This window comes from Argentina silus (genome assembly GCF_951799395.1).
Source record: "Argentina silus genome assembly, chromosome: 6".
NCBI lineage: Eukaryota > Metazoa > Chordata > Actinopteri > Argentiniformes > Argentinidae > Argentina > Argentina silus.
The window spans coordinates 14,863,796-15,007,974 of NC_139660.1; the positions used below are offsets into that span (position 1 = coordinate 14,863,796).

Here is a 144,179-nt window from a genome sequence, read left to right on the forward strand (position 1 = left end):
AAGGAAAACGTTCTCTGGGTCTTGTTCATTTGAAACGGACCACCGTTCAGCGTTCTGGGTGTGTAGGGGTTTGACTGAGGGACGCTAAACTAGGCCGGACGGATGGATTGAGGATGCTGGCAAAACATGAGTAGGCAGGCACCCTGTGCCTATGCTCATGCCCTTACATACTTAGCTTGCAACACACACACACACACACCCATATGCACCCCCGCGATTTGTTTTTCAATTGCCAGGTTAAGGGTGGCATTTAACTACACAGCACAGTCCTGCTGGGATCTCTCCAGATTTGCAGTTCATCACAGGGTCATCTCTCTCTCTCGCTCTCTCTCGCGCTCTCTCTCTCTCTCTCGCTCTCTCTCTCTCTCTCGCTCTGTCTCTCACTGACAACAGTTCCGTCCTAGCACGCACCTAGCCTCCAAAACCAGGTGACATACTGGCCCCTAGTGGAAGATACACATAACAGCAAGCAGACCCCCAACACCAACCCCAAATCCACTTCTAACTCTTTTCCTCTCTATAGTGGGCAGCGTAGTACTAAAACATTATCGTCACTGTCTTGACAGTTAAGCTTATTTTTCTGTGATGGTAAGGACACAGATTGTGTGTGATGTGTTGACCTACAGCATTTCGAACAGACTTGGGGTAATCAGGGGGAACGTTGGCAATGAACCCGGTTCATCGGGTAACATGTGAGAGTATATGGAGCTGTGGACTTGTGTATGTGTAATAGTGTTTTTATGAGCGCGATTATACTCTCTGTCTGGATGTGGCAGAAATGCTAATGCTAGCACGATATGCAAATGCTTGCCTTTGAAAGCTGCCAGGGTTAGCCAAGGGCTCTGTGCTGTTTTACCACATGCACTAAAATGTTCACAGATACCGCTTGCCTGCATGCTCACCTGTTGCCGCACTGACTATGTCTAAACTCTGAAGAGTAACCAGGTAGAAGAGGTAAGACAAAAAAAGACCGGGGAAGATCATCCCAATGATGATGTCAGATGACCTTTTCAGAGGTGAGACGGCCAGCAGAGCATGAGAACAAAGCTCATACGTTGCAGGCATGAAAGGTCAGTTCATCAGACAGGGTATCTAAATCCACTGACCAGTGCTATGGTCCAGTGACCAGTGTGTCCAGCAGAGCATGGCTAACACACAAACAAGTTACTGACACACTACTGTTAGAACAGCTCTCTGTCCTTGGTAGCCTGACAACAACCAAGGTTACTGTGATAAACTAAGGGAATCTATCAATGAAAACGTGACGTTTTATTTCTAGTATTATTCACTAGTCAACTACATTGCCATCATCATATGACAGGATATGTGATATAGTATGCTGAAATACACACCTCCCATTACTTGTTTATATGTCATCTGCATACACAAAGAAAGACCAAAACATATAGACTTTTCTTCTATCACTGTAAGAGGATCACACAGAAATTGCAGCCTGTTGTTTTGTGGTTCCTTTGTAATCCTTATGTAGCACGCAAACAAAATAGAGGACATTCTAGTTGTAAGACCTTTTGACACTACTAAAAAAAAACAAGGCCATCGGAGGCATGTTCAGTCACAGCTTAGTATGCGTATCAGAGGGAGTAATCATTCACGCTAAAAAGCTGCTTAGGTTTCTCAAGCCCCCAGACAAAGTTGACTGAGTAACCTTTCATGTCAGCTGAAGCCTCTCCTGATTTACTCAATTAATGTGATTTTTTTTTTCTAGGCCTCTTGCTAGTTGTTGATTACATGTTTTGTTATCCTTTTATAACCCTAACCCTAACCCTAATAAAATTATAATAATTTCTGATTATTTTATATATACATTTTATGACAAACAGTTGAAAGATTATAATAACATGCTGATGTACAGTAATTAATACAAAGGCATAATATTTAGCAAAACATATTTTATAAAATAAAAAAGCCATCTACAGTTGTTTCTATTTAGCATTTGTATTGTGAAACTCTGTAGAACAACCCTTTGGGGATTCATATGTTTTATGAAGACCATTTTCAAATGAACATTCTAAACAGACATTTTTGTCACATCTACTATGTAAGGATTGAATGAAGAATAGAATGAAATATGTATATAACATGTTCAACCTCAATTTGCCTATTCAAATTGTTGCTAGCATGTTTTGTTACATTCTTACTGACTTTTGGTCAGTGTTATGAAATGCTACAACATGATGACTAATCCTGAATTCATTCATGTTCATGTATCATGTTCATGTTAATTAAATTATTCATTTTGTTTATTACTATTTATTATTACTATTGATTTGGTCACAGGACTGGCAATGCCACCTATATCTTATTTGAATATAATAGTAATTTAAGATAGAGCTATGGCCAAGAAATATTTTACTTGTGTTATTTCCCAAAAATATCTTTCACCTTTGTATTTATCTTGTTGCATGCTTTTTCGTGATATTTCATGAAACACCATTATTTCAGATGACACAACCTTGAGCGTGGCTGCATCTTTTCATGCGTGAACAGTTGAATTAATATTCATATTAATTCCTGGTTACATATTTATGAATTTAATCTACGCATCAATGTTTCAGACATACTTTAAGTGCACTACAACTTAGAATTTCCAAATCCAAAACTCACACAGCACGATAATATAGACACAGCAAGATAATATATTTTCAATCAACACATTTTAAATCCAGTGATTTAGGTAAATAATAACAGATTGTATTCCGAGTGGTAAAAAGAACATTTCATTAAAAATAAATCCTACAATGTAACCCTCATGTATGCATCATTACTACAGTCCATTACATAGCCCCATCATGAATGCTTTCAAATTGATTTGGGCAAAAAAAGTAGTAATACTATAAAAAAAATGTAGATGACAATTCCATTTTCAAAGCTTTTGTTTATAAATGTTTCTTAAATACAAAGACACATTTAAAAGACAAGCATGACTGTGCCAACAATTATTTCACTAAACTGATGTCAGGGGAGTTCCACATTTCTAATTTAATATACTTCATAATACAAAATCAATAAAATACTTCATCTTCATATTTTGGTGTTTGTATTTTGAAATGCAGACCTCTCTATAATATCATGACGAATGTATTCACTGTAAATATTTCTAATTGCAAAGCAGTTTTGAGAAGCTTAAATATTAATATTATTGGGACACTGAGAACAAAGAATCCAATTAAACTACAGCAGTGTAGTTCAATCAGTAATGAAGGCCAAAAATATGTGATGACTGTGTTACTAACTATCTGTAGCTTTGATGAACACTTACATTTATAAACAATGTTCAGTGTTCAACCAAATGACCCATATAGAAGATGAATATTACGGTACATTCTTATGGTTCCATTGAGGTGATCAGTGACACACCACTTGTGGTTGCTGATGAAGGAACACGTTGTGTGGCTCTCTACTTCTCCCTAACTCACACACTCGGTCTTCCCACACGGCTTCCCAGGATTATTCATGCTCTGTGGAACTGGAAAATGGACAAGCCTATTTGTCAGTATTTATTATTGTTTTCCTACACATGACATACATAAATGACCTGCAGCAGTGGGGATGTTAGGGGGAAGGAGACCACAGCAGGGCTGGAGTGCCTCTCAACATGCTCCATACATACAGCATGATGCACAGGAAAGACACAGGGCTATTTAAAAATATGGACCATAGCCCCCAAAGCCATCTTCGCACACACAATTACAGCACTGTTTTTGGAGCTGTCTATTTACCCAATCCCTTGTTCACTCCACAGTGGATGTACAAATAGGATTGGTTTGAAATACGTCTCTGTAGGACGCCTCTTTAGGGAGACTTGGCTTTGTGCCAACTCAGTGCCAATGGTGGAGTTGGCATCTTCCATGTCAGGTCTTTTAATAACATTCAATACATACAATTACAGAGCATAAATGTCAGCCATTTAATACATTTTCGGGTTGACAGAGGACAAAAATTATTGTGAGGAGGAACTGAAGATTGTTGCCTGAAAAACATACGTATGTGACCGCATGTCTGTTGTCATTTTTAAAATGTTTTGCTTTTAGTATCTTCACATTAAAAAGTGTTTGTTGGAATGTTATTAGAAATAATATATTGAAATATACATGTACATCCGTTTCAAGAACAGAACATGCCCTTTTGAAATAGTTCGTGTAACCTTGGACAAGCAAATCACTGAGAGTTCTAAGGAGTTTGACAGGCTTTGTTTGTGGTTTATGAAATGCCATGTGTGCCAGCAAAATGAGGGGACCATGACAGTTAATTGGGCAGAATGAGAGGGCAAGAAAGGGGCAGGGGTGACTCTCTCCCTGGGGGGACACAGAGATAAGAGCACATGGGGATATAATTGGGGCACCAGGCTTTCTGTAGGTGGAGAGCTACAACCTCTTTGCTTAGCAACTGAAGTCACAGCCTCAACCTCAGGCCTCACATATCTGATCCCTCATTCAGTGATTTCACTACCAGCAGCCATCTTTAGAACAGGCCTCTTCTAAGCCTCCGACAAGGAAAACTCAGGGTGAAAAGTTCAGCCATGTGAGCATGACATTTCAGGTCCTCGCTCTGTGTTTGCACTAACATCTTCTGAAGGAAACACGGGTGCAGTAAAATCACCCTCCTGCTTAATGGAGAGATTGCTACTCTGAAATGTACAGTACCGATAAAAAGCTTATGAGAGTAGCTTGTATTTTAATACTGTAATTGTGGAGAGTACAATTATGTATGCAATACATACTTATATAGCCAACTCTTCCTGTCAGTGTTTAATAAATAATGTAGACCCTTTTAAATGCTGTCTTTTACTCAGATGGTGATAGAGACAGGCTGTCATACACAAAGCCACTGGTCGCATGGAAGGCTTGACTATCTTGCTGTAGGATTCAATTAAAGTAACTTTCCACCCACACTGTCAGGGGCGAGCTAGGGATAGGACTGAGACCTAACATGGCTGCCATGGGGATGGTTAAATCTCATGACGACAACATTACAAGAGCTAGCCTGCAGTTGCTTCATATTTAGGTCATTGAATGTCAAGAATGGAGAATGTGAAGACATTGGAAAGTATGGTCAAATCATTCAATACTGTAATTTAATTACTGAGAATCTAAGGCCATCTTGTTCGGTAGAACATGCAGACCTTTGATTCAATTGCAGTACTTTATCAAACCTTCTGAAATTACTACATCAAACAACTGCCAAAGAACATAAAAATGTACAAGACAAACTGTATTGTACTGTGCTGATCATATCAGACCCGCATCAGCTTAGGTTGGCATTATTTATGTGATTTTGCATTGAAGCCTCACATTCCTTTTGAGAAAAAAAGTCAGTTGACCGGATATTCTTTTCCCTTTCTTACATGCAACATTCCAAAAGACAGAAAACAGAATCAAGGCATATTTTGATGCATTCAGTATATGTCAAAGTTTATTCCATTTGTTAATATGCCAATATTAATAATCACAGTAGGGTGTGTACTGTATTATATTAAATCCCTACTGTTCTATAGGACTACATTGTAATAGATTTTAGTGACAAAAGCGAGCACAACACAATAAATGTAATTGTAAATTGATTTACATTGATTTGCATTAATTTCTAAGTAACTATTCTAGCTCAACAGAATTTAGTCTCATAATCTATATGGGGAGCCTTTGTGATTGGGTAAGACTCATTTATCTACAGGAATTACAGGGAGATAGTTCATGGTTTATTGGCAAGGTTTATGGCAGATATGTTTGCATCCCAAAAATAAAGACAATAGTATTCACTCATAATGCAATTTCCCTAAATGACACACATTTTAGGATTTAAACTGTATTTTTATAAACATTAACAATCGAACTAACTAATTCTGATATAGTGTTTTCTTTAAAAAGTGTGGGAAAAAATATTATTAACCTGGTTGTAAATGTCAAAAATAGAGACAAAAAGAGATTAAATTGCATAGGCCCTTTTAAACTAATGAGAATTTTAAGGCAACAAATCCTGTTATTTGATTTATGAGCAGTATTATCACAGTTTTGTCTGCTTTCATTTGTTTACAGATATTTTTTAGAACATGTTTGCCAACTGTATATGAAATATGATCATTATCCAACAAAAGCAGACATCCTCGGCTTACTTAATACAAAAGTGAAAGATATTTTTGGGAACCCATTTGGGTACTAAGGCCCCAATTCAACCAATTGCTGGTAGTGGGCCCCGGAAACTAAAGCAAATATGATTCTTCTTATGTAGCACAGCACACATTTAAAACATTACATTTGTACATTTGAAATGCATTGTTTTAGTTTCACACTGTAAACAACATGTGTTGAGGACATAAATCCATACATTTATTAGAGCCTCACAAGAAGAAGCATATTTTTTTGCATGATCATGGAAACCCGCTATCTGCAAGTGATTGAATTGGAGCCTAAGAGTTACAAGGCTAAAATGGTCAAAATCACTCAAATCTCTCTACTGCAAGGTCTGACACAGCTGAAGACACAAATTACTCTGAAAATCATCTTTCCTGCTGAGGTTGTGAACCCAGAAACGGTTACAGAAACATTAACTCTTAATGAATTACCAACCTCAGCTCACTTGACCCCAGTGGGTTTCTTAACCTAGTTCCACTCCAGCTTTTGACAAAATTCACTATCAAATATTTACAGACCTACTTGAAAGCCCCGCATGCCGTCTCCCAGTCCTACATTCAGTGGGAAGTGCATTATCTTGATGTGGCTGAGGATATCAGGCATAATATCAGAACATGCACTTACTATTGTGTTGGCTGCTTATTCACAGGATTCTCCAGATTATTCAGTTTAAAGGAAGTCCTTCTCTTGACCCATGCTTTACTTGTAATGTGAACATGTCTCTCTTTAACTCCAGAACTGTATAAAACTAAAGAGGGCAACTTTCTTTGATTCAATTCTGACTTTGTTATGGATATACAATTATTTCGGCCTATTTTCTACCGCACACGGTGCCAGATATGAGTGGATGATTGGATCAATAATTTTGATCTTGAAAATTTTATTTTACTTATTTTGTGCTTTTGGTGTGGTGGAACCTTCAGGGGTTTCTAATATGAATAGAGAGATAATTGCAATCACACAAGCATTGATTATATAGTCAGTTTTCCAATGTAAAATCATATTGAAATATACTCCTTTATTTTTTAATGCAGAAACTAGCAATACCTGGAACAGATTATTACTACTTTCTAATCGTATTGTAAACCCACCCAAAAATGTGCAAGGATGGGGAATATTGTTTATTGTTTGTTTTCAAATTCCAAGAACAAGAACTAATAGTGAAAAAGTAAGAATCTGGTTAGGATATCTTAATAATCATTACTTTCTAAAATGCAATCAGATATAACCAACAATAATTGTGTATCAGAAAACTAAGACAACAGTTACATGCTCCAACTTTTTAGAAGAGAGGAGATTTGCAATGGATACAACTGCTGCTGTAGGTGTAATGTTTATGACTGCACTTGTACTGTAAATGTTGGTTGAATACTTTCATTCAAATATGGTACAAATACAATTTGAATCTACTATAATGGTATTTATGCCTCATTTTCATAATCAAGTGTTCTTGGTTTTCATTTTGTCATTTGTTGTTATTGTGTATTGTGCAAATCCCCCAAAATCGTTACATTCAAGAGATGTAATTGTAATCCATAATCTATCATAAACATATCAAGATTTAGGCTCAATAAAGAATGAGACAAATTATCACATCAAGACATAATCATTTTTTAAATGTTACAGCACTGTACTATTTAATGAGATATGCATATTACATGTACATATTGTCAGATAGTCAAATACAATATGTTATAGAAAATATAAAAGGCAAAACAAATGTCCCAGGAAAGGAATTTCAGCTAAGTGTGAACATGACAGAGAAAAGGTAAAAAGTAGCCCTTTTTTATATTTCCAGATATGGACATGTTGCAGAGAGGACACAAGCTGTGACTAGATTATGCAGAGTTGAACATCAGGGTGAATAAAATGTGATCATTCTTGAAAGGTTGAAAAACTAATTAACGCATATTTAAAAAAAAATGCATGTCTCTAAATTGTTTCTAGCTTGTGACTTATTGACTCTGAAGTGTGTATTTCATAACACATCAAGGTAGTCCAATGATGTGCATGAATAATTGCAACTTGTTTCTATTTTCTGTTTTCTTCAGTATTTTCACATATTATCAAGGGTGAATGTCCTCTGTTTTATTTAGCATTTCTTTTTGTATCCCTATTCTTAGTAATGTTCTGATAGCTGAGTATACATAACACCTAACATAACACTCATTGATTTGTCATGCAAATTAATCATTGCATCCTCAATGGAAATGTATGAGTTCATACAAGGCCAATTATTGTTCTGCTTAAGTCTAAACCCAGAGGGTAGTATTGTGATAATCCACTCAGTATACTAAACAAAGCTTAGATGTGGCTGTTCATTATCGACAGTCAGGAGAGATTGTGAAGAAGGAACTCACATGTGATGCCATCACGAGGATCTCTCCCAGTAAAAAACTCCAGAAATTCCAGACCATTTTTTAAGTTCTGACACATCTTTTCAAGTTTTCAAAGTCACACGCAATATGTCCCCATTTGTTTGTGCCTTCAAACATTGCCTTCATTGTTTTAGAAAACATAATAACATCATAAAGCATGAAATCTGAAGTCTGACGTGAAAAGAAGAATACACAGTGTGGGGAGCATGGGACATGATAATTAGAATATACTGAACATGGGAGGTTAGGGCATGGGGCAAAAACTTTCTGTAAAAATGTACATTGGGGGGGTACAGGAAGGTCACAACTGATTGTCACGTTGTACAATGGAACGGCGTCTGTTTCGCACGGCACCGGCGTGGCCGGAGTGTTTACACCACTTGAGAGCAATACTCTGCCTATTGTTTCTATGTGATCATCCCCTAAAACTTTAATTGGCATGACAAAGCACTGAGTGGGGTCGAATAGTGTTAGTACCCTTTTGGTCACCCCTCAGTGTCGTTGGGTGTCTCCGAGATCCCTACCCTTAAAATCAATTTTTACCTTAGCAACAGAGATTCAAGATTCAAGATTCTTGAGAGAAAGAGAGAGAGAGAGAGAGAGAGAGAGAGAGAGAGAGAGCAAGAGGGTGGTCGAGGCTGAAAGGGGACAGTGGAGGAGAGGAAGAGAAGGAGGGAGGGTGTCATTTGGCCCCCTCCGTCCTGCAGCAAGGTCAGGGGTTCAGAGCAACGGGCTCGCCGCTTGCTAGGCCCTCAATCTCTCCCAGGAGCGGCTTGGCCCGATTTCAACCGCCCCCCCCTCTGTACCCTTCGCCTAATTGGATTTAATGAGCTTACACAGCACTGCCTGATCAAATCAAACTGCTACTGTCCACAGCACTTAATCCCGGGTCACTGCCTCACAATGCTAACACATCCCAGGACCTTCTCTAGACCTCCTGCACCCCACCTAACACATTCTATCCCCCCTCCTCCGCCATGTCTCTTTCTCTTGCTGTCCTCCCTTGTCTATCCAAGCTTATCCCTGCTACCCTGTATCAATCCCACTGTTTTTCTGTCCATCGGTCTGCCCTATCTCCAGCCCACCCCCCCCTCCTCTCTCTGTCTGTCTCTCTGTGTGTCTCTCCCTCTCTCTGGCAGTGGCTGCTGGGATGCTAATGTCTCTTATGGCTGTAACAGATAGAACATTCATGAGACCAAACCAATTTGTTATGTTGGATGCCTTACACTTATCGTATCAAGCCTAAAGGTCACCTTATAAAACATGTGTTCAGTAGTTTTTCACCTACACTTCAAATGTCGTACTTTTTTCTAAATGGCATGATAGAAATTATTGTAGGAATGGAAACCAGACCGGCCGTGCGCATGCGCATGCGCCGATGAGTGAGTTAGGGTTAGTGCTTGGCGTGGGGCGTGGGGCGTCTCAAACAGAACCAGTTTCTATTTGAGACACTATCAGTTTCTATTTGAGACACTACCATTATCCCAGAACCAGTTTCTATTTGAGACACAGACGAAAATAGGTGCTCGCAGACGCACGTGGGCGGTGTGGATGAAATGATAAATTAAAGAATGGGAGTGTTAAAGAATTTTGCATCGCTCACATGTTGACGCGTGCAGCTAGTGTGGTTCTCGTGTAACACTGTATCCTAATTACTCACATTGCATGCTAGCGTTGAGGGGAATAATGGATCTCTCCCATTAACATCAGTTTGCCAGTCGTGTTTGTCAATAGGCCCTGCTTTTCGACATGTCTCTATTTCAAATGCTTGTGCTGGCTAGTTCCATTCATTGTGGTTTGTTTTGTGTTGTCCTGCTGTGCCATGACGGATCATATCACGTACAGTGTCATCATATCCACAGATGACTGTGTGACAAGCTAACATATAGCATGCTTTTCTTCACAGGTAATGTTTAGAAACCCATGTGCAGATGCCATATGATTAAGTCTTATGCTTTCCAGATGATGTTACTCAAAGCCGGACCAATGGCCTCTAGAGTAACACAGAGGGGCAAGTACTGTCAGTCTATTAAATATACATAGTGCATTTGGTAATTCAAGTTTATCTACAGGAGTAGGTGTATTGACACTGCCGTACATAGACTTTTTCAGGGTATCTCTGAGTTTTTTTATTAAGTGGCTTTAGATCGCACATGCGGCATATTCTGTTTCCTGTTTATTATGTTGTTAACACATATGTTGGCATCTGATGTTAGGCAATATGAAAATGCAAGTTTTCATATTCATAAAGTTGACTCATCTTTGTGTTTTTTGTATTAGCCTGCACAGACATTCAATTCTGTTGCAGCTTGTTATCTATCTCTTCAGACAGACCAGTGGTGACTCTGTGTCATTGCAGCTACACTCACAAAACACTTTATTAGGAACACCTGTACACCTTCTCATGGTGGAGGTGGTGTAATGGTGTGGGGAATGTTTTCTTGGCACACTTTGGCCCCGTTAATACCAATCAATCATCGCTTGAATGCCACAGCCTATTTGAGTATTGTTGCTGACCATGTGCATCCCTTCATGGCCACAATTTACCCATCTTCTAATGGCTACTTTCAGCATGATAATGTACCATGTCACAAAGCAAAAGTCGTCTCAAACTGGTTTCATGAACATGACAATAAGTTCAGTGTTCTTCAGTGGCCTTCCCAGTCACCGGATCTGAATCCAATAGAACACCTTTGAGATGTGGTAGTACGGGAGATTCACAGCTTGAAAGTGCACCTGAAAAATCTGCAGGAATTGCATGATGCAATCATGTCATTATGGACCAGAATCTCAAAGGAATGTTTCCAACATCTTGTAGAATCAATGCCACAAAGAATTGAGGCTGTTTTGAGAGCAAAGGGAGGTCCTACCCAGTATTAGTATAGTGTTCCTAATAAAGTGTTTTGTGAGTCTATATCTGACCATGTTTCACAGAAGCGAAGGGTCTGAAGGGTGATGGCCTAATGTTAAACTTAACATAGTATTTGCATGGCCTGCCTGGAGTGAAGCTAGGACTACATTTCTGCAATACAATTTGTAATTGATCCTGATCCTATCTGCAGTGAACATGACAAATCAATTTAGCCAACATATATGTTTATGTAACTTAATGACACATAACCTTTGTTACATCTGTTTAAACGACATTTTTGCACCTTTTTGCACCTTTTTGCACCTTTTTGCATGTATCATCTTCTTTAGATTTTTAATTCTTCTTTTGATACTTTGAATGTTATCACGCCATGCCTCCAGAATTGTTCCTAGGCGCTATATTGTTTCAACATTGTTGACTGTTTATCATTAAACCTTTTAATCTTACTTCACCACCAGGTGTACTTCAACCCAAACTATTTTAGACAAAAGGAAGGTATGTACTGTGTTGTTCCGTGTGCTGCTAGTCCAACAACCTGGATGAGTCCACAATCTTCCTGGACCAGTAAGAATTGTTTTAAATTTTACCAATCGCGGCTTCCATAAACCAACAGAGTGTCAAAAAACATATCCTTTTCCCAAGGAAGGTTTTATTAAAGGCAACATTAATAAGACCTTCCTGACATGACGTGAACCTGATTCGGGTCCACGTGTTATAACATTTCAAATGTTCTTTGAGCCTACATTTCCCACTGCAACATTGCTGATAATAAAACATTCAAATGGTTGCAGTCACATATGGCTGATTTGGTATTTCATTGCAAGGGCAGACTAGCTGTCCAAACTTGTTTGTTCTTTGTTTGTTTACAAGGTGATCTCTTTCTCTCAGGAAGGGGTAGCTAATTTTTATTTTAACATGCAGTGACATGTTTCTCCTTTCCTATGGGAAAGCTTGCAGAAAGTTGTTTCCTAGGGGACCTTTGCATGTCAAGGACAGTGTCTACTCCATTCGATAAGGGACATCTCCTGAACAAGCACAGTGGGTGACCATTATGACCAGAATTCTAACCACACACTGGACTGGAAGTGTGATGCCATCACTGACCACTCAACAAGACTTTTCTCATGTACAAACTCGATGCCTTTCACCTCTGCTGTGTTCATGAGGCAGGCTGAATGGAGGCACTGTCAATGCTGGCCCACTATCTTCAAATGACCCTTCCCTCGATGAGACAATAGTCCTCAATGCTGCCCCCCTATCTTCAACTGACCTTTACCCCAATGGGACAGTTGGCTGTGATCTCTCCGTGCTGGAAGATGTCAAAATTGTGGTGTAATCAGTATAGGACTGATAGGATGAATTCTGATTGGTTCCCTTGCAAACAGCTCCTAATTTAAATACAATGGTTGGAAGTCTGGGTATAAAACTAAATGTTTAGAGTCAGATTGGTGTGAGGTTCTGAGCTGTGACTATCTCTCAGGAATCTCTCTCAGGAATCTGTAAGAATCTCTCTCTCTCTCTCTCTCTCTCTCTCTCTCTCTCTCTACATCTACCTCTACCTCTCTCTTTATGTATCATTTAACTTTGAGGGTGGAGTGTAACATTCTTCTATGAAGTATTTGCCTTTATTATTCAGTATTTTCTGAATTTGCTACAGAGCTGAAAAAATAAGAAAGAAAAAAGGATACAGTGTAATGGTTCAGTGAAGGAGGAGGCACCCAAGCATTAAGAGACAGAGAGGGAGAGACCACAGAAAGCAGTGGTTTGATTAAGAGAGATTTGCCACCGCAGGTCGGCAAAGCTGCTTCTCAACTTATAATGCCAAAAGCAGCTTAATTTATGGGTCAAAGGAGAAAGTACTTGAGAGAGGGGTGAGGGAGGGAGGGGCTGGGGTGGTGTAAGGGTTCAACATGTTATTACTATCACTTTGTCGTGGATGTCGCAGGTATCAATGGCGTTGTTTCTATTGAGATGGTTTAATCCATAATTTTCTGTATTTTTATGGCTTTGGTTTATACATTCTTGTAAGGCTATTAGTTCTGTCTGAACTAGGCCTACTTATGCAGACTTTGAACTCAATGGGAACACTGAATTACAGATGTATACCATTGACGTCAATGCATGTTTTGTGTGTGAATCTCAAGATGGGCGTTTTCTGTTCCCTTCTGAAAAAGAAAAGAAGATATTTTTGACTTTGGGGTGTTCTGTAGAATGTAGAATGCATGAAAGGATAGTCATGAATGAGAGTTATGAATTTTGAGTCCAATTCATATAAAAAATAGAATAAAACATGACTTGGGGAACAGCCTGGTGCTGAAGTGCAGTCTAACCTGTTTGTGCCAGTTAGTGGAAAATAAAAATATGAATACATAATCTTTAAAAAGGAGAGTGGAATTCCATGTTAGCATTTTTAGGGAGGATAGGGAGACAGCAGAAGGTTGTTAGCAGAGCAGCCAAATCCAGAGATCGTGCCGTGGTCTTTTTAGGGGAATGGTAAATGTGCACGAAATGGTCGCAACATTACAGATCAGCCATACTCTCACACATAAATACATAATTCTTCTATATAATATAATATAATATAATATAAAGAAGTATATGTAATGTGTCTTTTTATTTGATTCTTTGTATATTAGATACTGTATAAGGGATGTAAGGAATGCCTTTTTGTGCATCTTTCATTTGCCCTGAAAGGCAGTTGGCATTAAGGTATACTTGATGATTTTTGACTTCATTCCCAGATGACAACATATGAATAGATTAATGAAAGTAAGTGAAAAAAAAAATATATTAATATACATTATTTTAATTTCTTTTCTACTCCAGTTCCCATTCTATTATTCCCTCTGCGCAGGAAGTCATACCATTGTCAACCAGTGTTCAGATATGATTGATTATTTAATATTATCTTTTACATCCTCTAGATGCACCATATTGTTTCCCAACGTAACAGTGGCCTTGAAAATCATACAAATGTGTGTTTTACCATTTACATCTTTATTAATGCTGACAGCAAACAGTCCCCTTTCTGCAATAAAACAGTCAAATGAGGATATTACTTCTGTGCATGTCCCTGTCCCTTTTCGTTTTACGTGCGACCACAAACTGCCTCTCTCGCTCTGCCTATTTTTCTCTTTCCTCTCTGTTTCTCCCCCTAGCGATCTCTCTATCACACACTCACACACACTCCCTCTCCCTCCACCTCCCTTTGCCCAATTTCTCTCGGTTCACTGGCAGGGCACTGGGTCACGCCATGCGCTTGATTTTCACACTGTTTCTCCACCGAGCGCCACATCAAGTTAATCAGGGTTAACAATCGTGGTGCCTCACTGAGCAGGGCTCCCATCGGCTTAGCGCGGCCTCGCGCTGGTGATACAGATGGGGCAGTAATCCCTGTGCCTTGGTTGGGCTAGAGGGTGGGGGTCGGTGGGTGGGGGACAAGGTTAAGGCCAGGCAGAGGGGATTGGGGGGGTATACTGTGTACTCTGGAGAGGATTTTATTTCCTTTTTTTTAAAAGAAGGGTGGAGGGTGACATAACCATCCCTGATCCCTATGTGTTATTGTCGGAGAGGAGATCCCACCATTGCCGGCGCTTTGGCAACACCACCTGTTGGGATGCCTAGTAAGCCGGTTACGGTAGAATGGTTGGGGGTAGAGGGTGAAGGGGGTGAGGGGGGGCTGGGGTCAGCAAGGATGGCACAGTGCAAAAACAGGAGCAAGTAGTTGAAATACTTATAAAAGTTTTTTGGGGGGAAATGTCCAAACGTTGATTTAGTCTCTTGCTGCGAGAGGACTGAACCGTGGCCCATTTGAAAAGACAGGGCCATCTGTGCGATAGTGCCTAGCGATAGGAACACAGCCCTGGGTGTCTGGGCCAGTGGACTTTATCATTCATTCAGTTGGAAACAGAATGACCCTGTTCTACTGGCAGGACAACAACACGTAAAAGTTCTTCAAATGTCAAGTACCCAATGAGGTGATTAGCGAACATAAGGGTTGACTAGGCATTGAACTGGACTGAAAATAAAGAAACAGAATTGTTTTCGTCAGATAACCTTTTATCCCATCAAAAGACATCTAAACTATCTAAACGTAATGTGGCATTTGCCTTTCGCTACTGTGCTTTTTCTACAGCAGAGTCATCAGTGAAGTTTACTATGCTTATCCTCCTCATTACTTCCACCACTCAAGCACTTCCTTCTCACGCAAGCTCCATCTCATCACACTCTATTATTATTATTAAAAAAAGGATTTGAGTGCTTCCCGTGCACAGACACTCACCGACTTTTCCCAAGTGCCACCATTTTGATTTGACTGCAGCTGCAGAGCGAGGTCTCTTAAAAGATTAAGATAATTCCCTGACACCATCACAAACTCTCAAAATGTAATTCGTCCTGACGACACACAGGTTCATAGAAAAGCTCTTTCATCAACTTTAATTTTTTCTGAATTACTATATTCCTATGTAACGGTCTTATCATGAAGGGGTTGAGGTGAATAACTCCCAGATCATTGTGTTGTCTCCCAAACTGGAGAGGGGTCATATTTACTGTTAATAGGGAGTAGGAGGAGGGGAAACATGTGAAACGAGTGAAATATGGTGATATACCTATGAACAGAACATGGCTCTCTGCAGTGCTCGGGTGCTGAACGCAACACTATGCTATACTAGGCAGCATTGTCACGCAATGCCCACATCGCACACCGCACATCCTCCAGATTCCTCGCTTGCTGCCCACCACATGACCCCACCCCAACTCACACGGTCAATTGGTCTTTCCTGGGGATGAGCTTGCAAAAAAAATCTAATCTAGTGCCCCCCTCTCTCGTCTTTGTGCATATTTGGGCCACCTCCAGATGCATCGCCGCCCCCACTCACCCTATTGCCCTCCCTGTTGGTGAAAAGCTCAGAGTTCACCAAAAGTTCACACATCCAGTATCATAGCTGTACTGTGCCATAATTGCCTGCTGTTTACGTCTCGTAACGTGTTTTCAGTGTTTTGTTGTGGGGGCGGGGGGTCAGAAACCCAGACCCACCCACTATTACCTCAGCCGTGTCATGTGACGTGTTCTAAACTTCTGACCCCAATCGGTGGGTCACTGTTCAGTCAGACTGCTCCTGCAGGCGTGGGGTTGGTACAGTAAAAGTACAACAAAATATTCCTTTCATTGGCACTCTGCCATATTTCCATCCCCCTTGTCACCCCCCCCGGCGAGGAACTGGGTTCACCGAGAGGCCGCCGAAAGTCGGCCCGCCCTTCGCCGAAACGTCACTTCGTAGACGAAGGGGTCTTCAGAAACCGCACCCCTTTGGCCCCGCCCGCTTATTAGCTCTTCCCAGTTCTCAATGGGTTACAATATCGACCACTAACGTGGGAATACAGGGTTCACAGTGACCCCTGCTGGTTCGATTCTCTAATCAGCGGACAACAAGTGGGACCACTATATTCACCTTCAATTATTGAAACTTTGCGGCCAACCTTAGCCATTGCAGATATTGTGTGAAAAATTAAATACCCTTTAGCCAGTATGCTTATGTGCAGCATTCCTACGTACACAGCAACCATAGTTATTCACAACAGAAATAATAAATGCAAAAGAGCAATGACTAGCAATGACTATTCATCAACAACAGAGTAAGTTATTTTGTTGTCGAAGATTAGCCTTTGTGTTTTCATATTGATCAAGAAATTGTGTAATGCTTTTGTATAACAAACATGCTCGTTACCTCTCAGGAAGGACAAAGAGCAGAGCAGAGCAATGACATGATTGGTTCACACAGGGCCTAAACAACGTTATACACAATATACAATATAGAATAAAACATCCTAAATGCTAAAATACACCCTAACTAAATTGCATGATATAAATATAAATGTTTTTGCAGTTTTAATAATGTAATCTGTATTTGTAGTGCAAAATGTTTTTGATATTTACCTGCAGTAGATAATATAGAGTCAATATGAAAAGTAAATATAGCAGCATGTTGGTGAGTGTGTGTGTGGGAGAGTCAGTGGTCATAGTGCATAGTGGATAATGATCCTTTTAAATAAACACTGATTGAACATTGAACATTGTATCTGTCATCTAAACTGTATCTCTGTTATCTCTGTTTGTCATGTACCTTGTGTATTGTGTTATTACATATTTATTGTATTGTCCTGTCTAATCCGATTTCCACACATCAAGTTCCCCATAGGAAAATAGTTATTGTATTGTTATAGTATTGTATTGCATTGTATTACTTTCTATCCCATCCTCTGGTATTCTATTCTAATCTATTCTATCATTGGAAATGACTTCACATTAGGGTTCTAAATGCTGAAGTTATTCTAAAAGGTATATTTGATAACTACTGTATATATTATTATTAGTTTCACCATCTCTACAAACATACCATAGACAAGCAACGCTTGATTATGGTATGAAAGAGCTCCTTTAATTAAGAAATGTTGCCCTTACTCGTGGTAATATATATTTTTTTAAGTTTAGATTTTGTCTCTTGCTGTGAGGATTAAATTCATTCATGGAATTCATACATTTAAAAGGTATCTTTGCTATGGCAGTATTACATTTGTATTGTTCATGTTTAATTACCCTTTATCATTAATTATTATTAAAAAAAAATATTTTGATAAATAGACTCACCAAAATATTCTACCATTGTAATTTCTGTGAGAATGTATAGTTATATAAATGTTCAACTTATACCAATACAAATAACAAACTGTTTGATCAAATACTGTTTATAGTGTGCAAATACATTACATCGTGCAATAGAGTTATTATTCATACCTGTAGTACCTACATTGCAAATGCAGAACTACAGTATGAGTAAACAAATAAAAACATAAATATGAACATATCAATACAACATTAATTATATTCATATGTTGATATCAATAAAAAAAATGTTTTCAGTTCATTTATATTACAAATACATTATGTATGTTTTCTCATCCTCCATACACTTATACGTATTCATTGTGCCACAAAAGCCAGACTAGCTGACAAAACGCAATATTTTTTTCTTACATTTTTGGCATTTAATAAAACTTAATATAAATTAGGAAAATATACAAAGGGAAAGCACATTCTATTTTAAATTCATTTTGAAATGTCTTTACAAGAGGTATACTTTTATTTAGCAATCTTTTTTTTTTAAATTGCACAATTGCCTTTTCAGATTTTGCATGTGGAAATGTTTTATTTTCAAGAGGTCTGTATAATAGAATCTGGCAGTTTATTATATAATATTTTCATTAATACAGTACAGAGTTCTATACAGTTCTATTTCAACAGTGCACACGTGGACACATTACCTGGATTTCCTTTAACCTTTTTAAACATTCCATCATACCATGCAGTTATTTTTTGTGGAGTTAGAGAAGATGAGAAGTTATTCCAAATTATGTATTTTTTACAATTTCAAGTATACAGTGGGGGAAATAATTATTTGATCCCCTGCTGATTTTGTTAGTTTGCCCGATTACAAAGAAATGAGCGGTCTATAATTTTTATGGTACTTTTATTTTAACAAATAGAGACAGAATATCAACAAAGAAGTCCAGAAAAAACACATTATATAAAGTTATAAATTCATTTGCATTTGATCGAAGGAAATAAGTATTTGATCCCCTACAAACCAGCAAGAATTCTGGCTCATACAGACCGGTTATATGCCCATGAGGCACACAGATTAGTCCTGTCACTTTAGGAAAAGTACTCCTAATCTCTGCTTGTTATGGGTATAAAAGACACCTGTCAATAGAATCAATCTCTTCCATTCCAACCTCTCCACCACCATGGGCAAGACCAAAGAACATTCAAAGGACATCAGGGTAAGAGTTGTAGACCTGCACAAGGCTGGAATGGGCTACAAGACCATCAGCAAGAAGCTTGGTGAGAAGGAGACAACTGTTGGTGCAATTATTAGAAAATGGAAGAAATACAAAATAACCATCAATCGCCCTCGACCTGGAGCTCCATGCAAGATCTTGCCTCGTGGGGTAAGGATGATCATGAGAAGGGTGAGGGATCAGCCCAGAACTACACGGGAGGAGCTTGGTAATGATCTCAAGGCAGCTGGGACCACAGTCACCAAGAAAACCATTGGTAACACACTACACCGTAACGGATTGAAATCCTGCAGTGCCCGCAAGGTCCCCCTGCTCAAGAAGGCACATGTACAGGCCCATCTGAAGTTTGCCAATGAACACCTAAATGATTCAGAGAAGGCTTGGGAGAAGGTGATGTGGTCAGATGAGACCAAAATTGAACTCTTTGGCATAAATTCGACTCTTCGTGTTTGGAGGGAGAGAAATGCTGAATGCTACAATCCCAAGAACACCATCCCCACCGTCAAACACGGAGGTGGAAACATTATGCTTTGGGGTTGTTTCTCTGCTAAGGGTACAGGACGACTTCACTGCATTGAGGGGCCAATGGACGGGCCCTGTACCGTAAGATCTTGGACGAGAACCTCCTTCCCTCAGCCAGAGCACTGAGGATGGGTCGTGGATGGGTCTTCCAGCATGACAATGACCCAAAACATACAGCCAAGGCAACAAATGTGTGGCTCAAGAAGAAGCACACTAAGGTCATGGAGTGGCCTAGCTAGTCTCCAGACCTTAATCCTATAGAAAATTTGTGGAGGGAGCTGAAGCTTCGAGTTGCCAAGCAAAAGCCTTGAAACCTTCAGGATTTGGAGAGGATCTGTAAAGAGGAGTGGACCAAAATCCCTCCTGAGATGTGTGCAAACCTGGTGACCAACTATAAGAAATGTCTGACTTCTGTGCTTGCCAGCAAGGGTTTCTCCACCAAGTACTAAGTCATGTTTTGCTTGGGGATCAAATACTTATTTCCTTCGAACAAATGCAAATGAATTTATAACTTTATATAATGTGTTTTTTCTGGACTTCTTTGTTGATATTCTGTCTCTATTTGTTAAAATAAAAGTACCATAAAAATTATAGACCGCTCATTTCTTTGTAATCGGGCAAACTAACAAAATCAGCAGGGGATCAAATAATTATTTCCCCCACTGTATATAAATCTATAAAAGTGCCATGTCGTGCTTATGGTCCTTTCCATGACTGAACTATCAAACGAAAACTGAAACTTGTTTTTGAAATATTTAGAGTATAATTTCTGAATGCAGAGACTTTCAAACATTGGTGCATTACCCATACCTCCGTGCTCAGGTAAGCCTGTCTCATTACCCATACCTCCGTGCTCAGGTAAGCCTGTCTCATTACCCATACCTCCGTGCTCAGGTAAGCCTGTCTCAACAATGTGTTTTAGAAGAATTTTGTTTTTTATGTCATCACAGTATTTATAGAGCTTGCATTGTCCTGTACCTTGATCACTTTCATTTAAACATTTTGGGTGTTTCTATCTTTGTGGGATATGTAAACATTTAATTTGGTCCTCTGTGGCTCAGTTGGTAGAGCATGGCGCTAACAACGCTTAGGTTGTGGGTTTGATTCCCGCTGGGACCATATATACTGAAATGTATGCACTCACTGCAATGTAAGTCGCTTTGGATAAAAATGTCAGATAAATGGTATATATATATAATTTCATATTAATTTCTGCATAATCTATATTTGATAATAATTAACGGAAAAAAAAGAAAAAAAATCCAATATACATTTTAAATTCTCCAATAACTTATTTCCAGAAATAACTGCATGAAATGAGCAGTGGAAATTTGAGGACAGAGAAATACTGACCAAATTATTGATTTATGATATGATTAAGTCTTCGACCATATGCACCTTTGAATTTACACACAGAAATAACACACAAAAAAAGACAGAAAACACAAAAAATATATATGGGGGTTATAAAGTTTATTAAGTGTTTCTTTGACAAAACAAGAACATGATGTTGAATAAAAATGGTTTGCTCATGTATGGGAACAGAATTAACTATGTGGTTATTGAACATGTTAGGTACTGACAAAATTACAAATAAATAATAAATAAATGATCTCAATTGCAAAAAAAAAATGTAGCTAATAGCAACTTGCAAGGGCATGATATTGAATTAATCTTTACAAGTAAGTTACAAAACCACCTTAACAGTATAACCTAAAAGTAAATCATATATCAATATGGTCATTAGTGATCCAGCATTTTCCCTAACTGTCCCTCTTTGAAAAGACCGTAATTTTCCGAAAGATATCTTTCCTTTATTTTGGCTGCTTGTTCAGCTCCAGTAGTTCCAGGCAGTAACTCCACATAAACTAGCCTCCTTTTACAGGCGATGTATCTCCGGCCAAGAGCCTCTATCCAACAATGACGCATTTCAGCCAAAATAGCAAGGACAGGATGAGGTATTACCACAAATACTTTAATTATTAATTAGAATTCAAAACAGATGATCTGTTCACATTCTATAAAAACCTGACTAATAATACAACAGCATGTGAAAACATATGGTTCTGTCAGTGTTTTTAATCATATGAAAAGTGTTAGTGATTTAAGAAGGTTATGAGCAGACCTCATACAGAACACACCTTTATACAGTTGTGTTTAGTGTGCATAACGCACGCCATATTTTCAGCGTGCAAATCTTCCGTTTGTCATACAAAACTATATTTCCATGGGAAATATACCAGAAAAGTACATTCATCTTGTACAGTCTCGTACAGTGTGTGTGTGTGTGTGTGTGTGTGTGTGTGTGTGTGTGTGTGTGTGTGGCAATTGAACTCATCATAGCAGGAGGAAGCACAAATGGAGCTGTGAGGTGTGTTTTTGTTGTTTTGTTTATCTTCGCCTCAGTCTTTGGTCCCCCTGGCCCCACAGTGAGCCAAGAGGGAGATGGTGCAGCCACGGGAGCCACGGGAGCCACTCACTTCACACTAGCAGAGAAAGAGAACAGCATCCCTTTAATAAACTTGACAATATTTATATATCCATAAAGGCAACGTCACCTGGTTCATTAACTCATCATATGATTAAACTAAATTGAATAGCAAATAAGTATCAGGATGACTGGCAAAAAGTGATCTGAAATATGACAACAAATATGACAACCATACCTTTCACATCCCTTGCATGTCAGCTACGGTCCATATGTTCAATCCTCAGAGCTGTCTGCATGTTCCACCACACTCGGTTCCACCAGGCGATCATAGGAGAAGAACAACATGATCTGAGAGACAGAGACCTCAACGTTAGAGCAATGTTCAGACAACCATAGATCAACTGATTATTCTGGTCAGTGTCAATATCTGGGACATACCAGGTAAACTTATGTTTTTGTCTATCTGATGTAAGATGTAGACAAACAAATATGCACATACACACTACTCACAGTGAGCAGTGCCAATAGAGCCATCATCACCCCGAGCATGACATAGAGGTTGTCAGTCAGCCCCCCCGCCCATAAAGGGCCCAAGATGGTAGCTAGACCCCCCACGGAGCGACGAACTCCCTGACTGAATCCTAAAGCAGAGAGGAATAACACACAGGAAGAAAGTTATGGACATCAAAACCCCACAGGGACACAGAAATACTATATAACTATTCATATTTGGTATTAATATCAATTATAAAAATCATATTGGCAAGATTTACTCTAAACTAGTAACTGACGAAAGGCAAACTATGACAACCAGTAGACACGGCAGCCCCTTCGGACAGTACACCGGGCTTAGACCTCTACAGCTGGATCCCTCCCTGCCACCCCATGACAAGGTGTAGTGCTCTACGATGTCCACTAGATGGCGCTTATGTCTTACCTTGGGTCTTCTCTGCAGTGACTTTGGAGAAGAGGGACACCTGCGCCACAGCCACAAAGGGGAGCCCCAAGACCTGCAGGAACACCCCGATAATGAACTCTGCTAACTGCCAAGGGAACCCACCTGAGAGAGAGAGAAAGAGAGAGAGAGAGAGAGAGAGAGAGAGAGAGATGCAGTTGTTGTATGTGGTCTTTGCTACTTTCTTTAACGTTACACACATTTTTCAACCTTGCTACAATACTCAAGCCTATGTAAAAAGACAAAATGGCTGCCGTGTGGACAGCCATTCGTCAGTGTTGTTCTTTCTCACCCTGAGGGTTGGCCAGGAAGATGAGGCACCACACACAGGAGATGTTACAGAGGATGAGGCCAACGGCCAGGACCACCCTCTCAGCCACGCGTTTGCTCAGCCAGCGCACAAACAGGAAGCCAGCGATTACCTCCACCCCGCAGATGCAGTACATCACGCTGTTCTCCAGCTCCCCAAAGTTAAAGTACTTCTGGGTCAGCGGTGTCACCATGGTCTGTGATGGGTCAGAGAATGAAGACAAGTTGTTACAGACCCAAAACCATGATGTCACAGAGTTCCCTTATTTTAAACTTAGAATAATTCCTGACTCCATTGCACTCTATTTTGTGGGGAGCTCACCTCCAGAGCTGTCTGATTAAAGAGTGTGATAAACTGAGCAGTCAATAGCACAACCACCTCTTCTCTCAGAAACTCTGCAGAAAGAAAGAGGGAGAGAGAGAGAGAAATTGTGAATCAAACAGGAATTAAAAAACAACAATCACATACCTTTAACTTATTATACAATGCGCACACCAACACCTCCCCATACACTAACAACCTATAAGACATGTAAACATGTTTGAACGTGCTGTACATTTTTTACATTCCTTTGCGTTTCTCAAACACTACCAACCGGCCAGACCACCACCACCCACCTCGGCTCATACTGAACTTCTTGAGGGGGCTGGAGGCGTTCTCTAACTCTGGCGGGGGGGAGGGGGGAGGGGAGAGGTGCGGCAAGTTGCCGTTGGAGATGGGTGGGTGGGGTCTGGGCGGGTCGGGTGTGACGAGGGAGCCGTAGGACCCCAGGAGCTCGTGCCGTCCCATTAGGGGCTTGCCCTCGTCCTCCCCTTCTTCTCCCTCGTCCACCTCACCCACCACCCTGTCTCCCTCCCCTATGCTCTCCCCCACGTGCTCCCCTGTCTCCTGGGGTGGTATGTCCCAGTACATGAAGACTACGGCTAGCTGAAGGAGGATCCACAGCAAGCACATGAAGAGCTGAGGAGGAAAGTGAAAGGGAGAGAATAGGGAAGAGAAATGTGCAGACCATGTGTTGAGTCTCAATAAATAAGCAAGAAAAGTCTACCACAGGCCATCTCCTGAAATCAGACAAAACAATGTCACTATGACCTGAGAACAACGTAATCAGAGGGAAAATCATTCTCCATGAACAATGCAATTCAATCTGATTATTTGCCTTCAGTTCTTAGGTCTTACCCCAGGTGCAGTGTACTTATTGACCACAAATGGACCCAACCGGAAGTCACAGAGCCTCAGGAAGATGTTAAATGCAGGACCTGTGTGAGAGGATGACATAATGATGACACACACATTTACAAAGAAAGAAACCGTTTCTGAAACATTCTGTTACAAACATACAGAGCATCACAAAGAGCAAGGGTAGATGCTAACTGGGGTGCTTGGGGCGGCCCAGCACTGATGTCACCCAATTGAAGTTGAGATTTTAAAACTGTTAAGGTAAGGGCCAAGGGTAGTGTTAGGGTTAGAGTCAGGATCAGGCTTAGGGTCAGGGTAAAGGTAATGGTAATGGTAAGGGTTAAGGTTAGTGTCATCCACAGCATCCTACTTAGCTTCGACCCAGAGCAAGTGGCCACAGGTTATGCAATGGCACAGGAAGAAGACAGCACTGACCAATCAGAAGGCCAGCCTGTCGGCATGCCATGACCGCTGCAAAGACAGTGGAGCGATCCTCTGGGGCTGTGCTCCGGGTCAGGAATCCAAAGATGGATGAGCCAGCACCTGTACCAATACCTATGGGAGTTGACAAATCACAGGTCAGTCACAATACTATAACATGGTGTTCATACAATACCACATAATTTACAACATAAATAGATATGGTAAGATAGATATGGTAAGATAGTGCATGTGATTATCATTCAAACACATTAGGTTCACTCATTCAAGCAAATGAATGGCATGCTGCACAACCCCAACATTGTTATTTCATTATTTCAGTATCCTTACCTGCCACTAGCCTGCTGGAGAGCAAAAGCCATTTTGAGTAACCCATGAAATACATTAAATTACCTAGTGTGTGTGTGAGAGAGAGAGAATAGAAAGAAAGAAAGAAAGAAAGAAAGAAAGAAAGAAAGAAAGAGAGAGACAAATGTCCAGTTAGTTAATAGGATACAAAAACATTACAGCAACTGAAAATTGCCAAGGGCTGATTAGGTCAAATTGTTCATACACATTGTTTGCACTCAAATCTGGGGCCCAGTTTTTCTTGGTCAGAAAATGTTCTGGGCTCTACTGATATCCCATCATGTTATCTTGCAACTGGAGAATGCTATTACCAACTATCTCAAAGACGTTGGCGAACAGGATGATCTTCTTGGTGGTTTGGGTCTTATCGGACCAATGGCCAAACAGTGGTCCGGAGAGGAGCCCACTCAGACTGAACGCTGATAGGCCCAGACCAAGAAAGTAGGGCGCCGCCCCCAGGGTCTGTAGGTACCTCCATATCGTGGGCAAGATTACAGCTAGGACAACAAGGGGAGAGAGAGGATGTAATATACAGTATTAGCATGACCTGTGGCTCTGAAGAAATCACACTTTTTACCTCATTTTGTACCAAGAAACCATGTTACAGCTGGAAATACTGCCATGAAATAATCAATGAAGTTAAGCTCACTCATAATTTTATCTAACCCGGTGAATTCAGAGCCACAGAGATCATACTTTAATGTGATACTGTTAAGTGTTCTTATAAGTCTTTGTTCTGAGCCCTCAATTATAATTTATGTGCTCTGGTTAAATCAATTGGGTTTCAATTTCAGCAACAACCTAATAGATTCTGATTAAAAACAGAGAATGATAGGAATTAAATAACATAGGGTATAAATCTGTGTAGGGCAGGCCTACTTAGAAACAACTTTGATAATGGGTTAAGGGTTATGGTACAGTATGTGCATTACAGCATTTGCATAATAGTTATACAAAATATCACATGATAAAAGCAGAGAAACAGACACCATTTTCTTTTAGTTTCTCAGCATTGAAACTCCAGGCCCAAACCTAAGGAAACTGAGTCATTATCATCAACAGCATTGCAGGTGATTCAGGTTCATAGGACACCAGCCCAAGGATTGAATAAGGAAGCCTGCCAAATGGGCCACTGCTAATCACCAATGTTCCACTGGCATCCATGTCTTATATTAGATCAGTGGTGATCACACTGTGTTGACTACACAGCTAACTAGTGTAGCCACCAGTGCTAATGTAGTTAATGTACCAAGTCTTGAAATAAACACCTGCATCAACTTTGTTCAAATCAGACAGAGGGTGAGAAAATAGGTAAAACTGTGAACTTGAATGCTGTATAGGCCAATTTCTCAATGGTGAGTAGACTACATACCAACCCCATAGATACAAAGGACATTGCTGACCAATTACAAGTTGTATGACTACATACTCGGGATTTAAACTGGTTGTCATAAAATGTCGGACAACTCACTGGTTTCATTGTTGCGAAATGCTGGTCAACGATGGAGTTGACTGTGTTTGTGTGTGTGTGTGTGTGTGTGTGTGTGTGTGTTACAATGTCCACTGTTTCCATGGCTCCTACATTATTTCATGAGTTGGCAAGTGAGTCTCTCCTGGATTGTAGAGTTGCTTGGTGAAAACCTGTCAAACTCAAGTTGGTGCTATCCCTCCCCATCAAGGGCATTGATCTCGAGATTAAGTCATTATTGGCATAAAATATCACGTCTGAGGCAATAGCTTACGTGAGACAATGTTAATTGCGTTGGCCCAGCTATTTTTTACGAAATAATGCAAACTAGATCCAAGTTATAGGCCCGCGGGTAGCATTAATTTGCTTTGTGGTTCGCGAAAATATTCTAATCGAAATCTACAGTACAGACAGGTGATGATGCATAGCACTGACAGTGTGCATCCTGAACCAGAACTTCATAAGATCAGGTGACATGAAGCCAGCAGAAATTAGTTAATGAGTAGTATGAGAGAAGAAAAAAGGTGAGGGAGTCAATGGGACCTTACAAACCCCATGTTTGGTCCTTTAATGATTCGTTTTGACCTCTGCACTCTGTCAACATTAGCAACCTCTGATAAATACTATGTCTACTAGATAGGCCTACAGGTATTCTCTAACTGACAGCTGAGCTCCCAGTTCAGTGGTGGTACTGACGGTAGTTTTGGCCCGTGTGTCAGTCATTGAATCCCGCTATTTACAATATGTACAATAAATCAGATTTACCATATTCGATGCCACTTAAAAGAAAGATCAGTCCAATTGTGAAGTATGTCAGCTTCTTTTTTCGTCGATAGTCCATTGTGCCTCCTATTTCATATGTCCAGTTATATTTTCTAATATGGTAATCATTATTCAGCTATCAAATTGTAATCTTGAGCGTCATTCCAAGCAGTCTGGACTGGGCAGGATAATCCAGGGGATAGTGCGTCCAATTACATTCCATTGCAGGATCATTTTTGCTAGGGTTTTCCTTGTCGTTGAGAAATAAAACACTAATGATACATGTTTTTCCTTAAAATAACAAAATTGTAGCAAGCATCCCCTCGGCGGACCAAAACAATTCGGTTCTGATATGACTTCAATTCACTGTCCCATGTATAAAATCTGCAACGACGCACTCGTTGAGCAGGTAATTCTTGAACTCACCACTCTTCAAATAGGGCTAATGACTATTTTGCCGCTGTCGTAGCAGTTCAAACATTACCAGAAAATCCAGTGTTGTCATCCGATTTGTGAAAATAAAGCAATGATAGAGATCTCTTGTGCGGCTGCCGGTGGACGGGGAAGCGCTGCAGATTAGTTAGTGACCGTAGGATATATACAACGATCGTTTCGCATCACGCAATTTCAGCGACAATCACTTCCGGCAGTCATATAGGAGAGGAGGCTTATGAAAATGTTTCAACCTGTAACATTACAGATAAGTTCCAGGCTATACACCCTCACCCCACCCTTTCCCTACATAAGACTCTTAGCATAAGAATAATAGAATAACAAAACAAATCTGTAAGTATAAGACTTCGTACAGTATTTTGTTTTATCCTCTAAGAAAGCAATAGCGAAGTATTATCTAAACCTAGTCCAAACCTACCATGTGTCCTTCTTCCCAGTCCATATAAAATACATATTTTAAACACACCTCACTGCAGATAAATAGAAGTCACACCCTGTCGACACAATAGATTCTACTTAGATGAGAACATGTAGGTCAAAGGCAGTTTTTTATTCTACGGCTTATTTGTGATTTATACAAATGTCTCAGCAACATGACTATTCTTACAAGACAACACTATTTCATTCAACCACATTTGTGCTGGCTTGGATATTTTCTTTTCACATTGTCCTTTCCAGCACTATTACAATCATTGTGAATGCATTACCAGGTCAGCCTACAGCTTGATCAGGTGAGAAAAGGGAAGGCCTACAGTACACGACATCTGTGAGAAGTTGCATACACAACTATCCAGTAATGGGTTAAAATCCTGTGATTCTGTCCTCCTATTCCAAGAGCTCGCATCACAGCCACCCGGTCCTATGACTTCAATTATGTCGCACACTGCCTCTTTCAGGGAAACATTTAATTCAATTTCTGTCTGCAGAGCATCCACATTGTTTACTGCAATGCAAGCAAACATAGAATGATGACTCCAGGCACGATGACTGGAAGAGGATGTTAAGAAATCCAAGGACTGCAATATCTACTGGTTTTCATCATTGTCTTTTTAATAAGTAACTGAACCCAGGCCAGATATGGGCTCTCCTACAATAAATGGCATCAGAAAAACAAACAAAAGAAAACAGGCAATATTGCTGCCCACAAGACTATAGTACTGCTCAACATCAGTGAAAGTCATACATATCACCAACTCATACAAATATTTTTTTTTAAAAACAAACATCTTTATTTACATGATTTTGCAGCAGAAGGAACTTGCTGTGGTGCCTTTGTATTACTGTCTCTAGTCCATCTCTTTCGGAGAAACTATTAACTAAGAATGAGAAATACATATTCTATGTCTTCTGGAGCATCCTTAGAGATGGACATCCCCTCCATACTTTACATCCAGAATCTGAGTCTAGCCGTCTTCAGTTCAGTAAGGCATCATGGGCGAGGTGGACAAAGGAACCGTTGAGGGTACAGTGGGGTTTAGAAGGCAAGTTTCTTCATGAGCAAATAGACTCTGGAGTCCACTTCAAACCCATGCAGATTATTTGCATCCCCTTGTAACCTCATCAGAAGACCTCCGTATGACACATAGGCAGAGCTGAGGGGAAACAAACACACACACACACACACACACACACACACACACACACACAAACACTTAAATGGAATTTGAACAAAAGCATAGGGTGCCCGGAAATGTAATACTTCAGAACGCAATGTGATAGAAAATCTAGACAGAGCTCAGACTTAGAGCTGTGTGTTCTTTTGAATTTTGTTAACTGATGAGTACATTCTTCCACTGTCCTATTCTGACTAAATCAACTTTTTTGGGATGAGTATCATTCACGGGTTATGTCACTCACAGACGTGTAGCTGCTTCCGTTGAGGTCTCATCACCCTCAATTTTGTACACCTTGCCGTACATCACATAGTCAAATTGGTCCGCCCTGCAAAGAAAAGCAGAAGAATATGATCAAATTCAAACATTCCAAGCCATCAACATAGTCCATGATTCATTCAGAATAGCAGCTACCTGGATGGACGATCATCTTGTGGATTGTATTCCCCATCATCTGGAGTTCCATCTTCATATAGAGTGCTGGCTATTACCAATCTGAACTTGTCACCTAGACAGAGAGAGGAACATACATAAGAAATCAAAACAGGCTGCTACAGAAACACTTAATCTTGTTCCATAAACAACATGACAGACAGCACAAACAGACAGACGTGCTTCTTACCAAGTTCAACAGGGTAGATCTGAATGTTCACATCCAGGATAAGGTCCATCTTGAACGACTCACTTTCACAGTGTAGACGAGAAACTGTAACAGACCAACACACAAAAAAATAAAGAAAAACCATTGAATGAGAAGGTGTGTCCAAACTTTTGACTGGTACTGTGTGTGTGTATGTGTGTATGTGTATATATATATATATATATATATATATAGAGAGAGAGGTAACATTGCATACCGACAGATTTCTTTCACATTTCAAATAAGCGACAGACTGTTCTCATTGCCTACCAAGATCTATGACAAACAACTCTCACCTCTGTCAAATTTCATTCCATCAGGGTCAATGTCCTTCACGTCAAAGATGTCCTCAAACAGAATACCAGCCATGTCTCTCCTGGTGTAACACCCTGGTCAAAGAAGCACAGAGAGTTCTTAATACTTCCAACTCCCATGCAACAGAGGTAGAGCGAGCTGGCCATCTGTGTGTGGTGTGACCACTTGCTCATGTTCAAGTATTATCATTATCAATCCATTTACATTACATTTTTTACATTTAGCAGGCGCTTTTACCCAAAGCGACTTACAACAAGTACATTTGTGTGTGTGTGTGTGTGTGTGTGTGTGTGTGTGTGTGTGTGTGTGTGTGTGTGTGTGTGTGTGTGTGTGTGTGTGTCCTGCGTTAGTTTGACAGTCGAGAAATTAGACACACAGCTGGCTATATTAGCTGAGACACCAACAATCTGATGATGATGCCGTTCATAATTAGTTCTATTGTTGACTTAAAAAAATGCAAGCTAGCTAGCTACCAAGTAAGTTGGGTCTGGCCGTATTTCTCACCACTTACCTCAATTTAAGTGAATATTATTTAAATCTTTTTAACGTTTCCTTTGCTATAGTTGTGGGAAAGAGTCGATCCGTGACTAAATTGTTCTGAATAATCTAGATGGATCATTCAAATTTCATTCATTGCTAGAAAAAAAGTCAACCGTACCGCGCTAGGAAAATGTGCTCGACCTCTTCCATTCGAACTCTATATTTACTTCCGTGTAATTCCAAATAAATCGGAAGTGGGTAACGTGTGGAGCTGTTGTGAAATGTCTTTGTTAAATCTTTGCGCTTTTTGTCTTCATCTTCTCAATACTTGATATTTATGGCGACGAATGGTTTAATCAAGCTGCTATAATTGGATAAAATACATTAAATATTTGCGTTTTAGCCGAAGTTTTAGTTTTGCAAACCGAAACATTTCAGCCTCTTTTCTGTAATTTCTCAAATGTACACGAGGTGGCATCAGCATCCTTGTTTGGCACAATTGTGGTGCAAATGGTAGTAGCCTACCTCTTTCATGGCTGGACTACGTTAAATATGTAAACACAGTTTTGTGTAACATTTCCTGTTCTATCATATTGCTTTTTATAAATTGTGGATAAAATATGTTCCCTGTCAGTTGATTGATTCCCTTTACGACACTTGTCCCCACTTTCCAGCCTATATTTTACAACCGTTTGGTTGCTAAGGGTTTTAGGCGTCTTCCGTATTGTTGATGGTTGCTAGCTAAAGTGCTAGTCGATTTGTTTTTATGCATAACGTTGCTATTATGCGAGATGCATGTAAAAATCTATACGAATTAAGAGTTCTATATTAGTTACGATATGAAGTGATATTTTGAAGCAGATTGCATTGTAAAAAAGGTAAGGTTGTGCCATACGTTTTGGTTAATAAGGTAACATTTCTAGCAAGCTAGCAAAATAGCTAATTTTGCCCAGTTTGCTTTCCACATTGAAACACTGAAACAGCCATAATGGCCATAATTGTGAGACTTCAAACGCTTGTCGTTGCTAGTTTGCTAACCATGATATCCAAATGCAAAAAAAAACACTGTATGCTAGCTCTGCCTGGTCCAGGCAAGATGTCGCACGGACGACCTGGACCAGAGCTAACTTGTATGCATGTTTTAAAGTCAGCAAACTCATAGCCCCATCTGTTCCCGTCGTATATTGCTCTGTGTGAACTAGCAAACTCACTGCATTCTTATTGGCTACATATGTAGCTAACGTTTAGAGTGCATGATGTATCAACGAGGGCCACTGAGTGTCTCAGATGATGAATAATTGCCTTTTATTTTAGTTGAGCGTTCACATGAATTCCAGGGAACAAGTGGAGATGGGGGACATCTTGGCCAATGAAGCAGATTTTCTGGGGATGATCAAGGAGGTTAGGACAGAATTGTTATACCAACTCATACAAATGTAATGAGGAGGCCTATGCACATAATCAATGATGCTGATGCTATTCTACTGGGATTCTATATACAGTATTCAGCTATAATGGAGTCTGTTGTGCTTTGCTTATTGCATCTCTTTTTTGCCAGTATCTGAAGTTTGGTGAATTTGAAGAAACGGTTCGGCACTTTGAGAAGGAGTGCAAAAGCAAAGGAAAACTTGTTCCAAAGCTTCAAGGCAACACTCTAAGGGATTCTAAAACACTTATTATCCAGGTATGGTATATTAGTATACCATATGGTGTTTATTTAAGTCACTGATACCACTGGTAATCACAGTTTATTTGCGAGTGTGCTGCTGACCCACCTGTTTTTCTACAGAAAGACCTGCTCACCTCATTTGACGATGGTGACCTCAAGGTATTCTTTGAGCTTTGGATAGAGTACATTCCTTCAGATGTCAGGGACTTTGACGCTCTCGCTCAGAAACTTGAGTTTTACCTTCATATCCACTTCACCATCTACCCATTGAAAAACCACCTTGGTAGACAAGTACGTATGCCTATCAAACTTACTTTTGTTACAGTATGTGACTCAGACCTTTGATCGCCTTCCTGCTAGTTTTACCATGTCCAGCTGTGCTGTTGCAATGAACCTGACTTTGTATATGTACATAGTACTGTATCTTCCTAATAATCTCTGTATCATCGTCATCTTTAGCCAACAGATGTCCTCAGTGCCCCATGTATTCAAGCAGACCACTCACAGTGGGTTCTTAGGAGAAGCTCTCTTGAGTGCTCCCAATGGTTTATGATTTTGCCCAGAACAATTGCAAAGTGTTTGCAAAGGTTTGAACCATTGCAATAATCTTGGGGTTCTTTCTTGCGTTTATTATGCAGGACCGAGCAGAGTTTGAGGAGAGGATCACACACTTCAGGCACTACCTGGAGACCCGGGGGGCAGCACTGAGCCAGACAACAGAGTTCCTGCCCTATTACGCCCTCCCCTTTGTGCCCAACCCCATGGTGCATCCCTCATTCAGAGATCTCTTTGAGGTGCTTTCTTCCCCTTTCCACCCCTGACTCTATTCTCCCGGAAAGTTACCTTCAGTGATATTGATAGCAACATCAGACATTTGTACTGTAACAATTAATATACTGTTTTGCTATTGGGAGTCAGGATAGGGTTACACCCATATCCCTCAATGTATGCAGCATTTGATCACTAATCGCCCGTTTTATGTACTGTACATTTAGGATTCCTGGATGCCAGAGTTGAAGAGAAAGCTGGAGAAGTTCCTGTCTGTGACATTGAAAGCCTCAAACACTCCAAGGCTGTTGTTGTTATATGTATCTTTTTGAACAGATGTAGAAGACAATACCAATGTTTTAGCCATTACATAGAAATAGGCCTTTATTGCATTTCTAAGGAACTTTAGATGTCTGGAACACTGATGGGGAACACTTGCTATGTATGCTCTGTCTAAAGACCTACTTAATGGTGTTATAAGCAGTTACAAGCACCTTATGTAGTTATGCTGTAAAATGTTCTCAAAACCATGAGCGTCAGGGCTGAGATCTGATTTTGTTGCCAGTTGTCATATTTCATTATCCCTCATATCCATCATTGTTTGAGCAGTAACCCTGTGACCCTGCCAAGTAACCAGTGGTGAGGCAGCTTTCTAAGGTTCTGTATTCAGAGAGTGCTTTGCAATCCTCACTGAGATTGCTTACTAAGGCTATGTCAGTGATGACTGCTAAGTAGAAGTCCTGTAGCCCATTCTAGAGAGACAAAGGGAGAGAAATTGGCTCTAAATAATAAATCAGTGAGTGGAAAAACAACCAGAGAAGAATGACCCTCGATTCAAGGCACTCCAAGTACAGGCCAACTCCTGAGACGCATATTCAAGACTTAAATGAAAGCTTTTCTTTCAGCAACCGAAAAAGAGATCGTTAAGATGCAGACAGTCACCCAGACTCGATTGTATCATATCCAGCAAGATTAGTGGGGAATAAAAAACAGATTTGATGGCTACATTTAAGCGCAACATCTGATCTCGCCCTGACCCTTTAATGGTTTAAGGGCAAGTGAGAAATGGATATGTATGACATCAGAACAATTGTAGCTTTATCTGAAACACCCATGTTGTTGAACCATATCCACCTGCCATGAAAATCTAAGGATTAATTTTATATAATCATAATTATCAGAGCAGCTCAGTCAGAAAGAAAAGGCGCTGAGTTCTGTTTACTGTCCCACATGGGAGAGTTCCCTAACCACACCGTTCCGGTCTGAAGGACATTTATAGTTGTGTTTACCAACCCAAGGGAGATTATTAATTGTACGCTGTCGCAATGGACGCCAAAGCTTTAAACAAACTGGAGGTGGTTAACCCTGTCACCTGTGACGCAGTGTTTGTCTTACTCTTAATTCCATCATTGAAATTGAAATTTTGAGTGTTCATATCTGGGTATATGTGTGTATTTCTTTAACATTGTTGACACAGAAGGGCGGAAGGAGCACTAAAGGTGATTGTCTCTCTCAGGTCTTTTGTAAAGAGTGGCATATGTTTTAAGGGCAATGACACACCCGTAACTATCTAACCCGGTACTATTTATATATATATATACACACACACACACACACACACACACACACACACACACACACACACACACACTATGCCTTCACTACTGAAATGCATACATGTAGGTGCAGGGTTAAGTTAGAAATCTGTCTGTTTGACAAAAACATGTTTCAGTGCTTGATTATTATGCTTTGATTCAAAGAGCTAAACACAGACACGATTGAATGTCAACAATGAAAATGTGTGTTTATTTTATTTTTATTTTGTGTGTGTGTGTTTAGACACCATGCAGCAGTTACAGCTGCAGCTGGCTGAGGCAGAGAGGAGGGCTGCCAGCTACATGAAGAGGTTTAATAAGATGCAGGCTGACTACCACAAGCTGATAGGAGTCACTGCCGAACTAGTGGACTCGCTGGAGGCTACAGTCAGTGGAAAAATGGTAAGGCATACTCCACACACACACACACACACACACACACACACACACACACACACACACACACATGTGACATGAAAGTCAAGTCTCATACGGTATACACACACATACAGTGGCTTCAGAAAGTATTCAGACCCCTTCACTTTTTCCACATTTTGTTGTTGTTATAGACTCAATTTAAAATGGATTAACAAAAACATTGATTTTTTTTGCCATCAATCCACACACAATACCCCATGATGACAAAGTGAAAACACATTTGCAAACATTTTTAGAAATGTTTGCAAATGTATTAAAATTGAAATACAGAAATACCTCATGTACATAAGTATTCAGACCCTTTGCTATGATACTCTTCAAATTTGCTCAAATGCAAAAATGTCTTCAAGTCACTCAACAAGTTGAATGCAGTCCATCTGAGTGCAAGGATAATAGTTCATGTGATTTCGGAATGAATATATTTTGTTTTTATACTCTCAGGAATCAATTACATACTGTGTGGATTAGGATGTCACTACCTACTAACTCAGAAAATGTCAGAATTTTCTCTTGATCCTGACAAACTCCCCAGTCCCTGCCAGTGACAAACAACACCCATAACATGATGCAGCTACCACTATTCTTCACATGAGAGATGGTGCGGAAACTGCATTTCATGTGCTGGATTTTACTACGCTTTGTAGTAAAAACCAAATAAACACATTTCCAGCCACTTTATTTGCTGTATCACTTGAATTCATTGTTGCAAACACAATTATGGATGTGAGAGATATTATTTTTTTCTTTTTGGCCACTGGATTTTGTAGAGTGACTGAGGCCTCCCCAGGCCTCAGGGTAGCATTCCTGAGCAGTTCTGTTCCTCTCCATTTGCTCAGTTTGTAATGACAACCTGATCCACAGTATGTAATTGATTCCTATGCAAATCAGAGACCCAATAAAAACAAAGATATTAATTCCAAAATCACATGAACTATTATCCTTGCATTAAGATGGACTCAATTCAACTTATTGAGTGACTTGTTGATGACATTTTTGCATTTGAGCAAATTTCAAGAGTGTCATAGCAAATGGTTGACTACTCTAAAAATGTGTTTTTGCTTTGTCATTATGGGTTATTGTGTGTGGATTGATTGGAGAAAAAAAAATGTAAGCCATTTTAAATAATGTGGAAAATGTGGAAGGCTTTCAGAAGCCACTGTTATATACTCATAACACAGATATTGATAACCCCACATACATATGCTCCCATATACTGTACTCAAACAACCCTGCTCCCTGCACACACGACACACACACACGACACACACACACATACACACACACACACACACACACACACAATTGTGGGAGCTCAAGGGGATGGTGGTGTTTTGCAGATCTCCCCGGAGTATCTCCAGAGTGTTTGTGTGCGTCTCTTCAGCAGCCAGATGAGGCAGAGTGTGGCGCAGAGCATTGACTTTACAAGGCCTGGCACTGTGAGTAAGCATGCACAACCCCCTCTCCTCTATACACCTCACTGATGGGAAAAAAACCACTCCAGCTCCCATCAGCATTGCAGGCATGTTTTCAGAGAAAACAATTCTGGGAAATGTAGTGTCCTCATTATAGCCTCTCCACTTCCACCTGTAAGCATTACATGATATACAGAATATACCATCATCATATATGGTGATTTTTAATATTTCAAATGTCTTTTTCCAATGTTTAAACTACATTTGTGAGTCCCATTTCTTAGGCCCATCTTAACAAACCTTTCTAGCATAGAGGAATAGATCGCTTCCAATTTCAGTACAGGTTTCTGTGTAGGCTGCACGTGTTCCCCTGAAAGTGTCCATACAATAAATCACAAGATGTCATCCCAAACATGCACATGGATACCCTACCTGAGGCGGTTCAGTCCTATTTCACGTAATATGTTGCTTTGGAAGGTTTATAGAAAGTGCCTTGTCATATGAGAGGTCCTATTAGAATGGCTTTGACTAGCGACAGTACAAAACCTACCATACCTCCAGCCAAAGGCATTTTTACCCTCTTTGTCAACCGCCATTGTAATGTTCCGTAGTATAACACAGAGACAGAATCACTCATTTGTGTCTATGTGTAATTTCCTCTGAATTCCCAATGCTCTAAAATCTGTCCCATTTGGTGATCTTGTTGATGTGCTACTCTGTTTTGTTTGAACTGGCCTGTGTATCTGTTAGTGTGTGTTTTTGACTCAACGGCTTCTTTTTGTGTGTGTGTGTGTGTGTGTGTGTGTGTGTGTGTGTGTGTGTGTGTGTGTGTGTGTGCGTGTGTGACACTGTCCGTAAAGGGATATTACTCTATGAGTCCTTATGATGACGGATATGTAAGTTGCAGAAGTTTTCATCCTTTTCTGTCGTCCCCCAACCCCCGTCTTGCTCGCTCCTTGCCCCGGTCTCTTCCTCTGTCTCTCCCAACCCCTCTCTCCCCCTCTCCTCGACTGTACCTTCACATACCTCCCTTTTGTATTTGCTCTATATTCCAGTGTTTTTCTCTAGTTCCCATTAGATTGCCCTAGTATAATGGGATGTATGTCCTCGTTGGTTGTAAGAATGGTCCTCTTTGTCTGACCAGGGATGAATCCCCGGGGCGTACTTCATTAAGCATTCTCTTGTCCCCTGCCATGTTGCCATCGTCTCCTTATTGGCCACGTTTTAGAAGGCAAAAGCCATCTCTACGACTAGGCTACATCCCACCCACTGTGTTTTTTAAAGAACTCCAAACTGACCTATGATGATCAAAGATAGATAATGAAGATAATGATGCACTTTTTATTAAGCACTTTTCTCACGCTGAAGTTGCCAGAGACAGAGACACACACACCTTTGTCACATTTTCAAGAAATAACTGGAACTCGGCTGTATCTTATTGATGTAATCTTTTAATTGAATCTTATTAAATGTGTTATTCCACTCTTTCTGTATTAGTTATTCAGTTTGGGTCAAGGCTATGGTTTTTTCAGTTAGGGTTAAGCATGTCCCTCCACACAGAGAATCGCTGTTCTCTATTTGGAATGTAACACCATAATTGAGGTGTAATTATCAAGAGTCTTCCCCCATATTAGAGATGGCTCTCACAGATTTCTACCCTATCACTCTGTGTTTTACCTGCCCATGGGGGAGAAACCCAAACTCAATCCATGCAAATGCAATTATATATGGATTATATTAGGAGACATATAATAAACCTTCTCATTGAAAAATAACACCAACAATGGCCAATTAGACGTTTTTCCCTAAAGGCATAAAAAGATGAGCACAACGAAGACAAGCTCAAAATAGGTAAGATGGCAATGCAAATTTAAACTGTATGTGGGAATTGGACCCCAGTATGTACACAATATATGTTAGATGTCCTTTTATAAGATGGCTAAAAGTAAAAGAAAAGTCTTGATGATAGTTATTTTTTAGAGAGAGGTTCTGTCTTTTCTCTTCTACTGCATTGCATAAGTTAAGACTCTGGTCTTCCCAGTCCATGTAATGTCTGCTTTGGGACTACTAACACATGTCTAGGCATGGGAAAAGTGTATGTCCTTAACCCACCTGTCTTTAAATTCTCTGTGGTGGAGGTAGCTTGAGGTGACTTGTCACGGTCTGAGCCTCTGTCAAATGTCACAGCGGTACATGTTCACCTGTTGCTACCATGCTTGAGGGGACTGAAATGTTTAGAAAGTAGGATTTGAAGTCCTTCCTCATATCACGTTCTACACACCAAAGCAAAAATGTGCCCAAAGCTCAGACGATACAGATCGTTTCCCTGACCTTTTACTGAAACTAACCATCCAGTTTTAGGAGTTGGATTTCAGGAAAAAACGAGTTAAACACACTAATTACTCCTTTGAAACCCCATCCGTAGCCTTAGTTCAACTCTCCCCTCCAATACCACATCTACGAAGCAGGTGTCCTACAATGCTGACACCAAAATTGGATTGGCTGTTGCACACTAACCACTGCCCTCTGTGCTCCTTCCTGCTCATTGGATTGGGTGGTCTCCCTGTCACTCATTGCATGGGCACTGTTGCCAAAGAGTACGCCCAGGGATTCTGCATGTTACAGAACCGTACCCCCACGCATGTACCCTCCCTGTCCGTCCACCAGTAGTTAACCCAAGCTAACCGTTCATTTAAGTGAAGAAGAAATCTGGGTAAGTATGTGGAACCTGAGGAAGAAAGAACTCAGGTTGTTTGCTGTAAGGCATGAAATCCTACATTCATGTTAATGGCCTTTTCTCTATATCAAAAGATTATCTAGAAGTGGTTATCATTCCAAGTTAGTGATAGGTCATGTATGTGTGAACCTTTGTGAGGGTTCTCTCTACAGTATCTGTAGGCTCCCAACAAATGTAAACTACACTCACTAAACTCTTTATTAGGAACACTATATTAATACTGGGTAGGACCTCCCTTTGCTCTCAAAACAGCCTCAGTTCTTCATGGCATTGATTCCACAAGATGTTGGAAACATTCCTTTGAGATTCTGGTCCATGATGACATGATTGCATCACGCAATTCCTGCAGATTTTTCAGGTGCACTTTCCAGCTGTGAATCTCCCGTTCTACCACATCCCAAAGGTGTTCTATTGGATTCAGATCCAGTGACTGGGAAGGCCACTGAAGAACACTGAACTCATTGTCATGTTCATGAAACCATTTTAAGACAACTTTTGCTTTGTGACATTATCATGCTGGAAGTAGCCATTAGAAGATGGGTAAATTGTGGCCATGAAGGGATGCACATGGTCAGCAACAACATTCAAATAGCATTGGCATTCCAGCGATGTTTGATTGGTATTAACCAATCAATTAATGGGCCCAAAGTGTGCCAAGAAAACATTCCCCACACCGTTACACCACCTCCGCCATGAGAAGGCATACAGGTGTTCCTAATAAAGTGTTTGGTGAGTGTAGTTTGTTGGGCCATACTGCAACCATTAACAATCGTGCTATGACCAAGCCATGTGATGATTAGGATGTTTGATTTTGAAATCAAAATTCAATAATGTAACGTCATGGCACTTCTCTTCTTCTCTCACCTAGGCTTCTTCAATGCTACGAGCCTCTGTTGCACCTCCGTAAGTCTGAATCGGAACCATAGCAGATTCTCTGCTTACCCCCCAGAATTTCCATTTCCAGTGTCACTTCAAGAGTACATAGTTTTGCAAATGCTGTTTGACAGCCTCGGCTTCCTATAGGCACACACAGCCTCTAAGCTGTAGTTCTCCCCCTCACCTCTAGGAGGTCTAAAGAGGTGCCGCTGCTGCCCTCTCTGGACTACGACAAGCTGAAGAGGGATCTTCTAGGGGGCTCTGACAGACTCAAGGCCCTGCTGTTACAGGCCCTGCGCTGGGTGAGTGAGCCTGCACCCTTGGTCTACTTCTAGCCTTTATAGCAGCCTTATGACAGTTGTCATAAGCTGTAATAACTGGTCAAACTAATATTTGGGCAATACATGAGGTAAGCCAATTTCTAGGTAGTAGTTCCAAGCCAATACCATGTCTAACTTGTAATTCAACCACGATTATAGAGTTTATTTTAAGGTTCTGTTGTGTGTGTGTGTGTGTGTGTGTGTGTGTGTGTGTGTGTGTGTGTGTGTGTGTGTGTGTGTGTGTGTGTGTGTGTGTGTGTGTGTTCTCAGAGGCTGACCCGCTCCCTCCATGGTGAACAGAGGGACACAGTACTACAGGCATACATCAGCAATGACCTCTTGGATCGCTACAATACCAGACAGGTGTGTTACACATCCATAGGCCATCACTGTTCAAGACCCATTACCATTACCACACACCCACAAAATATGATAGTTCAGGGGGGCAAATAGTCCAGTCCTTGAACATACCAAATCCCAGGATTGTTTAGGTCAGTTTGTTGACCTTTTATGAAGCTTCTCACCGCAGTGAATGGCTTAAGAAGAGTCCACTCACACAGGATTAATTCTGGGGTTCTAAATCTGTTCATTTCTTAAAGGACATTGTAAAAGGTCATGAACCCTTTGGTTAGGTCAAAGGAAATCAACCTATCATTAGAAGTTTATTTTTCTACAGTGATATGGATCCTTGATTGTCTTTTTTAAAAATCAAGACTTGAATTTAAAACAGGCAGTCACAACTTCTCACTCTTTTAATAAACATGTTATCTTAATCTCACCAAGGGCCTCATATGAAACGGCCCATCCTCAGATTCTATGTCAGTAGCACAGGTCTCTGGGGCTTGAATTACCTCCGTTATTTATGGAAGGGCTGAAGCTGAGGCCTGTATCATGTATCCACGATTCACTGGCTCGGAAGATCTTGGGAGAAGCCCCCGAGAACAAGTCTTCTTTTTTCTTTGTGATCTGTTTATTGTTTTTGTGTGGCAGGCCGGGTCACGGCAGTTATTCTGCCTCCCATTTATTCAGAACAAATAGTTTAAGAGCGCCACTTTTCAGAAGAGAACACTTTCCTCTCCCCAGTCGCTCTCCTGTTGGCTGTCTTCCCATGGAGGTTATGTTGGCCAACTAGTAGGCACTTATGGGGATGGATGCTGTGTAAAAATGCAAAAAAAGATTCTAGCCATAATGAGTTGAGTGAAGAGATGATTGATTGATTGTACCAAAGAAATGCAATGTTTAGGGCCGATATTTCTGCTTAAAAGGGGCAATCTGGGCTTGGTACATACATTTTTGGACTTTTAAATTAATGATATAGCCATTGATTGAATAATATAACTTATAAATGCCTTGTGAGCTTAGTTCAACTGTCATACCACATCAGAACCCACAATATAAGCTTGTTGTACTCTTGTTTTATTTGTAAACAAACACTATATATCTAAAAAAAAAAAAGCATGGTTTAAACTATAATTTTGATCTCAAGGATGGTCAGTCCTAGTATCCATAGCTCTGTCTATGAAATTGAGAGTGGTTACATTTTTCCAGCCCCATCCCTCAGCTGTTTACCGAAAAAGTGGCAGGGAGACAGCTTTGTTTGAATTCCAGATTGCACCTTTTAAAAAACAACATATATAGGCCTCAAAGCAAAGCTTGCCTACCAGATATCTGTTCTGTGGGTCTCTGTGTGAAATGAATTTTGTAGCCTTGTTTGATACTCTGTAACTTGCCAATGATATGGAGTTCACTATGATTCTACATAATCTCTACATACTGTATTTTCCCCTGTTAATACCCCCATTTAAAACCTCTTTGTCCTGTGCTTGGCAGAAAACTGTGCTTCACTTGATAAGGTCGAAGAACGAGATAGTCAGGCAGTATATGGCCCGTCTCATCAATGCTTTTGCTTCCCTCACAGAGGGTAAGTACATCATTAGCCTAAATCACTTTGAGTATACTGGAACTATATGTTCAGAGCATGCTGTATGGTCGAATTCATGTAATTGAATGCATTTTCAGAATTTTGCATTCAAGGTTGAGGGCTCCAGCTGAAAAACAAAAAGCTATTAGTAGTATCCCAGGTAGTAGATAATGATTTCTCCCAGCTAGACCTTGTAGTGTAGAACATACAAATGGTGCTCATTTTTTACGTTTTGGACCGTAATTGAACTCTTATTGAACTCTTATATAAAGTCTTACCTTGTGATGCAGCCTATGCTGAGTATTTCCTTAACAGACGGCGATAATGAGAGCTATGGTGCCCACACTCTAGCCCCTACCCCTGTGAGTCTGCAGACCTGAAGGCACTGGATAGACAATAGACGATAGTAAGCAATATGGTAACAGCTCCAGTTAGCGTTCCACTTGGTTTAGTGGAGCTTCCTTACGCCATTTTGACTAAAGGGCTGATTTTGAACCGGGCCTGAGAGTACACCCAATCCCAAACCCCCCCTTGCCCCTTAACCTCTTTGTCCTTACCTCCAATGCGCTTGTGGAATTCTTAAAGGATTCAATAGGTGTAAGCAAATTGGTAGTCACTCCCTCTATTAGCTGCCCTCTAATAGGATTAGTTTCAGATCTACAGTACACATGTGTCTTAACAGGTAGGCAGAGGCTAGCTAGCGGTTGTTTCTGGTTTCTGGTTGTTTCTGGGACACATTGTCACCGGCGGTGACCCCTGGGTTGTGTTTCCTGTTCCAGGTCGTGTATACCTGTCACATGTCCCCTCTCTGTCGAGGCTGCTGATGGAGTCTCTCAGGACGGAGGAGAAGGACTCTGTGAGCAGGGAGAATGTGCTAGGAGCCCTGCAGAAACTCAGCCTCAGGTACAGTACACATTATAACTATGAGAACCCATGCAGTGTACTGTACTGTGTTGTGTTGTATTGTACTGTGTTTTTTGGTATGGTATTGTGTTGTATACGTTGATGTTTTGCATAAGATAGTGTGGTATTGTACTGTGACTCATCAATTTAAGCTACATTTCCCCAGTCATCCTATGATTCCACAGCACATTGTGAGGAGTAACTTATCTCTCCTCTAGTGTCAAGGGTTTGAGTTACTGGGGGGCCTCCCCATAACAAATCAGGACCTTAACATAATTGATATTTACATGTGGCCCCCCCAAAAAACGAAAAAAAAGATCTACAAAGATTAGTTTGGCCCCCCAAAAGTCGATGGGTAATTCAAACCCTGCTACTGTATGTCATGACTGTATGTTGGTGTGAGATTCAGCGTTTTAGAAACAAATCTGTCAAAAGCATATGTTTGCAGAAAGACTGTTCATGCTAACAAATTCCGTATTTACAGTATTTATTGTACATCTCTGCGTCTCTCTATGCGGGCTGGTAGGCGGAGTCAGCAGTCGGCCATGATAGCGGACGATCTGATAGGCTGGCTGGTGGACGAGCTACAGGACTCTGACTGCCTGTCTGACTACACGCTGGAGTATGCTGTGGCCCTGCTTATGAACCTCTGTCTGCGCACCAAAGGTACTGTACATACAAATGACTTTGAAATAACCATTGTTTGGTAAACCACACCAGACGCCAATGACATCGCTAACAGTTATAAGACCATCAGTGATGAGAATGAGAGAGGGATATACTGTCAGGAGCAGCTAGTAGCATGGTTGTGTGGTTGATTACACCACAGACGTGCGCCTACACACAAGCTGCTTTGCAAAAAACAAGTTTTCCCAATGGACCAAATAGCATGTGCTATTAACAGTGGTCAGGGCCGTTCTCTTTCTTCTCTCCTCCTCCTCCGCTCTTCTGATCAACCCAAAGGAGTGTGTTGTTGTCACTGTTGCCTTGGGCCTGCTTTGTATAGGCTTCCTGGCCTTAGCCTAATGTTGAATACTCTTTTAAAGTCATTGTAAGAAAGTCAATTAAATCAACTAGATTGAGAGAGCAGAGTGCGTCTTGGTATTGTCAGTTAAGACTTTTTTGTGATTATTATTTTATTTTTTTTGCAGGAAAGAGGAAGTGTGCTGAGAACGCCAAACACGTGCTGAAGGTTCTGACGAACCTCCTGGGACATGAGAACCATGAGGTAAGTTCATCTGCACAGAGACAGCAAGCACTATCCCAGCAGATTACTGCCATGACAGTCTGCTTGCCTAGCATGCTTGCTGGCATGTACCAAATTAAATTTCCACTTGAAAACTGAAACCTTTGCATCTCCTCCCACCAGTGACAATCCTAACAGTAATATGTTTAGGCTTAATGCCTATGAAGTCATATACATCTATACGGAAGCCCTAAAAGGCCATGATATTCCTAAAAAGAAATGTACTCAGTTTTCCCGTGATAACGAGTACATTTTCTTTGTTTTCAAGAGAGTGTTCTTTTCCCGAGATAACAGGATCATTTTCTCGAGATCTCTAGAAAACAATGTAATGGGCACAAAACGATGTGGTCACGAAAAGGCATAAAGCTGTTTCAGACTGTGTCAGGCCTTGACCAAAGAGAATCATGACGCTGTGATCAATATGGCTCCTCTGACATCGCTACACAGAATGATATGTTTCCTGCAATGATTTTAAAAGCGATATCGACTATTTTGTCTATCTTCGTTTTCTCAATATCTCAAGTTATTTATGTCATTATCTCAAGATAACAAAGTTTCATTATCTCGAGATAATGACACAAATAACTTGAGATCACGAGAAAACAAAGAAATTAAACTTGTTATTTTGTATGAATACATGGTCTTTTAGGACTTGTAGGAACCTATTCTGTTCTTGTTCTTTCAGAGATGCCCTGAGGTGGTTGTTCCATACCTCTTTTCTGCTGTCATCCATTTAATCTATTTGGAAACATAACTAACCATAACAAAAAGGCCATAAAACAAACTTGTACACACTCGTACACACAGTCGCTGTATAAACTGTGCGTGTGCGTGTGCGTGTGCGTGTGTGTGTTTTCACAGATTCGGCCATATGTGAATGGGGCCCTCTATAGCATCCTGTGTATTCCTGCTGTGCGAGAGGAAGCCAGGGAGATGGTGAGTCTGTCTGTCTGTTGTCTGTGTGTGAAGAGGGGCTTAGGAGATGATGAAAGTTCCATGTACTGTAAGTTGAATTGAAATGATATTGACACTGAGTTGATTATGGCTGTGTGTGTGTGTGTGTGTGTGTGTGTGTGTGTGTGTGTGTGTGTGTGTGTGTGTGTGTGTGTGTGTGTGTGTGTGTGTGTGTGTGTGTGTGTGTGTGTGTGTGTGTGTGTGTGTGTGTGTGTGTGTGTGTGTGTGTGTGTGTGTGTGTGTGTGTGTGTGTGTGTGTGTGTGTGTGTGTAGAGTATGGAGGAGATCCTGCGCTGCTACAGTAAAGAGGAGAACCCAGAGCTGAACAGGCAGATTGAGTTCATCATCAAACAACTTAACTCAGGTCAGTTATCAACCCGAGGAAATGTACTATACAAATATTAAACAAGTACTATACATTTAATACATGTTGTTGGCTTTGTCATTTCCAGGGGAGGTGACAGAAGAGGGGCCGGAGTCTGATGATGAAGAAGAGGATGACGATGATGAGGTAGGCCTAAGTCTGCCCTTGTCTCTTAGAGACACTCCTCAGGAAGTGCGACATACTCTGGAAGTGTGTATGTGTGTGTATGTGTGTGTATGTGTGTGTATGTGTGTGTATTTGTGTGTATTTGTGTGCCCCATTCCCCAGTGGCAATCCCCAGCAAAACCAGTGAGCTGATGCATATCTCTATGCTTATGCATACTCCACCACTATGGTGATGTAGTATGTAGTAAAGTTTAGTATGTAGCCCTATAGTAGACACCTACAATAATTGATTGATTGGTACCATTGCCATAGTTTGTGTTGGCACAGTTAGTCTCAGTTTGTGTCTATTCTATTATGGCCTGTGTTTTAACAGGAGGATGCCATGGATACAGACCTGGACAAAGAGGAAGCTCTTCAGCCACAGCCCAGGGAGCTGTCTGGAGAGAGTCTCTTGACCACCGAGTACCTGGGGGTGAGATAAAGACATACATACATACATACATACATACATTCACTGAGCACTTTATGAGGAACACTATACTAATACTGGGTAGGGCTTCCCTTTGCTCTCGAAACAGCCTCAATTCTTCGTGGCATTGATTCCACAAGATGTTGGAAACATTCCTTTGAGATTCTGGTCCATGATGACATGATTGCATCACGCAATTCCTGCAGATTTTTCAGCATTGTCATGCTGGAAGAAGCCATTAGAAGATGGGTAAATTGTGGCCATGAAGGGATGCACATGGTCAGCAAAAATACTCAAACAGGGTGTGGCATTCAAGCGATGATTGATTGATATTAACGGGCCCAAAGTGTGCCAAGAAAACATTCCCCACACCAGTACACCACCTCCACCATGAGAAGATGTACAGGTGTTCCTAATAAAGTGTTGAGTGAGTGCTTGCACACACAATAGTAGACACACATACACAAACACATATAAACACACACAGGGACACACGCAACCTCTCACACTTAAAGTGGAGTCACTGGAATAAGGTTTTAGAAGAACCCATTTTGCCACCCTTGAGGGCCACTGTTGGCATACACAGCCGTGTTAGGCTTGCTAGCTCACACACCTGTGATGGATGGTGTATTATGAATCCCCCTTTGTTAGCTTTGATTTCCGGTGTGTGGAAAAGGATATTCCATCTGGTACTCTGGGGATTGCAGAGGTTTTTCATGTCACTATGTCACCCATCACCAAACGTTGCCCAGCTGTGAGGTCTGTCCCACCCGTGAGGTCTGTCCCACCCTGTGTTAGACAATAGGCTGGTTTGAATGGAAAGGTTCCAGTAAATGTTTTACTGATTTTGTCTGCCTGTGCGTGTGTGTTTCTAGATCATGACCAATATGGCAAGAGTTAAGAGGAGGTCAGCCACTCCTGCTGAACAGTGTGTTGATGAACCTTTACAGCGACCAGTGACCCCCAGCTCACATCGAAATGCCCACGCCATGTAAGTTACGTACACACATGCGTGCGCACACACACATGCACACACACACACACACACACACTCACCCCATGACCACCCCATACCTGAATCCTTTGGCCCACATTAACTCACATGTAAGAAGTGTGAGGAATATACACTCACCAGCCACTTTATTAGGTACACCTGTTCAACTGCTCGTTAACGCAAATATCTAATCAGCCAATCACATGGCAACTCAATGCATTTAGGCATGTAGACATGGTCAAGACGACCTGCTGAAGTTCAAACCAAGCATCAGAATGGGGAAGAAAGGTGATTTAAGTGACTTTGAACATGGGATGGTTGTTGGTGCCAGACGGGCTGGTCTGAGTATTTCAGAAACTGCTGATCTACTGGGATTTTCATGCACAACCATCTCTAGCGTTTACAGAGAAGGGTCAGTAAAAGAGAAAATATCCAGTGAGTGCCACTCCTGTCAGCTAAGAACAGGAAACTGAGGCTACAATTCGCACGGGCTCACCAAACACACACACACACACACACAGACAATGCTATTCAAACACACGTCATTCCCTGATTATGAGTCTGTGTGTGCCATGGTAAGATGTCAACGGGTACCTCTCTGACCTCAGCGGTCTTTCAATCTTCCTGAATCAATTATCCACCAGTGTATATTCAAGATTACTGAATATGGAAGAATGGTTCAGTTCCTTTTGTCTCTAGACACTGAAGCTTATCCGTTTATCAGAGTGCTGGGGAAACAAAGGGCTGATATGCCACAGATATCACCAACTTACTATTGTGTGGTCGCTCTACATAACTTTAGATGGGCAAGTGGATAGGGGGGAGAAACAAAAGTGGGTTATTTTGATGGGTCATGACGGAGATAAGGTTGTCCAATAACTGTTGGCCCGGTTTTGTTGGGCAATGAGGAGGATGTGTCGAGAAACCCTACCCTGCTCTCACCGCCAGTCATCTTTGCCTTCATTGATTGATCACGATCAATATTGCGTAAAGCGACTGAATCTGTCTGGTTCCTTGCTGTTGCACTTAGCAATGAATGCTGCCTCATGGTCGATACAGATAAAGTATTACATGAAAGTAGGGCACGGCTATTATTACACTATGATGAATGGTTTTCCTCAGAACGACAAAGAATGTCGTCAGACCACTGTTTAGGGCTTTAGGAATTATTGTCATCCTACAGATGTCCCAAGAGCAATGACAAATAACCAAAATGGAAGCTGTCAAGTACCTATTAGCCAGTTTTCCACAGAGGGGCTAACACGGTGTATGCCAAGGCCAATTGCTTTTCCACAGTCACTTCCAGGCATCAACAGGGCTTACTCCAGGAACTCTGCTTAAAACATGGGGTTTTGGCCTCCTCTCCCCCCCCCCCCCAGTGCTTGCAAGGGCGTGATATTCTTATCATCCAAGTGCTTTAGTTGGCTAGCAAATTTGGTGGGTGGCAAGCGTAATCCAAGTTAGCTCGCTGTAACTACACAATCGAATGGATTTGAATAGCGATTTTTACAAATACAATTGTCATAGAGTGCTTAAGTTACCAGAACCTGTTGGGAAACTGGTGAAACTAGGGTCTCCATAGTTTGCCACCTTCCGAACTTCAGAATGTAAACAAACTGGAGATCATACGGGGTGGGACTACAACTGTGGCAATTCCAACTATGAAAATGTTAGTGTCGTAGGTGATTAGTACTAAGCGCCAACAAAGCACTAGCTAAGTATTCTCAGAGTACTAACAAAGTAAACAAAATGAAAGTACTGAACCAGCAATACACCAAGTACAAAAGGGACACAAAAGTACAACAACGGTACACAGTACAAGCAGAATATATTAATGGGCAGACAAAGTACTAACAAGTACAGCTACTAAGATACAATTTACCAACAAGACACCAGTACACAAAGTATTGTCAACGGGCCAAGGAAGTAGCGCTCTAACAATACATACGTACACCTGTTGGCTAACGTTACACTGCCAGTATATCTATTGTAGTCGTCAGGGAATCATCAATGCCAGAACAAGGTCAGCAAAGCCTGTCCAGGAATCGAACAAAGACTCACTGGATGAGCATGATTTCTCACTCCCCATCTTTTAGGTCCTCCGGGCTCAGGTTCTGTGTGCAATTGATGACTCCCAGAATCAGTTGAGGTGAACAATGGCTGGCAGAGTTGAGGAAAACATTCTTGTGTCCTGCCAGCCCTTTGTTTTGACCCCTAAGAGCTTACGTTTCCCAGGACTAAAGAGCTTTGAAAAGGCTGTGTGATGGAGGAGAAAAGAGGAGAAAGTCTGGTCAAGTGTCGCACTGAGTGGGCAGGGCAAAGGCCAGCGGTTCTAGGCTAGGCTTCAATGAATCCCAGTATCTCTAAGCATTCTCATAATCTGAAGATATTGAAGATATTTCAGGTGTTTTGTTTTTTGGGGTTTTAACAAGTCTGTATTCAAACCATAGGCAAGCAAGTGAGGGAGACGCTTTCAGCTTCACACACCTAATCCGTTATGTTGAAAAAAGCTAATGAAGACCCTCAAGTGTAGCTATCACATTATCCTCCTAAATCACACTTATGTCAAGTGTTGAGTCCGAGTCATAGATATAGAATACTGTTCTATCTCTGTGGTCCTAGTATCGTCAACAGCAGGTTGTGATGTTTCTCACAATTCTGTGGTGAACTCTTCAATGCCACCTTATTCCCTATATGATATAGTGCACTACTTTTGACTTGGTCCTCATACAAAGATGGCGTGGTCAAAGATACTCATATGAGGCTAAATGGGATAATCTGAGACGGAGCCCATGTCTCTGCTTTGCAGGGATTACCGAGTGGGCAGCGAAGGCCATGTAGATGGAGAGTACTACCCTCTGAGCAGACAGAGAGCTGAGGACAGCCTGCCCCCATCCCGCTACAGCTCCCGCCCCCCCACCCGCTCCGGCAGCAGGCCCAGCACCACGGACTCCCTCCGCCACACCATAGGTGACCTGCGCCTTGTGTGTTTGTGTTTGTGTGTGTGTTTGTGTGTGTGTTTGTGTGTGTGTGTGTGTGTGTGTGTGTGTGTGTGTGTGTGTGTGTGTGTGTGTGTGTGTGTTTTATTCACCCACCTCCAGTCAATAAATGTTTACAATGCATACAGTTATTTTGATAGTATTCATTGAAATGAATGAAATTTTGTTCAAGTTGCCATTTGTTCAACTGATGATATATATATGATGATGTTGTTTCTTTCTATGCTACGAATAGATGACCTAACGCCTCACAGTCTTGTTTCCAATAAGTGTCCCACCTCCTTGCTGGGCAATTTAATTTCCGTCTGCCTCTTCCCTAGACCACATGATGGCATTGTTTGTTTTGATTTCTGTGATGTGATGTCCAACATCCGCAGGCCGGGGCGATTCCTTAAAATTGCACTGTTCCTTAAAACTGCACTGTTCCACAGAGAACAGTCTGACTAACAATACACTCAAAATATAACAGTGGATATTGAGTTCTAAGTGATATGTCTGCAGTCTTTTTGCATTTACCATTCATATTTATCACAAGTTTGACTGGTTTCGTAATTTATTGAGGTATCCAGATATACGGACACAAAGTTTTACAATGTGAAGTAATGTTACTGTTCAGTTAATCAAGTAATTATGCAGAATATTAATGGTGAAAAAAATGAATACTTCTCAAATGTACGTAAATGGATAAATTATATTTATCAAATGTAATAAGGTGCATCTTATATAGTGCTAGCAATGTAGATATATTACATTGCGAGACCCACAAAGACATGTTCCTACTCCGTTGGGCACTTGACACCACAACTTGAAAGCCAAGTGCTGGAGAGTATCGAACTGTGCTACATGTGTGTTAATGACGCCAGGGTCGTTGGGAGTGTGTGAAGAACGGAGTGTGTGACGGGGCCTCTCATCTCTCTCTCTCTCTCTCTCTCTCTCTCTCCCTCTCTCTTTCTGTTTCTCTCTCACTCTCACTCACTCTCTCTCTCTTGGGTCACACACAGACTCTGAGTGCAGCCGGTCATCCCAGGAGTCCGAGCTGGACGAGCCGTATGAAGGGCGAGTCCAAGAAGGGGGGATGGAGGAGAGGAACGGACACTCTGCCAGGTAAACGCAACAAAGCGTGCATGTCCACTTACATACACCTTAATGTACATATGCGCGCACACACACACAAACATAAACACACGTAGACACACACACACACACACACACTTCGGCCTGTCACACAGTGGCGCCTTCAGCTGTGTCAGACTAATGGGGAGTGGGCCACATGACAGAGTGTGACATTCCTGGCTAAGAATGACACGTCAGTACTGGAATGTGCAGGTCTGAGAGGTTCAGCTCAATTTTGCTCTCCCTCTCTCTCTCTTTCTCTGTCTTTCCCCCTGTCTCCATATCTCTCCTTTCATTTAATTCTCTCTCTCTCTCTCTCTCTCTGTCTCTTTCCCCTTCTGTAATCCTCAGCACAGACAGGAGGGAGAACAGCTAAGGATAGGAGAGAGAGGGAGAGGGTCAGAGAGGAAAGGGTCAGAGGTGGAAAGAGGACCGTAAATGAGACAAGTAGGAGAGAGTAACGGGTGGAAGCAGATTATGATGGAGAATAATAGAAGCAAAGAGCATAAAGAGTGAAAGAGTCTCAGAAGGTGGGGGGTTAGGGGGGAGCGAGCAGGGGTAGGGGGCTACACTTTTCTGTGACTCAACACGGCCAGACTGTCTGTGTCATGCGTTTTAAACGAGCAGTCTACAAAGAGGCCCATTCACTCCCCCCCCCTACTCCTCCTCTGTCCTTCTCCCCAAATCCCCACAGGAACTTCACTTCTCCATGTATTGTGCCGAGGAAACGGCACTTTAATTTAGCGCCCTGCTCCCCAGGAACAGCCTTTAGTCTCAGCCTCACTTCACCCCTGCATGGAGGATGGCTGCACCTCCATAGGGAGTTAAAAGGCAGCAAGTGCCACTAAGCTTCCATTATGGCTCAAGTGGTGTGAAGCTGTATTGCCCCAAAGGGAATTTGTCTTGCTCACAACAAGAGCACAACAAAAAAAAAATGAATATGTAATAACACTAAAATCATACCATACATCATCATCATCATCATCATCATCATCACCACCACCATCACCTCATGTTGTAGAGACACAGTGTCTACTGCAGACATAAGGCGCAGTATATTTCAATGACTCCATTTTGGCTCCATTATGGTAAAAGACTTGTGGTTTGGCAAGGATTCCATTTTGGCTCCTTTGTGATACTGTATAGGGCTCATGGCTTTGGTGAGGTGTACAATTTGGATGGACTTTTTGGATAAGGGGCAATGTTTCTGTCTAGGGTTATTATCAGCCTCCATTAAGGCTCTATTACGATGTTGTAAGGGCCTCAGAGACACCACCATAATGGCCATTTGGCAATTTCCACTAAGTGTCCATTTTGTAGTATTTTGTCATATCATTCATGATTCATAACAGCAATGAATTATTAATTGCCTCAATACACCCATCACAGGATATGCATGTGATTTTTCTATGGGGAATACTGAGTATCACTGGACATTCAACACCCAAAAGCATTTGGTTTGGATGAAGTTTATTACCAGATTTATGAGTTAATAAGCAACTTTGAGGGGGGGCTTGGGAAGCAGAAATAACAAGTTAATAATATCCACCATTAATAAATAGCCTACATTTATCAATGGGTAATACTAAAATAATTCTGTTATTTAGTGTTATGACTGCGGCCAGGTCAACCCAGATCTATCATGTGGTGGAGAATGAGTGACAGCAAGGATAGCTCATTGTTCTTTTTGTCCTGTCCTCAGCAGTGAACATGTCCCCGGGTTTACAAGCCGGCCCAAGATTTCCCGCTCACCTGAGAGTGACGCAGCAGCAGCAGGCAGCGCTCGGAGGGGTCGTGGCCCGCCACTGGCCCCCCAGTTCTCCCAGTCTGAGCCCCAGCAGAGCAGTCGGCCCAACTCGTCAGCATCCGTAGGAGAAAGGGGTGGAAGACAGACTACCATACAGTATGTCCTCTTCTGTTTCATACTCTGTTCTTACACTTTCTTCTCTCACTCTCTCTGTCTCATTCAGTTAGGGAGACAAAAGCAAGCAAGCGGTAGCATCAAATAAAGATACTCGGATGAGAGAACTCTTTTTGGAATAAACTTAACACATCATGTGGTATTGTTAAGCTATTCATGTCATGTGAGTTTCCCAGAGTGTTCTCTTCCACAGGCTGGTCTTTGGTTACAAACAACACGGAAGGCAGCGTCAGGAAATACTTCAGGAAATATATTGTAGACCAAAGGAGAAGTCCTTCTCCGCTGTCAAAACACAAAACCTTTCAAAAAAATATTCTCAGTTGTTGGATAAACTACAGTAGATTCATAGTTAACTTCTTGATAGAGCTTATTGACATAACATCTTAAATATAGTGCTCTGATGGCCTGATCAATGTTCTGATTCTGCAATCTGGCCTCTTTAGTCGTGAGATAAGATCGGTTTGTGCTCTGATTGGGTCTTTATTGCATTTGGAAGGGGTGATTACCTCCGGTCTTTGCACTGGACGTCTTACTGGAAAGGCTGTTAGGGCCCTAATGCATGGACACAGCCCCACATCCTCACATCTTCCGATGGGGTTACCAGTCATTACCTAGGCCTGGGAGTGGTCTGTAGCTGTAGATTTAAGACAGGATTGATTTAGAAGGAAAGAATCCATGAGAAGACTCATAGCGGAGTTGTTCTACTGTAGCTCAACTTGGGAGGCTATCTAAAAGTACACATTGATTAGTGAACTGTGGGGAGGTGGAAGCTAGTGAAGACCTGTCGGCACGTTTGTTAAGCCCCCTATCATATTCAGCGTGGTCCTTTGGATGTCAGTCATTGTTTTCCCACATGTGGTCCTGAAGCATCACTTTCCTGTTGTCCTTTAAAAGAAGCTTCGGACAGTAGTCAGATGATATCACACCCAACATAGGCACAGTATTTTTGCACATCCTTGACGGAGGCTGATGCCAAAACATGTCTTCACAGTAGTTCACAGTACATTCCAGATGGTTGTAGGGAAAACCACCATGAACAGTGGCCCCCCCAGGGCCAGTTCTTGGGAAACATTGCTCTGACTGACAGTAGCACTAAAAGCTACAGAAGGAGGAGTTTGCACACTTGCCCAGTAAGCTATGATGACTAATGGATGCTTTGTTTGTGGCATGAGAGCTGGCTTTATTCAACAGACGGAAAACATTGTGTTATCCTGCCGACCTGTGTCGGCAGAGTCTCTGCCCCGATGACAGATCCCCTTGTGTTGCCATGTCGACCAGAACAGATGGAAGTGTGTGATAACACACTTGGATCATCTCGCTGTGACCCAGTTGCTTGATAGATGTGATGTGACATAATTGCCCCCTCAAGTCTGTACAGGCAAACTAAATTCAGTACACCAACACAAGGTTTTTCAAATCACTCAATTATTTCCTTTGTGCTGCGAAATTGCCGAACATTGCATGTCTTAATCTAATCTAATTGGTCTAATGCTTAAAGGAATGGTTCAGCCTAGGTTTAGGTGAAATATCATCTGACCCCGAGTTAATGAAAGCTTCTCCGGTTCTCCATTCTCCAATTTGCTACCGTAGCAAATGCTAACCATTAGCAGTGCCTCCCCCAATAGGATTCCAATTGGCTATATACTGAACGAACCTAACCCTATATACTCATACGAACCTGTATGCTTTTATCGTAATATAATATGCAATGTTCTGTTGTCACATACAGTATACTTCCTGGATTCCATTCAGGCTACCGGCTACTTTTTGTTCACAGCTAGTAATCACTCCTGCGAGGGGAGTGCTTATCTGGTGAAACCCAAGCTAATGGGCTATGAGAGTCCACGAAGAGGAAATGATTTCACTTCTGAGAACATACATTATAGAGACTGATTGTTTTCTTTTTTTCAATAGTATGCACGTCAAAAAAAAGTTTCTCTGAGGACATTTTGGCATGTAATTTCAACAATGTTAACATAAGCCAGGCGGACACTGTGCAATTCACACACAGACAATTCCAACTGTTGCGATGGTCTCTACTGCAAGTCAAATTCTCAATGTCATGCTGTCTTCATGCTGACTTCGTACACTGCACGAACAGACCCGATGGTAGCTCCCACACTAGGCGAACAAGCCCCCTCTCAAACTCCCCTCAAATGTTCATTGCCAGGACAGTGACAGAACTACCACTGGCCATGAAACAGAAAGACATCTGAGCTGTAATCGTAGTCTTCTCATGCGCCGAGGAAACAGCGGATATGTAAATGTCGTTGTGAAAACTTGGCTTACGACAAATTCACAGCTGAATTCTGTCTTTTGGAGAAGGCACGACTAACTGTTAGCCTTTGCTGTAGTAGCAAAGTGAAGAACGGAGAACCTGAGAACCTGAGAAGCTTTCACTACTGTCCTATGAGAGCAACTCGGGGTCAGATGATATTTCACCTAAACATGAAAACAGGCTAAACCATCCCTTTAACCCACTAACCTCTTTCTACCACCTCCCTTCCATCTTGCCACACCCCTTTTCTGCCTTTCCAGGCAGCCAGTCGCAAAGGAAGTGAAAGAGGACCTATCACCACGGGAGCGGCCTATCTCCTGAGGAGCATCCAAGCTTCCTGTAACTCCATCCTGCAGGTTGTGATCAGGGTCAGGGCAATAGAGCCGACGGAGAGAAGGGAAGAGTGAAGGAGGATGGGTAAACAATGTGCAGGATTGTGGCTCTGTGGGCCCATTTTCAACCTCAGCAACAGAGCACTTCTGTAACATAACACGGCTCCGTCAATAAGCCCAACAAGCACCCCGCCTGCCGCCCACGCACCCTATTCCCACCCCTGCCTCTACTCTATGAACATAAAATGTCAATAAATACCTCTTAACCCCCATATCCCTTTTTTCACCCCCATGTGTTTGAGTCACTTTAGAAAGGGATATTGGCACTGTGCTTAAGCTCGACTTTCATCATAAACAACCCACCACTACAATGTCATAGAACTATTGATAACCTAGATTGTGTGTCCCAGGGTTGTGTAAGCATGGAGCAGGAGTCCTCTCCACACTATTGGTACCTCCTGTAGCAGGTATATTATAGCTTGCAGTATATAATTCTTGTGTTGAAATACTTCTTTTCAGGTTAATAAGGTAGTAATCTCAGAACCCAGTATCTACTTTGACTTAGTAGTAGGATCTAGGGTTGTTAAGAGATTTTTTCTTTTTTTCATTTGTCGATACAAGTCCATTTGAAATGTATCCAACGATTTCCCAAAAAGTCTCCACTTAAATGTTTTATCTCAGGTGGTTAACACTTAACTTGGCCTAATGCTTATGGCATCATTACAACTACTTAAAGGTGCAATCTGTAATTCAAATAACAACAAAGTGGGTTCCCTGCCACTTTTTTGGTAAACAGTTGAGGGACGGGGCTGGAGAAATGTAACTACTCTCAATTTCATAGACAGAGCTATGGATACAAGGACTGACCATCCATGAGTTCAACATTTTAGTTTTAACCAAGTTTTGAAGCTATACAGTGTTTGTTTACAATTGTATTGTTTACAAACAATGGAATAAAACAAGCTTATGTTTTGGCTTCTGATGGGGTAAGCACATGAGGCATTTCAGTTATATTCTTCAAGAATCAATGTCATAGTTTTGTGTGTCCCAGATCCTCCTTCCCCTATTGACTATGCCATGACCATGAAGAAACGAACTATCCATACAGCTTCAGTTATATCATACAATACATTTGTCTTGGAAATAGTTTGTACAGATAATTATAAAGCGCCAGAGATTAAATTACTTATCTTCAAGGCTTTTTTATGTTTGGCAAAATCTGGTTATTATTCTGGTCCGGGCTTGCTTATGTAAATATTCTATATTGTTTCTCTCGATGAAGGGAAATCTCCATATATGAACATTATGAAAGAATGTATTGACTTTATTTTGATTTATTATTTGTTTTACTATTATGTTTAAATAAGCCGCTTTCATAACTTCTCATTATGTTTGAGTACTGTTTACAGAGAAGACACAGGCTTTAAAGATGACAAATTTTGTCAGGCTAGTGTGTATTATGTTACATAGATCCTCATGCTGACATACGAATAATGGTGACGACTAAGTATATTCGTCATCATTTTTAGCTATTAATTCATTGTTGTAGTATTGATGTTTTATTCACATAGGCCTACAAAATCTAATGTACAATGTGTGCTATCAAAACTTGAATTTGAGTGAAGTTTGAACATGTCTTAATCTAGCATTTTAACATTTGCACATTCTCAAAAATGCTTTACTTTATGACATTTCTGTGATACCTTGCTCTATTAGTGTGATAATGTATATGATAGCCATGAATTGTGATATTTTTGTATGACTCGAAATAAACTTTGTGAAGTGTTATATGGTGTCTCTGCAGTATATGTTAGAATCCCAATAGAATAGTATGATTGAAGTAGACCTATGGCCTGGTACAGTTTGCTGAGTTGACTGATAACTGTTGTTAGTTCATATCCCAGGTTGGATATACCTACTGTGCTTATGTCTTTTAGCAAACCTCTATTATACTTCAGCGAATTACACAGGCAGGCAGACAAAGAAACTGCAATGGGTCTGTAACACATTTTTTGGGGTAGCCTATTGTGACTGCCACTATATTCCAATCTACCTCAGAACTATTCAGCCAATGAGTCTTGGCCTCCAGTGAAATTATTTGTGGCTACACAAATACACCGTAAATCCCCCTCCTCTCACATTTATTATGTGCCACATAACAAGTAGGCTAGTTGGCATATCTTGCCCACACGGTGCCGTGCACTAGTCTTTGTGCTGTTGAGAAACGAGTCGGGCACTGGCGCCTGGGTCGGTGGGTGCTGCGCTGCCCACAGAGAGACCCTTTGTGCCCTGAACTATAAAACTGTCACGTTCCGTCGAGAGCCCTGCACTCACGTCCTGTTGTGGGCTGCGCCTCCCTCGCCAACTTACCCAACAGCTGCACATCTGTATAGAAGGGGACGAGCACTCGAGTAATAGAGAGTGGTTGCATTTCCCCATCTCAACTTTATTAAAAGACAAACATGCACTGGATTGCATCTTTACCTGGTATATAAAATCAAATCAAATTTGAATCATTTCCTTTCATAAATGTGAATAATGTCCTTCCTTTATTTGCCATCACATTTCTCCTCAATGTTAGTGGGTGAGAGAGTGGGCCCGTCCACCACGACATGCTCAGGCTGGCTTTGTGCCACACAGGCCAAGAAAGGCAGCTATGTTGTGTGACACCCTCTAACCAAGACTGATGGAGTCACTAATAAACATGCTGCATTGTTGTGCTAATGCTTGGGTCTTGTGTGCACTGTCAGTGCACACCATAAAGCTGTATGCATGCAATTGGAGAGGGAGACAAACCCTTGCTCAGATAGCCTACTGTACTGTAGCGACTGCTCTGTAAACGGGACAGGATGACACAGCTAGTTTTGGCACTGCTAACGGTCAAACACTACATGTTGACCACCATGGGGACCTTATTTTCAGTCATGCTCACGGTTAGTAGTAGGCCTAAGCAACACAGTACAATGTGAGGAAACGGGCCGCACATGACATTGTGACGCACTCTCCAGGTGGCCGTGTAACCCGAGGGCGCGAGCCACAGCGGCATCACTCACCAGTCACTGCGACAGAGTTCCAAATCAAAACAAAGTGTGGATACAGGGAAATGAAAAGAGTGAAGAGCAGAATATGGAAAAGTCCTTGAAGTCCATGAAAAACAACCTAGCAAAGGCAAGAGAGTAGATGATTCTGAAGAATAATTGACTAATTCTGCGTACATTTGAACTGAAATGGACAATGAAAAACAACATTATCTGGCCATAACATTCCAGATGTGTTGTTTTTTCCAACAGGAGGTCATTCTGAGATGTCCCTGCTGCTGTTGTGAGAGAGCTTGGGGTTTTAGCTGAAGGGTGCCCCACACTGAGAACTAGCATTTTCTGCAGGTCATCTTCCATGTCATTAGGCTCACTGACACCCTGGCAGCTGTGTTTATCAGTAGACAAACATGCACTGGACTGATAAAAGACGACACCAGATAAGAGCCACGTTTCTTAGTCTCTGTCTGCCCTAACCCCCCTTTCTTCCCTTCGAGACCCACAGCAGTGTAAAAAAAAATAAAAAGATCCAGCCTCCCAAACTGCCACTTCTCTTCCTCAACTTTTAAAATTACCTGGCTAATTTCTTTGATGCCACTTTAAGGTATTTTTGTGGTGCTTGTCATGGCCTGTGCTCATCAATAACTCCAAATGAGAGGTCTAGACTTGAGAGAACTTGCATTGCGAATAGTGATAATAGGGATATTTTCTAAATCCACCCCACTGGAACTCTTACTCAGGCACGTGCACAGATCGGGCCCAAGGGGGGCTTTAGCCCCTGTCCTTTTGCCTTCAGAGTCAAAAAGTGCCCTATTTTGGCTGGTGTTAATTGTACTTTATTTTTTCTTTATTTGTTATTGGGTTAGGGTTACCTTTAACCCTAAATTCTATCAAATATAAAGAGAGAAATGTATAATAGTCCACGAAAAAATACACCGTATCAAAAATGGTTTTGTCTCAATCAATCAATCAACGTCGCATCTTCCGACATTCCGAATACAATTTGTCACGTAAAGCACCGTATCACCGTATATATTTTTTGCTTGAGCCCCTGCCCCCCAAAATGTCTGTACACAGCCCTGCTCTTACTCTGTGTCAGGTAAACCTGCAATGGTGTTGCTGCTTTTCAACAATGCTATGATTACATAGCTTTGATGTCCACTACTTCTCAGGAATGTGCACATAAACAGCCAATAAACCTGAACACAAACACAACCATTTTCACTCTGTGCATTCAACAGTAAAGACCAGCTGTGGTTTAGTGTGTTTTTAGTGTCTCGGTTAATGTTGGTCTAAGGCTGACAGTTCTAGAACAGGAAAGAGATAAAAGGTTAACCAGTGTTTCTCACAACTCTAGCCTGCATCAGTGTGCAACACTGGGTAGCTTCCGCTCCTCCTTCCTGCACAGCTCATGGATGACGTCAGCATGGGGAACACACACACACACACATACTGTATACACACACATATATACACACAGCCCCGTTTAGCCTGAATGACTCATTTGATTTTGCATGATTCCATAATTCAAGGACATGTCTGTTAATAAGTGACACATTTTAAATGTATTAAAGGGTGTCATAAAAGCAGTGTCATAAAACACAAAAATGGGAGGTTATGACCTGAATATCAGTGAAGCTTGAAAAAACTATATCAGCTATCCATTACTTCCACGGTATTTTCCAGTCTTGAATTGCTTACAAAGAAATTCAGAACTCCATGTCCTTAAGTTGACTTGTGGTAAACTTAGAGCGATATTTACTAAACTTGGGGGGCCATTAAAATGGGTAAGGGGGGCAGGTGTTTACCTAAGGCCACAGCTGACAGGGGTTTCATAGCACATGCTGCTCACATGCTGTCTTTTGTTCGATCTGCCTTTTCACTGAGGAACATCCTCACTTGACGGGTGGAGAAGAGAAAGAGAGAGGTAAAGCTACCCTCAGGCAACATTTTTCCCTAGCAGTAAATTCTTTTACGGTGATGGAGCAGTACAAGAAGGGCCCCTTACTTCTCCAGGGAGGGACAAAGGTGTCCTCTGGGCTGTTCCATACTAGTGGAGAGTGCAGACCAATTGTTGACAGAGGTGTATTGACCAATGACAATCCCTTTCAATCCCTCAGGTGTGGAAAATCAAACAGGATTAGCACAGACTTCCTTGACAAAATGGTTTCCATTGCTTATTATTAACAGTGTGTGTTTCAAAGCCCCCAGCTCTGCTGTACTTCCTCATTCCTGTAAAAGGACGCATTGAAGGTGAAAGGGGGCTGTGGTGGAGAGAATTACTGTATTAGGCTGAGGCTTCTCGTAAGCAAAGACAGGGGTATAAAGAAATACTGCTATAGGGGGGTCATGTACAGTATTAGGGCAAAATAATTTGACATATTATCTCCCTCGAAACCAACACACCTGTGGTTGACATGAGAAACTTGCCTAATTTTTATCTAAACCAATACTCTTGCTCGTGGGGGGTCGGGGGGGAGGGGGGGGGGGTCATAGTGACACCAGTGATTATAAGAGGAGGGGGTGACAGTGTCCCTCTCCAATCTGGGTCGGCCCAGAGACCGCACAGCCACTGATCCGGAGGGGAAAAAAGGGAATAATACCCCTGGCAAACTACAGGATGCACATGGTGCTGAGAAGGACGGCTGGTTGGATCCAGGAAATGGAGAGAGAAGGGGAGGAAGAGGGGATTTTGGATCACAGCTGGGCTCAGATTGAAAAATTCCTGTTTTGAAGCAGGTTTTTGTTTGCTTACTCTATAGGCCATACAAGGACGGAAAACACTTGCCTCTCTAAGGGGGTTAAGTGCGGTTGTGGTGTCGTCAGGACAGTACAATCAGTATGTTGACCATCACTGGGCTATTTGTGCTGTGGTGCCATTCCAGAATTTCAAAGTGCAAAAGGACATTACAGTGGCTTTGCAGTTATGGAACTGGTGTACAAATTCTGAAAAATACAAATGGCCTTCAGTTGTTCCTACACTCCATCTAAATTGCATAGTTTAAAACATCCAGCGAAACAAACAGTTAATTATCTCTAAAATCACTATGGATGACATGGTTAAGTCAAGTGCACCTGTATAATTAATAAATATTTGTACATTCATAACAGAGCGGTAGAATTTGCTTAAGGACAGCTTATTGACGCATTGAGACGCATGTTGACGTCAGATGCATGTTACTCAATCCTTGTTGTAGCGCATTGACAAGGTTAAATGCACTTTTCTTCAGGTTAAAATGTCATAGCCTTCTAGCTTAGTGAAAAATACGCATACACCTCAAGATGAAGTTGATGACATTAATCTATTAGGATGATAACTATATAATGATTATTACGATGATGTTCCTGAAGAAACTTTGTGGGCTTGCAAAGTCTTATTTTGGTAGTTGATCAAGTTTAAAGATGGTTTGGACTAATCCATTCTTCGCCAGATCATTGTTTGTGGTTTCCAAGTTAGGCTCATTCTCGGCCGCTTAGTCTCATATTGATTCTGAAGTCCTAGTGTCTTAGTACTCTGTCTGATCATTATCTCTTCATGCTCCAGGACCTCGACCCGGTTATCCACCTGCCTGTCTGTCAGCCTGCCTGCCTGCCTGCTTGCACTACCCGCCTGCCCTGCCTGCCTAGTCTATCTGCCCAACCTGCCCTACCTGCCTGCCTGCCCTACCCTGCTTGCCATTCCACCCTGCTATTCCCTCATTAAATACCTATTATTTTATATTCGTGTGCTGACTGTTCCGCGCCTGGGTTCATTAGCTCTGACCTTAACACCAGATGAGAGTTTTTGGAGTTACAAAAAGCATAATAGTTTATATAGTTTAATAGGTATCAGAGCACATTTTACAGTTGGATTGGTGTGTAACCTCTATGTTAAAAAGTCTATAAAAAGTGCAGTTGGATTGGTATGAATACCTTAAAAGTTGTAAGAGGAGTAGCACTGTGAAACATTGGAATAATAACTTGAAAAATAATTCCAGAACAAACTTTGTGGGCTTGCCAAGTCTTATTTTGGTAGTAGAAAAAGTGTAAATATGGTTTGAATGGTATAAGGTAGATTTGCTGGGAAGTTGAACAAAAGTGAGATAGTCTTATTATGGTAGCGGACAAAAGTTAAAGATGGTTTGGTTGGTTGGATGGATGGATGAATTGAAAAATTTAAGATTAAAGTTAGCCAAGTCAAGTTACACAAGTTTGGGCATTTACAAGTTGATTTGAAGTGAATAGGTTAAGCGGTTTAGGGTGTGTACGCGGCGGTATAGGCAGGAATAGGATTTCATTTTGGATTGGTGTAGTTTAGCAATAGCTTAACAGTTGTAGGAGTAGTAGCACTACTATTATTATTATTATTAATAATAAGAATGATAATAATAATAAATAATCAATTGTTGATTATTGGCTGTTAATTAATTATTAATTATTTCATAAATAATAATAATAATAATAATAATAATAAGTATGACGAATAACATAATTAAGCCAGCTGCCATTGGAGAAACCGTTCCATTGAGGTGAAACATTCAGTTTCTTACAATTACGCATGTATGTTCGGACAATGTTCGATGGAAATATAGGCTACTTGATCCATCGTAGTGAATAGAGATTATGCCTTCGTAGGTGCACTGCGTGTTCTAGTGGGCGTATAATGACTGCACCCGAAGTTCATTCTCCCAATTCTATTTGCATATACGTAACGTTTCTCACGCTTTAAAAGGCCAGTGCGATGTAGGGGTGGCCACTTGATAGCATTGATCCGAACATTGTCCGTTTCGGCCACCGGAGGCAAACTAACGTTTTAATTTCATTAGGGTACACAGTCCCAAGAAATAGGCTACCTTAAACTTGGCTTGCTCATGGAATGGACTAACTTTACACATATTTGAAGGGACCGTACGCTTGCCATCCATTTGCAGGTCTCAGAGCTGATAACAGCGACCTTAGGCTGCTCGCACTCGGTGGGTCTTTGACACGCGCTCAGCATAAAACATGTAAGTGAATTTTCTTTTTATAAGATACTGTTTTTTGTTTCGTGATTGGAATTATTGAAACAGCCATTATTTCAGAGACTTAAGAACATGTTCACCTTGATAAGATGCGTACTTGCGCGCATGTCATGGATAAAATTCACCTTTGCGTTTCTGTAATAATAATATACATTACAGCGCTATTGCAATAGGCTACTTTATATATACTTTATCTACTTTACCAACCAAACTATTATGTTCACCATTAATGCAATGTTTCATGTTTATTTGTGTGTAATAGGTTCACTTGTTTACATAGAATGGTCTTGCAGGAGGATCAAATCTAATCAAATAATTCTATCAGTATTATATCAGTCACCGCAAGTAATGTCTCTCAAAAGAATAATGATCAATAAATCATTTAATTTCAAATAGTTATAAAGCATAGTCCACTATTTCGCAAATTAAGGGAGACATTCTGATTTATTCGATATTCTACTTACAGTTGATAGCCTATCCTTTGAAATAACATATTTGTCAAAAAGAACACTATTAGCCTACCCGCTTTTATGCGGTTTCCAATGGAACGGTTTCCACTCCGTTCAAGTGTACTCAATGGTCTCCTTGACTAAACGAGTTCTTGCCGTCGAGGCATGATAAAACCTTGAAGTTTGAGTAATATTCACATAGCCTTTTCTCACTCGAAGTTTCAACGTTCAGTACCATCAACAGTTGGACCGAGAAGTTGTATGGATTCACTGTCTTGTTTTTGAACTGAACATCTTGTTCTGAACATGGAGAAACAAATGCAAAGTCCCGTCAAATGTATCTGTTGTGGAGATCTGAGTTAAATATTCGAGATTGTTGTAGCACAAGAATGGTAACATTTCCATCCGTGTGCTACAAAAATCTAAAACATTTGACTCAGAACTCCACAATTCTACATTTGACTGGACTTCCTTTTACAGGACTTCCCTTTATTCTTTAAAATAACCAAACTATTTGGTAATAGATTATGTAATACTTGACAAACCTGACAGCTCTGTTCATAACATTCTAGGTTTAAAAAGTGTTGATTTGTCTCTAATCTAAATTATGGTAAAGACTACTACCCAAAACAGTTCATTTATTCATATTACCACACAGTATCATATTTCATATTGTTATATTTGTATCATATTTCAGTGGCATTTAAACGTTATGCTGAAATATATCTTAGCTAGAAGGCGAACAACACAGTTTTTGTCAATCAACACATATTAAAAAGCATAAAACAGTCCTTCTCTGTCTGTTTCTCCTTAGGATGAACACCAGGGATCGGTGGAGGGTGTACAAGAGGGTATGTGTCATGTTCTTCCTGGCTGTGGTGACACTGACCGTGGTCCAGAGAGGGAGCATCAGCCCGGGGCCTCCCTTTCAAATTGAGAGGCAGCCTCGCATGCAGGCCTCTGAGGGAGGTGCGGCTGCCCTGCAGCAGAATAAGGGCCTCTACCCAGGGACCAACAACTTTTGGAAGTCACGCAAGCCCAGACCTGAGCTTCAAGCTCTGGCCTCCACGGAGGAGCCCAGTATCACTCAAGAGCATGGTGGCTCCAGGACCTGGGATGTCACTAGCACTAACTGCAGTGCTAACCTCAACTTCTCAACCCAGGAGTGGTTCAAGGGCCTGGAGGCCAACTTCAAGCAGTTCCTGTTGTACCGGCACTGCCGCTACTTCCCCATGCTCATCAACCACCCGGAGAAGTGTGCCGGGGAGACCTACTTGCTCATGGTCATCAAGTCCGTGGCAACCCAGCACGACCGCCGGGAGATGATCCGACAGACCTGGGGCAAGGAGCAGGAGGTGGATGGCAAGAAGGTGAGGACACTCTTCCTCCTGGGAAGGCCGTCCAACGAGGCAGAGAGGGCCAACCATCAGAAGCTACTGGAGTACGAGGACTACATCTACGGGGACATCCTCCAATGGGACTTTATGGACAGCTTCTTCAACCTGACGCTCAAGGAGACCCACTTCCTCAAGTGGTTCAACACCTACTGCGCTGGCGTGCGCTACATCTTCAAGGGAGACGACGACGTCTTCGTCAGTGTGGGCAACATCATTGAGTACCTGCAGGGCAGCAGCCACGTCAAGACCCTCTTTGTAGGGGATGTGCTATTCAAGGCTAAGCCCATTCGCAGGAAGGACAACAAGTACTACATCCCTCAGGCACTGTACAACAAGACACACTATCCTCCGTACGCCGGAGGGGGAGGTTTCCTCATGGATGGGCCCCTGGCCAGGAGGCTCTACTGGGCTTCAGACAACCTTGAGCTGTACCCTATCGACGACGTGTTTCTAGGCATGTGTCTGGAGGTGCTGCAGGTCACCCCCATCAAACACAATGCCTTTAAGACCTTCGGCCTGGTGAAAGACAAGAACAGCAAGCTGAACAAGGAGCCCTGCTTCTTTAAGAGCATGATCGTGGTGCACAAGCTGCTTCCCCCAGACCTCAAGCACATGTGGAACCTGGTCAACAGTAACCTGGTCTGCGCACAGAAAGTGCAGATCTTATAGCCTGGTGGGAACACTAGGGAAGGGAGCAGAGAACATGTACAGTAAGCTCATTCTTGGGAGGGTGCAGGGGGTTAAGAGTTGGAAACGTGCGTGTATGGGGTGGGGAGGTCAGAAGTTAACTCCAATTCAAGTTCTCCTTTTTTCGGAGAAGGGCCAGGACAATATTTGAATTGCTATTTATGAACTGTGTCGCATTTTCCCGTGGAGTGGAATCCTCCAGTGGCGGAAATAAACTGGTGATTTTTCTAAGCGGAATTGCTTTTGAATTATTTATATTCTGGTGGCATTTTGAAGGACTCTCGATGTCAGCAGGCAAATTCAGAGACACCAACCAAAGGGTGTGTGGTGGTGATGGCAGTATGTCCTGGACAGAGGACAGCCAACTGCACCACATTGCCCCACATCCCATTGACAGTATACTGAATGTTGACCACCATCTTCATTTTGACCAGGCTTACCATGCTACTGAAGTTAACATGGACCTCGAAAGATGGGAAGAAACAAAAGTGTCTCTACCTCACCAATGTAGTCAAAAAGTCTCTTCTTACATGGGTAGCCATTTTTTAATATATTTTTTCTCACTGATGGAGTCATTTGTTAAGGCGCCAATGCCTTGAAGGCATATTTTTATTTTTATGTTTATTCAAAATCATCATGTTATTTGTTCAGTTACACATGACCCCTATAGTCTAACATAGATAAATCCTTTCTAAAGGACTCACTGCACTTCTGTGAGATTGTTCACAGAATTGTTTTGAATAAAACTTGATCTGGACTTTTAATACTGTACTACTGGAAACTAAAAATATGTCCAAACTCCTTCTGTATGTGTCCATGAATGTGCTGATATACTTGATATGAATTGGGTTGAGGGTTTACATTGAAACTGTGAAACAAATAAACTACTGCTGGTACGTGTACATGATGTGTTAATTTAATAGCCCCCGAGACAAGGGGGACAGAAGAGGGTGTTTGATATTTAATTTAATGTGGGAAAGGTATTGGAATTAATGAAATATGAAATATGCAATGATTTTAGTACAGAATGTGGTGATTATGTACAGAGGGTGGTGATTATGTTTGGATGATGTACTGTATATACATGTAAAAATCAAGATGTATATAGAATCATATTTGTAAATAAACATCTAAATTCATCTATGAGCCTTACATTGTTTTTTATAAGGCTGTCTAAGATCAGTTACATCTAGTTGGGCTATTGACAACAAACATTAAAATAAGGTCGCCTGACAATGGCTTCCATGATATTTCATCTTAACATTGATATATCTGTTACAATGGCATACACTGAAGAGGATTTTCATTGAGGTAGTCCTCAGGTACCCAAGATCATAACCAGGTACAATCTGATCATAATGTTTAGTGTTCATTGATTCAATGTTCAGCCCCTACGGCCAACAGGATACATTTTACATTACACAACCATCATCATATACATCACTGTAGCATCAAAATACTGTTTAAATGTCAACAAGTGTGTATCCACACAATATTGATGAAGCACTATACTGTAGTAGCATTGCTCTTTAAGTGCTTGATCAATATTGTATGGATACAAAGTTGTAACGCCTTTAGGGTTAGGTTATATCTCTATATTGTCTAGCTTCCTATGATAAATTAGACGACTGTTTTAAATACAAAATATCAATCAAATATCAAACAAAAAAGTAGAGCATTAACTTTTCCCATATTTAAATCTCCTCAATGGTTTTGAAAACAATCTGTTCTAAGGTTTGTATTGGTTTTCACAGAATGTTTATACAAAGTCATTATTGGTGTATGATTTCTTATTATTTATGTTATGTCTTCCTGATTAATATCATGTGTCATTTAACCCGACAAAACTGCTGACAGTGATACTGTCAATAGATTAGGAGGACAGTGTTCTGTCCTTTAAGTTGACCCAAAAAGACAACAGGCCATCACAAAACAAAACGATTACATTCCTGTTATTGTTCATAACCTCTTCTAGCACAAAGATAAGAAGCCATAGAGAAACTGGATATTGGCTGAATACAGTTTCAGGAGTGATTCCACATAAAGGGTATTATCTGTGAGAAAGGCTAAAAGAAAACTGTCTCTATGTTGATAATGCCAGCAAAGCAGGATGTTTGAGCAGGTTATTTTCTCCTTCTGCTCACAAAAGATATGCATGAGATGTAACACAAGAGGGGTCCAAAATCCAAATAACAAAATGACTTGATTTGTTTTACATCACAATTATATCTAAACGTGGATAAAAATACCATGTGTTCAATATATATAAACCATTAGAATATCTAAAGATTATAAAATATTTCTATTGTTTGTCTGACTATGCCAAAGTGGCTCTCAAAAACAAAAAGATTTTCAAAGCCAAAATAAAAGTGCTCCAGCACTTATATTCAAAAGATTGTGTCAATTATCCTTTCAAAGGGAGTTGATATAAGCAGCTACTGTACATCCTAAGCCTCTGGTTGCTCGTCCTATCCAGTTTCTATTATGTCTAGTGTCTCTGAGGGTCAGGTTAGACACTGAAAACAGAGAAAGAAAGATAGAGTGTCATCCCACGAAACCCCAAAAGACAGGCCATAAAGAAACAACAAATACATGTGACAGATCTGATTCAGACTGTATGGATGTTCAAATGGTAGAGGGGAGCACAAACAGCTGCACATGTTGGAGCAAGGATCAAAAGAAGCATCTGGGTTGGGTTCTCTTTCAGTCGACTCGGTTCGACCCCTCATTATGGGACATGCACTCTTCACCTATTCGCTGAAGACCCCTATACAATCACACATGCAGGTAGATAACCCCGTCTACCGCCCATCCTATACAGTACCAGTCAAAAGTTTGGACACACCTTGCCAAGAGTGTGCAAAGCTGTCATCAAAGCAAAAGGTGGCTACTTTGAAGAATCGAAAATATAAAACATATTCTGTTTTTTGTTTACTACATAATGCCATATGTGTTTCTTCATAGTTTTGATGTCTTCAATATTAACCTACAATGTAGAAAATAATAAAAAAATAAAGAAAAACCATTGAATGAGAAGGTGTGTCCAAACTTTTGACTGATACTGTAAATAGGACCTAGCAAGCGCACCCATTTTTGTGTGTCCCATAGATGAGGGGTCTCCCTCATCTCCTTCAGAGAACTTGTGTTATATTTGTAACCTCTAGTTCACATGGCACTTAAGGTGACTTGAGTCTTGGTTACATAACATTCTATCCAAGGACAAGGAGAAATAAAATATCCAATCAGATAATAAATGCTATTTTGCATGGCCATAAGACGGTTCCCACTGACTATTTTGTGAAGTCTCTGTCTTCAAAGTACAGTGCACTTCAAAGATTCAGAGAGGAAGTAATAATAACACTAATGGTTTCTTTATGGCTGTTTCCTGTGTGTGTGTGTGTGTGTGTGTGTGTGTGTGTGTGTGTGTGTGTGTGTGTGTGTGTGTGTGTGTGTGTGTGTGTGTGCGCGTGTATGCGCGTGTATGCGTGTGCGTGTGTGTCTGTGTCTGTGTGTGTGTGTGGTGACCTTTCTACAAAAAGAAAGACATGAAGGTGGAACAATGAGGATGGTGGCTGCTACTGTACATGGGGTATGGGGCTGACCATCTGTGTACGCACTCTGCCCGTGGACCTGCAGACAGGGAGCCAGTTGTTTGCTGACAGTAATTGGGTGAGCTTTTGATGTCAGCTCTGCACGGGGGTAGGTTGTGAAGGCTGAGTCCTTCACACCAGCACTCTATTAACTTCAAAGGCAGCTTGGGTTCCATCTTTGGCCCAGCCCAAGAGGGGAATGTTTGCTCCTTGGAGAAAACCCCACACCCCTCGTCCCTTGCTAATTCTACAGTGGGATGTATTCAGTCCTGGACGCCTGCATTAGATTTCTCCCACACACGTTGCGCCATAACAGGAGAGAGGAATCTCATTTGCACAATGCACAGCCATGAATGCTACCCACACCATAGCTCTGACACATAACATTCACAGAAAGTAAATTCAAACTGAGAAAAAAGACAGTTGGAAAGATAAGGTTCAAGATAAGGTTAATTATTTTTGGTTATCAATATGTATTCTGTGTATATTTGTGTGTATCATTGTTTGCCTGTCAGGTGTAACCTGGATGGCCAGATTACAGTTTGCTAGAACGTCCCAAAAAGAGCCTGCAGAGTTCTGGACGTGTGGACACATGAGACAGAGATATAAGATGTACCAGAGTGAGCAAGTGTAAAGTGTGGAGAAAAAAAGGAACTGGCCAAAATCACTGACATACCACCTCATCTGGGAAATATGGTGGAGGGGGTGTTATGGCTTGGGCATATATGACTGCCACTGAAACTGGCTCACTTCATTGATGATGTAACTGCTGATGAATTGAATGAATGAATTCTGAAGTGTACAGAAACATCTTGTCTGCTGAAGTAAGAGCAAATGCTTCAAATCTCATTGGACGGCGCTTCATTATATACAAGGCAATGACCCAAAACACTGCCATTGTACTAGGGAGTTTTTTCAATGACAAAAAGTGGAAAGTGGCCAAGTCAATCTCCAGATTTAAATCCAATTGAACATACATTTAATTTGCTGAAGAGGGAATTTAAGGCAAAACGACCTCAAAACAAAGGCAGTTATTGCATGCAAGGATTGTCGACCAAAAACTAAACATGAGTGCTTTATTTGGACATTATATGATTTTTCCCAATAATTTTGGAGCCCTGAAATAAAAGGGGAGTATGTTTAAAAAATGTTATACTTTCTAAATGGTGAAACCTCTTTCCAATACCTATGGAGGGCACTGTAGCAGCCCTCAGAGTGATTTTTTAGTAGCAGTAGCGTAAGTGTGTTGTGTTAAGCAGAAGACTATGTCAGGGACAGTAGGACTGATGAAAAAGTGATCTATTTGAGGAGATTCCGTGGGAGTTTGTGAACTGAATTGGCACAAATTGACTCCACTGCATCAATGACATGGATACACACATTAACAGGTTCTGTTAATGTGTCTAGACACAAACTCTTCTTCTTTGGCAAATGATAACAAATGGGGAGATGAGAGACAGTGTGATGGAGGGAAGATGTAAATACAGTGGAAGCGGACAGTTTTTGTGGAGTGAGGTAAACAAGTTTTTCAAGTTTTAAAAGAGCTTCTCTCTTCTTAAAATAGCTTCTCTTTTTGTTTAATGGAAATATATTTACATAGACACACATAGTGTGGTCATGTGGACTGCATGCCATTTCAGGATGTAAAAGACAGGTTGTACAAGTGATATACACTCACTTTATTATATATTATTATAATATTATTATATAATATAATTATTATATTATATAACCACTTTATTAGGAACACTATACTAATACTGGGTAGGGCCTCCCTTTGCTCTCTGATTGACTGGTATTAACAGGCCCAAAGTGTGCCAAGAAAACATTCCCCACACCATTACACCACCTCCACCATGAGAAGATGTACAGGTTTTCCTAATAAAGTGCTTGGTGAGTGTATTTGTATACATATTTCTGTTCACATCTATTCACATATTCTATTAACATACTCTGTCTGCTTTATGTCTGTGGGAGAGCTTTGTCTGCTTCATGGTAAGTTGTAACAGTAATGCAAAACAGTTTGATTGGACTGTCAATATTTGACAGTATAAGTGTGAAAAGGGTATCATGAACAAATGTGTATGTAAGTCTGTCTATGTAATCAAAGAGGCATGGTACAAAGGTTAGATAATCACAAAAGCCTGAAAACAAAGCACAAAAAACACTAATTCCTGTCAGTCACAACATTATCTCCAGGAGGTGCAGCATCTTCACTACGACATCACTATGGCCAAAACATCAATGTAGTTTAATAATACAATGTAGTAGTATTATTTCTTCATAGTGCTACACTAAAATCATAACAATGATTTAGTTATTTCGTTTCTCGGGCTTGTCTGGGGGAAAGGTTTTCTCAAATAAGAGATTACTGTCAAACATGTAGTAGTCCTACATTATGTAATTGGTTATTAGGAGTTAAGGGGAGGCAGAAAATTGTATTTTGCTCAGTCAGGGTAGACTGAGAATAGTGTCTGCATCATGTAGGAATGGAGCGAGCCACGGGCGCACTTCTTTATGGCACTTCTGTGCTATAGAACACCATGTTCGGGACAAAGACGCATTGTAATGGGACTCGGAGCAGTACACTCCCATTTAAAAGGGCCCTTTTAGACCAGCCTCCAAACAAACGAGTCAAAGTGAGTGTCAGTCTCTCCTTCGTGTACAATGCCCCATTGAATCAGCTCCAAAGTTTCGAAAAAGAGAACAGGTCACGGAAAACAACACGGCAAGGTAAAATCTCGGAGATGACTGCAAAAGAGAACAAGTCATTCTAGATGGCTGACATAACGCCAGGGACAGAAGCTAGCACGACCTCTGTCACTGTCTGGTCTGACGAGCCAGGGGGGCAACGGATCCCTAAATGGGGGTATTCAGAGGGCTGTCCGCAGCCCGTCATCGGTGCCTCCCGCCCGGGAACCTAGAGGAACAAAGCACCCTGTTCAGGTGCAGGGTCACGGATGACAGCATGGTGCTGTCCGCTATGCCTAAGTGTCATCGACCAGTGCCTTGTCTCTTTCTACAGCCAGTGGCCTAGGTTTATGAGACTGGTATGAGAGACTATAACCAGTACCTATCTACCTCAGACCTTGAAGCATACCAGTATGATACAAATAACTCAATTCAAATACAATGAGGGTGGCAAGTGCACAAAGCACAAAGTACATTAATGAATAAGACATTAGATTATCACGGGCGCCATCCCACTGCTGACACCAATGTAGCGAACGGCGGGGCAGAGCAAGTAAGCGGGAATCGAACTCGCAACGTTCCGCTTACAAACCGGCCGCGCTAGCCACAACACCAAGAGAGTTAACTCCCTTGGCGGAGCTGCTAACGGGCCTTACACAGGGTCGTTACAATATGCTCTTTTTCAGTTCCTCTTTTTCCAGAAGAAACTTTGTGGGCTTGCAAAGTGTTATTTTGTTAGCGGAAAAGGTTTAAAGATGTTTCGATAGATAGTAAGATCGTCTTATGATGGTAGCGGATGAAGTTAGAGTTAAAGATGGTTTGAATGGTGGGTTGGTTGGATGGATAGAATGTTAGATGGATAAATAGTACATAGGATGAGCCAGGGGTAATTCAGCAGGGTGGGTAAAGAATCGGTTGGTTGGTTAACTGGATGAGATTTGGAGTTACAAAAAGCTTAATAGTTTTAAAGGTTTAATGGTTATCAGAACGTTTTTATCATGGTTGATGATGATTTTCTGGGTAGTTGAAAGAAAGTGAGATAAAGGATAAAAGATGGTTTGGTTGTTTGGATGGATGGTTAGTTGGTTGGTTGGTTGGTTGGATGGATGAATGGATAGGTGACAGAGGGGATTTATAGATAGATACATACAGTTAAGAGGTTAATCAGTATGGATTATACTGAGTGAAATAGTAGTGACTGGTGAAAGGAAGCGAATGATGCTAGGTAGTTAGAGATAAGGTTGGGAATATAGAAGGTTAGATAGATAGTATGTTAGAAGGCCATAGATAGATAGGATGAACCTGGGGTAGTTTAGTGGAGTGGGTAGAGTTGGTTGGTTAAGTGTTTGGGGTAGAACTGGTAGCCAAGAGAGTGCATTGTTGTATAATGATTCAAATAATGTGTTCTGCAGGTCTCCTGTTGATTTTATTCAAGGGTTCTAAAAGCTCCATAGCAGTTGCAGTAACAATGGGGCACTCAGAACGTTGGCCTAAATCAACATTCCGCTATGTTAAAAGACAGAAGTTTTTGAGACACAAAAAGCTGAATAGTGTTAAGTATTGTAGTAGTTTGAAATTGAGTTGAAAAATGAGTTCATATAAATTGTATATAAATGTGAGCAACTCAAGTTACACATCTCTTTGGCTCAGTTGATAGAGCATGGCGCTAACAACGCTTAGGTTGTGGATTTGATTCCTGCTGAGACCATATATACTGAAATGTATGCATTCACTGCAATGTAAGTCACTTTAGATAAAATCGTCAACTAAATGGCATATATTATTATATTATCTCTGCAGTTTCAAGTTGGATTGGTGTGAATAGCTTAAAAGCTGTAGGAGTAGCATGCCGGATCATATTGAAGCAAGCCCACTAATAACGGCCAACACTCTTGATCAGTGTGATTTATGACTCCTCTCCAATTCATAACATTTATTGACTGACCTGTCAAACTGGAATGCTGTTTTCTGACAGATTGAGTAACTGGCTCTAAATACTGGACAATTTATTGCCATTAGATCTTATGAGGGAAGATTCTGTCACTCAAGAGCCCAGACACGGACACCGGTGTGAATATCTTTGTGAGACCGCCACCTTGTGGGGATAGTTAATCGACAGCCGTGTTGCACAGCATTTAGCTGTGTCTAGCATTACACATGTCCCTTTATGCTCTTATTAAAGATAGCATTAATTTAAATGTAGGGATTTTTTAATAAATTCTATTAAGTTAACAAAGAGACAAGGAGGACAAAAGACATTAAAAAAAAATCACAACTTAAGTTTTATTCAATCATTCACATTTGTGAAACCCTTCCATTCTCAAATGGCAAGATTAGTCAATGCACTACAAATATCATATGTTACATTTTTAAACGTTATTCTTGAGGCCTTTAATCCTCCGTGACTTCTACAACATTGACTGTACCCCACCCAAAACAAGACAGTACAGATTTACCAGATTCTAAACGCCCAACAGACACGGGCCCTGATTTAATCTTTCATCCATTACAATATGCCTTGCACATTTACGGTAAAAGTTTTGCACCTAGAGCAAACTAAAACAAAACAAAATAAAAACATAACATATATAAGGATACAGCACTTTTTACAAAAAGGTAAAATGAAATAATACAAATTGTTGAATGTACAATATGTACCTGAACCAACAGGGCTTTTTTTTTTTTTTTTCACAGCAAACAGGTTTGCCAGACACATTCCATTTTACTCCTTTGGAAAAACAAAATTATAGATATGGATGCACAATGCAGGTGGGCTGTTGGGACACTTTAGAACTCATAGGCAGCTCTCAAAGCTGAGAGGGTGAAAAGGATGCTGTTCGGGAGGTTTAAGAGGGGACAGGAGCATAGAGCTCCTTTTACAGTTATATCAATGACACTTTCTGGAATGTCCAAAAGGCTCTGCCAGCGTATAGGTACGGCGATGAAAACAGAGTCCGTTCAAAAATGTAAAAGACTGGGATTTTAATCATCAAACTTGATCTTCTTGCCCTGGGGCTTAGCGCCAAATCCACCACCCCCTCTTCCACCTAGAAGGAGAAAAAAATACATGCAGTCATTTTATCTAAAGTTGTTTGATTGCAGTTGACATTCAGAGTACAAAGGTCAGTTACACCTTTCCAAAATTTGATAAATCGACCAGATCAGCACTTCACCATCTTTGTGATCTACATGGGGCATCAAATAATTGCTTGCATTATATCTGTTCCAAAAAAATTGCTGCTACACAGGAAAGCTAATAACTTCAGAGCTAAAAGCTCTACCCATTCCATTACCAATAACTTCCCCTAACAGTATGAAACACTGAATCAAAAAAGCATATGTCTTACCTCCGAAACCGCCACGTCCCCCTCCACGGCTACCGCCTCTTCCTCCCCTGAAGCCACCTCCACGGTCACCGCCCCTGCCGAATCCTCCTCCACCACGGCCCCCTCTGCCACCGCCCCCACGACCTCCGAATCCGCCCCCACGACCTCCGAATCCGCCCCCACGGAAACCGCCGCTTTCACCCTTGGGCTTGGCGAAGTCCAGGGACACCTTGTTGCCGTCAATCTCGCCATCCTCCATGGCCTTCTTTGCAGCCTTGCAGTCATCTTCGTTATCAAAGTCTACAAAACCAAACCTGCAGGGAGGGGGAAACCATTTAGGAAAACTAGTTTAGAATGGTCTCAGTGACTGACAATCATGTCAATAAAATAAAACAACTCAGCTGTGCCACAAACAATTAATGTTACAAATTCATAACTGGCCATATCAGTTCTAATGGAGTCACTTTGTCTCACATCAGACATGGGCAACTCCCACTTAGGTCAAGGTAGGTGCCTGTTTGACTGTGATTTGGCTCTACTTCTCGTGCGAATCCATACAACGTCACTGAACGGACAGAGAGGAGCTCATGAGAAGAGTGTGTGGGTTGTTGGGGGTTGTCAAGGGTAGCATTGGGTGTTCTCCACTTACCCTTTCGACGAGCCTGTGTCACGGTCTGTAACAATTCTGGCTGCAACTGCGCCCTCAAACGAGTCTCTGAGCGTCTGGTCTGTGGTGTCCTCATTAAGTCCTCTGACAAACAGGGTTTTTGTGGGACCTGATGGCAAAGAAAAAAAAAACATTCATTCAATCATGTCAAATACAGGAGCCAAGACTAACTGGAATTAATCAACTACTCAAGTTTACTTTTGTGTCTACTAAGTTGAAGATTTACCATCAACAGACACTGGTCTAACCTAGCATCTATAACATGCGTCTAGGATTGAGGTATACATACCAGAGCCTCCCCTGCCTCCGTCTGGTTTCCCTCCGCTGTTCTGGCTGAACTCTAGCCGGATCTGCCTGCCCTCGATCTCAGTGCCGTTCAGGGTGTCCAGTGCCTCCTTGGCTTCGTCTGCACTCTCAAACTCCACAAAGGCAAACCTGGGACAGGGACAAAAAAAAAGGTTGAGGAACCCAACTTAACACTTAGAGGGGTTTGTGGATCATTCGATTTAGTCAACTTGCTTTACATCAGACATGGGCAATGCCTGCTTTGGAGCGGCAACAAGCAAAACAAAAACAAGCAAAATGAAGGTCTTGCAAATTCATAATTGACCACATCAGCGCTATTGAGTCATGGGCAACTCCCACTGAGGTCAAGGTAGGTGCCTGTTTGACTGATTTGGCTCGACTTCTCATGCAAATCCATACAACCTCACTGAATGGACAGAGGAGCTCATGAGAAGGCATGGGGGTGTAGTCTAAATCATAGAAGGTATGACATCTTTGAGATGCCATTCTACACATCAAAACTTCAGATATGGAAATATGATATGAAATTCCCTCTGACTAACCCTTTGGGTCTGCCGTTGTTCTGTGGTACTCTGATTGAAACAGCCTTTTCGAATGCGCTCTGGAGGGAGTCTTCTGTTGCACTGTAGGCCAGGTTGTTCACGATGAGAGTCTTGCTTGCAGCTGCTGGGGCGGCTGAGGGGGAGAGTCATGGGAAATGCACATCTTTGAAAGGTCTGCGGCACAGACCAAGTCAACACATGAGTATTAGAGAACAAGTTTATAATCTCTAGTTTCGCCTAATACAGGCCAGGTCCCATTTCAACACAAACCTGTCCAAAATCAAGCTAGGATGGGCAGAGATCAAATTAGATAATTTAAAACAATTTGGCAGAATCCAAGCCATATTGCTTTAACCCATCCAATGTTTTTAGATATACAAACTAAAGCAAATGAAGGCAATGCCCTCATGCTTCCTTCCAGACAAGACTAACTAAATTGCCAACATTGTCAGTGCCTACCTTGCGCCCTGCCTCCCTTCTGGCTCTTGTCGCCTGTGAAGTCAACCACAATGGAGCGACCCTGGACATCTGCACCCTGGGCCTCTCCCAGGGTCTTCTCTGCAATGGCCTCAGTCTTGAACTCAATGTAGGCAATGCTGTCAGAGACAAACCATGGTCATTTATACATCTCAGAGGCACTGAACGACAAGACGAGTCATTTTCAACAGGACATGGGCAAGCTCTTACCCTCTGTTGGAACCCCTCTCGCCGGCTGGTATCCTGATGTCTACTGCGTCCGCAAAGACTTCCCTCAGGTCATCTTGCGTGGCAGAGAAGGGGAGGTTCTTCACAAACAGCGTCCGTGCATCCCTATCTGTTGGGGGACAGTTCGTTGTAAGCATGTACATTCTGACAGTAATCAAAGAAAGAGCACAAAATAAAGATAAGTTCCATCAGAAAAACCTTACCTTTCTTGTTCTCCTGTGAGTTCTCTTTGCTGTGGGCCCTGTCCAGTTTCACCTCCTGCCCCATAAACTTCTTGCCGTTTAACTCCATGGCTTTCTGTAGTTCCTCCTCTGTGGCAAAGTCTACATAGCCGAATTTCCTGTTGGAAGAAACATAAGAGGTGAGCATTTGGTGGTATATGAATTTAAGTTCAAAGTGTGCCAGCGATTGAGGATAGAACCAGTAGACGGTAACACACTGGTACCGAAGACATAGCATTGGCTTTGTTATACCTCCGTACATTACATACACAAGTACTGAACAACTCAGTGTATGCCAAGAAATGGAGGGGGTGGGAGCTATTATTGACAACATTTCTGGTAGTTTTATCATTGGATCATCCTATCAAACTAACAGGCATAGCAAGTTCAGATTTGAAAATGTTATGTTCTTTACTATCAGACGTTTTTTGTTGACTTACTTGGATGCACCAAGTCGGACATCCTGAACTTCAAGGTTCTTCTTGGCGAAGAAAGCTGCCAGAGCTTCTTTGATTTCATCAAAGTCCGAGTTCGAATTCAGGTTTCCAACAAATAGACAGAATGCTAGAAAGGAAATGACTTTCAATTAGTTTGTTTGCATGTAGTGCTGCTATGGATACCGAAACTTTTCAACCCAGTCAGAATAAAAAATGAAGGTGACATCACATACATCAGTATTAAGTCCCTTGTTGTTCATCACTAGTAGTGGTTGGAATGTCAGTTTGTTTTGCATAAGTAGGATATTTAGCATTACCTTCACCATCTGATCTGGCCTTCTTCGCAGGGGGAGTTTCCTTCTTGCTGTCTGCCTTCCTCTTCGCAGGAGTCACTGGGGTCTCTGAAGAATGACAGAGCAAATTCAGTTCCATAAAGTTCCTTCATCAAAACATAACCAGCAGAGCACATTCACAGTACAACTCACCATCTTCCTCGTCGTCATCTTCCTCATCGTCATCCTCCTCATCGTCGTCATCCTCCTCCTCAGACTCCTCCTTGGCCTTGACCATGCCTGCTTTCTTTGCCTTGGCAGCAGGGGCTGGGGTGGTGTCCATTTCCTCTTCCTCAGAGTCTGAAAGGCACAACAGTAATGCATAGTCACAAAAAGCTCAACCAAACTACCATTTACTGACCCTGGATTAGTGCACATCAGAGAAATTATAAGAGTGACATCAAATACTTTCAGCATTAAGTCCCTTGTTGTTCATCATGTGTGCTTATGGCAAGTTGACATCTGCTGCATGTCAGTGAACAGACAGGTCTGTCATTGAGTAGAGTCTAGCTAAGTCAACATTAGTCTAACTTCCTTTATTAGCTTGGACTTGTCTGTGCACAACTCTCAAATGGCCCCATCCTTACCCTCTTCATCATCATCGTCATCATCAGACTCCTCTTCGGCAGGGGTGACCTTCACAGAGGGCTTGGCAGGTGCAGCCTTTTTGGGGGCTGGGGCCTCCTCCTCCTCCTCCGACTCCTCATCTGCAAATGTTCATGGAGAGGTCACTGGTACCGAAGACATAGCATTGGCTTTATTATACCCCTGTACATTACATACACAAGTACTGAACTCAGTGTATGCCAAGAAATAGAGGGGGCTCATGACTAGTTACTCAAACTATTAGTTAAGCCATTTCCAATGCATCTAAAATAAAATGGATCCCAGAATGTATGGAATTCCGTAAGATTACCAAGACAAAGCAGCATACAATCAAAGGCTTGCAATCATACCATCATCATCAGATTCCTCAGCCTTGGCAGGGGCAGCCTTTGCTGCCTTGGCTTTAGCTGGGGCTGCCTTGGGTGGGGGGGCTTCCTCCTCAGACTCTTCCTCTGAAAGAAGGGGGGGAATAACATCAGCCATGTAACCCCAGAGCAGAAGACTACAGTTGATGGGCTATCCTATTTAGTCTTTTTGGTAATCATTTATCAAGTGTTCCTATAGCAAGAATGCTGCTGTGTTAATTGCATTTCCACTGGCATGGCTGCAGTGCAAAGAATTCTCACCAGAGTCATCCTCATCATCATCCTCATCTTCACTTTCAGCCTTTTTGGCTACTTTGCCATTTTTAGCAGCTTTAGCTGGGGCAGCTTTAGCTGGTGTGGCCTTCTTTGCAACTGCTTTCGGTGGTGGTGTCTGCAAGACATGGATTGATGGTTAATGAAGCATACCTACACAGTAGAATATAACATGGATTTCAACATCAAGTCTAGAGGATGTGAGCAGTCCTACACATGTTTCCAATTCCAGTCTCACCTCTTCCTCCTCATCGCTCTCTTCTTCACTTGAATCCTCCTCTACGTCTTTGGGGGGTGGTGGGGCCTTTTTCTTTGGGTTTGCCTGTTTCTTTGATGCCTGTTAAATAAACAAAGCATATTAAGAATTGATTAATATTAGAAAACTGCGTAGCAATCAAATCACAGTGGTAAAAATGAAGGGTAAACTGACTTGAAATGGGCTACAAACGCATTACAAGCCATACCATTTACAATTCAGTGTACATATTAAATAAAATGGCAACGTCAGTCAACAGTAGGGCAAACCATGATTACATTTATTTCGTCGTTCATTAGTCTACATGTGGCTGAATTATAATCAGGCTGGCTATGTCCAGAGATCACACCTCGTGTGGCACAGGAGGCGGCGCACAACCCACGTGGAGCTAAGTCAGAAGTGTGGCTAGCTAGCCTGTAAGCTAATTAGCTACATACCGTAGACATGCCTGCTATTACCATATCATAAAGTGGCCAAAAGTCGATAACCGTATTCCCGCTTGTTCGCCACCGTCAAAAAGCCACGAGGGGAAGACGCCGACAGGCCAATTTTACGTAGCTAGACCTGTAGCAAGCAGCACGGAAGTAGTGAATCTCTTAAGACTAAAAGTGCTCCAAAATAATGTTTAATCATAAATGCGTTAATTATTGATATTACAATACACGTCCTAGAAATAACTACATTAGCTATCCAGTTAGTTTGCTCTGCAAATAACGGCTTGTCTGGCTGTAAGAGTACGGTGAAACTAGAGCATGCTTGATTCGCGAACGCGCATGGCCATTTTGGGCCGAACTAGCTTACGATAGTGCTAGACGACAAGGGAAACATGGCTGATCTGGGTCGAGAAGAAACACTGCCAGCTCGCCATTTGACTCACAATTGTTTTACACAATAAAGATGTGTGTTTGTCTGTAACGCAGGTTATACATAGTAAAAGAAATAAAGCTAGTTATAACGTTCGATTTGTTGTGAAGAATTATCAGCCAAACACATGCGCATTTCTCCGTGCCATTTTCTCACGTCGAGGTTAGCATCATTCGCAATGCAGGAACTTCATTTTGGATAAAATGCCAAGAGAAATCTCACGATAATGAGAATAATAGTGTTTCTTACCTTCGCTAATTTCACCATGGTTCTGCCGTGTGTGTCGTGTTTTGATAAAACACAAAATGGACGTTTAGAATAAGGTAAAAAAAAAAGATTACTGATATCTGCACGTGGCCCAACCTACTCTGTGGGACACTGAGAAAGAAAGACAGATACGTAGGAGACGCGCGGGTTACTTTCTTGTTCTGCGCGTTCACGGTACTCCGCCCACATAACATTTTCCTCCAGTCACAGATCAAATATTTGCATAGTGCCTACGCATCGACTTCACGTGCTCGCGGATTCGCACTTGATAAACAAGCAAACTATTTTTTGTAAATGGATAAACGAATCAGCATTGAGAATCACACGTTTGCTATTTTGAGTTTCCTTTGTTCGTTTTACTACCGTACACGACGATACCTCACTTTGAAACACAGCCACATGATATTTAAAAGCCCAATGTATAACAACACAGGCAAAGGTGGGCAGTCATGTTTTGTTTTGCATATCTTTCAACCATAAATACGCATAGTAGGTTACATCATTGATCAAAGATGGTGAGACAACATTTGACATGACTGAATAGCTAATTTGTATTAATCATTAGACAGCGCTGTTTTGATTTGAGCCACGTGGTGTCATCCAGCTGCGTATCCACCATGTGCTTCTAGAGACTAACGTTTCCCGATTCTCCACCCCTTTCCCTGAAATGTGCATTTGTACACTCCCCAACATAGTTCAAAAAGCATATTTCTATGCATGGGGTGGAGAATTGGGACAAGGGGTCAGTCTAAAAAAAAATTGGGGTTGTCCATTACAGTCAGGCTTTGTAGACTGGGCAGATCCCAGACCTCTCCTCTGACCATGCCCTTCTCTACACGTGATGTCATTATTGCTCTAATGTCAAAAAGCAGGAGGATGCTGATAATTGCCACTGTACTGTCATGGATGCTGGACAGCCTCCCAGATGGAGAATGAAAAAGGCTCCCAAGCGATTTTGGGCAGAATATCACAACCATGCTCTGATTAATGGCCTTCTATGTAGTGGAGACGCCACAGATTGTCATACCTGCCATCCTGGTTCATGAGGTACTGACCCAACTGCACAGCCTCTCACCCTTCATTAAATTGACATTAAGTAAGTGAATCAACCATACAACAGTCATCGTAAGTAAAGCGGAATGCGCACAAAAGGTTTTTCTAGTTTAATTTGCTCAATGACATCCACAACTGGTGTGAACAATGCTATGCATGTCAGAGAAAGTCACCAGTACCAAAACACCATGCTCCCATGGGAGGTGTGGCCACTGACATACTGGACTTACCAATCACCTCCAAGGGTCATAGATACGTTCTGTTTGTGGAGGACTACTTTCCAAAATATGTTAATCTGTAGGCCTATGCTATTCCTTATCAGAAAGTCTCTACTGTTGCTACTTGCCTTTTCAAAGAGTATATGATGGAGCATGGCATTATGGAGTCTTTACTAAGTTTGACAGCATGGTAGAACAATTTAACAGGACTCGTACTGACCAGGTGGCTAAGTCACTTCTGTCATGTGAGGGTGAATGGGATTCATTCCTGAAACAGGTTGCTTTTGCATGTAATACAAGTGTACATACAGGTTTACTCCCTACTTCCTTTTGGCCAGCAACATGGTCCGGGAAGCCAGAGTCCCAGTAGATGTTCTTTTAGGCCCTCTGACACAAGTAAAACCAGTGTGTGGATTTTGCTAGTTCCTTGTTTGTGGGCTTAGAGACAGCTTTCAAACAGGCTCTTGATAACAATGTCTGTGCCCATGAAAGACAGAAAGCTCACTATGACAAACAGATGAGACACAGGCCATATGAAGTTGTGGATGTTGAGTGGCTCAACGACCCCACAGACTGTAGGCTGAAACATGCTCCTCATTGCAAAGGTTCCTATCTTGTACAACATGGAATGGATATACTGGATGAGGTTGGTGTAACTTACCAGCTTTGCAGTCCTATGACAGGCTACTATACCATACCTGAGACTGTTCCCTCTATCTGGACTTCCAAAGACAGCTGTTCCCTTGATTCAGCACTCTGGGTTAGGGGACACTGCAATGAGACTCTATGTGAAACATTGAATGGTCCTTCCCAACACTCCAGTACATAACTGGAGGGCAGTATTGCGAGTGATGCTGAAAATGACTGTTCACCTGCCCCTGTACAGCATAAGTTTCACAAGCTATTTGCTACAGCTAATAGCTATTTGCTATTTGTACAAGCTACAGGCCTCCCACACGTCTAATGGACTATGACCTGGGGTAGCTAATGTGTGGTGAAAAAAATGGGTAGAAAGAAATACTGTTCAGGTTGTTAGTGTTGGACATAACTAATTGTTCTGTGATATGACTTAGCTGGTTAAGAGGCCAGAGTTTGCCAGCAACACTGCCATTCTTTCTTATGCTTTTTTTATGGCTACTGTTTATTGTTGATATGACTTGTATAAAATTCAGTTTATTCATGTATTTAATTGTTTGTGTAACAAGGACGTTACTACCAGATGGGGGGAAGCATGTAGCAGTTCAGATTGACTGACTGATTGTTAATACCTGGCTGCCTCCCTGCATGGAGCAGACAGGAAAGATGGACGGAGCGCTGAAGTTGTTGATGATTAAAAGGAGTTAAGGAGCATCTCCAAAAGTATGCACCGTGTCCTTGAGTTTTTGCTTTCTATTAGGTGATATTCACTGTAGGTATTCACCTATAAACTGGCCTGTGCTGTGATCTGATCGACAATTTATATTACAAATAACTGAACAGCTGATCTTAATTACAGACCCTTATGGTATAAAGATGAGTGAATCTGCAGTGCCCTGCTTAGGCCGAACTTATTGAGCAATCGTTGTGTTCCACATATGTAAATGTGGTAACATAGTAACCCCTAGTTTAAACACACCATTAGAATACTAAAATGATGTGTGAGAAGAGACCTAGGGCCAGATTTTTGCTCAATTTACACTTTTTGTAATGAGATAAAAAAAAACAAGGGAATGACACTTTCATGAAGATTCACATATTCTCCTAATTGTTAATCACTTATTGTATGTGACTAGCCTTAAAGATGAATCGATGAATCGAACAGATAAATCAATTAACGCTGTCGTTGACAACTGATTTCTGAAAAAAAAAATCTATATATCAGACCAAGGACAAGAAATTAAAAGAGGAATTACAACAAGAAAGTAAACAAAAGTGTTTAACTTTGGAGGCTCGGTTTAACCAATTAGCACCCATTTGTATGGGAATGGAAATGACACCTCACACCTTTGATGTGGTGGCCATCATTTCATTGTTAACTTGTAAAGTGCCCTACTACTCCACCACACACACCTGAGACTGTTCCCTCTATCTGGACTTCCAAAGACAGCTGTTCCCTTGATTCAGCCTTCTGGGTTATATATATGTTACACCTTTTATGTTTTATTCCCTTCTGCAAACTACATGTGCATAGCTCACACTTAAATCACACTTAGTAAACCGAACATTTTGTTCTTTAACTAGGCTATACTGTATCTCAACACTTTAGTAGTAATACTAGTACTAACTTAATATGTACTTACTGATGTCAGTCTTCATCCAAATTACTCTGCATCCAAATCAACATATTTTTCATCATATATCATCATATTTTTTACTACATTATAGACAAGATTACTCATATTCACTCTGATGAAAGGATATACTGTAGCAAACATGATCACTTATTCAGCCCCAGAAGGCATCATTTATTTACAAGATGAGATCAGTAGCACTTCACATAGTATGTTCACAATCTACAAGCACTTTGTCCTGTTAACCACAAAGAGGCAGCATTGCAACACAAATTCAGCATTGTAACAACATTTTCTTTCTCTGATAGAGAAACAATACAATGTTAAGTGTGCCAATGATATGCAATAATGTAATATGTTTACAATATCTATCATACATTTTAAAGGTAAGGTCTGTAATAAATATTGATTATGGTGTTATATTTATCAAAAATTGGTTTATAGAATTGCCATTGGACCTCCACACACCCAGTCGCATCGTATCCATAGATCATTTTGGAGGTTTGGTACTTTAAAACTAAGGATGACATGGTAATGGATTCATGATATATATTATTCATATTAATTATTCATATGTGCTATATAATTTAAAAATTAGCCATAATTTGAGGCACACAATTAGCAACACAGCTTCAGGAATGTTCCACTATAATGCAATACATATTTTACAAATCCTTTAGCTGCTCCCTTATTATAATGTGTCAGTAATATAGGGAACTGTATCTCACAGGTCTTCACTCCCAAATTGTTGTGAATTTAGCCAATATACCTTAACTTCCACTGAATATAGTCTGCTGTGGCACCAAAGCATCTATTGCAAAATAAACAGATGCTGATAATAAACAAACCAAGACCACAGTGTATTGATTTCTTCATTTATTTTCCATAACTCCATGGATATCCACCAAGATTCTACTTGAGGAGAGATCGAATGAATGATACTTGACATGTCTACTACTACTGTAGACGTAATATCATAGCAAATATTGAGACAAGGTGCTGAAAACCACGGCTGTAGTCCAATTATCTCCCCCTCTCCCCGCTGTGTGTACTCTTTAATTCCCCCTCATGGTTTTCAGTGGAATGGACCGGTGTATATCATACTGTATGGTAGAACCTCCCTCCTAAACATGATTGCACCAATCCAGTGCTCTTGAAGAGGAATCAACGAGAGTGCACACTTTAGGAAGGATGGTAGAGACAGTACCTATTCATACCTTTAACCATGGCTTAACCAGGCTTTAACCATGAAACATTTTCATCCCTGTTTTGTGGGAGTTGTAGCCTACCATGAGTTACCATGCCTGAGAGATCTAAGCAGTCGACTGTAGCCACTGTATCAAAAAAAAGGTTTATTAGCCATCACAGTTACCTTTGGAGTGCGGTGCGATGACAACCAGGTTTGTGACAAATATGTATTATATAATGTTTTACACATTTAATAATGCTATTTCCTTGTTGTATAGTTTAGAAATGTTGAGTTTATCATATTCAGACCTTTCACACAATATTGATCACCCCTCAACATTGGCCTGTACTGGATGTGTGAATCCTATTGGATCAGTCAGATTTGCATGTATTTGTGCTCCACTTGTTAATTGATTATGTTTTAATCACAGCCCATCATAAGCTTATATATAATAAGGAGTCAGAATAACAAATAGATTAGCCCAGTTTGACAGGTGTGCCTGCCCACCCAGTTAGAAAGACTATGGTAAGCATTCATGGTTGTGTCTCTCTGCTTAATGCTGCCCTCTTGTGTTTGAATGTCATACTGCTGATCATTCAGTGCCTCTGTAGGGGGTAGAACGTCCTGTTACTATGTGTGCAAAGTGCTGGTGACTCAGAATACCTTTGCTTTTATTTCTGTAATTCTTACACACTTGAATGAACATTTGTGCCTCATAGGTAGCTGGTTACCCCTTTGTAAAAATGCACTCTCATTCCTTGTATAGGGCCTCCTCCTCTCAAAATGTAACCTTCATGATTAGACCACTATTTTACCCGAGCACTCTAGTCAGACATGTTCACATCCTTTGCACCTGAAGGGAGGGGTTTGACTTGGTTATAATGTTACTCATGATACAGCACTTGATGCTTTCCCCTGAAATGTGTCTGTACATTGTAGGCTGCATGTGCATTTGGTTGAAGCCACTCCAAAGTTTGTGGCTTTGTATTTCTGTGTCCTCAAGCTTGCCAATTCTTAAGGTGAGTAGTCACATTACACCAATACTCATTTGAGAGGTCTGCTCTGCAAATAAGACTCCACTACCACTGAATATAGCCTCAGTCTCTCCCCTCTCCCACACTTATTCAAAACTAAAAATGTTTTTCCCATAGATAAAAACTGGGAGGAGACATAAGTGCATGTGGAATGTTTTTTATATCATTTTGAAAACATTTACAACTATTCAAAGACAAAAAAAAGTTACAAACGGAATTGACCTGCAGTTTGCATCCATTTAAAAAATGTTACATAAATAAAACTCATATTTATAAATATCTCTTTTATAAACATATAAATAGTTTTTAAAACATAAATACATTTATGCAGGAATGAAAGTACATGAATGTACAGCAGCAGCGACAATATACAGCTTTGCGGTTTTTAGTTTTTACACCATTGTCCGCCATCTTGTAGTGTGTGTTGGTCTTTTTATGTTATACATATGGGTTTTAGCATTGTTGTCTCAGTCCTCAGTTATGCTGGTCATGGTGGCTTTTCGTACCGAAAATCCGTCACTTTGTAGGTTTTTCCTCAGGCGAGGACCAACTGAACCCAAGTTGTCCGAACCCATCGTCTGAATGCTCTGGAGAGAGAAGAGAACAATGGTTAGATGGAGTTCAAAATCTCAAAGGTCTCGTCATTCATTCCCTATGACAACTCTGCTTCAGATATTCCCAATAATCACCTATCATTCTTATTGCATAAGCTCTTAAAGGGATAGTTCACTTTTTTACACCCTATAGTCAGATGGTTCCTTAACCTGAAAGTAGTCCATGGGCTAGAAGAAACTTTAATCCATGGTTCAAAGCTGTTAAATTGCCACTACTAACTTCAGTTAACCTTAGCCACCGCAAAGAACAAATCAATGGGAGTGAATGGGAGTAGTAGACAAGTTCAACACTGCAAGTCCAAATCAACTCAAATGAACTTGGTTGGTAATTACTTTGAGGTGATTTGGCTACAAATATTGAACATTGTCTACTGCTCCCATTCACACCCATTAGTTTTATGTTAGCGGTGGCTAAAGTTAGCTAAAGTTAGTTGTGACTCTTAAAACAAATCTGAACCATGGATTACAGTTTCTCTTGGCCAATATACTACTTTCAGGATAAGAAAGCATTTGACTATAAGGTATCTTTAAGCTAAAGTGTGCCCTCTTCAAACTGACCTCAGAGGTCCTTGCCTCTCACACAACACTAAAGCGAACCCAGGTCCTACTTGTTGGTTAAGGAAGGAAACAGAGGCTGAAGAGACACACACACTTAGTCACATACAAACAGTTGGTGAGTCACAGTGTATGCAAGCACAACAACAAACCCCTGTTGAGATTTCACTGGCCACACAACCACACAGAGGCAAATCGCCCTGGGCTACCGTGTGTCACCTGGTTTCCTCATTACCTCATTCATTTCGGCAAAGAGGAAGGGTTTCCTGGAACACTTCTCTTGATACATGCTGCTAAGGGTGCTGTGTGTGTGTCTGTTTGTCTGTCTGTCTGTCTGATTGCCTCTCCTCTCTCTCTCTTTCTCTCACACTCATCAAAGACCTCACATGGCCACAATCCATTCTGTTTTTTGTTTTTTTTGTATCAATGGCTTTTGCTCTCACACTAAGATCGATGTTCTTATTGTCCACTTGTCACACTAGGCCCTCAGCCAACAGCTATGATTTCTTGTACTTAGATGAGTGATGAGTAGACTTCTAAAAGCCAATTGGAATGCTTCCCACAGATTTCAACCATTTCAAGAGGAAATCAGGAAATTAGATGTTGGTGACACACTGTTCTGCCATAAAATGATATTTCCTGCTTATGGGAATGCATACTGCGAACAGCAGATGGATGGTTTCCTTTCAATTCTAATTGGAGTACATTGTTCATACATTCAATCAAGAAGCGGGGTATTTGAGCTCAAACTTTGTTGCGTTCATTCATATTCCGTCTTGATAGATGGCCTACTTAAAATTGTAGTTGTATTTGTGAGTATTAGACCAAGTGCAATAATAATTTGCGCCTGTAGGCCTACTGATGACTATGAAGTGCCAGATTCGTATTAGTCAGTCATAGGGGGTCAGATGCAACATGTTAGCTGGTGACCTGTTGGTGACGTCTTACATCAGATTGACCTTTGACGCTATTACAGTGACCTCATCCCCTCTCCATCTACATATATGGTCATTGATAACTTTAAAATTTAGATTAGATTAGATTAAACTTTATTGTCATTGTGCAGAGTACAAGTACAGTAACCCACTCTTTCAGTTTATTGTCTGCTTTATGTTTCTCATCTGTGACGCTGAAGCACACAGGGGTTAGGAGGTATCTTATTTTGTACGATAGGCTACTGTAGTTGAGATGATCACTTCTATATGAATAAAATAACTACATTTCGCATGGAAATGGCGCGGGACGTTAGGGTACTTACCAACACGTTTCGCTGCTGCATCTTTAACAGCCCATGCCGCTAATGGTGCCTATCCTGTCCATCTTGTGTCCGAAGCAGCCGCTCCGGGGCGCAGATCCCGCTTTCTTGGTGCCCGGTTTGTGTCTCCGTGTGCTTGGCTGGTCGTTCAGGAGACGCGCCCACATGCCCTTGGCGCGAGTGTCCATGCGCAGGTCTCGCAGCAAGCGTACCCGGGAGCGCACGGATTCCAGCCTCCGCTCCCTCTCGCCCGACGCTAGGAACTCCGACAACTCCTCCCCAAGCAAACTTCTAAGAGACTGGAACACAGAAAAACGAGATACCCGGTATAAAAAACTCAATTATCCATCGAAATGACTTCGGTAATAAGCACGTTTGCAGAAAGCGCACCTCGTGATGATTCTGCTAAAGTGCTATGCTGTTAAATCTATGCCTTTAGAATATTAATTACCTGCTTTAGCAAGTTGGAGTAACGGACTGTTTATCCAACACTTACATAGAATGAAAAAAAAGCGATGGAATTTTGTTCATCTCATTCAGTTAATATATTTGTGCTGCTGTCTACACTGCACAACACACCATACACTCTCGTTGGGAGAAATAAAATGACAGGTCAGAATTCGTGTATAGCTACTGAATTGAAATGTCATCAAGTGCTGCAAAAACAAATCCTTCATGTGGGTGTGTGTTGAGCTTTGCCATGTTGGAGGAGACCACAGCGGTTGAATAACAAAGCGAACAATGCAATCTCTCACAATCATAAGTATTGTGGTTATTCCTTGGCTACTTGATACAGCGGGAAAGACAGGTGCATGCGGTGGTGTTCTTTGCAAATGGTCAACAGAAACGCATCACTCTCAAAATAAGTCATTCTGAAACGTCCGTATTTATCCACTTGATTTATTGTCACATCTTTGTAGGTTAGTTTGTGCGTAAATATTGAACGTTGCTCACGAGTTTTTAGTTATGAGTAGCATGTTGGTGGTGCGCTTTTCATCCTGCCAAACGGATGAGAACATTGTTATTCTAAATTATCAGTAGCCTAGCATACAATAAAAAATAGCGGTCTCTTCTCAAAAATACATTTCTTTATTTATGAAACGCTCATGCCAGTCTGGACAATGGTTTTGGGGGACAGTCACCGGGGACAGTCTCCTATGTTTCCTTGCGAGCGCATCTAGTTACGAGCGCGTGGGTACCAGCGGAGTCTAACATCGATTGCATTAGGCCTTAAAGTCTTCTCCTTTTTCGTGAAATAAGCCTTAGTTTCATTCCAATACGATTATGAAGAGAAACATGTAAAACAGTTTGATGTGTAAGTGTTTAAAATGCGATTAGAATTTAGCTGTCTAAACTGTCTTCAAATGAAACCCCCCCAAACGGACTACAGAAACAGGCAAGCGAGCAGAGAGCTATTGCAAATAATTGATAGTCTACATGCCCAAAACACTGTTCATTCACAGTAGTCTATCGATTGCTATTATGTCATTTGAAGAACCTGGCATAATATGAACCAGTTGAGAATTATCGCAGTGCACCATTCAAAATTGTCCTTAACAGAATTGCAATAGATCGGTCACAAATTGTAGCGCGCACATCAATAAAATACTCTCACCTTCTGTTGCGCCTGTGTTAAAGGCTTTGCCCCAGTCCTGACGGAAAGCAGGGTGATCATAAGTCCACAAGCCACCAAGTGCGAGATGTTCATCCTGACAAGTTTTGTAATTGATTCCTCTGTGCCGAAGTAGGCTATAGTAGGCCGATGTGGAAGGTATCGGTTGGTAACAAAGTTTCTTTGCTCCGTCTGTCCTTACTCCAAGCTTCTCAAGTGCTACTCTAACTCTGTGAATTACTACTCACGGCTTTATAGCCCGCTACTGGTGATGTCATGACAACCTGCGTAATGGTCTTCCCCTCCCTCCTATACCTTGCCAATTTTTTTTTCTGTATACCTGCGTCTTTGGTGAGCGCGTCATACAACATTATGAATTAAAATGAGACAAGCTCCGGTCGTTAAATTAAATTCATGAAAATGAATGAACGTACATATGTGTAATAGCATACAATGCGCAATGCTGGCTATGGACCGCAGTATACTGAATTTCTAGAAAATTAGGAATTGTTAATGTAATTCGCAACTGTTGACTCATTGGCAGACATATGAGATCACAGATCAGATGCCAGCCGCCCAATGCGAGGAAATGGGATTGGACAGTGGGTTCCAAAGAAATCAAGACCCAACTCGTTGGATGCAAAAGACTTTGTGGAATGATTAGCTTACTCATTAAGATTACTCTATCGAGGGGAACTCCAATGCAATTCTGTCTAATATGTGGACATCCTTGGTCATTTCACTGGCTAAAAACAACATTAATTCATGTTATCATCTACCATGTATACTTATTTACACAGTTGTAGCTCTTAATTTAATTTAGACTAATATGTCATTGTAAATCAATATCCATGACTGTGCGTAAATATGAAATTCTCAAGGACAGAATACTAAGAGCGCAGCGATATGAGCCCCAGACTAATGCACGAGCAAACGTGAATACGATATTGATTTAGGATATATTTTCCCTTTTCTCTAGTCCTAATGAGATAATTATGATGTTTATTTGGCCTAATGTTAATGTGTATATTTCTGAATTTAGGCAGTGAAAAAGTGTTTTGTCTCCAGCAATTCCCAATAATTTCGGGTTATAAGCACCTGTCACTATAATGTTCATTCAAATCACCTAATTGCGCTCAGATAAGATGATGTTTCATTCGATTCGCCAACCGTCATGCCACAAGCAAGCAGCATTGATGCGACGACAGAGGTGACATTGTGGACCACACGGGAAGATGCCCCATTTGGCAATAATCCGTCATTTGGCGATGCATTACGCGCAATCATAAAACAGGACACTAAAGTGAACGTGGTCGTTATATTTTAAAACAGTAATTGTGTAAAACAGATTATATTATTCAGAATAATGTATGTCTAGTTTAAACATCTTCTCAAAGCTATTGACACCAACCTGCGCATTGCAATGTGCGCTTTTCCAAAGAGCAAGTGCCGCGCGCTTGACTTCAGAGATTGAGTGTTGTCATAAGAAGCGATATAATGGCGGTAAATATGAAAGTAAAATGTATGTTGCATAGCATTCTAACACGAACGTAACACATCCCTTTGGTCCTGGGGTGTACATAGCTGTAGCAATATTAAGGAGCAATACGATGAGCTTTGGAGAGGAGAGTTCTCACTGAGGCGCATTCTGGTGAAGCACCGTCTGTTTTGGAACACAGAGTGGCAGCATTTGCTGTCTCGAAATGCCATGGCTTATAGATACAAATTCCAACTTTATGGATTTGCTTCACAGTCCTATCTTATAACCTCTGGGCATTATTGACAATGAATAAGGGTACACGAATCAAGACAGTTAGCATTATTATACCAAAATAATGAGGGAAAATCGATTGATGTCCCCTCTTTGAGGACAGGGTCACTTTGTCCACCTTTCAATGGCGTTGGAGTGGCTATACTAGCCTTGGGTTATGATCAGTTCCATTAATAAGAAAAGGTGTAAGTCTTTTCATTTTCAATAAACATATTCCTTTTTTGGGGTGGAAAATTGTATTTGTAAAAAATCTCTATTACAAAAAAAGTTTTGGTTGACCAGACAGACAGAAGTTTAACATGAACAACATTTAATTTCATATGTTGAATTTTTGCTTGGGCTCACTCCTTGATGGTGTGGGGTATATCACTATTAGGGAGGATGAAGACATCTGAAGGTGACCTTCAGTCACACCTGTTACTTTATCTTTCTAGTCTCTCTCTCTCTCTGGTCTCTCTCTCTCTCTCTCTCACACACACACACACACACACACACACAAACACACACACAGGGACAGAGCAAAAGCGGCTCGTCATCTTTTACACCCTGAATGAACAAAGCTGTCACCAATTACACCCAATGAGGCACAAACAACACACTGTCCTCTTGACGAGAATCAGCATAAACAGTGCAAACTGGCTCAGAAGGTGGATGCTGATGGGTTCGGACAGTGCCCATGGCCACAGTTCACGGCAGCACTGTGCGGCGATGACGGGCCAGCATGCTCCGGGGCGGTATGCCTGAATACCCCAGAAGTCTTGTCTTATTGCCAGACAAGGCCTCATTGTGGAAAGAGAGAAGGTTGGTCCTGAACCAGACGATCAAGGGTGAATGATTTCCTGTCAACAGGTCTACGTGGAAACATTCACTGTCGCCTATCGTCATGCGCTTGTCCGTAGGCTCTCGCCAACAGGAGGGGGTCATACATACTTTCTGCCGGGGCTGTGAAAAATGAGAGCGGACGGACTGAAATGTGGTGTTCATCTACACGGAGGAGGGTACATTTCTTAGCGGTCAGCTCAATCATTGGGAGAAAGAGGGAGGTGGTGAAGCAAGTTGGGGGGGGGCTCTTATTTAATGGAACACTTCTCTAGTCATGTCACTTCTAGCTTTTTTGGTCATTCACCTTCCTATCCATGTCTTCCCACACCTAGCCAACAACTGCTATTGAGTATGTATAGAAGTAGTGAAACAGAGTGGAACCGACGCCATGCCTCATTGACAGCATTGTTATTCGATGGGTGAACGAGCAGCCAATGGACGCAGACTTGTACAGAGATTAGATTTTTATTCAAGAGAACCATTCAAGTTAAAGGTTTTCCAGGACAGAAAGTGATAAAGTAAATACCTCTAAACATTGTTCCTTCAGTCATGATTCAAGTTTTTCTCTCTTTCATACTCTGGTGTTGCACCTTTGTGCTAGATTCAGTTACTAATCAAACCATGATTTAACTTGGTTTGAGTTGGCATGCACACAGCATTGCATACAGCATTTGGTATTTTGGGGGATTTTTTTTATATCACATATAGCCTATTACCATTCATAAGCTGAGAAGGAAAGACCCAATACATAGACAGATGTAACCCTGATAAGGTCAGGCATGACATTGCCAGTTTCCAGATCGGTGGCCCTTTCGCCAAGCAACTACATATTCCATGCTCCTTTGCAGTTTTAGCGGCCATGTCTGCCGCAGAGTTAGCCGCAGGAGGGATGTTTTTGTTTCCCACACTTTGGACGGACGGAGGCCGCACTCAGCCTTCCTATGAACTAATGGAGGGTTTACCCATTTCAGTGGCTCCTAATGGAAAATCCCTCTCACCCTCCAGCCCAGTGTGAGAACTGGGGGAGCGCACTGGTTCTCATGGAAGACCCACTCCATCAAGCATATCATCAGCACCCCCCCCCCCCCCCCCCATACACAACAACAACAAGAATAACAATACACCAAAGGCTGCCTGTTCGAACCCACCCCACACACACACACACACATTTTTTATTTTATTTAGAATTTTAACAAGCAAGGGACACATTTTTTCGCCATGCCGCAAGTGTGGTGTCACAAGTTTTTCTCCTCTTCTTTTCGTATATTTTAACGATGTTACAGATTTTTCCCAATGACATCATAAAGAATACTGAGAGCACACAATTTTTCTTTTTTTGTCTTCTTTTTTTTTGCTCAGTCGACACCGCAAAATGTTATCCGCTTAATTTTTTATACGTTTTTAAGCTTTCATGTGGTGGAAATGCCGAAATGGAGAAACTTAAATGGTTAACATCAGGAAGCTGTGCACGGGCAGCTGGGGGAGGGGCCACATGCTCACAGTAGTCTTCTCCACTGCTGCCTTAGTGAGTGTCTCAGGGAGGATTGAGTGTCTCTGTTCCTCCTCTGGGGTTTGTGCAAGACAAACTACAAGGCTGTTACGGTCCTATAAATAACGGTTTTATTATGCAGGGTTTTTTAATGCTTTTTGCACAGTGCTGGCTTCTCTGAAGGGTTTCACATGTGCCATTCACAGTCACGGCTGTCTCGGGTAGGGGCGAGCCTCGGGTCAGAGAGTGTGTGTGTATGTGTGTGTGTGTGTGTGTGTGTGTGTGTGTGTGTGTGTGTGTGTGTGTGTGTGTGTGTGTTAGTGTGTGTGAGCGTGTGTGTGAGTGTGTGTGGGTGTGCTTGCATTAGTGTTTGGGGGGTAGGTCCTGTTGCGGGAACATGTTGTTGTGTGCCTGGGTGGAGCACTCATTATGATATGGCATCATGATCCCACTTCTGATGATTGGCCTTCAATTAACCAATCTGCTCCATGAAACAGATGACTTGATGCAGGTGTGAACCTTAAGGGGTTGGTGGTACTCGAATGGTGAATGGCTGCACATAAAAGCCATGGGGATAAGGAGGATTGAGCAGCCAGAAGTGGAACTAAACATAGTTTGAGATGCTCATATGAAAGAGCTTTACTGACTGTCCCAAAACATGCACTTGTTTTTGCTTTATTGTAATTCCATAACCAAATATCTCAATGTTATTTGAACAGATTTAGAAGCACACAAATAATGGAAACAAGACTGTTTTTAGCATCTGCAAATCCTCCAAATTGTCTGTATAATTCAGCTTCCTACAATTGTAATGTCCGCAACCAATTTACCCATACCAGGATAATAAAACATCAAATGAAGAGCAAAGGGTGTAAGATCAATTGATTTCGATGCAATCTTAATCCCTGGCTTTACAAAGCACACAATTTAAAGGACAAAGTTGCCTAAAAAGAAAATTACATTCATACATTTTCAAACAATAAGATGGTCACCTCTTGATACCATATCAAGTTCTTGCACAATCACTTTGTTAACAGTCTTTGTTCCACATGCAGTTTGATCAATAAATATCCAGCAAAACAGGTTAATTAAATGTTCAGCATGTTCATGTCCATTTTCTGAACCTCTTAGTGATGGCTACATCAGTTTGGTTGGCGTTCCGTAACAGTTACATAGTGTATTTAATACTCTTAGCCATAAATACTCCTCGGTCCTGTTTCCCATGTGTCGTTTATGTTCATATGAGATATTGCTTTGGTTGGAAAACCAATTCGAAACTGTAACCACTCTAAGAAAATGAGGAAAGTACATATGGAAGTCAGTGAACCTCTTAGGTCAAGTGCTATTCTAGTTCAAATATTAATTTGTTTTTTGGATCACAAGAGATGTAGCCTGGTTTTAATTTCACTGTGGTCTGTGTTTAGTAGTTTAGTAATAACTGTAACTGCACATGTGACAAATTACTAACATTCCCTATTACTTTGCCAATGATGTCACTGTGCCAGTGGGGTACTCTTGTAGACGGAATAAGACAAAGACAATGATTGTTTGATCTTCCAAGTGTGAATGATGGTCAATGCCCCCTTCTCCACCTATTTCCAGTTGAATGATCAGACGATCACTGTCTTTGTCTAAACTCGTCTACACTCTTTATGATAAATAATGGTTCTGATAATACAACATCACCACCACCATCATCAATAACACCACCACCACCACCACCACCACCACCACCAACAGCAACAACAACAACAACAATAACACTGATATGAATGATAATAAAAAAACATGCACTTAAAAATCATAATTTTCAACGTTGCTATTACGCTGTAAGTCTAGATTTTACCTAATATTTTACGAGCATGCATTCCAATGTTCACTGCATTGCCACAAAATACTTGGTTGCAGCAATGTTTTTCTAAGCCTAGAAATTGTGTGTCACTTGTGTTTTTGAACCATGTGGAAAAACACATGTTCTAGGGTTTGTGTGGCACAAGCTGTGCCGAAACCGCATGGAAACAGGACATTTTCTCACAGATATAGTAATCAAGGTATTAAATAACATGTTTCACTGTCAACTATGGCCTATTTTAGACAAATGCTGCCCTTTTTTAACAAACAAATGTTGGTGTGACACATACTTTATAGCCTCAGTGCAATTCCTAAGTGTTGACTGCAAAACATTTTGCCCTGTGAAATTGCAGTGTTCCCCCAAAAGGTTCAATTACAAGGGCAGTGAATTGGATTTGCAAATGACGTACTGATTGGAGCCCTGGTTGCTTTGAGCCAGCCCACCATGGTAGGCAAGCCATTATCAGAGTTGTGTCAGCAGCCAATGCTGCTCATGGGCAACTGACTGCCCATGTTGAGTCATTCATGGTCCACTGTAAGATTGCTATCAGTGAATGATTTTCAATGACAAATACACCATCTTGCTTATGGATATAATTAACTCTTCTACTCATGATTCTCTCAGTACAGGCAGTTGACAGAATGAAGCCAATCGCAAATGCATACCAGAGCGTAATATGAAATACTGTTCCATCTCTGTCTAAACTTAGCAACACATTTAAACAGAATGAAAACATTATGTAATAGCATGCATGACCCAGGGTTCAAATAAAAACATCTTGACTCACTGGGTCAGAGTGTACCTACAGTATAAAATGTTTGCTGTAATGTCTGAGGATGGGCTACTTTTAGGAAATGATGTAACAGCTCACAACATCCTCAGAACTACAAATCCAGAGGCGCAGATGCCTCATGTGAGGTAAAGTTTAATTCCATTTTCAAAACAACAGCTGTAAAGAGAGGCAAAAGGACTCCATCAAAGGGAATTTCAAAGGCTTGATAAGCCTGTTGTCATCATGAAATACTAACTAGTACGGTTTTCTTCAACTCCTCCTGCTGTACTGTAGAATGTAATGGTTGTTATTAGGGGAATAAAAACATTCATATTGTACAAAACAGTATGCCAGGAGGGTAGACCGATGAGGATGTTATATACATATGCTGACACTGGAGAGACATTTGACCACCTGGAAATCAAATGCCCATTTTTTTCTTTGTTTCACTGTAACAAGTGCATGGAAAAGTAAAAGAATTGTCTGATCTTATGGTATGTCTGAGCAACTGTAAGCATCATTTCATTGTAGCTCAGCATCACATTGTAACCTGTATCTATGGGGATCCTATCTGAGATAGCTACTCCAGAGCAATTTCAGACCAGACGAGAAGTCTGACAAGTGACGTACGTATAAGTCATGTAGCACTTAAATCAAATCAGAAACCAGGCTTGTCTGGTAAGGGTTTTTAGATACACAATATTGTGAATTCCCATGTGCCTCTGATTTAGCAAAGGTCTATGACGTCAAGCAAGGTAGACCTGCGTGCAGGCCACACAGGTGTGTAATGAATGGTTTTATGCAAAGAGAAAAACAGAGCTGTTTTATTTACATCAGTAATTTGCATGTGTTTTTGAGTTTAGAATCTGGATTATGTTCAGAGGCTGGATTCAACTTGTAAACTAGTTGTATGTTTAATGTCATATACAGTACAAGAATTAAATAATGTAATATATTTTAGTAAATTGTACAAAGTTTATCCTTCAGGATCCATGCCTATGACAGTAAGGTTTTATTTAACTGTAAATATGTGGGCACTTCAGTGACAAGGCCAAGTTAGTGGGATCATAACTCAGTGAAATTAAAGCCCATTCACTCAAAACTCAACAAACCGGCCGGCTAGATGACCAAGCTTTTATACAGTCTGGAGATAAAGCTCTCTTTTCATCAAATGAGCTCTTAATCTGAAGCCCCAAAGCAAAGAAGAAAGTTTGCCGCAATCTCACCTGTCCATTGAATAGCATTGAAGTGACAATCTCTTGAGTGCGTTGAAAGGGCAATTAGACGATGTCAAACAGCATTTTCTTTGTCGTTGCAGTTTTTAGTTCTTATGTCACCTATGGTGGCGTTTAATGCTACTGTGGCCCCCCAGTGAACTATTTTCCAGTAGGATACACATATAGAGGGCAGGGACAGCTAAAGACACTGTGTTGTTGAATTTAAACAGCATGCGCGGACTGAATCACTTGCTTGCCAGAGGTCCTAAACAGTTCACTCTAATTGCAGGTCTAGGATCAGTCTTCCCCCACCCTAATCATAACCGTAACCATTATAGGCTAATAAACCAAACTAGCCCCTGAACCAGCACTTGAGGTCATTTCTACCCCATATTGTAGGTCCTGTACTGTAAGAGTGTCTTGATCAGCTGAGGCTAGCGTTGCCATTGGGTTGAGCTATTACCCCAGGGAGGGGCAAGTGGGGAGCCAGAACATGGCTTTGTTCCTCCCAACAGGGCCTTTCGCCTCGACCAGGCTTTTACAGTAGGAAGGAGTGAAGCATCTGGAGGTTAACCACCAGGCTGGGATCACCAGCAGTCTAATGGTAGCTAGGCCTCGGGAAGCCGTTCAAACCCTGCATCTCTTGGCCCGCTTTGCAGCCAGGGTACCGGGAGAGAGCGCTCCCATGGAAAAGCTGTTAAACTGGCCATGGCAGCGAGGATGAGGAACAAGTTTCCATCAGGTTTCCTACCCCAGCAACATGTAGGTTTGTATACTGTACTGCCATATAGATGTGCCATATAGAGACAGACCCATACATTGTGGTATACAGTAAAGGTTTAGGGTTGAACTGGCCTGGGTGGTTGAATTCATAATCAGTATTGTTTTGTTTATTTCATTCATAGGGCTACAGGTGGACGTACTGTTCATGTCAGGTTTTTCCGGTTGCCTTTTAAGTTGACCTATAGGCTTATACTGCTGGGGATTTTCAATTGTTGTTTCTTGCGTTGTGTCATTGTTGCCATGCAAACTGGCTTTTCCATCTGCCAGAGTTTGCCAGCCGTCCTTAAAGACATCCCCGCTGCTGATTGTTCCGGATCGTATGGTGGAATCAAATTAGTGTCTTGTAAGGGCCATAAAGTCTATGTCTGAGGCATTACGCTCTGGGGCGTGGGCTCACTTTTCCCTCCTCCCTTTTCTTTGTGGGATTTTCATCTTTTATTCATTACCAGTTAATCTCAGGATTTGTTACTAAAACAACAAACAGATAAAAGACAAATCAGTGGAACAAAGTGATATTCCGCAAATCAATTGCGTGTTCATAATCGGCCACTCATACATACATACATACATACATACATACAGGACCTTCAAATTCTTCCAAGACCACTGTGACTGTGTTGTGTGGTTGTTAGAGGCACATGCTACCTCAGTGTAGTGACTCCATGAGAGAGTACCTGCTCCTCACAGAACAAAAACCCTATCTTTTCTTATTCTCTATCTTTTTCTTTTTCTTTTTAACTTTTTTTTTTTTTTACAAGATGCGGGTATGGCAGAGGGGTTTAACCACATCAAAGCATCTGTAACTAAAATCCAGTGGTAAATGCAGTCGTTTGCCTTTCTTATAATAACTGAGGTCACAACCACTTGACAGATGATCTTTATCACAATCTCAGAGTATTATACACTGCTGAATGTGTAAACAGTAGCAACTAAATACAGGCCTTTCCCAGTATTGACTGTGGCTATTGTTTGGTTTGCTTTATCCTCGTTTACCCTCTCGTGTGGGATGTGAACACTAAATCATTGTTAACTTCAAAATAGAGATTAATAAAAGAGCCAGCAACAATTTGAAAAAAGCTCCCAGACTTCTACTTGTGAAATGTTGCAGGCGTTCTTTTTTTTCCCCAGGAGACCCCTAGGCTTAGATATTAGATTGTGGCTTTCCCCTGGCACAGAAATGGCAGTGAAATATCAATCTTGTCTTTCTCAAAGCATATATCACAATCTGGTGTTTGCCTTTTGATGTGTAAGATCATCTCTGTAATGATTAACTCATTACTCAACACTGAGCAAGCAAGTTTTCAGCTCACATATTGTGACTTGCAGAATTGAGTTGTTATATGGAAATATGTGAAAGTTATTCAGTTTTATCTTTGTTTATTTTGCTACAGCTGAATCAATATTTACTGTATTTAATTTATTTATCTCTAGCTCTGATTGAGTCCATAATACCCAGTATCCATGCCAAAGTAAAGATAATTGTGGTCGAATCAATGTTGTCATATGAAGGGCGTTGTTACTGTACAATATATGGATATTATAAGTAATTCTTAATTCCTTAGTCCTGAGTACTACCAGCTATAGGCATTGGATATACACCAATATACACCATGGCACCTGGCCCACAAACAAAAAGAGAGACCAGGACTTTAGCCAGTATGAGGAAAGTCTAACCTGACCGTAACTCAAACAACTCTACCTTAAATTATGTTGTGCTGTATGCAATGGCATTGTCACAGGGGCTCTTAACCAAAAGCCCTCACTTGAATACATGATTAAGTCAACGAAGGCAATGATGGTGACAATTCACGTCACTAAAGGTAGACAAAAAAATATGTTGATTTTGTCTGAAATGGCATTTGCAGGAGATAGTATTTCATTTGACCACATACATTGAGATAATTTACATACACGTTAGATGAGACTGCGTCTGTTTGAACTACTCCTGTTTTCTGGTGACATTGAGCTACTGTATATTATGCAACAAAAGACATCATGTTTTTCCCAGGGCCTTTTTTCAAGGAATATTCTTATTCCTATTCCTCCACCTATTTAACATCAGTATTCTAATTCATTCCATGCATTTTGAATACATGTCTTTCCCATCAAAGCCCTTTGGGATTAATCTTCGATGACCACATGTGGTACAATAAATTGTTTTTTCTCGTTGCATTTTCATAGATTCCATGAGTCACTGTAAGCTTGTCTTACAATAGCTCATACATTTAGAGTCCGACAGCCGCATTTGAGGAGAAAAAAAGCCCTCTCTTGGCTCCCGAGTACGTGTGTTATTTGGTTTGCCAACAAAGTGAATACTTGAGGAGCGGAAGGGAAACCTTTCAGTGACCGGGCAAGTGGGCAGTCATAAAACCCAGAGTCCTTCGCTTTACAAGACGTGGGGGCCGCCATCACTTTTTGGGAGGGGCTTTTCCCAAATTATTGCCGTCATTTGTCACCACATTAGCGGCTGGTTGCCCGCCTGGGAATACGCAGTTGATACTTAAAACAGCGTGTGTTGACGGTCGGGTTTGGGCAGCGCTGGTCAGTTGGGTCCATTTGGCGTGTGCACAGCCACGGGGCAGTCCAGAGACGCCAGGGACAGCGCCAGGGCGCTCCTTTGTCACCCCGGGCTAAAATTAGCCAGCCTTACCTCACTGCACAAACAGCCAGCTGCCTTCTCTCTGACGGGACGTTACCTTCAAGGACCTCTTGGCTCCCTGGTTTGAATTCAAATACGCTTGTGGTCAAATTGGAGCCACTTTGGGTAATTGAGATGCTCCCCCTTGTATCAACATGACCTCAACTTGATTCAAATGTATTAGTGAAAATCTTTTGTGGGCAGATGTAAAACTATTACACCAACCCTGGCACCTCTTTCAAGTGTACACGAGTGTGAATATTAGCCACACTGCCCTCACAACAAGTTCTCTTCAAGTTTGGCCCACGACCATGGCCCATGCCCTGGCCTTGAGAGATATATCTCCCTGCTTCTGGGAAGGAGTATTATCTTCTAGCTTCTGCCCTCCAGCAATAACTGTCCCAATTAAGCTTAGGAAAAAAAGAGAAAGAATGAATTAATGAAAAAAAAAGAATATGTTATGTAAAATGTTATTTTGCCACAGGCAAAAGACAACTCATTTGGAACTGCAGGATGTGTTTTTGGCAGTTCATTTAACACTCATGTCAATGCCATTCCCTCAATAATAATTTATGTAAACTGTAGTGTTTACAAAAGAGAGTTTCCTAACTTAGGGGTTGATTCAGTCAAACTTATGTAGACAATGTTTAATGTTTCTAGGTAAACAATTTTGTGGAAGCACTTTTTGTCATTTGTTAAGTGGACTGACGGTTAAATAAACACACTGGATGGCAGACAATTAAACATGTTGCCTGCTGTTAGATCAGGTCATGCAACTGATGCATCTATCACAGCAGATTGCTATTTCGCACCATATAAGCTACGCAAATGCTCCACTCTTGGACCTCGAGCCACTAGAGTTTATGCACCCCATAACCTAAGGAAACACATAAGGAATCGGTGTATTACAATGTGTCAATGATGATATCTCAAAGCAGGATTCAAAATAAGTGTCTGTTGATAACTACTTCAAACAGAGGACACTCATAAGTATGTTGACAGGTAGGATTTGTGTTGTTTAAAAATGGGGTACCTGCAGCTGTAGCACCCTTCACAAACACACCAAGGCATAAAGCTGTCAAGCATCAGCTTGTGCCTGCTAGAAGCCAACAGATTAAGTTTGCACTTACATAATCGTATTTACACTACATGTCAAGGTATGGCTTAATAATATAAGTCATCTTGCTGATGCTTTTATCCAAAGTGACTTACATTGCAGTGAGTGCATTCATTTTCAGTATATATGGTCCCAGCAGGAATTGAACCCACAACCTAAGCATTGTCAGCACCATGCTCTACCAACTGAGCCACAGAGGACTCCATGACCATGAGTGTTTATGTGACTATATGTGTGCGTGTGTGTGTGTGTATCAGGGGAGGCTGGTGGAGGTAGAAATTGGAGGACGGGCTCATTATAATGCATGGGATGAAATGAGGAATGGTGTCCAGCCTCGCCTGGTGTGTGTGTGTGTGAGTGTGTGTGCGTGTGTGTGTGTGTGTGTGTGTGTGTGTGTGTGTGTGTGTGTATGTTTTGGGGGATTGCAGGAGTCATGTCCTGTTACTCTGTAGATAAATCCAGAAGCATGTGTGTTAATGTATGAGTGTGTGCATACATGTATCGTCTTGGTTTCATGTATTAGCTGGCTTTTGTTTGTATTTACGTTTGTGTGTGTGTGTGTGTGTGTGTGTGTGTGTGTACTGTATGCGTTCATGTGTTTATCTACATGAGTGAGGTCACAAGGGGCTGGCTCCTGCAGAAGGCACCATAAGCCTTAACCAAAGAGATCCTGTGTGGCCTGGCAGCGGAGCGCTGTGTCAGCCGTGGTCCACACCGAAGTGTTCTTGGCGAGCGGCCACGTTCTCCGGGCTCCTGCTGTCTTCGCCCTGTTCTCTCCTGCCCTGCCATATCCTCTCAGGGGATCTTCCCTCTCGCTCCGCCTCTGACTGACAGCCCCTGAGGGCATCTCATTTCTGCACAGTCATCATTGTTCAATGTCAAAGCTGCTCAAATACTGCCAATCACCCCCCTCAAACCCCCCTCAAACACACATACACACACACACAAACACACTTCTAGAAAAGCTCATTTATCTAGCTCTAAATAGACATATGTCTCTTGAGGATTGTCATTTATTTCCTGGTTATTAGTTTGTATTCTTAAGTGGTGCTTTTTTGTCAAATGTGGGGTTGCATCAAAAGTGGCCCCTGAGGTGCACCTTCTGTCCTCCGTTTCAATCGTATTGCCGTTTTGAAAAGATTTCAATGTGTTTGACTGTTTTCAATAAATGAACAGAGAAAAAATATAAGGTATTTTACTTGTTTTGATCTTCACAAACACTTGATAATAGAAGTGTTCCAGTGAGCTTTTAGGGGCAGGGAACACCAGGAGACCTGTGCTCATCCTGTGTGATCTGTTTGGAGAAGTCATCTGAGGTATTTGTATTGGGTGGGGATGCTGGTTTGGACTAAATAAAGGGTGGAAACCCAATAGGATGCCTTGAGTAGGAAGAAATGCCTCAGGCAGCCAGCTAGTGCAAATTGGCATGGCATAAAAGGTTTTGTGTCATTAAGAGAGACTATTAGTTTAGGTAATGTATTTTTGGATGATTCTGCATAAACAGCAGTTTGATTCTGAAGAGCAAGACGTAGAGAGGAAATTAACATTGCCAGAGCTATGAACTGAAATGGATTGTTATCAGCAAACTTCGGCGGCTCAAGGATTTTGCTGCACCAAGTAAACAATATTAGTTTATAAGTGCTAAACTGTTTCTGCATTGAACACAACTACAAGTTGAATGAACTGGCATTCAGACTGGCACCAAGACTCAGGATAAACTAGTATTAGTTCTAAACTGACACAATTTGACACTGAAAAAAAAAAAACTTGTTCTTTGAAGGGCGAGAGTGGAAATTTTATCACAAACAGTTTCCACAAAAACAAAATTAAACAAATACGAAGGGAATCGGTGGTAGCAACATTCTTCGTGGTCTCAGAGTCAGAGTGTGAGTCAACGGGACCAATTAGAAGAGTGTGCATCAAAACAAACTTTCTGTTTCACCAGCTGATCTTGTTTAGAACTTGCGGTTGGGAGTTGAAAGATACGTTTGGATTTAGGAAAAAGGCCCATTAGTAGTCGTAAAGGGATACTTCCTTCCTAGTGGTTTGTTTGTAGTGAGTTACTAGGTCTTAATTACCTTTTAATTTTTCCTAACCCTTTCCATTTGTTTTCAACAGAGTGTGTTAGGGTGCATTTAGCTCCCCAATAGCTGAAAAGTACCAAACAAAACCTCCAGGGACTTGTTAATGTACCTACTGTATGCTGTAGACATAACGTTTTATAAAACACTTTGGCGCTAGCATCCTACTGTTTTAAAATGAATCTTGCTTAAAGGCTTAAAGATATCTTATCTAGTGAGGGATGGGGAGGAGGGGGCGGGAGGGAGGAGGGAGGGTTCGTCAAGTATATGGCATACCGTTTGTTACTTTCAAATGTTATCTCTGATTTAGGAGGGGTTAGGTATATATATTTTTTTACTTAATATCAGCGGGAAAGGAAAGGATGTAGAAACTGCTCTGACACGATGAGGTCCATCTCCTGCATCAGTAATGCATCACTTCAGATTGACTCAGTGTTTATCAAGAAAAGGAAATAGATGTCACTGGTGCTGCCTTCTTTGGTCAACCACAACCTTTAGGCAGGCAAATGTCCCATAGAATGTCAGGAAAAAGCACATCTTACTAGAAACGTATTGGAAACAGTTTCTCAGTCAGTAATATTGGACTAATCTCAACCCCAAACCATGTCGCCCAGCACCCAAACATGCCACAGACTTTTATGGTAGTCACCACATGAGACTCCCAGAGATGGATGCATCAGGTTCTGTTCATATAGTGACACTAACCAGACTTGTCACTATGACTGCACCAAATTGGTGTGACTACTGCTCGGTCTACCCACAAAGATCTTACCGTGAATGACAGAAGTTTAATTGTTAACATATGTGTATTATCACTGTAACAAGTGTTACAGTTCCAAGTTTTATTTTTTTCTTATGAACATATGATAATGCCAACAATGAGCATAATCAACACAAGCATTATCAACTGGATGATGGCATAGCTTAAATGTTAAAGAAGGTCAAATTTAGCTGTGGGTCATTGTTGCAGATAGCAGCTGGGAAAATGTGAAGGCATTACCATGTGGAGAACCTGTTATCTGCAACATTTGAATTCAGGGCTGAATCAAATTGGCCTAACCAGAAGTGAGCAGAAGAGAAAGTATGCCAAACTTGCCATTTGCCATCATGAAAGAGGACCACAATGGAAATAAGTCGTAGACTTGTGTACCTTGTTTTTAAGTGATCAAATACACTTAACTGAACTAAACTCACATTTCTTAATGAATAAAGAGATTGACGTGCCAGAGAAGCCTTGAGCTTCATTGAAAGGAAACACTGTAGGCATTCACACTGAGCTGTGGCTAGGAAGAGACTCCATCTAAACTGTTAACACTTTCCAAAGGTTTGAAAGAGCAAAACCTCAATGATGGATGTACAGTGTTTTTTTTATTTTTATCAAACTATTATCAATTACTGTTGTCAATCCATCTCCACCCTTATGGTTTGCATGAAATCAATGTCAATTTATTCATTCCACTTTTTCTTTTTTTTTTTTTTTACCTCAGTGAAATCCCTTAGGCACAGAATCTGAAGTCTGAAAAGATTAGTCTCAATCTTTTACCATTACTCATGTTTAATAGTCTGATTAAAAAAGCTGAGCCATCATTCGTTTCTTTTTCAGGTGATCCTAGACCACACTTTAAATTGGGAGATTATGTACAGTGTGTTCAAAACTCTTGACATGTTGGCTGAGGAGAGACTTTTCCTTCCCATAGTCAAGGTGGTCTCCGCCTTGCAAAAAGAAAACCCTCTTTTCTCCCTTGTTGTTCTGTGCGGACGTCTCTGCTTTGTATCAGCTCAGTTTCCATATACCTGTTTTTACGCCGCTTGACGTGCAGCTGTGTTGCCCTCCCTGGCTTGTTACAGTGTGCACTCTGTGTTAATCTGCTACAAAGTACCGTGATCAACTCCAATTATGTTTAGTGGGCTCTGTGTGTGCGCCCCCACCACCCGCCGCCACTGTGCAAAGGGGGCCTCTGTTACCCAGAGCAGGCCGCATATGAGACCTGCTGTCTGGCTAACTCATGGGTGGTGCATCTGACCAGAGCCCAGGCAGCAGGCGAACATGTGGAACAGGTTACCTGGGTGGGCTGGCCAAGCAAGCAAAGTGAACGAGGGCTTTGAGGAAGTTCAAAGGTGAATCTCTTTAACGAGATATGTGGTTGTGGATATAGTATCAGTAGATGGAGGTACTGTAATAGTCAAGAGAAGGGGAAATCATTTTATTTAATTTATTTAATCTAAACGCTAAAGTGATTAGTGATTTATTTTGTCCTTTAAAATGTTTTGTGTGTTGTTTTCAGATGATTGGCCTGTTTAGGTTCGAGAGAAGTGACAAATACTGGACATCCTGCAAGCACTCTGGACGTCCCGAAAGTGAACACACATGCAGTACACTTGACCCAGATAAGGGGTCTTTCCCACTGGGAGTGGTCCGGATCTGATTTGGAAAACAAAGAAACTGGAGGGTGTGCCTTCCAGCTGCCAAGTGAAGGGGTGTCCAGGAGGGCCAGCTGAGTGGGCAATGTCACCATGACTGGCTTCCTGTGCACCACGAACCCTTACAGTAAACTATTCTGTCATACTGTACTCACGTCCTGTCATGCTGTAGTCATGCTGTCAATTAGCCAAATCAAATTGTTTTTTTATTAGATTTGATATATTTTCAGATATACAGTGCCATACGTAAATAATTGGACAGTGAAGCATTTTTCTTCTTTTGGCTCTACACTCCAGAAGTTTGGATTTTAAATCAAACAATTACAATGAGGTTAAAGTAGAGATTGACAGCTTTTATTTGATGGTATTTGTGTACATATTGGTTTCACCATTCAGAAATTACAACACTTTTTATGCTATATAGTCCCCCTATTTTTGGGTACCCAAAAGAATGGGACAATTGGCTTGACAGGTGTTTCTGGTAAGTCAGGTGTGTTCCGTCACATCATTTGTGCAGGCATAACAGAGCTATCAATGTCTAGTATTGATTCTAGACTTTGCATTTTCCTTTGCTATTGGTGTCTGACATCTGCAGCCTCTGGAAAAAGGTATTGTGGACAGATAAGATGAATATTATCATGTACCAGAGTTATTGCAAGAGGAAAGCTAATAATAATAATAAAACGAGAACACTGTGTTCCATTGTCTAGTTTGAAGTACGTCGGAAGAATCTCAAAGCCTGCAGCCTCTGGAAAAAAAGGTATTGTGGACAGATAAGATGAATATTATCATGTACCAGAATGATTGTAAGAGGAATGTTTGGAGAAAAAAGGATCTGCCCAAGATTTACAGCATACCACCTCATCTGAGATACATGGTGCAGGGGATGTTAGGTTTGGGCATGTATAGCTGCCACTTGAACATACTAACTTGTCTTAATTGATGGTTGTAACTGCTGGCAGCAGCAGAATGTATTCTGAAGTGTACAGAAACATCTTGTCTGCTTGAGTGCAAGCAAATGCCTCCAAATTCATTGGATGGAGCTTCAACATACAGTAAGACAATGGCCCTAAACATACTGCCATAGCAACTAGGGAGTTTTTCAGGGCCAAAAAGTGGAAAGGTCTTGACTGGCCAAGTCAGTCTTCAGATTTAAATCCAATTGAACATACATTTAATTTCCTTATGATAATATTTAAGCCAAAAATACAGTGTCTGTTGGGGCCAATGGGTTGCACTTCAGGTAGTTATTGCATGCAAAGGATTGTCAACCAGATACTAAACATGAGTGCTTATGTTGGACTTTTGCTAAATCTCTCTGATTACTTTTGGGTACCCGGAAATAGGGGAAACTATGCATAAAAAGTGGTGTCATTTTTGAATGGTGAAACCAATATGTACACAAATACCTTCAAATAAAAGCTGAGAATCTCTACTTTAACCTCATTGTTTGATTTCAAATCCAAGTGTAGAGCAAAAAGAAGAAAAAATGCTTCACTGTCCAAATACTTACACAGGGCACTGTATCTTCAGATTTAATTTAACAAAACATCAAATTAACAGCTCCACAGACATAATTCCACAAAACAGGACAGTAAATTATGTTTTATTATGAGTCCTTGCATCCAGAGCTCTGTCTATGAATTTGAGGGTGGTCACATTTCCCTAGCTTCATCTTTCAACTAAATACCAAAACAAGTGGTGGGCCAGCAACTTCACTGAAAAATGATTGCACCTTTAACAGAAAGCTATCTATTGTTCTATGGCTCCATGCAAATTCCATTGATAAAGAGGTAATCCCATGCCAAGGTTCCATCTTTGGCATCTTTCTGGATGTGTTAAGGCATGTGCTGAATGAGAAGGCAAACTGTCAAGATGTATCTAACAATGGACTGATGATTATGCTTGACGGTCCCTAAAAAGTAATAATAATAAAACGAGAATTCCACTACACTGTGTTCCATTGTCTAGTTTGAAGTACGTCGGAAGAAGCTCTGAGGGTGTGCCATTTCCGACTGTGAGTAGACATTGTGCAACCGTTTGTCACACTTGTGTTTGGGAAAGCAAATCAAGGCCAGTCCTTATCTGCCAAGGCTTTCCTTGCCCATTTATTATTTTCTAAATTTAGCATAAATTCAGCTCCAATAACCAGCTCAATTACCAGCAGTAATGTTGACATCTTTGGACATGCAACCACTTAAGTTAAATGTACAGAATGTGATTTTTGCACTTTGCTGTCCTCTGTGGCTACACTGAAAATGCCCTCTGTGGCCACACTGAAACTTGAAAACCTAAATATCATAGTTTCTCTGGATTTCTGATGCTGTATTGATCACACTTGTGGAATTAGGAGTGTTAATTATTACTTTTCAAAAAATTGTGGAATGTGAAAGAACACTGAAACTCTCCTTCCATACTTTTGTGGTTCAAATTATACATTGTCTTGACTCCTCTCTATGGTATTTAGGGTTGCTGATATGGAACGTCTGGACACCCTTGGCCTATCCTTGTGTAGAGATCAGAGGTTCGTGGGACATCCTCAGTATCCTTGCCTGTTGCTACCTACCCACCCAATGGCTCTCTGGACTTCACTTAGTCAGACTCCTACCACAATCTCTATTGAGCAGCTTGTTGTGTTATGCTGCAGAGAGTCATTCGAGACGGCTTTCCCTGTCACAAGATAACACAGAGCAGGGTGGACACACCAAATCATTACAAAGCAGGAACTCTCAGATAGAGAGAAGGAGAGGTGGAGAGCACACATTGTCTTCCTGCTGAACCTCCTCCACCCCTCCTTTGTTGCTCTCTTCCTGGCTTCATCAGATCACTATCTGTCTCTGAGAGTGGCAATGTGTTCATTTAATTAATAACCGTAAGTTGTTTCTTTTGTAGATCTGATTAATGGCATTTGTAAACAGCAAAAACAGATTTAGTTCATTTTGATTAAGCCTGTTTCACGAGAGCAGATGCTCAGTGTTCACAAAGGAATTAATTTAAGCATTTTGACAGGATTACGCCTACCCATCTAGTATTTTGGGTAAATTGCAATCTTGAAATCGTACTTATTTAATACAAGCTCAGTATTTCCTGTGCTACAGATAGAATTAATATTATACTGTGCAAGTGAGACTATGTCTTATGGTGTAGAGATGTATCATATGGCTGTAAAACGAGCCTGGACGTATAATTTTCAACAGATTTCTATCAATCCATTGAGCCAAATCTAGGTGGAGTGCAAGAGACCATAGTCACTTGGTATTAATCACAGTGCTCTACTTTCCTCCCAGAGAAAAGTTCATCTCTCATTTTCATTGACTCTTCGCAATAATGGCCACTGTGTTTCCACAGGAACCTTACTCATTCTCTTCACAGCGTAATGAACTTGAGGGATTTTTTCCCCTTCCTCCTTCAGAAAAGTGCAGTAAAGCTAGGCTGGCCTCAATGGAAAAAGTGGCCTACGGTCCTGTCGCTCATGATTGTAATTTAAATCCAAAAGCAAAACGCAACATCAAAAAGGTCACTGCAGCATTAAGCTGCAAGTTGATGCAGATTTTGCTGATGTCATTGGGTCGCTGAGGTCCAATGATGGCTTATGAGATTCCATTAGGACATTTCAACCACAGGTCTGCATAAGACACTGTCACAGTTCTCTGGTTTCAGTTCAAAGACAGAGAAAAACAGCTAAAGCTGGGATTCAATCAGTAGCAGATAGCTAGACACTTCTCATTTGTATACCACAAGTCAACTCCCTTCATCCAGGACACACTGCTGAGCAAATGAAACACACATCTGAAAGCTGCTATCTGAAATTGATTGAATCCCAACCTAAATCTTTTTTAGGCTCTAGATTGCAGTATCTATCATCTGATTGCATCATTCTTGTCTTTGAAAGGGAAAGTACGCAATCTAAACTTCACAATATAGGAACTGAGAGGCATATATTGGGAGCCCATGCTACTCTTTGATGAGGGAAACCACGAGAATTTGTTTTGGGGGGCAACCTCTGCTTCACGTTTTCCCCTTGTGGTTTATTGTTGTCGACGTCTGCATTCAAAATCAATGTAATCCTATCAAAATAAACTCTGGAGAGAAAGCAGCTCTCTGCTACACCTGCAACACTAGACACTGTAAATTCAGTTCTACCAGTTCCAGATGAGGTATCAATTGTCTCGTCTACGTATGTAGTCATAGATGTATCTGTTTCATGTTCAGGCTTGTCACTGTGTTCAAGCTTGTCACAATATTACTTTGGAGAGCAAATTAAGCAAATGGTGATGTAAACAAACCATATTGAAATAGAAATTAAGTCCATATCAGCACTTTCTCTATGTAACAGAGGTTTGCGAGAGAAATGAGGCTCAATTTAGTGAGATTTCACAGTGTTTTGTTATTACGTTATAAGCATGTTATCTTGCAACCAGAGATGTTTTGGCAGAGAAAAAACATTGCAAAAGGCTGCCATACTGAATGCTTGAAAAAGTTCTAAGCACTTTCTAAGCACAGATGAACTCATACAAAATATGGAAAGTAATTCCACCAGACACTCATTTGGAATTGCACCTGTGGGTCTGCATTGTGATGGATAGATGCGATCATGTGTTCAGTAAATGCATATGGAAATACATTCAGGTATAGGAAGACAGTACTTGAATGTTCAGTCTTGAAGATGCGATAATGGAATGAGGCAATTGGTCCAGTTAAACTGAATTGATGAGATAAGCTAGAGACGTGTTATATTCCATTATATTACCATAACAGCCTTGGCCCTCAAAGATCCCATTATACCTTCACTCTGCCTTGTAATACAGTATAATATTCTCCTACCTGGAAAATAAGTAAAATAGAGGATTTTTAGAATCACGTCATAGTTGTCAATAGTTGGCACAACTCTCTCAACTCAGTGAGTTGCTACATTTTCTTCACACATGTTTTCAATGTTGAAACAATACAGACACATACTGCTGAGTCTCATTACAGTAAGTCATACTACTTCTAGAAACATCAATACTACTGAATGTTTAGGACCCTCATCAATGAAATTCCTCAATTCACATCAGGTACGCTTTGAAAGACTTCCATGCATTTTTCTATAGTAATACAAGTTCCAATTACAGAGACATTTCTTCTCTGAAAGTAAGAGTGGGGAAAAAAAGGTTGGGACTCGGTGAATTAGTTGGAAATTTCTATTGCTTGTTTTGGCGATGGACCACTTCCTTTAACAGTGTGTACTGTGTCCCAGGTGTGCTGTTCTCGACCTCATAGCGCTGTTTAAAACACATGTGGTAGACCGCACCGGGCAACAGCCACTTAAAACTTCAATGAGGGGCAGCACTCAGAGCTATACATTTGTACGCAATACATATTAGGAACATTGTCATTCCTCCGTCTCAATCGTCACCGCTCCTGTAGTCAAGGCTCAACCCTTCACTAGTCAAGCGTCATCCCTCCTCCTCAACCCTCCTCTGGTCAAGCCTCAACCCTGCATCAGTCAAGCATCACCCTTCTCCTCAACCCTCACCCCTCCCCTGGCCAGGTATAACCTCTGCACTAGTCAAGCCTCAACTCTCTCAACTCTCACCCCTGCATTGGTCAAGCCTAAACCCTGCACTAGTCAAGCATCACCCCTCCTCCTCAACCCCCACCTCTTCCCTAGTCAAGTCTCACCACTGCACTTGTCAATTACCTGGTTTAGTCAGGTATAACCCCTGCACTAGTCAATTACCTGGTTTAGTCAGGTATAACCCCTGCACTAGTCAATTACCTGGTTTAGTCAAGTCTCACCACTGCACTAGTCAATTACCTGGTTTAGTCAGGTATAACCCCTGCACTAGTCAATTACCTGGTTTAGTCAGGTATAACCCCTGCACTAGTCAATTACCTGGTTTAGTCAAGTCTCACCACTGCACTAGTCAATTACCTGGTTTAGTCAGGTATAACCCCTGCACTAGTCAATTACCTGGTTTAGTCAGGTATAACCCCTGCACTAGTCAATTACCTGGTTTAGTCAAGTCTCACCACTGCACTAGTCAATTACCTGGTTTAGTCAGGTATAACCCCTGCACTAGTCAAGCACCTCTCTCCTTCTCAATCCTCACCCTTGCATTTTTGTTTTGTTTTGCAGTGAATGGCATACACAACAAATTAAGAAAAAATTCACAAGCAACATTATACAACAAATTAATAGAAAAAAACGAAACTAAACAAACACAAGGAGTTTCATGAAACTGAAAACAGATACACATATACATTTCAACACATACAGTAGATAACACAATGAGCATTTTCAAGGTTACATTAGATAAGAAGGAGACATGGATTGGTAATTCTATATTTTCCTATATTTTCTAGACATGTTTTTCATCATTTCTCCAAAAAAACATTGTGCAGGGGTGAGGGTTGAGGAGGCGGGGTGACACTTGACTAATGCAGGGTTGAGACTTGACTAGGGGGGTGTTGAGGGTTCCTAACGAAGTTCCTAATATGTATTCCATACATTTGGCTTTTCCTCTCTCTCCCTTTCTCACCACCAGTTTAGAGGTGATAGTCAATATATGCTTCGTTAGCATATATACAGTGCATAGTTCAAATTTTAGGTTCTAATTTTTTACCAGGGAACATTAATATGTGTCTTATGTGGGATGATCTACACACCATTTAAGTTTTACAAAGGCTTATGAAAACCTATTCAAAACCAGCAGTTAACAATATGCACCTATTACCTATTTAATATTACACACATTTTTGTTCATAACATTAATTAAATTAAAACAATTACGTTTTAAGTGACATACAATTTTATGGCTGAAAAATACAGGAAATTCAATTGAGCCCCACAAATCTACATCCTATGAACAGTCTAGTCTGTCACAACTCGACAGTTGTGCAAGCAATCTTATATATTGAGACACGTGGCTGCCTGTATCTTGCACTATCCTGGTGGGATTGTGCAAAAATCATGAGGTAGCCATAGTTAATTTTTATAAACATGGAATCGAAAGTGACATTGATAAACAGACTTTGTAGTTAACCCTTCTGTGATTTATTTGATGATGACAGGATACCAAATGGATTGAGAATAAAAATACCATCTTCATAATCAACCTGAGGTCATGGGCTAACTCTCGTCTTCGGAGCCAGTCCAAAATAATCCATGTATGCTTTAATGCTTATTACACAACCAATCAAAATTTAGGGTCTGACTGGATTTTTACTTTTGGAAGTTAATGTGCTTTAGCTCCAGACTTTTTGTCATTTCAATACTTCCACTCCCATTGTAACATGAAATCCAGATTTCCATGATGTACAGAGGAAGTTAATTGCCATTAACCCTGGTCACTTGGAGACCAGATTCGTTCTGCCTGTTGGTGTAATGTGCTCCACTCAGGACCAGCCAAGCTGAAGGGCCAGAGAGGGGGTCAGGACATCACGAGAGCTAGTACCACAAGTCTCTGCCAATGAAAAGCACCCGGGTTGCCATGGTAACGCTTCAAATCCTCGGTCCCATTCCCCCCACTCCTGGTCTCAAGAAACAGGGCTACGTGCTGTGAACATAAAACCAAAACATAGGTCGCAACTTGTTAAATAAAATAACTAACCCTAACCCAAATATTATTCCAAAGCGCTATCTATGTTGGCGTTTTCATTCAATATAAATATGATTAATAGTTACCAGAAATATGTCCACTTGTTTATGGCATGAAGTCAATATGCGTGTCTAAGCAGATCATCCAAATGTAGATACTGCACAATTATTCTTGAGCATTAATAAAGACAGTGTCTTAGGCCAAACAGTGGGACTCTGTTTATGGTTACCATTCATGCCATCCATGACTCACTAATGTGGCTCATTTGTGCGTTACTCTCACAGCAAACAGAAACCCATGAGATAATCAGACCTCCGGGTCATCATGGAATCAATGGTGGAATCAATGGTGTGGCCCCCCCAAGTACGTCCGTGTGTGTTTTGGAATCGTGTATTGATGTTTGTGTCGTCTTCCTTTGGCATTAGTCTGTATCAAAACATGGCTTTGGTCGGTGATGTAAAACAGACAGGCTCTCACAGTGACAACCTTTCCAGGATTGCCCCCGAGCTTCCGTTCCTGTCTCTTGTTGTTGATGTGTTAGGGGCGAGGAAGAGGAGGAATGGCAGGAAAGCAAGTCCCTTTTATTAAGTGTGGGAGGTTTCAAGTCTCATCTATACTGCAGAGCTCGGACTGAGATCTTATCTTGGGTTAAAGGCCTGCCAGTGGCCCGCCAAACAGGAAGGGAAGCGTGACACAAATTCCCTACTCTTATTCCCATGACGACAGTTCTAACACTTGCCATAAAGTGAACACTGCCCGTTTCCTTCCCCCGCAAACCAGAAGACAAATCAAAGAGCTATTTTTACTCAACAACTGACTCAAGATGTGTGTAAAGTGTAGTATCTTTATTGACCTGTGGTCATTTGAATGGAGGAAGTGTGTCTGCAGTCTAGGAAGTCTGTCACAACTTATTCAATGGTACTGATGACCAAACTTTATACTGGGTTGTTATTCATCATTTGGTGACAGAGAAAAGTGACCTCAGCGGTGTACAAATCTCAGCCAAGGTGATGGCCACAGTCGCACTGTATAACCATCCATCATAGTGTTGGATGTGTTACAATACAAAGTACCATACTATCATTAGCAGGGCATTTATTTTAAAAAGGTATCAAATTAGAGTATGAGATCAGCTCTGGTGAAAGCATTTAACAAGTGCTACTTTTTTCTTTGCTATAGCAAGCTGGGAAGAGAATATGTCAGAACTTGCATACTAAAAACTCTCCACATAGCTTTAGCGTATTTGATTAATTAATCGGTAGTGACAGGCACAGCATAATATTGAAACTGATCCCAAAGTGTCAGTTCTGATTTAGAACATGAAACAATTGAGAGAACACAGCAGATGAAAGAGGTGATTGTATTGCAAGTGCCAGATTAACAATTCATGTTATCTCCCGCGCCAAGTCTGACTCAAGGTTCTCGGAGAGAAAAAAAAAATCTGTTTGTATTAGTTAACCTGACAACTCGCTGCGCTTATTTCTAATTCTGACAAGAGAGGGGAAAAACTCTCATCTGGATGTAATAAAACCTCTCTGAGTGGAAGCAAATACTGTATGTCTTTTTTGTCATAGAGCATGATATAAAGCCAACAACACTTGATAAAAAATGCTTGACAAGTTCTATAGTTGAATTGGTTTGAAATCCAGTCCAATCTTGTCAACATGCATGTTTAAAAATCGAACATTGCTCGGAAAATATACAAATTCTAACGGTCCTTGCAACTCCATATACAGCAAGTCATAAATTTGTGTTCCTAAGGTGTAGCAAAATTGTTTTCTCAATTTCCATACAGTAAGTGTCCTTATTAAATGTCTGGTATTATGAGCACAAATCATTTGATTGAAACACCCTTCAAGAACACACAGCTGACTAAAACTGAGCTAATTATATCTCCTAAATTAACAAGTAGGCCTATCTCTGTCATCAACACTTAAATGTTGTTGTGGCTTTTCAATCGAGCTACCTCAAATTCTAATACAGTATGTACATATTTCACCTCAACCCATGTGAAAAGACTGTCCTAGCCCAACAGACCAGCAGCAAAAAGTGATGTCAGAATTCTGAACATCTCAGGACACACCTCTATCTTGGGGACACAACACACTAGACGCATGCGCAACCACACTCAGACCAAAGATGGCCCAGTTACTACAGGAATGTCTCAGTATAAGTAAAAGCCAGAAATCGGAATAGCCTAACGTTTTTTCCCCACTTCATTCTATTTTGGCCACACTTCAGGCCCTGTTTTGTAATCATAGTATGGCATTGGTTTGTTAGCTTTGGTGATGCTGTCATAATGATGACATATTGTCTGTCATAAACATTCATGGCAGCTGATGACATCTGATCTACACAGTCTTGAAGCAAACCATTATTAACTGTAGATGGGATTGTGGTTAAGAATGCCTTGCTAGGCAACAAACTTGGCCGTTATAGCGATGTAAAATCAGTTGTCATGAATTTACATCACCTGTAATGACATATTCTGTCATGTTCATAACAGCATTATGCTGACCTTATGACGAAAGTGTGTACTACGTCACTTTTGCATTTCAGTCAGGAACACTCACGTCTTGATTTAACCATTTATTTCATATAAAATGGTTATACAATTAGGCTTGGCGTTTTTGGATGGCCTGCCTGTGAGTTATAAACAACTACAACACATACATGTATATTATATGGCATGGAGCCCATATATCTATCCCATATATCTATCAGCCCCCAACACACTCATAGCACAGTAACAACCTACAGTACCAGCAATAATATTGCAGGCTACACTGAGGTATATAGACTGACCACTTGAATAGGCATGTGACATGTGATTGTGTCAGGTGTAAACAGCTGGTCTGTCACCTGACAGACAGCTAGCACTGACTTGTCCTGCCTGAACTAAGCTCGCTCCATTCTCAAAACTCACAACCCTTGTTCTCATGGAAACCATGTAAGGATCTCATCACTGATGTATTGTGCGGCATTAATATACCTTTTCCCATATATTAATGGTATTTTTAAACAATTTTGATAAGTAAGTCTTTTCAGGTCGCGCTTTTGAAAAAAATAGTTTTAGGGTTAGATAGAGAAGTAAGGTAGTTTAGGCTAGAGCTTTAAATGGGCCTGAAAATTCAAGCCCGACCTGACCCGGGCCTGTTGAAATGGAGCCCGAGCCCGTCCCGAGTCCGACATCACCGACAATTTATGAGCCCAATCCTGGAAAAAAAACAGAATTCTATAAAATGGCCACGACTTTATCCAAAGCATATTGCCATTGCGCACAACAGAAAAATGTACCAGTGCCGCAGTGAGGAGAAATGTATTACTGCACCTGCCGTTTTTGAAAACCTATATTTCAAGAAATGAGCCACATCTTGCTTTTGTTGCCTGTTGTTTTTGTGTGTTTGTGTAAGTGTTGATGCTGCCTTCACGCTCACAGCCATAACATGGTTGCCAATGCAATCAGACTCAGTACAACTATTTTGTATTTTTGCTTTGATACCTCCTATAGTGCTGTATGTTGGTCTACTGTACTTCAAACAGCATGTTCACCACTGGGGAGGTTCCTTAGGATTCAAAGATTCTCTCAAACTGCCTAATTCATACTCTTCAGAGTACAAACCCATAGAGGTCAGGCTGCATACAGAAGAATGCAGGTCATTGTTCCACTGAATAGGTCTGTTGTGCCCCACCTAAAACCTATGAGAAAACATACTCTAAGAGTGTGAATTAGGCTGTTTTGAGACTGTTGATCGATGGATCATTTAACCATTTTATCACCTAATCATCTTTTCATTCAGACCTTGAGTTTTTGCTTTATGGGGAGGTGAATTGAGATTTGGCATGGCTGATAAAAACAGGTATCTGGTGGGTTGTTAGGCCCATTATGACACCGTTTGGAAATGTTATTAAAGCAGATGCTTTATTTTGCTGTTTCCCTTCCAGTGTGTTATATATTAAGTCTGCATTCCCCTATTATTGTAATGATGGTCAGTTGGTCAAGCTCTCTTTTTAATGTAAACTATCGGTTTCAAGAATGCTATTTGCTCTACTTTCTTGATACATTGGTTAATCCAATCAGGTTGTAAATTCCTGGAAGAAACTTGATATTCTGCATTCAGACTGCAGCATCTTCACTAATATTCATATAATTGCTAGCATGTGTTTGAAGATGTTACTAAAAATATGTTGGATGATAATTAATTACATTTGAGGTGTTAAAAACATCTCCAGAGAAAAATGGAAAAATAGATGTATTTTCCTTCCTATAATTTTATATCTGGGTCACATAAACACTCTTTAGTGCCATTATTTTGAAGAAGAAATTGTTGGTCTTCTTGCTATGGCACAAAATACACTATTCTGTGTAAAGAGTAGTGAAGCCTTAATACTGTATCTTAGCTTGGTTTGGCCAAGACAATTGGCACAGTTGCAGGGCAGATTAGATGTCAACCCGCTGACCTATGCTGTGTCTGATAAAACTCTTCAAAGCTCTGGGAAGGTAAGATGGGGGGCTTTTTGAAAAAGAGCAATAATTACTTCCATATCCTCCTTCTGTTTTTACTATTGTCAATGGGGAACACAGTGGGCAGTGCTCTCAAGCATTGAGAGTTCAGAGGAGATCACAAGCCAGATTAAAAAGAGGAACAATCTTGCAGTGGTCCATTACCACTACACTTATCATAAGGAGTCCTCCTTGCTCTGTGCTAGCAAGCCTTTTGTTCCCTAAGATTAAAAATGATTCTGAACAAAATTGTACGCTTATAATGATTAGCTAAAGACCTGTCTAGGGTTGGCAGATAGCCCAGTATTGTTTTCACTGGGACATGCTTTGATAACTTGGCAAGTGTTGTGGCTAATGGTCTTTTTAAAATATCTTGTTCTGTTACAGGCTGTGTGTGTTTTTGATTTGCTACTGACTCTGCACTTCTTGGACAATTAGAGTGCAACGGAAGAGAAGGACCAAAGAGAAAATTGTCACAGGGCGAAGAGAGCAATTTCAGTCAATGTCTAGACCATGAAGAGGGCCCCTATAGAGTAGATTGTGGACCACCGTGGGTGAGGCTTCGGGAGAAGTGTACATCTATGGTACAAACAGTAAAGTTTGCCACATGCTGCACCTGTTTGCCCCATCCTATGCAGTGTTTCTCTCATCTCCATAATCGTGGCCTTTGGGCAATATCCTCCCCACAGCCAAAGCTACTCTGTCTGATCCTCTCAGAAAATCCTATTGACTAAACCCTGTTGTAAACTTGCTTTTGAAAAGTGGAGATAGCATTTTTATGACGTTACGAAATTCAAAAGTAAAAGGTCACATATGCCAGACTTCTGAAATATATTCAGATGCAGGGGGAGCTTAAATTCTCTTAACTTAACTTTCCATCTGGTACAATACAGTTTGTTCCAGAACAGCAGAGAGGGATAAAACGTACATGTTTTCAATATAAGTTTCAGCAGCTTAGGAAGCTGGTTGTATATCAGTCAAGTCGTTGCAAACATGTGCTAAGATGATTTGTCATTTTGCACACATTAGAGTACGCCTTTGGTTCTTTTTGTTCTTTTTGGTTCATTTTGGCAATTTACAATCAAATCTTCAAAAGCTGCAGCATCATTCAGAGATGGCTGGGTGATAGGTCAATAGAGAGCTGAGGGAATGTACCCATGCATGACGCATGTAGTCTGGTTATGCCTCTGGTCCATAACAGTGTGACTGGGAAATTAAGCAGTGTTTACACCCAGATCTCAGCCAAGCAGAACCCTGGCTCTGTCAAGGTCTGCAGTCCCCCTCCTCCAACTCTCCAGCCACTCCAAACCTGTTCCATTTGGCCTGGAACAATAAACAGTCTACCTGTGCCGAAAGGGCAGCAGAAACGTGAGCAGGATGGCTTGTGAAACAGTCTGTCATTGCCCTTCTGACACCTCAGGCCTCAATGTTGTCCTTCAGTCAATTTGTCTCCCCTTTTTTCCCTCTGTGCTGTCATTGAATTCCCAAAAAATGAAAAAGAGTTTTCTGTTTTTCATTCCAACTCTGAGCGACAGGATGCCTGTTATCCTCCAGATTTGGCTTGCCTCCGCCTTTCTTCACGGAAGCTGTTCATCACTTGAAACAAAGCAATGAAAGAGTCTGAATTACATTACAGAACAGTCTGTTCATTTATGTGAACATTCATGTGCAATCCTGTGAGTTTCACATTTGGACGTATATTATAAATCCTCTGTTTGCCATCATAACTTACAAGCTGGCAAAGTTTTCTTCAAAATCATGTACAAAAATTCTGGTTAACAGCTGGTAGGGCTTGAATTGTTGGCCAAGTGCGAAGATTGGAGTCATTCAAAGAGTAGCTCCGTCTTCCTTAAAAGGGTGTTTATGAGTAACATCATTAGCCTAAACGACAGTGGGCAGTTAGGTACAATGTGGCTAATTCCTCCAATTAAGTGCTTTGAAAAACAATTGTCTCAAAGGGACTTGTCAATCTCTGGAATGAGATGCAGCTGTTGAAGACTGTACCACAAGAGATAATTCCAAAGCAATTCAGACAAATCTCTCATGCAACCTTGAGAGGAGCTAAAGAGGCGTAGAGGATAATGTTGGGTGACATAAGTTCACCAACATTTACTCTGAAGATGGAACAGAAACACTCCCTGATGTAATTTCCATATGAACAAAATTGCAAGTGTACCGATACATTTCACCAATGCTCACGTCTTATTCCGTTTTTTAGTCATAACAATCACCCCAAGTGCAGTTTTGTAAGTTAGCTTCTGGCTAGGTGAGATCAATGCATTTAAGTGGGGAAATATAAGCCTGCCTTTAATTCATGTAAGGATGTGACCTCAGAGTCCAACCCATAGGACTGCATGTTGAGCCACTTACCCCTAGAGAACATCAGTAACAACAGACTGTTGGTGGGGAACCTGGAATGCACTGATAGGAAAATTAACGCTGATTCACCCAGATTTCCCCACGGACCCAGTGTGGGCAATGAATCATTTGAAATTCAGTGGACAGAGAAGTGTGTGTGTGTGTGTGTGTATGTGTGTTGGGTTACCTACAGAGCACAGAGAACAAGAGTGGGCTGATCCGTCCGTCATGCTTGTCTGGTTAGTGAGTGTGTTTGATCCAAGAACCTCATCAGGCAAAAGAGTCTTAGAATATCTTCTGGATCTGCAACCATTACAAGACCCAGTAATTTGTTCCATACCCCCTCCGAAGTAGGAAATCTCTCGTCAGGCTCCCAATCTGCCTTCACTTAATTCCCAGGTAGGGCTCCTTGTGGCTGGCATCCACTTGGAAGTGAACACGCCGCGAGTCCACCGTCTGATCGCTGTGCGTGTTTGAATTGTGAGGATGCTGACCAGCAGCAACTGGGATTACACCATGATCTCACATCCACTGATCTCAAAGCCATGATTCACTCAGACTGTTTGATGTTACGTTTGGCTCTCAGTTGTAGTGTACAAATAAGAGACTAGTCATGTTCTTAGGATACACTATATATTTCTCTAATGCTTCATCTTAGTTGTTCAAAATAGTTCCTAACAAACCGACCTGAGAGATCTTGTAATGCTTTTGTCCTGCAGCGACAGTTACTGTTGTGAAACCTGCATCAGTAATGGAGATCTGTCCTGCCATGGTCTCTTGTTAATTCAGATACAGGTGTGAAAGAGATGATCCTAATTACAACCAAGAATCCCCTTGCGACTAGAGCACTAAACTTATCAATTAGTATACACCAGGGGCTCATCTTCTTATTCGATAATCCAGTTGCTCCCAAACATTTCCAAGTGACAGGCCCCTTCCAGAGGACACTCTAACAGGCCGAAACTTCAACCTGCTTTTGGACCAGACTAGGGTGCCTTTCATCATAGTTGGAGAAAATCCTCTGTCCATTTTCACTTTAATTGAATACAAAATACAATTCAATATAATTATGATAATGATTTACATTTTCCATGTTTAGTTCCTTAATCATTGAAAATAAAAACAATATTTAATTTTTTTGCTCTGCAATTTCAATTCACTTAATATTGACATTGACAATGAACACGCTTCACCATTGGCCAAACTTTGGCCAACCTCATTGCGGTGAATTGTCCTCATGGCCGTGCAGGGCAATAGCCTATAGTTATATCATGTAGCTGTCAATTTGTGAATTAAATGGGGTATCATGACTGAGTTCGTCATAATCTATTTATTTTTGTCTAATCTTTGAATTTAATGTGATAGACTACTGATTGTGACAATCATAGCATATTTTTCAAGCCAATTTCATTTCACATCTGGGACAAAATACACTGTATTACTCAATGCACATTCCTACCTGCAAACATTTTACAATAATGTGTCATTTGATCAAGCCTTTTCTGTTTGAGGTTGACCAACCATGGGTCTATTGGCTATTATTCATTCATTCATCTTATTTCGTCCTATTTCGGAAATATTTCATGAATGAGAAATGATTACAACATTGATTATTTTTACTATCGGCGATGTCAATGTTTATGAACTCAATTTTACCCGGGTGACCTCTTTGTGGTTTCTGATTGGTTGATCATTCAGATGGGCGGGGGTAGTGAGGCTCAGACATGGTATTTCCTGTTGTCTACTATGAAAGTGAATTTACACTTGAATATCTAACAGACTAGCTGTTCCTCAGCTGAATCTGGGGGAATTTTTAGTTGCAAGTAAATTACATTTCGCACACAGCTGATGGTCATCGCCTGATCTCCTCCCTCTGTGGATTAACTAACACTCAGCTAATCGTTCGTTTGGTTGCAAGTCACCTGGTTAAAGCTATCATTTTAATCTCATGGATGTTCGGTCCTTGCAGCCATAACTCCGTCTATGAATTTGATAGTGGTTGCATTTCTCCAGGCCCTTAAACAATTATCCTCAATAATACTAGGCAGGTAGTGTTAAAACAAATACATAGATATTTTACTGCATATTGTAGCTGTTATATTCTACTTCCCTTTCAACAATCCGCTTGTTTCAGCTACAGTCTCATATGCAGTTGTCATCATGAAATCAAACCTCTCAACTTGCCTTAATTCCCAACTCGTAAGATTCTCTGTGTGTATGATACCTACCACAATCTTATCAGTATGATGAGGTAAATGGCAGTAGATTCAGATGGATTTTCTTGAATGAAATGCATTAAGTTAACAGATGTGAACTCATTCTGCTTCACATATTGAATAACAGTACAATACTTTCAATATGCATTTCATTCCCTCTCAGGGGACGAGCCTATTTTAAAACCTAATCATAATCATATCCAGGCCCTCTTTTGGCTTTTCTCCGCTTTGTTGAGAAGTATGAATATCAGCAAACTCAGGAGACATATACAGTAATTCATGATGAGGGTTCATTTTCAATGCAACGTAATATAACAATAGGCAGAGAAGTATCTTAATTTGACCCAATCTGTGAACTGTAATAGGTGAGTGCTAATGAAATCTATTAATGCTCAAGTTACTGCCATTTTGTACTACCCAGGAATATATAGGCCCCTAACCATGTGCACAGGAGACTGTGTTGCTATTCTATGATAATGAAGAGGTGATTCTGTTTTTGGACTTGAACTGAAGGTCTCCCATTCACCATGTATTTAAGATGTATCTGTTGTTTATTCTAACCCACATGTATGGTGGATTTGGTGCTTTGTATGCATTGAAGAAAAAAATGGGAGATTCTTTTTACTCTAACATTGTGTCTCTGGTATTGTTGTTGATATGTTGAGAAAAGATGTCGCCTTTCAATCAATTGTAGGCTTGGGGATTTATCTTCGTCTTCTGTTCCTGCAAATGTTATATCTTTGGGAGGATTCCCAACCTCAGCATCAAGGGTTTCCTTCTTTTTTCACCAATTTCACCCCCCACCCCCCCACCCCCCCACCCCACCCACACACAAAAGTGTCTTGCTACTAGCTCAGCAAGGGGTGGCTCCTTGATGGGATTTCCACTTGCAATACTGACAAACACCCCTGTGCCCCCCACCCCCAACCCCTCAAATGTTTTGAAGGGGTGGAAGAATGTTGCTCACTCTCCAGGCCTGGTGGTGCTGGGGCTCCCTCAGCTCTTTGCTTGTTTCGGTGGCACGCACTACCAAAGGACTGGGTGAAACCACACACTGTGGATTGTTAAATGTTAGCGTTCTTTCCTAGCGCCCCCATGCACTGCTACCCTTTACCTACCATTCATTTATTACAGATTCAGCAGTTTTCCTACACTCTAACAGGGATTCCCGTTTTCCCCTTGAAAACAGTTTCTTTTGAAGTGTGTTTACACTTTGGACAATAGTCCTAATTCAGCGCAGAGCGGGGTCGCCCATGATTTACATGCAAGGAATTGAAATTTGCATCAAACTCAAAGAGCACAGATCTGAAGCCAATGGCTGTTTTCCTCTTACCGTTACCATAACAAGCAAACCCTCAACATGCTGTATCTTTGTTTAAGGAAACTCAATTACCTTTTTATGACAATACACAGACACCCATGTCTATACATTTCATTTCCAGTTATTGTAGGCCTATTAAACCTTGGATACAATATTTTTAAGATGGAGTCTCCATTTATACACATTCAACAAATGTCCACTGAGGTAATTCCAATGTACTGTTACAGTTTTTGATAAGCAGAGGTGAGACAATTAGAGACAATTAGGTCTATTTAAACTAACTAAACGCAATGGTTGATACCTCAGAAAGATGAAGACCTTGATCAGCACATTAAGAGCAACACATGAAATACACAACACAAGACCACAATAACAAAAACTGAAGACTGGGTTGCCATTTTGTTGGAATGACCAAACCGCACAATGATACACACATGACCTCATTGGAGTTGCTCCTCAACATGAGGTCTTTGAAAAAAATAAAAACCCATCATGAATATGAGTCAATATGGTATATCTTATATTTCCTTGTCAACAGTGAATAAATATACATGCAATGGCTATCGATCCTGGCAGGCTTTGATAGGTCTTTTAGCAGTCCTTGACTGGAGGCATTCTCTAGAGAAGGTTCTGGTGTTTTTCATACAGGAAATGGTTGCCATGTTGGTTTTATCAGTTTGCTGTATGCCAGCTGTGTAGGCCTCTTTGTCTCTCCCACTTTAATGGGCGACAGTGGCACTGAGGAAATAATGAATCACACTTTTAATTGATGTCTTTTTTGGAGGAGTTCAGAAAATGCATGCTCTTAATTGGTTACAGCATCAGGAAATATAGTTGTATCCTGCTGCTGTGAATGCACCATACTGCATGCACTTTGACATCCATGGTGACACTTTGTGGACATTTGGAAGATATGGCCCAGTTTGTATTTACATGTTTTTAGGTCTTCTAAGATCCCAAAGTTCAGCTTTTGGTATGTGCACATTTTTGGGGGGTTCTTGCAATCTACCATTTGACCATGCTCAATAATTGCAGAGAAGCACATTTCCCTTGGTGTGAAATTTGTCATTCTTTTTAATTGAAACCAGTATACTTCTTTTATAATAACACATCTGAGATGAGTAGCAGCCTGAACGGAATCGCATATTGCCTTCCAAGGAAAATCTGTTAGGTTGAAATCTGTTTTTAATGTGAGAAGACAAATAGTTAGGTTATAAAGGGTAACAATAAAGTGTGTCGGAAATTTGAGCAATATACATGGAAAAATCTGATTGTTGGGCGGCTGAGGGAGACTAAGTAACGAACAAGGCCCTCAAAACAAAAGAAACAGCTATGTGGGAGCCCCACAATAAAGTTGAGTTGTCAATCCCTCTCTGCAAAAACAAAATGGGGTCAAATAAGTTTTCATGATTCTCTGGTGGTGGTGGTGTGGGGGGGGGGGGGGTGCACGTGTCTGGCAGGGGTTGAACCTATTGAAATATCGCAACTTCTTGAGACATCTAATTTATGGGGATGTGGGTCCTCCCAATAATATGGAAACCATGAGGAGGGCTCCTTGATAAGTGTGTCTGAGAGTGAGCAACATGGCAGTAGATGATAAAGCCAGTGAATTAGCTGACCCACCCTCAGAACCATTCTCTCCTCATTTTTAACACCATGTCACAAACACTGGCTGTAAATAGGGGGAGAGTGCAAACAATGCTGGCCATGCAGCCATTATCTGGTGGTCCCACTTCCACAAGGCCCTATACTCTTTGTATACCTAGTCCTATACCTAGTCCAGCCTCTAACCCCGATATCTCATTACAAAATGGATGTTGTTTTGATAACAGGATTACATGTGGACTGGTTATGATACACATAGGGTGCCATTTAAATATGTGACAATGAAGTGAAGATATGATAATTACAGTTATTAGTATGTTGATAAAACACCATTGTATGTACTATCCACTATATTCAGCATTTTGTTTGTTGGGGTTAATGAGTCAACAATTATTTGCTTAAATGATTATTCAGCAAGGCAGACAGAAACAGTTTCTAGTTTGTGGACAGATGTCTCTACTTTTGTACAGTTTTTACTGATAAAGTAAATATGACAAAAGTAAAGCAATGTCACGTCAGGCTTGGCTTCTGATGGCCGTAACGTCTTCAAAGTAGCAATGAAGGGCACAAATGCACACATTTAACCATTGCCTGTTTGTGCATCATTTGTGGTTTCGTCCTTTACACCAACTGAATGTATGCAGCTGCCTCTGATCCAGAAAAGTAAATTGAATCCTTGGCTTAACCTTTTTCGAACAAGATGTAAACCTTTCCATCCCTCGCGGGGAGGATTTGCGCAGGTATATTACAATGATAAAAGTCAGAAAGCCATTCGATTTCTGGTCCTCCGAGCCAGACTCCTCTGTATTTTGGCAACAGAACAGGCAAATCCGCATTTAGCCATTAAAATTAATTTACCAAAACATTTGAACTTGATCAAGGTTAATTTCCTCCTGAAAGCCCCTTTCCCCCTTTACATTTGGTACTTGCCAAATGAAAACCATTGTACCTGTAAAAACCCTAGGCTTTTCTGGTCATGGTTTTAACAATGAGCTGGCGGGCCTGCTAATCCACATGAAAAGGGGAGTCCTCTGCAAGTTTTCCAGCAGTGACGGTGTAATTTTCCATTGGAATTCCTCAAGGCATCTGTTTATAGTGGTGTTTCCCAGTGATCCTGTAGTAATGCCGAAACACTTGTTTTGTTTTGTTTTTGTTCGGGATGTTGGAAAGAATGCGTATCCAAGATAGCCTAGCCCTGCCAAAGACCCTTGATGATGCCTTGTCCTCCACAACTACTCCCAGATGGTATGCAAGTTTTATGAATACGCTTTCCTCATTATTTTGAGCTTTACTTGTTTGGCACTGAGATGACCGTGTTCTCCAAAGCACAGAAACAAATGGTTTACTATTATGAAATGTGGGAAAGTCAACAGCTTAAGATATGGCCTCTCTACTTTAGAGTTTGTGAGCAGAACCATGTCATAGCACGTGTAACACGGCCAATGCCAATGAACCAAAGGAAAAACAGATGCACATGTAATATTGCTGCCTATAATTGTTTTATCTCACATTTGCATTGGTAAAAGTTTCACCACTTTATATTGATAAAATAATGAGGCCCCAACACTGAAAATATCAGTGATGATAATGTCAAATCAACTTGTATGAAATTCTTAGTGAATGTTGAATGAAGATTGCATAAGTCAGCTGGTTTATGAAATGAAACTCTAAGATACTGTATGTTACTTTGTTGTTAGTTTTGAGGTCTGGCTGTTACACATTTATACTTACACGACATGCAACTCGATCCAGGGGATTGCAACATTTTTTTAAATAATCCCCTTGCACAGCCCACAATGCTTTTCCTTCCCGAACATGCACCAAAATTGTGCAGTCCAGTATTTCAAAGGCAAGGGATGAGACACGTCAATGTCCTTTTAAGCTTATCCCAACCTCCCCCATTATAACAACAAAGCTAAACCCTACAACCACACAAGTTAGGCGAATGCTGCTCTCTTCCGTGATATGAGCAGCCGCAAGCGGCACCTCAGTCGGTGTTAGTTTTATGACGCAGCCCCGTGTCAATGGAGTTCACCACATGGAGGATGGTCCTTCTGCAGCCAAGTGGAATATCTAATCCAATACCTGTGGGTTTGGGGCAGGGGAGAAGCTTTTCCTTGCGTGAGAATTGCGGTATTCACTGACTTCGTATCCAACACGTTACATTAATTTGCATGCTTAAAATAGGCATTCAGAGAGAAAAAGCTGTGAACTGAGTTAAATATTTTGTAAGTGATATGCCGTCTTTTTCGGGGGGTTCTGAAATAAATTTTCAGGAAGGACCAGGAAGGTTGGATTTAAGAGGCATGTTTGTGTATGGCAGAATAGTTACGGAGTACAGTATATCCTTTGGTTTCCACACTGGATTTATTTGTAAAATAAAACTTCCTCTGATATGCAGGCCGGGTTATTATAATAAACCTAATCATTATCTTCAATCATCATTACATAACCAAAATCCAGACTTGTTGCTGCCTCCATGTCAAATAGACGTAAATGTGAAATCATGGTTCTCAAAGTCCTCAAGTCATTGGTCTCCAACAGAGACCTTTAGGAAAGCTCCTGGGTCTAGAACAACCAGCCACACAGAAACTAACCAATGATTCCTCTCTCTAAGACCAGGTTAGGAGATACGTGGCCTAGACCCAGTTCTAGACCCATCCCTGTCCTAAGCCTGTCAATCCTTGGCCCAGTCCTCCTTCAGAGGTCTCCCTCCTTGTCCAAACCACTACCCTGTTTGATCTCACCCTGAGCACAGAGGTGCAGTGTCTCCTGACACGTACCAGGAACCGAGACGCTCACAACAAACAGGTGATTAGCATCGGGGGGAAACAAACTGCGATGGACCCGATTCTGAACCTCACTGCTGCCGATGTGGAAGATTACTGGCAGGTGGAGCCAATTGGTGAACAATGGGCCAGTCCGGGGCTTGAAGGGCAGATGATTGTTGACAGATGGGACCCCAGAGCCCAAGAAGAAAGCAATCAGGTGGAAGGGGAGGGGGTAACTGAGATGGTTGCGATCAGGCGGATGCAAGAGCGGCATGATGTCAGCCTGAGTCAGCACCACACACACACACCCACCCACCCACACACACCCAAACACGTACACACACATGCACACACGCACGCACGCACGCACGCACGCACTACGGTATTACATGGCCCTGAGCTAGGCTGATGTAATGCCTTCCCTGCTATGGGGGGTACCCCTCATGTATGGCTGTGGGGGGGTGAGGGAGGTCACAAAGAGCTTTTAACAAGATAACTGAAGGCGGGCGCCACCAAGGCTGCCCAGCTCAAAGAGACTGCATGCTCTTAGAAAAACCAGGTTTAATCTGGTACTGTATCTGAAGGCAGTCAATTCCCTCTAATGTTTTACTGTATACCAATCTTGGTTTTTGGTGAATTCCTTCTCTTTCACTGTTTATTTGTGTACTGTAGGTGCCACTGGTTATGATGAGGAAGATTCATGTCCATTTCTATTATCACATCTAAAGATCCAACACTGAGATCAGATGAAAGATGACTGTGTAATTTCACTTTATGGTAATAGGATACTGTATCATGTACACGACTAACCTGCTTAAGCTACCTCATTTGAATATCCTATTGAAAGCTATAACCTTATCTTAATTAAGCTATACTCATCCTTATTATATCAGTTTTAGATCTGCTCATGGATGAATCCAATGGAGAACTGAGGGGAAAGAACAGTACTGTAGCTGTACTCACCAAATAGGATGCTGATGCTCAAACAATTAAGGTGAATCACGTTTTTCTGGGAAATGCGACATGAAAGAAATGAAATTACAGAATAAGATGCAGCTATAATTAAACATTTCCAAGGGAACGCCAGAACACCTGGAATCTCTCTGCGTTGAAGTAACATTGAGAACCTCATCAGTGGCGCCATAATGATTTTAACACTGAGCTTTATTCCGGCTGTAACCATAGCAGAGTCTGAATCCATACAGCTGGCAATCACTTTAGAGAAAGAGTAGAGTACTGTAGAGAAAGAGGGAATGAGAGGGAGAGAGAGGGAGAGAGAGAGAGAAGAGGCAGGGGGTTCTACCTAAATTATATGGATGAGTTGTGTGCCACTATGTCATTGATGCCTATGTGACGGGCGGGGTTTGAACTCGGGTCTCCAACTTGGAAGACCCAAACGTCTACCATTAGGCCAAGAGGACATCCTCAAGGTCTGAGGGCGACACTTGAGTTTCCATGTCTCAGACAGGGCTACCTCATCACAAGTGTGTGATTCCAAATCACTTCCACTACACAGAGATAGAATTGAGAATGGACTGCGTCCACAAAGGTAGAGATGAGTAGTCACTCCAGCTACAAGGGTGTAATATTTGGTAGATGTGTGCACTGAGTAGGGCTAACAGCAATTATCCAACTAGTTGACTGTCAAAACCACTATTCAATGTTAATAACTGTGATTGCCATGTATAAAGTTCATGATTGCCATGTATAAAGTTCACTTATTTCACTTTTGTAACAACAAAGGCAGCTCATCTCCATCGGGTAATTACAAATCAGCAAATTACTATGGAAAAACATATAACATATTAAACATATTATTATTATAATGTTATTACTAGTGTCATTAAACTGTTACTACTAAGGTATAGAGAAACTTCATGTAAGTGTGACCCCTTTTACTTACTCTCTCATTCTGGTTCAGTGTTTTCCATGACGGTATTTTCAGAGCTTCAGATCATTTTATTTTAAGAGTGTGATATGGGAGCAGTAGTTACACATTTTTCCACTGAGCGGGATCTGCATTTGAAAAAATGTTTCTTTTTCTTTGTGAGAGAATGTAACCATATTCCAACTGTGTTGCACAGGACTTGTTGGCACCCCTGTTCTGTAGCTGAGCAACATGCAAACAGACCAAGCTCATTTGGGAAGCAGACGGTCCCGCTATATGATACCCTTCCACTTAACTCATGGTCTGTCTCTGGCTTTCTTAAGCTAGTCAGAGAGGGAAAAAGGGGAAAGCAAGAATTCAATTTATTTTGTTTATTATTTTTTCTATTGCAATGTAAATTAGATAATAGGGAATTATTAATTAGACTAATAATAATTCCCCTCAATGCAGTGAATAATCCTAGCAATTACAAGCAGTTCAAAATGTATTATCTTCCTTTGGATATTGATGTAGAGCGCCAAATGGGTGGGTACACATGGAAAACATGGCGCTGTCAAAACGGAACAGTGTCAGCTGATCTAAGAATAATGCTAGAATGATACAAAAATACGACATATAGATGGAGAATGTATCTATTGGTTCTCACCTCCCATATGCCTGAAATTGTGTCCACACACCTGCCAGCTGAACTTTGCATCATCTGAGGTATTCTGTGATAGAAACTGATATGTCCCTGTATGCATAGTGTATCTTGCTCTTCAGAGTGACCCCATATTGAACAGGTTGTGGATGGCCTCACAACATAGGATGTGTTTTAGGCTAGGTGTGCTTAGTATCTAATAGGCCTTGTGTTTATTTGGCTCTTTGATCTTTGGAGGGAAGGAAATGTTACCCCAGTCATTCACGAGAGAAAAAATACAGACCCCGGCCAGTGTTTACATTTGATTTTTCATTGAGGGGGGAAGAAAAGAGAAGGAGGGGGAAAAAAAGGTTCAGATGAACTAATATTTCAGTGAATGCAAAATCAGCTGGGTTTATTTTAAAGTAGTCCTCTATTTTTATAGTAATTTGTGCTGTTCATTTCATAATGTTAGTTTTGGACCTCTCTTGGTGAGAGTGTGGAGCCGTGTTAGATTAGCCATCTGCCCAGTGTAAACACAGACCTCTTCTATTCTAAGAAAAGAACTGCAGGGATGATGTTGACGGTATCTCGCTCACATATACATGGAATTGGAAGCATGACTTATTTAAACTCCCTATACATGCTTTGCCTATGCATTTAATAAGGGACAGTGGATATTGGTTGTTTGCTAATATAGTAAGTTGCTAAGTGATCACTGATCGCCAAATCAAAAAGTCAGTGATAACTGAAGACAGTTCAGTGTCATCTATGGACATCATGCTACATTATGTGTATGATCCAGTAACAATGTAGCCATATGCCACGGTATAGTAGCATAGTAGCATTTAAAAGCCCCACTCCATGTGTATTCATTTAACTGCATAGTTATTACAATGTAATAAACTATGATAATGTACTGGTTTTATACATTATGAAAGCATGCAGTTAGAAAATGGTTATGTATATCAATGTCATGATGCAACTGTGTGACATATCTTTGTGTACACACACACTTGGAGCACACACATTGGCTATTCCACTGTTATTCCAACGTTATAAGCTGCTATGACAGACATCATTACCCACGGTTCACGCTTGGCTGTATCAGTGCTGTTTGGATGTATTCCTGAGGGGAGGGAGGGCGAGGCTGATGAGGACATGGGCGAGGGCGTTGGCCATTCGAGAGAACCCCAGAGTTTCAGAGTTTTCTCAGAGCACGCTGGGTTTATGGAGCTGCTTTTTAGGTGGTCCAGCGGAAAGTCAGGAACCGGAGCACTCTTAGGGTCTGCACAGTGTTGTACTTTTTCCCCCCACTGATAAAAAGGGATAAATGTTATTTTTCTCTCGTTCGCTCCCTCGCTTTTCAACTTGTTTTTCCTCACGGCCCCTTAATGGGACATGAAAGAACAATCAGGCTGGGCTGTGATTTGGGGTGCTGTGAAGTCATGGGCTGGATGGAGCATCTGGTGTGCCAGTGTTGGGCAGCCATCTGTATCAGTATCTTGGTAGTGTTCATGATGAAGTTTGGGGTCCTTGTAATTGCTGTACATTACAGTGCTGTATATATGACATAATTCATGTCAAAGAAATGAACAGAATTGGAGAATCTCCTTCACAAACATACAGTACCTTTAGATAAGTACATGTTACATATATGCCCTGGAGACCAATAGTCTTCTTCATGAGGACCTTACAATATTTCACCATGGTGAGGATGAATATCATGTCTAACATCTCCGAAAATAAGTGTCTAAATACGTATTACACTAAAGACTGATGGGCTTTAGTTCAAAATGCAGAGAAGTAGATTTTCTATCTCATCAGAGTTTGCAGTCACTCTGAGTGATAAGATGAAACCAATAACAATAGCAGTGGCTGGAACAGCATGGTATTCTCATGCAACATGAGATGGGAGGGCAGCCCATAAAATCCTTTCATTTCCTCCCTCTTCCTTTTGCACTTGGGAAACTTTGAAGTCTGGGTCCATATCGCTGACGTGAGGTTCTTTTCGTGGGGAGTGTATTGTGGTACTAGCTACGCTAGACGATTGGAGACTTGGTTTTTCACTGTTGCTTATTGTATTGCTTTTAGTGTCAATGTTTCTTTCTTGAAACTAAGGCTTTGGATTTTGGGTCTCACATTAATATTTGTATCAGAGGCACAAAGGGGCTCACATTGTATTAGAAATAATAATATAATATAATGTGAGATAAGAATATTTCTTTTCCATGGGAGACATGGACAAGATTGCAGCTATACAGTCATTGTAGGTGCATATCATATAAAAACTGGCAAAGCAGCAATACAATGTAAATAATACATCAAACTACATGTTACATTACACTTAATATTACATGACTTCAGTTACAAGTGAAACCAATCAACAAGTGAAACTTCAAATAAGTGCTAGCGGCTGGAGAAAGGAAGACAAATTAAGGGATTTGGATGGGGGACCCTGTTAGGGTAAGGGGGAAGGGTTTGTGTGGGGATACAAACCCTGATTAGGGTGTGGGATAGGGTGGGGTAGGGTGGAGATATGAGGGGATACAGACCCTAGAAATACCCTTACTATACTATAGATATTATTTAGAGTATTTTTACTTGTGCAATTTAAGAAAATATTGAGTAACATTTATAAGATTCTAAACTGACTAGGAGTATATTTTACATTGTTGGCAAGCATTCAACTATTTTAGACATGATTGGATATAAGCCTCAATTCAACCTAACACATTCAACACAACACTTAATAAACAACTAGGAGTATGTCCCCTAAGCTCCTTTTATGAAACATACAGGCTTGCTTGAGCTACTGTCATGAAGACTGACAGACAGTTTTGTGCTCATTAATTGGTAAAACCTTGGCAGAGACAGTGGCAATACCTCTCAGACAGCTAGAGACTGTAGACTTTGACAAGTGACGTGAGACGTGGGGGGTTCTAAAACAGCTTGAAAGGGTAATAAATTACACCACCCTCATAGGCTCTGACATGACTATAGCTGCGGTGCCCAGGACTGTCATAGTCCATTTACAATGAACTGACATTCAAAACACTCACCTTTAGCATTTGAACAGTAGGGTCAGCTAGCTATCACCATACAGTACAGCATGCATGTGGTAATCAGAATTTACACACGGAGACGAGGCTCTCCACAAGATACGATTCTGCATCGGAAAACGGAGGCATTCATGGGTAATTGGACATGAACACAACTGTCTTTACACAAAACCTTTAAAAAAAGAATAATATGTTTATTCACTGCTTTGTGCGTTGGGAAAGTTAAACAACCCAAAATTGCATCTATTTATTTATTTAACAGGCAGAAATATGATCTGTTTCTAAATGATGCTTGTACTGAAGTCATAACCATGAGTATCAAAATAATAATGTGAGAGCAGACCACTGACACTCCTCAAGTTCCTGACGTAAGGACAGATGAACACATAGTAAACACATTCCAGACATTGTTACATATTCACAATGACATGTTTATCCCCGATTGCACCTTCCCCTAAACAGGTTATCTCATCATATTTATTTGTCTTGATGTATCATCTCTATGCTTTGTTACTATTATTAGTCACTCTTTCATACAGGGTGGTGATTTGCATCAGGACATTGTGAGCTCATTCTGAATTTACTAAATAGAAATGTCCTCAAATTAGCTTTCTCATAAATAGTCTCAGAATGTTTCCAACATGAGATATGTTGAAATTACCCCACCAATAATAATCATAAATGTTATTCCAACTCATGAGTTGGAATAATAAAATACATAGAGACAGGATTCCGGGACACAAGTCCACATTTGTTATAAATATCAGATAAATACAGTGAGATTCAATTGGCTATTTTTTTTATGTGTTGGTGCATTGAAGGTTCAGTATTTAGTCTCCACCCAAGTCTATATGCAAGGCAAAATCACTGTTTCCCATAGTCAGGATATAGTGTCGAAGTGATCAAACATAAATACATTTAGATCACAATAGTATCTGAATTCAGTTGGACAGAGACCAGTCTAATCCGGTGTATATTCTTTGATTCTGATGGCAAAGAATGTCCAATAAATGGCCTTACATAATGATTGATTGCCATTTAAATGTTCAAATGTAATACTTGAATATAGTGACATCACAAGTTGACTGCTTAGCCCCCTTATTCAGTACATTTGGAGTGATAAGTGCTGTAGGCTGATTGTCACATACCAGTATCTTCTCATTGTGGTTCCTGCTGTCTCTCCATTGTGCTCTCCAACAGGTGATGATTTAGCTCCTCCCGGGGACGTGCGTCTGATTGCTGACCTTTGACCTCCACCCATTTTGTCCCATTGTCTACCATCAGTGCTAAGTGGTGCATAAATACACAGAGCGGTGGGGGGGTCACTTGGACAGAGGGGTTAAAGAAAGAGAAGCAAAGAAAAGCGCAAACAAAAAGGGATCTAAGGATGGTGACACAGAGATGCGAAGACCTGCAGAGAGGCTTTGTTCTTTCAAGGGAGGATGAAAAATGGCCTCCGCTTGTTCTATTCATTTGTAAATTACAGCCATTAACATCAAATTAATCATCATTTCCCTCATTAGAAAGAGAACACAGAGAAGACTTTTCAGTTGTACTTTACACTACGGTTTGAGATAACTGGGTAATAACATGGTAATAACCATGGTAAACAAACTGGACACCCGGAAGGAGCCTTTATTGTTGGAGGGGATTTCAACCACTCCAACCTGAGAACTGTACTTCCAAAATTCCACCAACATGTCTCCTGCCCCACTAGAGGAGACAACACTCTAGATCAGTATACAAACATTGCCGAGGCTTACAAAGCCATTCCCCTCCCCCACCTGGGACAGTCTGATCACCTCTCATTGTTCCTACTCCCCAAGTACACACCACTCAACGTGTGAAACCAGCAGTGAGGACAGCCAAAATCTGTCCAGAAGGAGCGGACTCTACACTACATCACCAGTTTCAACACACTGACTGGAGTATGTTCGCCACTCAGGCCACCCTAGACACCCACACAGACATTGATTCATATGCTTCTTCCGTTTTGGATTACATCAATACATGAGTCAACAGTTTCACCACCCACAAACAGATAAGAACTTTCCCCAACCAGAAGCCTTGGATGAGCAGTGAGGTCCGCTTACTGCTGAAGGCACACAACACCACTTTTAGATCTGGCGATGCAGAGGTCTACAGCTCATCCAGGGCTAACCTGAAGAGGGGCATCAGGAAGGCCAAGCACAACCACAAACTGCAGATTGAGGAGCAATTTCAGAACAACTCTGATCCCCGACACATGTGGCAAGGCATCCAGGGCATCACAGACTACAAGCCCAAAAATACAGCCTCCCCTACAAGCTCAACCACTTCTACGCTTGCTTCGACCGGGACAACAAGGACCCAGCCATCAAAGCTGAGCCCTGCCAAGACGACCAGCCCCTCACACTCTCTACCACTGATGTGTGCTACGCACTAAGCAAGGTGAATGCACGCAAGGCTGCTGGCCCTAACAGCATCTCTGGCCATGTGCTCAAGTCTGAATGACTTCCGCCCCGTTGCACTCACCCCCATCATCATGAAGTGCTTCGAGAGGTTGGTCCTGGCTCACCTTAAAGACCACCTACTCCCCACACTGGATCCCCACCAGTTTGCCTACCACCCGAACAGGTCAACGGAGGATGCCATCTCCACGGCACTACAGTCCGCCCTGCATTCAACACCATCATCCCCTCCAAGCTGGTCACCAAACTCAGTGACCTTGGCATCAGCACCTCCCTCTGCAACTGGACCCTGGACTTCCTGACCAACAGACCCCAGTTTGTTAATCTAATCTAATCTAATCTAATCTAATCTAATCTAATCTAATCTAATCTAATCTAAATATCAGTAATTATCTGTAGTTACCAGTAACAAGAAAGACAATTACCTTGTTATTACAAGGACAGGTGGACTGTAGTTTCCATATAATTCTTTTGCATGAAATATGCTTGTTTCCGCATTATTGTTGCACCATTTTCATATTGTTCTTGAGTCATTGAAACTCATGAAATTTAATTTAATTTATAACCAAGAAACAGAGAAGGTAATGACTATTGATTTAATAGGATCGGAGCTGGAAAATATTGCTCTATAATGCACTTCAGTTTGTGGGAGTGAATGAATTAATGAATGAATGATCACTCATTCTGGACCTCCCCACCACACCATTGGCCTCTTCTCTCATTGGGAGAATCAATAGAGGCGTGATGTAAACCTCAACCAGTCAGCAGAGGCCCTCACACCAGCACTCAACTCAACCACCACCACCCAGCAGCCCTTCCTAATTCTGATAAAAGGCTTGATCAAAGTCAATGGTCAAAGTCATCAGCTCCATAAGATCAAGCTCAACACCATTCACCCTGACACAGAGGACAGTAGATGACTCTAGTGGCCTCTGAGCAGACTGTGACTCAGGCTAGACAGCGCAAGGTGGCCCATGTGTCACCTTTCGTCCTGGTGAACTGTCATGGAGGGAGTGGAAGAAGGGCACATGGGGAATAAGCTGGAGATCTACTTACCATCAATACCTGGCCTTTGGTGCCAGATCAGATAGGGCACACTCCTGGAGTAACTCTGATGTCATAAAAAAAAGAAAGCTGTAGTTTTATGTTTCAAGGGAACACTGGAGTGCAGCAATAGTGGAATTCACGAAAACATTGGTGGTAATTCCCTGTATCTGGTAACGACGGCAAATAACATCAATGGAGGTGCCTGATGAAGAAAGACATGACAAAACAAGAGCATCAAAGAGGAGCTCCATTTAGATTTCCCATCATGCGTATGGTGGGAATGTTCCATGATGCACAGGTGCACTCTAAATGGCATTTCTAAGACAGGCACTTCAAAGTAAATTCACGTTCCTTCGCTTTTGAAACGTGAAGTCGCAGGAAACTAAAAGGTAGTGTTACTGTGACGCAAGTGAGGGCACTTCATGCCATACGCACCTTTGGCTCTGAAACTAACGGAAGCTTTTTATACATCAAATTGTCCATGTGTCCATGATGCCTTTCATTAAAGGGTAAGTTGCCCAACCAGGGTAAGTGGCCCAACCAGTAACACTATTTCGGGAGATTTTCAATACCTGAATACCTTTAATTACAGGACTGTAAACAACAATGATTTCAGCAATCTCTCAGATCAAGCTCAGTCCTAGATGGCAATCTTACTCTCGTCACATGAGTCTGGATTCTTACAGTATGATATTCAAGTCCATTTCATCTGCCTGCTTTAGTCTGCATGCTGCACCTGTGGTGCAATTAATGTTTACTCAATATCTTAAAGTTTTAAAGCATTTTAATACTTAATTTAGAACAATCATTTTACAATAATATAAAAAGTGTATACTAGAATATGAAAATACCAAAACTATTGGTAAAAAATGCATTTTTGATTGAACCCCTTAATAATTTACCGTATTTTTTCAATGATATTGCACTGATTTGAATAAAATAATCTTTGTTGAACAATAACAATGATATAACAATGCCTCACCCAAACTTCTTCCTGCTTCCTCCTTCTATATAGAGCAGTCAGTTTGCAGTTCTGATCTGCCCTTGAATTGTTAAAGGCAGACCCCTGGCCTACGGATGGGAGTGGAGGCTTTCCCCTGCCCAGTCGTGGCCTGGGCTCTTGTGAAAATATAATAATTCCCTTTTCATCTTCTCCTCAGGCTTCTATAGCTCTTACTAAGCCTCAATGTGAGGGTCCCTGCTGGGTTCCATTCTAATGCTATCACTACAGTATGTAGTTTACGAAACGCTCCATATCCCTGGGATCTAACACAGAATAATCCCTTGGATCTACTCAAGACTGAGTCTTAACCACAGATGACCTCAAAAAGGGGAATCTTTTCCTTTTTTTTCTTTGACGCCTTTCAATTTTGTTTCGAGAAATCTGAACCAATAGGAGTTGCAGTATAAAAAAATGTGAAATGTTCTCCAAAGCCAGGCGCTTTCACTAATCAGCGTGTATGTGGAAGGAATTATCTGATGACGTGACAGTTGTGTCTGCCAACCTATGCAAAACCGTAGGTGTGTACAAAGGGATCCGTTACACGCCACCCATGCACCCCAGATGCACAAACACAGAAACAGTAACATTATCCACAATTTTTCCCTGCTACACAGCGTTATGCCCATAAATCATTTCCTATGCTGTGTTTTTGAAGATTTAAAGCAATAATAGGCTATCTCTGCCATTCACATCCTGTTCCCTCAGTACAATCCCTGGGAAAAAACGTTATGGGTCTTAGGATTTTGGTCACATTTGGTTTTCTGTTGCAGTGTTACCCTTTTTTTGAACTTCACCTTAAACTTGATCATGTGTTTCTATGGGTTACCTGCACAATCCAAGCTCAGATAGCTTTGAAACAGCACTGGAATATATGTAACAATGTTTTGGATCCACATGACCTCTTTCCACTGTTTGATCGTGTTGACTTTTAGGGAGGGTCCACTGGTAAAGCATGGAGACTGCTTGTATAATAATATTGGCACTTGTCACATCTAATACATATCTTAATCACATGTCTGTCATTGGCTGCTGCTGATTTTCATTATTATTATGTCTATAGTGAAGGTACCTTTTGTAAGGGTTACGTGATGTACTGTATGTCCTCTTCCTCAGGTGTGTGGAGGTGTAATGGATGTGGTATGGGGGCTTTGAGTCAGTTTTCGTCATCTTAAAGGGATAGTTCACCCAAATTACAAAATCACACATTTGGTTCCTGACCAATGGAAATCAATGGACCCTAAATTAGCATGTTTGAAGTGTGATCCACAAAAAATCTCAGTCATCTGGGATTGGTGTAATGGCTGTAGTACGCAGGCAGAGGACTCAAAATCCAAAAGAATAGTCTTTAATTCCGAAAAGCTGGGGTCAGTACACATGTAGGCAGTCAATGGGTAGGCAGATAGTCTGATAAGGAGTAGGCAAAGCAGAGTACGGTACACAGGTTGGCAGTTCAAAAAGGCAGGCAGATAATCTGATAAGGCAAAAGCTAAGTCAGAATAAACTATCAGGGAACGTAAACCAGGAAGGCTAAACACTAGGAATAAATGCTGGAACATATTGACAAAAGTACAAAGACGAACTGGCACAGAGATAGGGGAACACACAAGACGTAATACACAGGGGAAGCCAATCAGGGCGGGGTAGACAATCACACATGCGGGAAACACACAAGGGCAGGTAGTAAAGTGTCTGAAACGAGAGACAAGGTGAGTAACACAAAGATAAACAGGAAACAATAAATGAATAACATGAAACAAAGACAAACATAAACTAAGGAACAGGACGAGACGTTACAATTGATACATCAATGTTCAAGAGGTACAGTAAGGGGAACAATTAGATGGGGGGACAGTACAGGCGAGGAATATGATTTGGAATGTTGTTCAGAAGCACAGCACCATGATGCTCTAATGCTGTCTCTGCATTCCAGCAGCAGCAGCAGCAGCAGCAGCAGCAGCAGCAGCAAAAACAGCAGTGGGATGACTAGTGACCTTTTGGGAGCCGGGACTGGTCAGACATCCAAACCGCTACCTTCCTGCTGTCACCCGGTGGAGAGAAGCTGCGGTTGTCTGTGTGATAGAAGTGGTGGGTTATTAATAGAGGATAACATCATCTCAGGACGGAAAGTCTTTCAGGGTTCACCCTCTTTATGACCGTCATAAAGGGATACTGCACATACTAATTTCCCATCATGCACCTGCCCCAACCGGCTCCTCTCTCGGTTGGACGGGGCCCTGTATGGTTTTAGTGTGTCATTTTGTATTTCCTCATCATAAGGAGATAATGGGCTTTGTATAAGCGCAGAGCGGAGTCCTGACTCGCTGTTTTTATAATGACAAGGCTGTGATGGGGAGTCGACACA

General features: G+C 41.2%; 6 protein-coding genes across 7 annotated transcripts; 2 read left to right on the forward strand and 4 right to left on the reverse strand.

Moving 5' to 3' along the window:
* Positions 1–21,235: 21,235 nt before the first annotated feature.
* Positions 21,236–28,296, reverse strand: mfsd8l1 (major facilitator superfamily domain containing 8-like 1). Its single transcript, XM_083671196.1, has 12 exons — positions 27,679–28,296; positions 25,757–25,942; positions 25,428–25,490; positions 25,092–25,211; positions 24,657–24,736; positions 24,095–24,437; positions 23,799–23,872; positions 23,460–23,673; positions 23,150–23,272; positions 22,723–22,853; positions 22,448–22,560; positions 21,236–22,267 (listed from the first exon to the last, which is right to left on the reverse strand). The coding sequence occupies exons 1-11, from the start codon at positions 27,752–27,754 to the stop codon at positions 22,486–22,488; spliced, it is 1,485 nt and encodes a 494-aa protein (XP_083527322.1). The 5' UTR covers positions 27,755–28,296; the 3' UTR covers positions 21,236–22,267; positions 22,448–22,485.
* An 866-nt stretch (positions 28,297–29,162) lies between these two features.
* Positions 29,163–31,384, reverse strand: polr2h (RNA polymerase II, I and III subunit H). Of its 2 annotated transcripts, none has more exons than XM_083672502.1 (6): positions 31,355–31,384; positions 30,678–30,770; positions 30,364–30,447; positions 30,156–30,249; positions 29,986–30,069; positions 29,163–29,720 (listed from the first exon to the last, which is right to left on the reverse strand). In XM_083672502.1, exons 2-6 carry the CDS (start codon positions 30,748–30,750, stop codon positions 29,603–29,605), a joined length of 453 nt encoding a protein of 150 aa, XP_083528628.1. In that variant the 5' UTR covers positions 30,751–30,770; positions 31,355–31,384; the 3' UTR covers positions 29,163–29,602. The 2 variants fall into 2 exon arrangements, with proteins under 2 accessions (XP_083528628.1, XP_083528627.1); XM_083672501.1 differs by having other exon boundaries at positions 31,208–31,380.
* Positions 31,385–31,908: 524 nt separating this feature from the next.
* Positions 31,909–57,623, forward strand: armc9 (armadillo repeat containing 9). The gene is made up of 25 exons (XM_083670996.1): positions 31,909–32,054; positions 32,491–32,577; positions 32,735–32,860; positions 32,966–33,136; positions 33,484–33,639; positions 33,841–33,933; positions 35,091–35,112; positions 35,453–35,610; positions 36,984–37,082; positions 40,664–40,698; positions 40,862–40,973; positions 41,262–41,354; positions 42,822–42,912; positions 43,692–43,815; positions 44,342–44,481; positions 44,967–45,043; positions 45,923–45,997; positions 46,289–46,379; positions 46,468–46,526; positions 46,879–46,977; positions 47,850–47,965; positions 50,778–50,938; positions 51,969–52,071; positions 53,783–53,983; positions 56,540–57,623. Exons 2-25 carry the CDS (start codon positions 32,503–32,505, stop codon positions 56,598–56,600), a joined length of 2,538 nt encoding a protein of 845 aa, XP_083527122.1. The 5' UTR covers positions 31,909–32,054; positions 32,491–32,502; the 3' UTR covers positions 56,601–57,623.
* Positions 57,624–64,402: 6,779 nt separating this feature from the next.
* On the forward strand, positions 64,403–68,301 carry b3gnt7 (UDP-GlcNAc:betaGal beta-1,3-N-acetylglucosaminyltransferase 7). Its single transcript, XM_083671670.1, has 2 exons — positions 64,403–64,631; positions 65,910–68,301. Coding segments are annotated over exons 1-2 (1,254 nt in total). The 5' UTR covers positions 64,403–64,629; the 3' UTR covers positions 67,162–68,301.
* Positions 68,302–75,714: 7,413 nt separating this feature from the next.
* On the reverse strand, positions 75,715–82,757 carry ncl (nucleolin). The gene is made up of 16 exons (XM_083671794.1): positions 82,610–82,757; positions 81,479–81,577; positions 81,229–81,358; positions 80,953–81,054; positions 80,584–80,703; positions 80,150–80,296; positions 79,982–80,065; positions 79,668–79,791; positions 79,210–79,346; positions 78,989–79,115; positions 78,761–78,897; positions 78,302–78,434; positions 77,743–77,888; positions 77,436–77,562; positions 76,808–77,100; positions 75,715–76,507 (listed from the first exon to the last, which is right to left on the reverse strand). Exons 1-16 carry the CDS (start codon positions 82,625–82,627, stop codon positions 76,443–76,445), a joined length of 1,989 nt encoding a protein of 662 aa, XP_083527920.1. The 5' UTR covers positions 82,628–82,757; the 3' UTR covers positions 75,715–76,442.
* A 5,967-nt stretch (positions 82,758–88,724) lies between these two features.
* On the reverse strand, positions 88,725–92,523 carry nppc (natriuretic peptide C; the record flags this gene model as incomplete). The annotated part of the gene is made up of 3 exons (XM_083672506.1): positions 88,725–88,978; positions 90,819–91,114; positions 92,431–92,523. The coding sequence occupies 2 exons, from the start codon at positions 92,521–92,523 to the stop codon at positions 90,842–90,844; spliced, it is 366 nt and encodes a 121-aa protein (XP_083528632.1). The 3' UTR covers positions 88,725–88,978; positions 90,819–90,841.
* Positions 92,524–144,179: the final 51,656 nt, after the last annotated feature.

Excerpts from the sequence above, each read along its gene's own strand:
- mfsd8l1 (XM_083671196.1), bottom strand. The coding sequence starts at position 27,754 with ATGGACTATCGACGAAAAAAGAAGCTGACATACTTCACAATTGGACTG. Across the intron at positions 25,491-25,756 it reads CAACGTCTTTGAGATAGTTG|GTAATTTAATGTATTTCATG; the intron begins GTAATAGCATTC and ends CACACACACTAG. Across the intron at positions 25,212-25,427 it reads CTCCAGCAGGCTAGTGGCAG|GTATTGGTACAGGTGCTGGC; the intron begins GTAAGGATACTG and ends CAACTCCCATAG.
- polr2h (XM_083672502.1), bottom strand. The coding sequence starts at position 30,750 with ATGGCTGGTATTCTGTTTGAGGACATCTTTGACGTGAAGGACATTGAC. Across the intron at positions 30,070-30,155 it reads CAAGATGATCGTCCATCCAG|GGCGGACCAATTTGACTATG; the intron begins GTAGCTGCTATT and ends TTTTCTTTGCAG. Across the intron at positions 29,721-29,985 it reads ACGGAAGCAGCTACACGTCT|CTCTGCCTATGTGTCATACG; the intron begins GTGAGTGACATA and ends GTTTCCCCTCAG.
- armc9 (XM_083670996.1), top strand. The coding sequence starts at position 32,503 with ATGAATTCCAGGGAACAAGTGGAGATGGGGGACATCTTGGCCAATGAA. Across the intron at positions 33,934-35,090 it reads CAAGGCTGTTGTTGTTATAT|AAGGGCGGAAGGAGCACTAA; the intron begins GTATCTTTTTGA and ends TTGTTGACACAG. Across the intron at positions 35,611-36,983 it reads CTACAGTCAGTGGAAAAATG|ATCTCCCCGGAGTATCTCCA; the intron begins GTAAGGCATACT and ends GGTGTTTTGCAG.
- ncl (XM_083671794.1), bottom strand. Across the intron at positions 80,066-80,149 it reads AGATGACGACGAGGAAGATG|AGACCCCAGTGACTCCTGCG; the intron begins GTGAGTTGTACT and ends GTCATTCTTCAG. Across the intron at positions 77,889-78,301 it reads AACAACGGCAGACCCAAAGG|GTTTGCCTTTGTGGAGTTTG; the intron begins GTTAGTCAGAGG and ends TCCCTGTCCCAG.